Raw genomic sequence first — 144179 nt, 5'->3', positions numbered from 1 at the left:
CCAGTATGGACAAGAGGGGGCTGAGAGGAAATTTCATTGCTCTCTGGAACTTCCTGAGGAAGGGAAGCACAGAGGGAGGTGTCAGCCTCTTTTTCCTGGGAACTGATGATAGAACACATGGGAACAACACAAAGCTGTACCAGGGGAAGTTCAGATTAGACTATGAGAAAATTTTCTTTAGCATGAAGATGGTCAAACACCTAGAGAGATGGCTGATGCCCCATGACTATCAGTATTCAAGAGATGTTTGGACAATGTCATCAGTAAAGAGTTTTAACTTTTGCTTAGCCCTAAAGAGGTCAGGTAGTTGGACTTGATCTTTGAAAGTCCCTTCCAATGGAATATTCTCTGTTGTTCACTAATAATGAAGATTTGGTGGCCAAGTTCTGTGTCCATGATGTCTGTGCAAATCTAGTTATTCTTCTGAAACAGGCAGGAAAGTCAAAAATATGATCCTTATTAGTTTTGTTAATGAGAAATAGGGAGAATGGGAGAATACCACTGCTGTTACACATACTGCTCTCCTTGTCTACTGAAAAAAAAAGTGAAAAAAAAGTAATGTTCGACTGGAATTAATATTTAATGTATCTAAGATATAAATACTAAAAATTTCAGTGGTAATTTTGGAATAATTAGGCATTCTGGTATTGATGCTTAGAAGTTTTCTTTTAAAGATCTTTCTACTAATAAAGTCAAAATACCCTCCGAATTCTTGAGCTCTTGAAAATAGTGGAAGTTTCTACATCTATTACTTTACTAAAGCAATTCTACCATGTATTAAAACAAGATTTGTAAAAGGGGCCTTAGGTGAATGTTCAATCAAAGTACAGATGAGGCTGTAAAGCCACTTATCTGTTAAGGAAAAAAAAAAAAAAAAACAGGAAACCTGATGAAAAAAAATTTCCTTTTGTGCTGGTCAGCTCACCGTCAGGGCAGCATGAGAAGCAGGAAAGTCCTTGGTGTCAATGGTTTACAGGCTGGTTCGGCCCAGTTCCATGACTAGCGGCGCAGAGGGATTTCACAAAATCCGCACCTCTGGAGAAGGGAAACAGGAGACCCCAAAATAATTAAAAACAGCAACAATGATCTGACTAGAAACAAACTAACTTAATAAATATAGTATCAGAATGCAAGATAACACATTATAATGCAATATAATTAGAATTGAAACTAATAAATCAAATATAATGAGAGAGTGTCGGAAAGGTGGATAAGCCTCATCATAGTCTGACTGAGCAGCAGAGAGGAGAGCTGACGAGGAAGAGCACATCAGGTCACCTTGCCAGAGGTTGTATCTCCTCTCTGTCCGCAAAGCCCTCTGGGGTATGTAGTTCTTCTCTTCCGGACAGGTACCCGGAACTTGAGCATTAACACTTTAAGTCCCAGTGCATTACATGATGTTATGATGTGGAATACCAATAACCAAAAATCATAAAATTATGACACATGGCTATGTATAAGCACTGCCCAGCAACAACTGAAAAAGCAGTGAGTTATCACCACTATTTTAATAAATAAAACAGCAGAATTCAAGCCTAAACAAAGAAAATTAACTCTATCCCAGCTAAAACCATGATAATCAGTTTTTGTATTCCAATTATTTGACTACAATGGGAAATACATAAAAATATCCAAGGACATAGCCCTATCTTTGAAGTTTGAGAGCTTGATGATGCTGTACTTTTTTGACACAAAAAGATGTTAAATAGTTTGAGAGACCTGAATGGACTTTTAATGAATCTCAGCAATAGAGAAGTGATTCAAAATGAATAGAGATAATTAACGGATTGAAGTTCTGTAAGCAACAGGTAATTGAATTATTGGTAGACAATTTGTTTTCACAGACATTTTTACTATCTAACCATATGCAATATTTCATTCTTATCTTTTTATTCAACAGAAAATTGTCTTCAAACCTCAGATAATCCCCACTATGATTTTGGCTATTAAGTTACAAAAAGAGAAAGGTACCATTGTAAAAATAATTTCAGTGATTGTACATGTCTCGCATTTTAGCTGTAAATGATGATGGTTTTTTTTTCTATTTCCTCATGATGGCTCAACCATTAGAATCCGAAGTGGATAGACAGAATTGCAGTGTCTCTATTTTTCTGAAACGAAACATACTACTAGTAATGATGCTATTAAGTAAGGGACTTTGAAAGCTTTGAAATCTGAAATGACTTTGGACCCACATTTGGCATGCTGCTGGGTCCTTGTATTAAGATGACATGAGATCACAAACAGTCTATTAGAAATCTACTGTATTTCCTTCCTTTGCACACGGTATATTTGTTACCTCCTTCAGACTAGTAAAATCTTTTTGTTCTTCCATTCTCCTTCACTGATGCATTGAAATTGCCATTCTTTGCCTTCTCATTATATCTGATCTCCAAAGGGTTGGTTGTTATTCATTAGTAGGTTCACTCTCCAGAAAATGGATATATTCCTTAACTTGAAAATACATTTTCTTTTCTCACCTTTCCTATCTGTATTATTTTTAAATAGGCTAAGAACTAGCTCTAATGATTTTTAAAAATACATGTAGTCCGTGCCTCTAGCCAAATTAATTTGGTATGGACATTTTGTGTGTGTGTTTGTTTTTGTTGTTTTCCCAAGATTGATGTTAATGTCAATTGCATTATTTTCTCCTTAGGAATTGTTTTAATGACTCTGTCAGTTGGTAATCCATGGTCTTGGAAAGCAAACCAAAGTGCACTGCTTTTCTGTGCACTAACTCAACAATTCAGTCAGCTGGAACAGACAGAAGGAACACAAAGTCTAATAACATTCGCATTGATTGGATGTGAATTTCAGTTATTAAAATCTAGCTGTCCAGAAGCCTTGGGAATTTGGTGGCTATTTGTGCGTGTTTTTGTTTAAGAATAAGAAGAAATGAAGATAGCACAGTTCTTTATCGATGGTAGCAAACTTCTCTGATTTCTTCTCTGGGGGGCCTTAAATTCACCTGCCTTTGCAGAATAAATGCATTTATTTTAGGAATGGGATAGTAGAAATTTCCTACTAATTTCATGAAGGATACTTCTCTATTTTTGTTTTGTGAAGAAGTGAGATATTGTCATCTCTGATAACCTGTCAGGTAACCTAACTGCTATTCAATGATGGGCAGAGCTTGTTCTATTTCATCTTAAATCTGCTCCAAATGAGAGCAGTTGACAAATAAACATGATAGGAAAAAGAAAACTTTTTTCACTATTATATGTGAAATTTCTCCTTACTGCAGAAATCACTTAAAAATCAGAAAAAGAAAGAAAAGAAAACAGTTAATTTCACATTCTCTGACCAGGAAAAGAAAAAAAAAGGCAGAGATGGTGCCAGATAAACATTATGCATGTTTAAAATAATCAAGATTAGAAAGGATCACTTTGGATCATCGTCTTGAGTATTTTATGATTCATACATTAAAGGTTATTGTAAATCTACATTTCTTCTTCATGTATCAAAAAATATATCTGTCTTCCTTTGTGATGATGGGTAACAGTGTTCTGTTCTCCAGGACACAATTTTCTATTCTGATACATGCTACAGCAACCTCAGACTATAATGTACTCATTGTCTATATCAAAATATCTTCACTAAGTATTCATTTTTTACAGTTTACAGGCTTTTCTTTATTCCAGAAATTGTTTTCAAAATTTAGCAAAGAATATCTGAGAGTCAGTACTTTTTATTTAGAGGAAATGTTCATTAGAAAATTCTGTCAAAACAGAAGTAAAAGTCAGTGTTTGAAATCTATTACTCATTTCTCCCAACAGGTCACAAAGTCAATAGATAGCTTCTGCTACAAGGGAGAGAGTTTTAGAAATGTATTACCACCAAAGGCATTTGCACCTGAATTTTTACATGGTGATATTACATCAGAAGTATTCTCCTTGCCTTGAGAGAGATTCAAGTGAATACCGTTGTTCAGGATAATTTACTTGGTTCATTGAATTCTCTTCTGCTCTGGTTGAAAACTGTCATTCTGATTTCACAAACTTTACAGGACAGAGTGCAACTGTTAAGCAAGTGTCTAATTGTTTAGATCAATCCAGAAAAGTAAAAATAGGGTGCTAACAGACTTATTTGACCTGTGAAAATGAATGTGTAGACTATGGTGTGAAAAGAGTAAACTTAAGTCTTCAAAATAAATATGAAGTAAGGAAATGTACTTTGGAACAAAATGGACTGATGAAAATATGGTTTTCTATTTACACTCCCTTAGCACAGTCCTACCACTAGTACAGTAGGAGAAGTTGGAAGCAGTGCTTTTTACACTTTTAGTATTGAACTGTGTAGGTGGTATAAAAGAAATAATAATAAAACAAGATTAATATAACAGTGTAATAATGATATATGGCTTCAGGGCAACAGAAAGAAAGGGGCAGGTTTAGGCTAAGAGTAATGGGCGAGCCTAGTGAGAGGTCCCTTAACACATACGAGGACTCCAAAACATTTTTTATTTGGATCAAAGTAAGTGGCACAATATTACTGCCCAGGGCCCTCTTTTTAATGAGCTATGGTTTCCTATTCATGTATTTCCTTGAGATTAAAGACACTGAAGCAAAATGCAAAAGTGAATGATGAAAGAGTTTATTCACTGTGTTGATACAAACATTATATGAACTGGAACCATAATTCATCAGTGGATTTCTTGGGGTGACATAATCCAAGGGCTGGCTAACAAAAAAAGAAAAATAATTTATGAGTCCATATTGGACAAATCTGACATAAATGAATCTTGATGGTGTGATTTGTATGACTTGAATACTAGTATCAATGGTAATGATCTATGTAAGTGGATGAAAACAATGGCAACTGACATTTTAAGAAAAAGACCTCTGTCTGAGTGAGGCTGGAAGAAGAGAATGATTGGTTCCCTAAGAACATAATTGTTACGTTTGGATAAAAAAACAAAACAAAATGTGAAAATCATAGGGGACTTCAATGTGAGAAGCTTGAAAGTTAAATAAACAAACTAATATAATATTGCTAGAATTGCTGAAAAGTTATAGGTGAAATTTTCATTGTACAAAAGAGGCTGCACCAAAGATAGAAAGATTTTATATTTGGTATTATTTCATTGTAAACAAACAAGCAAACAAACAAAAAAGCCTGATTACAAAGTGAAAAAGTGTTGTTTAGGAGCAAAATTTTGGTGATTTTATTATATTTGTGTTACATAAACTCAACAGTATAAAAACTTGATTGATTGATATTTATATGTACACATGTAAGTGATTATGATCTAAATAAAATGGAGAAAAAGAACTGAAGAGAAAAACGTAAATGACATTTGACAATCAAATTCAACTCATTTTACTAAACTAGAGAACACTCACACTTCTGGAAAATATTCTGATTAAGAGTAGAAACGGAAAAAAATATTTTATGAAACAAGCAAAAAAGCAAAATTATAGCATTAATAGAAAGAAATTACAGAAAAAAAATGCGGAAGAAAATAATCAGAGAGAAAATTGACAAACTGGTTAAGATCGAAGAACTTTTGCAGTAGTATTTGCATAATATGTTACTAATATATGAAACAACAGTAATAATAGTTTTAATTATACCTCCTTTGTGTTTGGGAGGAAAGTATTTCAGGGCCAACTCTAATAGAAACTAGATATTCTCTTTCGGACAAAACAAATGGAAAGATGAAGAAGGGCAACATACAGACCTCATAAGGATTAATAGAAAAGGGAATTGGTTGAAAAAATTGAGATTGCTGTACTTGATAAACAAATTCATGATGAGAATTTACCAAAATCTTCCTGTTATGAAAGATTATTTGTTTTCTTGAAACATAATCAGCATAGAGGAAGCGGAAGAAACCAAAGAAGCAAATGAAGATTTGAAAAGAGAGCCCTTCCCTGCTTTCAGTGGCAAGTTTTTGCCATGGCCTCTCTATGCCCTCACACATTATTCACCCTTTTCAATTCACTTCTTACTCTGTCTTCGCCACAAGAAAAAATCTCTCAACTCTCCAAAAATAAGTGATATTTGCCATATCCTTGCTGGAAAATTCAGTTTTGTACTTAATTCTCTTAGTAATTTTGAGCTATCCCTGATTCATTATGACTATACACAGAAACTAAGCTGTATATTAAAACAACAAAATACTTGAATAAGTAAATATATATCAAACCCACTACTGAGGCTGATATAAGTTGCTTTGATGTCTCATTCTATTGTAGTGGCATATATATGCAAGAAACAAAACTGTAAATGAGACATTGTTGATTACAAGGTAGAAGTAGGGAGAAAACAAACAAATAAAAATACCTCACCACAGTGCAAATCTATATGGGACATCTGCAACAGTATAATTGAGAAATTAATGTCTTATTCAATATTTTAAAAAGAACAAAGCATTTATTTGTGTGGGTTATATGACATAATCAAATATGTCTTTGTAGCAAAGCAAAGAAGCAATATTGCGTAACTTAAAAACCTAAAAGATGAACGGGATAATACTGAACAAAGTTGCAATTTATAGCTGAATAAAAATTGGGCAGTAACGTTTAGCGATGGGCAAATATTGTAGAGAAGATTTGGGAACATTAATTCTCACATAAACAATGTGTTTATTTTGCAGACAGCTCTTAAATTCACAGAATCAGAATCATAGAATTGAAAAAGGACCAAAACGGTGCAGGGGGCAGTTTTTCTGAAACTTGCAATGTGACATTGCTCTATATCTTGTGATCCATCAGTCCTGGTTAGTCTCTTTCCAGAATATTTGTACAGTGATAACGAACACCTATCACCTGGCCTTAACAATCATAGAATTGAAAAGGACCACAATGATCATCTAGTTTCAACCCTCTGCTATGTGCAGAATTGCCAACCATCAGACCAGGTTGCCCAGAGCCACATCCAGCCTGGCCTTGAATGCCTGCTGGGATGGGCCATCCATAACCTCCTTCAGCAACCTTTTCCAGTGCTTCACTACCCTCTGTATGAAAAACTTCCTCCTACTATCTAACCTAAACCTCCCCTGTCTTAGTTTAAAACCATTCCCCCCTTGTCACTATCCACCCTTGTAAACAGTCTTTCCCCCTCCTGTGCCTCCTTCAAGTATTGGAAGGATGAGGTCCCCTGAAGCCTTCTCTTCTCCAAGCTAAACAAACCCAGTTCCCTCAACCATTCCTCACAGGAGAGGCGCTTCAGCCCTCTGATATGAGGAATAAGGGGACATCAAGGATTTAATAAGTAACACTAGGTGGTACGAGCCCATTAATACTGCCAAGTTCTTTTGTAAGCACAGCTCTGAAGGATTTGTGGCTTTGGGGAGTTGTACAATAAGCTCCTTTTAGCACAAAAGGTACAGTAGGAGACAGTGTAGCTGATGCTTGTTGATGAATTAACAGGCTGCCCAGGGAGGTGGTGGAGTCACCATTTCAAGAAACATGTAGATGTGGTGCATAGTGAAACGGTGCAGGGGGCAGTTTTTCTGAAACTTGCAATGTGACATTGCTCTATATCTTGTGATCCATCAGTCCTGGTTAGTCTCTTTCCAGAATATTTGTACAGTGATAACGAACACCTATCACCTGGCCTTAACAATCATCTTGCTTTGTTACTGAATTCAAATCTCTTTGATATTGACTTGACCTAAATGAAATTTCCTGTACCAAATACCTGCAAAGCATCATGCTTGTGGTGAGCCTCAGCTGCTGTGGCTAATGTAATGCTGTTCTCCCTAAAACACAACTGGCTGGCCCACAGGGCCACCTTGAATTCCCATCACTATTAATGAAGAAGGGCACATGGAAAAATTGTCAGAGGGGATCCACAGCCTTCTATGGCCATTTGTGTAAACCACATTTAACATTCTACAGGACATGTTAATTTCTATTAACATTTTAATGGCTTGCAGTTATATATTATCTAGAGCTGTTCAAAAATCAGGTTTTTAAATGTTAGAGAAAATAATTTTTCAGGGATATTTTCTTAGTGTGTTTCTGATATCATTTGCAATATTATACTTTGATTTTCATAGATCTTATTAGAATATAATGCAAATTGTCATGGTAGAGAAAAAAAAAACACCTTGAGATATTACAGTTCTCATTTGTTGGTTCAATACTTCTTTAAAAACCTTTGGGGCATATGCTTAAAAGCTTATTTATGTGGAATCCCATTTCTGTGATTCCATCATGCTGTATCTGTGTCTAAAATGTACCGTCAGTATTGATGTGTACACAATGAAAATTTACAGAAAGTTTTGAATTCTGGAAATAATTACATTCTTTTCCTCTTATCACAAAAAAATAAATCAGCGACTTCATCAGAAAGAAACATTCATGGCTTTCCATTATATCAAGAAATGGCATAGACAAGTCTGAAGCATGAAGACTGACAGTGAGGTCTACGTTCTGTAACTGTGGAAGTAAAAGGATGTAAAGCAGTATTCAACACTCAAGACCTGATATTTAATGCATTAGCTTTGTGATATGCAATATATCTGATCACAGAAACAGTGAAACTGGTAATAGTTACCTGAAAACTACCAAAACCCCACAAATTACTGGGACTATTCATATGTATAAAAGCAATGCTTTTGTGTTCTCTTTTATCAGCAAGGCTCAAGTGCACTACCATTTCAAGATAGCACTCTCAGCCTTCGTTTAAGAACAGTGAGCACAGGCCCCTTACCTTAGCTGGTGATAGGGCTTGTTCAATTCTGGATTTGATGCAAGAGAGGTGGTGAGCCAAGTGAATATTGATGTTACTTTTAATCAATGAGAATAACGTTCACAGATTAGGACCAAAAAAAAGTGAAACACATAGAAGTTGGAGGAAACTCTCATCAAATAAGTAGTAGAAAGGAAAATTTTCTTCGTTTGTCAAAGCGTGCTGATTTTTCTAGGCTGTTTCATTTCTGATACTGAAGAGAATCTCTCTTCAAAGATACTTAAGACAGCAATACACTTTTTGACATCTAAAGAATGAAAAGTGAATAATGAGGAAATATTTGTGTTGCTCCTCAAATCAAAGGGAAATTTGAAAGCATTAATATAAAAGGTACCCTGGGAAGCTAAGCCTGTTTGAATACCATGGGGATGACAGGATGATTTAGAACATGGTTCCAATTCATTTGAAAGTGTTGAAAAAAAGTCATCTTTGTAACTGGGGATGATCCCAACTATTCCATTCTTTTTATTTTCTCTTTTTGGTGAAATAGCAATGTGATTTTCTCTCTCAAATTTCAATGATTATATGCCATTGCAACACCTCTTATATAGAGGGCAGATCTAGAAGTCTTGGCTATTGAGAATGTGTTTATCGTGACAACATATAACACTTTTAATTACCAATCAACAACAGAAATAATTGTGCCACAAGGTCAGTGTAAGATATTGAAATTGACACTTTTTCAATTTATGCTTTTGATCCAGCGAAGAACTTAACCATATGTTTTATTTATGCTTTAACATAGCTAAATTAACTGCAGTGTAATTTACTCTGTAGTTAAACTCTATTGTGGGCTTAAGTGTTGGACTAATGCTCATTTCCATTTCACTGGTACTGAACATCATTTTTGGACCAGTGGAAAATTTAGTTTGCATTCCTCTGATAGGCTCTCACCTTCTAAGGTGAGTCAATGGGTTAATATTTGAATATTTACAATGGCTACAAATATAGGCTGGAGTTCACAAACAAAAATAAAAAGAACTTAAAGAAGAAAACAACATGAATGTATCAAGCAACCCAATAATTAGAAAATTATACTTCAGAAAGAATCTAAAATTTTTAATCACAAGGCTTGTTTCCATGAAAGTGAATTGGACAGTATTTCTATTTTTATATTGGATTTGTTTATCATAGTGAAGAACTTCAGTTTGTGGGATTCCAACATTGATTGTGAATACAACTGATTTTATATATATATATGTATTATTTTACTCTACTACTCTAATATGTATATATAAAAATTATTTTACTCTAATTTATTTTCTTGGTGTTTCAATGTGGCAACTCTGATTCAGGTTGAAGTGGGCTTGTGCTGTACATATTCATTCATTGTCATCCGTGCCAAAATGTAATTTGATTTCAAATTTTGTTTTCAAATGCTGAATTATTTTCTTTTATTGTTTTGTTTTGGATAGTTTTTACAGTTTTAATATCTGACTGTAAACACATAAACTTAGAACTTGGATTTTATTGGGAATTAAACACTTGAAAATTGATCTCATTCCCTGGTCCTCCACATTCCTCTTCTTCTAAAAGTTTTATTACCAACCATATAAACCTTTAATCCGTTCTTAAAGCCCGAATTTTGGCATTAATGACATCTTGCAAGAATGAGTGCTGAGTGGACTAGACATTATAAAAAATATTTTTATGTGATTTGTATTTATTGCTTACAACTCTCAAAGCAATTAAAGATCATAAAAGCTGCCTACTTTAATACAACTTTAAATCATATCTGTTCCTTCAGAAGCAAAAAAGCACTTTAATTCTTTTTGTTTGATGATATTCTACCAGCAATATGTGTTTCAGAAACATAGTCTATCTGTTAAGCAATAACATCAGTCATACACACTGTTGAATTAAATATTTCTTAATATCAGAGCTCAGGAACATAATTTTATATTCTTGTCATCCATTTTTTGTTCCTGTAGGGACTCTACTCTTAAATGACTTAGATGCCATTAAAAAACATCAAGGACATACATAATTGAAATTTTGTGGTTCAGTAATACTTTGCTTCAAAGTTTTTAGTCTGTTAGCACTTGAAACCACAAGAAGTTTGTCAAGTGATGTTGGATGAGTCTGTAGGAGGGAGTATCTCCAGGCTTGTTTCACCAAAAATGATCTCTTTTGGAATAGTTTGCAGAAAAGTTCTTCAAAACTCATCTTGGCCAACAGAAATCCTCCTGGACTTGAAGACCAGAATGCAGCAGGTTGTATCACTGCTGTTTCAGTCTCAAAAACCTCTCACAAAAGGTCAAACAACCATGAAGTAGCATAGGAGAAACAGACTTTGAATGCATTGAATTTTCAAGACGATGCCTCTTGTCTAAGCAAGATGAACAAATGTTTTGGCTTCTTTCAGAGTTTCACTGACAACATTAAATGAAAAGTACTATTTCATTTTATAGATATGTTTTGAAATTTTTTATGAAGGTTAAAGAGAATAAGAGAGACGAGGAAAATAGTGAAACCCAATATAAAACCAATATAGAATTTTTAAGAGAAAATTAACTGATACAGAACACAATATTGCTTATTTCTTCCCTGAACTAGGCAAATTTCCTTCTGATATGTAACAATTTCAGTACCTTAAAACTGTAGCACTCGTCACATCTCATTTCCCTTTTACTTTTTTTTTTTCAGAAAAAAACGTATCACTGTCAAATTTTTAACAATAGCATCGGTCTTATATGTAAAGCGAGAGAAATTACTGAAAATACGCATTTTCATGAAAAAAAATATTTTATCTCTCACAAATAAAAGGGAGAGGATGGAAATCTTGATCTCATTACATTCAATGAATATTTTGCCGCTTCGGATACTTTGATAGAATAGAACAAAGTCACATTGGAAAAGTGATTGATCTATGTGTACTTTTACTTCCTCCTCTCCTCCTCCCCCCCCACAAATGAAATGAGTATATGGTCATTTCACCTGATCAGATAAAGGGTACAACATCTTTCAAAAATAGATTTGTAGCAAATAGCCAAAGGATAGAAATGCCCCTCTTTAAGTTTACATTAGAGCAAAGTTTAATCCCACTCTGAGAAAATACCAGAATCAATGTGATTCAGAAGTTTAACAAGGACTAGAAACTAACGATGTCTGTCTGCCTAAAATAATCACTACTACCAGTGAGTAGGTTTGTTCTGTGCCAACATTTTCCATGATGATTACCTTTTCCTTAAAATAAGAGAAAACCATGTACTTTCCAAATACAGCATCTCGTGGCTGAAGTCTAGAGTAATTTAATCACGGGAATATAGTACTAAGCCTTCAGGTTTTGAAGCAATCTTGTCAATAAAACTGGGAGCATTTCTTCTCTATGCAGTTTTCAAAAGCAAGAAAGTGGTTTATTTTGGACATAATCCATTGCTGAAAGGGTGAAATTAGTCTTAATATAGGGGGGAATGTTACTCTAGGATTATTTTTACTATTCTGCTTTTTTTATACACTGAGTTAAAATGTTGCCAAATTCTTTTACTCATTTCTGTCACTCTGAACTACTTCTTAAGAGTTGTTTATGTTAAGGGAAAATTATTTCAAGAATATTCAAGTATTTATTTTTAACTGATAACAGTGCAATTCTGGGATTTAAATGTGTACTTTTTGTTTCTCTGTATATTTACTTTTTTTAGAATTTGGGATCTATGGTAGCAGCAAGGAACCTGTGTTAGTTGGCACAGTTTCAAAAAATGTTTACCTTAACTATAAATTTCTAATTAGTGGCTCAGAGTAAACCTTTGAGCAGTCTGCAATAAATGTTCAGCCTACGATTATGGTTCTCATCATCACAAAACTTATCTTATTTAGAATGAGCTTGTTCTGTGGTTCTTAGTCTGGTAAGGATTACTGAGTAGTGCAAGCAATTCTGATAAGTTGTCTACTTAGAAGTACTTTTTTAAAAAAAAAATACTCTTTTAGTCTTAACAGTCTTTGGATGGTCCATTTGAGTTGAAAATGAGAAAAATAAAGTTAATTGTAATAAAAGTTCAACTGTGAAAAACAATCTGCAAATCACACAGGAATTATGTTATACTTAGATATTCACTGATGCAAGGAGCAGAATGACAAACTTCCAGCAAAGTGTGCTGCTTCATTGGCTTCAGAGTCATTTCCACATTCTCCTTGCCTCAGTGAATATTTAAATATTTTTAGAAACTGGAAGAGTTTCAATGGAACTGACACATCTCAGCAAGGATAAAAACTTGTATCTTAGTCTTCTGATATTCTGATCTATTTAACCATTTAGGAAGCATCTGTCTTTAATATAGGTATGGCTCAGATTGCTAGCTCCAGTAAAAAGATATTAACCTCACTTTTAATTAGCAGAAGCAATGCTTAAAAAAGTGAGGCAAAGCACTGACCTTGTTAAAAATTCATGCTAGGGAACTCTCTATGATATCGTGGCTTGTAGAAATCCTTAACTTTTCTTAAGTTGCTCCATGCATAATCTCCATCCTTAGGAACCACTTCACTAGAGTGGATATCCCTACAGGGCCAGACAGGTGAGAAATGGGAAGTTAAAGTTTCATGTAATCTGGTTTGAAGAACACAGAAGTGACAGGAGAGAAGAGAATGTCCCTGGCTCTGTAATGTACTTCTATAAGCAGAAAATACTCAACTAAGCACACCATAAAATTGTCATCTAAAGAAAACAACTTAAGCACTGTGAGAAACAGTGACACAGACACAATTAAAGATCTGCACACAATATTGTGTGCAGTTAATGAATCATTGGAGACCTATTCTTTTCTCAAGTCACAGATGCAATTCCTGCTAATTCTAAAATATTTTTTCAAATCTTATTTACATATCTAAAGTGCAGCAAAGATAAAATGAGAAATCAATTTAAGTAGGACTCTTACAGATAATCCATTTCTGTTTCTTTTCCAATTCTTTGATTCAGGAAAATGCTGGGTAACTCTTGCCTCAAAAGGCATGAATTGTATGTAGCAGCTAGAAATTCACTGTAATCAGGAAAGGTACTTAGCATAGGATATTATTGTGAGTTTGTTTTTTCCATAGCTGTTAATAGTAATTCCTTCATAATGGTTTGCAATGAACAAGACCAAATACTGGATACTTGAAAGTGATTAGACTAAAATCTTTCAGATAGTAGAAGGCTGATTAATCATACTATTGAACACATGCTTCTGCTCTTCTTAGAGAACTTAGTGACTAGTTTCAGCTGCTATGGTAATTTTACACATGACAAAAAGGAAGACAAATTTAAGATATAAGTTATTTCCATAGTAAGTTTTTTGTGTTTTGTGTCTCCTCTACTAGAAGTACGAATGAACTTCAAGTAGGTGGACATCCGGATCATCTGTTATCGGAACCTGGAACACATATTCTTCACTAGAAGTACTAGTTAAACATTAAGGTTTATGGACTCTTTCTTGAAACTCTTTCTAGATTATTGTAATACTATTGCTGCCTTCTACACAGATGACTGGTTCATTTTATTCAAAAAAGAATTAATATCAGATAAATACTTTTTTTCTTATAGACATTTTTGGTCACCTATGGATATAAGATCTGATATATACAGGGCAAGCATTCATCAAGATTAATGAGAATGAAAGCTTGCCTTCACAAAAGTCCATGAATGGGAGATGATAAGAAGCAATGTGGCTGAGCAAGATAACAATTCAGTATTAAATAGTTATAAACACAGTTTTGCAGTGTTCAGACAGCTCTTGTAATCTTCTGGAAAACAGTATCTTAATCATAGTTATATGCAACATTCTTATGTATTCATCATGTTGACAGTGCTGCATTATCACACTGAACATGACATAACTTAATGGATCTAGTGTTGTACTTGATGCCCTCATATCACAACAAACATAAAGAAGATGCAAGACATTTTTAAATTCTTGAACTTTCCGGAAAATCACAATAACTGATAAAAGCTGTGTCTGATTCATTATTTATGAAATAGTGTGCAAAAGATATCTAAAGAAATGTAATAGAAAATGTTCTCTTGTTAGTCCCTGTTTATGCTTCATTAAATGCTTGCTGTCTGTTTAAGCATATGCTTAATTATTTTTCTGACTATATGTACTTTGTTGAATGAGGATCTAAATACTCTTCTATTATAGTTCCAATAATGAGGATAATTATGTATTTCTGTTAGATTAGAAAGTAAGTGTTTAAACATTGGCCACTAAATTTCCCTAGAAAATCGTTCTCACATTAGCATTCATAAAATTTGGTCAAGACAGAATCTGTCAAGGCTAACAGTAAGAGAATATTTGAGAATATTTGGAGTCTAATAACAATTTGGATGGATGTTTTAATGGACTAAAGGGACCATGCTTTGATATGTCGCAGAGAAAAAAATTTCAGGATTTTTGATGTGGCTTATCCAAGAAGCATTGCAGGCAATCGAGTATTTTTATCATGCAGCTACATGATAGTCAGCATACAGTACAAAAAGTTACCAAGGTAGATGGTAACTTTTTACTGGAAGGGAGGATTGTGAGAAATGATTTAGCTAAATGCAGGTAGTTAACCATGAGAAAAAAAAAATAGTTACAGTCTGGAAATTTTTAGGCAGAAAAGAATGGAATATTTGGGAATTACTTATATAGAAATGGAAGATCAGTTTGTGTCAATAGGTGACATTATCCAGAACAAAAATGCAACAGACCATGTGGTGGATTGACCTTGGCCAGCAGCTGACACCCACCCTGCCTCCTGCTTATTTTCCTCTTCTGGTGGATGGGAATAAAAAGGATGTAGAAGGATAGTGAAAAGACCCGTGTATCCAGATAATTACAGTTTAACAGGGAAAACAAATGCTATGCATGCAAGTAGTACAAGAAGGAGTTCATTCACTGCTTCCTGCTGTCAAGCTGGGAAGCTGGACCTCATCATGTTTAATGGCTACTTGGGAAGACAAACTCACATAACTGGATGTTCTCCTGTGTGACTTTACATAGACAGACAGCTGGAACAACTGCAACCTCACAGCTGAAACACAGAAAATTTATTTTCATGACCTTGCTAACCAGGGAATCCCCAAAGCTACACTCAGGCACAGGCATGCAAGCAGGGACAAAGGCACAGCTAAGAGGATCACAACTCTAGAGATATGCCTATTTATCAAGGATTCATGCAAGCATAGTTTACTACCACACTGATCTTCACTGTGCTTTGATCTCCTTCATACCAATGTAGAGAATACAAACATGTTGATAGCGTTCCTCCAAGTCTACCAAACAATCTATGTTATTCACTACTTGTCAAACAAGAGGATAAACAGAAGTACGTACGACATGCATGTTTTCCTACATTGCTACTGTCCAGGCTTCATATATTTCCATCTAAAAAGTCACGTGAGCATATTTACAACTATCTTCACCAGTCTTTCCTTCTCAAACCATCTTCACCAATGTTCTACTTTTAACAGATTCCTCCCAACATGATTTTATTGCTGAACACAACTTTGTATGGATGGCATGGCCCTTTGGTCACTTGGAATCAGTTGTACCAGCTACAGAGACTTCTCCCAGCCTCTTGCCCATGCCCAGCCTACTCATTTTTGGGACAAGAGAGAGACAGAAAGCCTTGACTGCATGTAAATCCTGTTTAGCAATACAGTGGTGTATTATCAACAGTTTTTGATCCAGAAATGCAGGGCACAGAATCATATGGACTGCTACGAAAAAAGTGAAATAGTGAAGTTCATAACTTCAACCCAACAAGACCCAGTACAGACAGAAAAGAGATACTGAGAAGAAGAATCAGAGTTAATACTGATGGGGAGCACATAGCAAACAGGATAAAATGTCCAAGAACTGCAAAGAGAAGGTTATAGACAGAATTTGGAAAGGACAAAGAATGGAAACTAGAAGAGTTCAAGACTACTGGAGTGGTTATTCAGAGATTTAACAAGGTTTTATGTGCATGGTTTAGTCAAGAGCAATTTAAAATAACTACTAAAACTAGGAAAGAACTAAGGAGAAATGTAGAAATTATAAAGAATGTGTTCAACTAAAGTAGTAGTAAGGGGAAAAGGGGAATAGGATCACTGTATCTGGATGGGGTTTTTTTTGTTATCATAAAGTGAGACAAGGAGAGAGACCTGCACCTTGAAACACGCAGCCAATTTAAATATATTTACATCTTAATACAGCAGCTTGAGAGGAGGCTGTATTCCCCAAATGTTTAGCTAATAAACTTACATTTTAACAAACGTGGAAATGGGGATTCTTTTTTTTCTTCAACAAAATTAGATATCAGTTTCTCAATGCTTAATTTTACTGTTCTAAAATATGATTTCCTTTAGATTGCCTATGTGGTTCTTTCTTATTTCATCTACATTATTACTGAATTTAGATAAAATCTGCCTACCCAATTTCTGTAACTGCTCAAGGTCTGATAAAACATATAAATTATATTCTCTTTCTCAATAATCTCCTTTAGGTACTTTCTATTTAATTTTATCATATTCAAACCAATTTAGGAAGAATTTCCTTCAGTATTTTGTAAATTCAAATAGCCACAATAAGTACGTTATGAAAGTAAAGGCAGCACTGGCTTCACTAGACTTTAGATAAAAACCTTAATTTTTTTACAGTAATATGTGGTTTCTGGTAAAAGTTGATATGCATGCTAAACTTTAAAATATTTTGTAACAAAGGAATTTTGGGATATATGAATGCTTGCTAAGGGAATACTTTCATAAAGAATGTAAAATACTTTTTAAGTTTTTATGTATTACAAGAGTTTTCTGTGACATATGTATTATTGATCCTATTAATTTTGAAACGACGTACTTGCAAAAAAATCTGTTATTTATACTTTATTCACCCGAGACCATATCTAAGATGTGAGTAGACACATATCCAAAAAAAGGTGAAACTACCAAAACATTTCAGCATAGTATGGAGCTGTATAAAATTATTACAGCTTCATAAAGCTTATATTAGAGTCTAAATTAATTGATTTTATCCTCCTTTTTAATAATCTTTATGCAGCCAGGCCAAATTCTCATCTAAGGCTATTTCTATTTGCTAACTTTATAGTCTGGTGGGGTAAATGGGAAAGGGGATTTGATTCCTGTGATTTATGATGGTATAGACCATACAGAAGAAAATTAGGTCTCAGGAATCACTAAATTAAAACGTTTTTAAGATGCCAGTAAAATAATTTTATACGTCCTTATAGGGTACAGATGAACATCTAATTAGGAGAGACAAACATGGTAGGTGCTTGCAGCATTTACAGATTAAAGGTACTGGATAACTGATTCTCTCTGCTTAAAATATTGTTTCTGAGGTAAAATAAACTCAATATCTGAACCAAAATCCATTGGATAGTGGGGATAATAGCATGAAAATATAATAAGGAGTTTTACTTGATAGATGTGAACAAATGAGGACATTTAACATTAAAGCATCTCCCACCATTCTTATTTTTTAATCTTCCATTTTATAAAGGCTCTTTTTATTCTTTTGAATCGTAAAACGTTCTGCATACTGCACTGATTTACAAACCATGGATCTGATCTTTCTGTCCTTGCAAAAGTTACAGCTTTTGTTTTCTACTGCAGTAGCTCTTCCATTTTCATTTTTGATGAGTGATGAGGAATGAAATTTATCAGTGGAAGATATAAACAGCAAATTGTGGATAGAAGACTAACATAATGAGGTTGTATGCTACAAGTGATCTCTGCTGGCAGAGAAATCTTAATAGTCTTGCTATCACAGTCATTTACTTATCTGTATAATTTCAAATGTGTAACTAAAGTACATTTAAAGCATTACATAGATAATTTTTATAACGGATCAGAATATAAAATCACAGCGTTCTGATGTGAAACATTAAAATCTAGAAACTAGGATGGATTTATATATGGGTGAAATATTTATTGCATTTCATTAAAGTCTTGAACCTTTCTCTTAGTTTTTTGTCCATCAGTAAACTGGTGTATTTTAATGTGTATACATGTCTGTACTTATGAATATGTGCGTATAAAGATGCATGCAGACTTCTTGGTGAAGACATAGAAAAAAACTGAAATTGCTTCTTTAGAAGTTAACCTTATGTAGTGACATTTGTTTAATTAGTCTACTTGGTCAATGTTCACTTTTTGCTAAAGGAGGATGGGTTCTGTACTTCTACTGTATTGCTTTGAAAGTCCTTTTCAGTTTCATTCAGATAAGTTGAGTGAATTTCTAGACAAAGCTTTTAAAGATGGTTTCACATTGACATAAAGATTTCAGTTCTCATAGGCCCTATCTGAGACTCCAAAAAGGACACATTCAAGTATTTATCTTGATCTAAAGTGTATCATATGCTTTAGTACATAGAAAATTAGTAAACAGAACATAAGGAAGTTCTGAGAATTCCATAAGCAACACTAATGGCATACAATAATGCATAAACAATTTAGAAACTGATAACTTTCAATATATAAAACTGTTGATGTCACACTGCATGCTTCTGCAGGATTATGCCTTCTCACATACCCTGTGTAGCTCAAAGAAATAAAAAAATCAGTTGGAAATGTTGAATAACACTGCTACGTGTTTAAATACTTATTAGGATTTACATTTAGTTCTCTAAGAGACAACATAATCATAAGATGTCTTGTATTTTTTCTTTGTGACCCGTATCCTTCATAGCAAAATCTGCAACTACAGAGTGCATGGTGAGTTTTCTGCATACAAGGCAATCATTTCCAGCAAACACTTCTCCATTAGCAGTACAATTGCCATTGTCCTGATTGCATTTTGCAAATACACTAGTATTACACAGAACAGCAGACATGCAGATTCTCAAGGTGTCCTGCTACTCACAGGTGCTTAGCAGCCTTGAAATCGCAGAATCATAGAATGACTTGAGCTGCCAGGGACCTCAAGGATCATCAAGTCCCAGCTCCCCTGTCACAGGCTGGGCCACCAACCTCCAGATCTGCACTAATCTAGGTTGCCCAGTAAACATCCACTTTTGTATTTATCTAAGATTGAGCCCTTCAACTTCAACCAACTACTTATTTCCAAAAAAAGTAATTAAGGACTTTTACAGTGTATAGAGTTTTCTAGAAATACACATATATTGCACATATAAACAGAATTTTGATCTTTACTAAGCTTCCAGAATGTAGCTTGTCATCAAGTTCGTCCTCCCATACATCTTATGTGGTAGGATTGTTAGTTAGTAAACATAACTTTTATCCTCTCTTACAAGTAGGATAACTGACAGGAGAAAATGAAGTCATTGCTGATTTATTTTTGGGGATGCCCTGACAACAGAAATCATTCTAGGTTTATGTAAGAATGAGATGCACAGCTTATAAGCCTACCTGAAAATTGTCAGAAGCTACCCACTTTCAATCTTTCATCTTTCTTAAATATGGAACAAATGACAGAAAATACCTTCCTACGTAGTATTAAAGGGCAATATGGTACTAAAGATTATGTAAGATAAATGTATTCAGATTTGTCATTTTTTTCTTAACCAATATAATTCCTGAAGGACAGAATAATTATACCCATAAGACTCACAGAGAATAGCAGTGCTGGATATGTACTGTAGTGGAATCAACATCTCTGAGACTATTTTGAGCTCATTTTAAATATTACTCTCTGCTCTCCCTAGGTTTGGGCTATTGATTATAAAATTTGGTACCAAGTATTCTTTTCTGCATAATTATATCCCATACATTTTTATTCTTTTCTACTTCATCCCTCCTTTTATTTATTTATTTATTTATTTTAATATGACACTTGGATGAATATATTATATAATACGAAAAGGCTTAAGCTTGATGGGTGGCTTTCCTACTTCTTTTTTTTTTTTCCTTACTCTTGTTTTTAGAAACATAAATATAGCTTGAAAAGCTTTATGTGATGGAATGAATTAAATGTAGTCTAACAGTGCACAACTGGAGGGAAAGAGAGTTTTTTCCTTCTGGAGTTATCTGAAAGGGTTTGCAATCCAACACTGTCATTTGCTGAGATTTTTATTGTTACAGAATTACACTAGTAAGAGCTATTATAAAAATTACTTTTTCAAGATGCTTCTGTGTTTATGTGAACACAGCATTAGTTTCTAGATCCTGAATTCCTCTACAGTCACAGTATGAATTCTCTGACTGAAAGAGCAAATGATGATAATGATGTTCCATTTTATAAAGTCTTTTTTTATTCTTTTTGATCATAAAATGCTCTGCACACCATACTGATTTACAAACCATGGATCTGATCTTTCTGTCCTTGCAAAAAATATAGCTTTTGTTTTCTACTGCAATAGCTCTTCCATTATTTTTTTTCTTGGTAGGTGATATTTTATCATATTTTCATACTATAGACCTTGAATGGTAACAAGTTTAAGGTTTGTGAAGAGCAATAATCATTTAGAGGCTAACATATGACACAAGAGGCAGAAGACTTAGAATGGATTTTAAAAAAGTGGTAGATAAAACATATTTGAAGTCATATGGATAAATGCACAAATGGCAGAAGATGTGAAGAAGGAGATGCATCAAATAATCATGCAGTTTGCTACTTTAAAATTATCAGTGTGTAGGCTGCAGCTGTTTATGTTATAAAAGCTGGTAAAGTGTGTTGCTTGTTAAATTTAGCTAAAAAATTGAAATCAATAAGCTAATGTTTTAGTACTATGTAAACATAATTGGTCTAAACAAGTCTAGATGCTTATAGATATTTATAAGGTCTTTTCCAACCTTAATTATTATTTAGGTCTTAAAAATAAATAACAATAAATAATAAAATAGAATAGCCTAAAAATGCTAGTAACTTAAAATTAAGAAGATCTAAAAATGTAAGAAGTGTGATGGCCAATAGTATGGGAACTGTTGATCACGACCTGAACCTCCAGTTGACCATCTGAGGCAAGCAATGTCAGCCACAGGAGCACAGGTGAAGATAATTCACCTCTGCTACCAGAAGGGGTGGAGCCTGGCCCCACCTCTCCTAGAGCCCATTTAAGTGCTGACTGCCACTGAGGTAGGTTCTCTTTCTGGAGATCGCTCCTTGTGGAGTTTATTGTGAGTCTACAACATTAGTGAGCATTTTTCATTTATTATCTTTCTGCTGCGGTAATCCTACTTAGCCTAACCTCTGTACACTTGTTGATTGTATACCAATGCAGAAGCAACGACAACAAAAAACACTATCATTTTGTCAGTTGCTGTCAATTTCAATCTTGATTTGCATTTTTTTCCTGTGTCTTGGTACCATCTGACAATACCGCATCTTTGTGAATTTCTAATACAAGTCATTCTTTCTTTTAAGAAAACAATAATTTGTTTGCTATTCTTAAATTATGTTTATGTGTTTTTTAAGAATATATTTTTCCTTCAAGAAGCGAAAGTCATAAAATGTTTTAGATAGTTGCATGTTACCTGTCATGACAGAGAAGTAATCTATTGTCTGCTCTTGCTGTTCTGAGTCAGAAATGAAACTGCATTAGTGGCACAAATTACTGTCAAATTGTTTGAAAATTGACAATGAATTGCTATATGGAATTCCAAATGGTACTTATAACTAAATGGTACTTATAACTTTAGGCAAATATTCCTTTCCTTGTAGCATGGAGAAAGGAAAATGTATATTTGCACCTATCTAATTGTCCAGTTCGCATGTTACACAACTGAACAAAAACCACTGTATATAATTATGACTTGACTCTCAAGGTTGAGTAACTAACACACTTGACCATTTCATATGTCAAAAAGTTATTTTGTAAGGTCCTAAAATGTGCTTTAATACAGCTTTAAACTGAAAAAATCTTATTATTTCTGAGGTATTCTTACTGATATGAAATCTACTTAATTATATGCATAACATATAATGTATAATGTATTCATTTCAGAAAATTTTTTGTTATTAAACTATGAGAAGGTGTGACAATGTTAAACAAAGGAAAAAAAGTGTTATGCCTCAACTAAATGTTGGATTTCAAGAGAAAAGGAAAAAAACAAAACAACAAAGCAAACAATCTCAAAAAAAATCTTGAGGGATCTTATATTTTACTTAAGGATTAAATTTTGATTAAATATTTTGATTAATGTGAGTTATGTGCATAACAAACTATTTAATAAAATTATCAGTATAACTTGTAAATTTCTGATATTCTGTATTGTGCTGTCTAATGATACAGGTTGTCTCAGTTTCTTAGAAGTTATGAAATGTATGAATTTTACTTTATTGCTGCCATGTTTTTAAAGTTTCAGAAATAGAGTGTATATATATATATATATATATATATACACTCTCTTTATATAGAGAGAGAAAGCTGTACAGAAAGCTTGGAAAAGCTGTAGAAAATTAACAATTTTAGGGTTGCAGGTTTTCATAATGAGTACATTTCAATTATAAATGTACAAGTTTTTTTAAAATCTTTTAAAATAAAACACCTGGGTTGAGATGTGTTTAACTTGAGACATAATCAGTCATGTATAATTAAACTGAACACTATTTGAATATTTGAAGATACATTATAGAAAAGTTCTGCATCTTTACAGAAATTTTGAGTCAGTCCTATCTTGTTTTTCATTAGGTCATTACCTATTTGCATCCAAAAAAAGGCAGTCTTAGTTCTAATGGCTGAGGACAGGAGCAGAACTGATACTGCCTTTCTGGAGGTATATTTTAAAAGCATCCTCTATCCTTTTTGGTTTGATAGTCTTCTCAGTTTCAAAATGAATGTTCTGGGTTACTGTTATTCTATCATTCAATTTCACTTGTCAGTATTACAGAAACATTTAAATTTTTTTCTTCATCTTTTTTGTTGCTACTGTTTATGATCTTCATGATACAATTCAAATTGAAGCAAAACTCCACTTGTTTGACTAATTCAATCTTCTGTTTCTTTTCTTATATCTGTCAATGTATCTATCAAATCTCCATGTTATTGTAACAATTAACTTTACTGAGTACTAGGGTGTGTGACAATTATTTGTTCAGGATTAGGAAGATGGAGAAAAATTACATTATTAATTATTCTTTCCAAATGGAAGAACTTGCATGAGGTTCTAATAGGTAAGATTTCAGTCTTTCTAGAGGAAAGAAAAATCTGTAGCACTGACTGGAAGCTCTGCAAATTTAAATTTGCTTATAAATAGGATTTCATTCAAGGTAGAAATAATAGTGTAAATAATGCAGCCATCTAATTGGAGAACATCTCTGCCTCTTCAGTTCTTAGAAAAGGCAATGAATCAATCTCAGGATGAGTCAATATTCTTATCTTTTCAACAAGTAGGTCCTGTTCATATTTCAGATTTACTGAAGAATGTTATGATCTTCTGATAGGGCAGGAACAAGAATGAATTGCTTCACTGTAATCTGAGGAGTTGTATCAGGCTTTTTTTGTTAGCTTTTTTTCTTTACAATTGAGAATTAGAATTCTTCTGGTTTAAACTAAACATAGCGTAGGCAGAAGAAAAGGTAGAAAAACTGCCTTTTATTGATGGCATCTTGAAACAGAGCAATGTGTTTATTGACCACTCTCTGCTGGGCCTCCAGCCTGTCAGTTGTGCTACTGTGTCCTAATGAAATACCATTGAAGCTACAGAGGAGAATTACTGACCCTTTGCTGTTGAATCTCCAGAATTGCATTTTTCTAAGTATATAGGATCACACCTGAAAAGTGTGTAGTACTGCCTGCTGACTATTTAATTTTCACAATATTCACAGTAACCTTACAGTTACCCGCAGTACCCAGAATACTGTCAGTGCTGCAGTAGTATTAATAATTAACAAACACCTATAAAGAGTGTCATCTTTACTCCAGACTTTTGGTGGACTTGTAACATTTAGGGACTGGATGAGAGTCATTAAGAATACTGTACTGTTTGTAACAGGTCTGTTTTGAGTTTTAGTAAACAATGACTTGTAATAAACATCTGCATTTGCTCTGCAAGTAAGAACGTGTCAGCAATAAATGTTAAAGGAGGAAAAAAGAGAGATCACTTTACACCATAACCTTAGCATCTTTCACAAGATTTTGCACCTCAGTCATCCCTGTGGAAAATAGCATACAATGAAGTATTTTTAAAGAATGTAGAGATCAACAGCTGGATTTTCAAATTAAGATTCCACCGTATACCCCAGGAGACTGAAATTCAGTAAAAGAAGGAAGGAATTAAATAATAACAGCAATCATAACATTTGTAAAGAGTGAGGATGAATATATATTATATATTATATATATATATTATAAATCTTTTTGTCAACCAGTGAAGTAAAGGAGTTTGAGCCAACTGCAAAGAAAGAAAATCACAAACAAGGGGCAAATCCTCATACAGAGAAGAAATGACAAAGCAGGAGTTCTAACTACAGCATTGGTTTCTTCAGGTTGGGTTCTCATCTATCTGGAAAAGTTAATGTGTGCCTACTTTAAATCAGTGTTAAATTCATTGATTTAATGACAGTGGAAGTAAAAAATTCATTGCTGAGCAAGTTTTAAAGCTTATAGTAAATACTTTTCAATGACCCTTTTGTTTATCATGGAAAAAAAATTTGCACATGAAATTGAAAAATACTTGGTAATACTTGGCTGAATGGTTCACTTGTTCTTCTAAATCCCAAAATGGATGTTCCATTCACTTCCCACCACTGTCAAAGCTTTCATACCTTCTGTCTTGAATCTTAAACAAGTGAGAATTTATTTCCCACTACTGAAAATGAAATATTCATGCTCAGCACAATTATGTCTTTGAGAAACAATTTTCTATGAGAGCACTTAAACGCTGCAGTGAGGATGAAAGAGTTGTAACACAGGATTAAAAATCATGTATTTCAGCATACTTTGGGGGCATCCAATGAGGGCAGCCATGTGTTGGGAAATGCTGTGTTAAATAGTTCATTATCACTTCATTGGTTGATACATACTGAGAAACTATTTCATTCCTATTAAGCACAGCTATCAAAAAGTCCACTCTCTATCACCCTATTTCAGTTACTGGTTCTATTGCTGATTGAATCAAAACACTGTTTTACTCAAAGTAAGAAAGAGATTGAAAAAAATCATCTAAGCTGAAACAGTGCGACAGCTGTATGCAGGGGTGATTAACATACAGACTTAGCTGTGGAACTTCATGAAGCAACTTACAAGGGGACTGGGTTTTATACACTCTGCTGCCATACCACCAACATTCTCTCGTGGTGTCATGGTCCAATACAATAATGTAGGAAGTGTTACTTTCAGAGCAGCCTTCGTAATAAACACTATCTATTGCATTTACTTACATCTAATGATGTAGGTGATAATCACAGAAAGTAGTCCTGCTCTGTTCTCATATATTTCTGTTAGCACAGCAGCTAGGAAAAACAAAAAATATACAAGTCAATCTATAAACCTAATTTTCTGCTAAGAAATGTGGAAAATATCATGAAAATCATTCATTCATAGCTTATGTATCCTAGTGATTTTAAATTGCTTGTATACAGGATGCATTATGTGAACCTGAGCTTTCATTCAAGTGTAAAACTTTCGAAACATTTGGGCAGTATTTTGTACAGGTAGAAAACTGTACAAGCTACAGGGAACAAAAAAAAAAAACACCAAACAACAACAAAATAACAGAGCCCAAGTATCTATTTTAAGCCTTTTTTTCTTTTTTGTCCCTTACACATGAGTCACTCTTGGCAGGAACAGCCAAACCTTCACGTGCACACAAATGGTATTCTGTTTTGATTGGCTATGCTTCACTAAATGATTTATATATTAACAAAGAGTCAATGACAGCCTGATTTGGGATCTGGAGCCCTGGACAGAATCCACTGTAGATTTTGGCAATGATGATTCTTGATTTTGCAAGGTTCACAATGGCAGCATTGGTAGGGTGCTAAACAAAAACTTATTTCTGTCTTTTGAATTGCTGCTTTGAAGTGCTCGTGATTATATTTTGCTGTTAATCTCTAAATGTAGCACACTAAGACAGAAATGGGGAAAAATCTATGTCAAATTAACAGAAAAATCTTTTTATTCACTTGCTAAATGGTTAAAAATAGAGATTCACCATTGTTCTACAAGCCAACAGAAGACCAATGCATTATTTACATCACAATTTAATATAAATTAAGGGTATAAGTGAATTATAATGAGTAGTTCATAGGTTTTATGCTTTCTATCTATAGAGTCATGAATCTTGTGTTCAAAGATATAGTTGATTCTCCAGAAGAAGACTACGTATGACAGAACCAGATGAAAAAAAATTCAGGGGACTTTTTGTATTATTTTCTGTTGAACAAGACACATTATATTATTGAAAAGTAGAAGTTTACATATTATCTTTAATATCAACTATAATTCATTATTTTTTATTAGTGCCTGACCTGAATCTTGAACAGTCTTTGTGTAAGTATTCCGATCTCTTTTGAATAAGTTATTTTGGCAATATGTCATATATGTTGATGCTCAAAAAGTAAGCACACAAGAAATATATGTTAACTTAGTGGTGACAACATGAAAAATTTAGATTTACAAAGCTATTTCACAACACCAAGTGCTGTGGCACCTACTTTTTAGGTACTTTATTCATCAACACATTCAAGATACTGAAGATGTGTTAAAGTAGATATCTAAGCATAATAATCACCAGAATTGTAGAAGGAAATACTCCTAAAACCTTGTCTCTCTCTGGCATATAGAATCTAATTATGGTTTGCAAGTCAGTTACTAACTGTAACTTTGTAGTGAGATGACTTCTTTTAAGGAAGGCAGCAGGAGCTGTATAGGTGGAATATTCATGAGTAGGCTAGAAAAACCTATATTTTCAGCTCTCTTAATGATAGTAATTGACCTTCCAGCTTTCAGTAGTTGGCTGTAAGGAAAGTTATAAGGAAATCTTAAGAAGCTGTTGCTGAAAATGAAAATGCAATGTGGATGTATTCTATTATGTATCTATTACTGTAATAGCAAAAACCCTTGGGTAAGGGAGACAGATTCCCAAGCACCTAACAAAAACAATTAGATTGAAACTTGAGTTTCTTTTTTTTTTTTCCTTTTTTTTCAAGAGACCATGAATCCTGTAAAACACAGAATGAGACTTCTTTAGTGGAGCCATTCATACCTAATGATCTACTGAATAGCATCAATTTATTTAAGTATTGTAGCAGCAAACACATTCTGCTTCTGAGCACTCTGGAAACTAGCAAGCATTGGAGCAATCACTTGAGCTATGAGTCAGTGATGTCCAACAGGCAAAACAATGGAATACAGATCTCCTGTGTCCTGAGAGAATTCTCTTCCTAAGTAAGAATTCACACTTTTTGTAAAAAGACCAGAGATGGTGCACCTAAGTGCAACTATACTTGTATGTTTATTTTTTTGGTGTTCTAGAGTTTCAACTGTTCAAGTGATTTTCTTACTGATATAAATGTTGAGTCTCCTTGATACATGGGTAGTTTCTTTGGTGAGAGATACAGAAGATTTTATGTGCACTTAGGTGCCTTGAAGAACAGATGTTGGATTAAAAATTTAATGCAAATCCAAAGAACATATATAAGATAGATAAAACTTGTTTTCACTAAACTCAAAACTAGAGTGTGTAGATACGTGCTCTTTCTGTGAATAGAATTGGTGGAACTGAAAATACTTGTAAGAGCTAACTCTAGAGAACAAAAAAGCTAATTAAAAAGGTTACTTAAAAATGGGTTAAAAGTTAGAATGTTAGCTAAGCAATTTTAATGTTGGGAATGAAAGATCGTCCAAGGTAATGCTTTACTGATATCCCAATGCTAATGAAGATTTGATTCACTAAGTTCACGTGATGGAGCTCTGTGTTAGACCTTCCTTGGTTTTGGAGTCCTCACTGGGGCTGGCTGTTCTGGATTAACCATCTGCAGAAGCTTTGAGACAGGTCAACACACACACACACACACGGACACGGACACAAGATTTGCCAAATGTCAGTCTGCCAGCCCAAGTTAAAGGCCTTAGTAGTATCCCAGTAAAGCAAAGTGTTTGCTTTGTAGAACAGATGTCTTGTCTTAGGCAGCTTATAGTATTATCTACTGCTCTTTACAAAGCAGAAATGCTGCCAAACTTACTAACCAAGCTCTAGATTAAGTTATCTGATGAAAATAACTGAGATTTCAGAAAAATGTAAAATTACCCTTCTCATTATTATTCATATCCCTCCTCACAGAGAATTTGCACCTTCAGGGAGTGTAGCTATTTGTATCTACTATAAAAATCTTCATTTTGTGTCTCCAGGATGGAGCGCTGTGACATTTCAATGTGTAATGTAGCTATATTGATTGACATTAATGACATGATCCTAAAAATCAATCTGTTAATTAAAATAGGATGAATATAGTTTTTACCCACCTCTATTTCAAACAACAGAGCATTTAAAATAAAAAAAAAAAAATTCTGAGTCCCCCATTGAGAAAATGTTTTCTTTGCCACTGTTAGATTTTCTACTCCATCTTGTTAGTATTTCCAGATCCACATATTGTTTTGCGAGTAGCTCAGAAGACTCGAATATTGAAATAAACTTTGAAGTAGTCTGGTAAATGTAGGAGAAAAGCACAAAAAAGGGGATGGCATTGCCTGCATGAAAACCATTTTGTAGTAAATCATTTTTATAACTTTTTATTCCAGTCAGCTCAATATTGTAGCTGAGCCACAGCTGAAATGACAAAAGCTCAATCATAAATTTGCAAAAGAAGTTCAATGCTTCCAGGTTGAAAACTACTGCAACATCTGTTTGTCTTGATCTGAGACTGAAGAAGGTAGCAGAATTCCAAGCATAAATAGCAAGAATGCTCTGGGTCTTAAATCACTTTATTTTCTCTAGCAAAGGAATCAGAAAGGGCTACAGAAACTCAGCAATTCTTACCCTCAACAAAAATTTGAAATTTTAACGTGTATGAAGCAGCACTCCTTTAGTAAAATAATCAGTCCATTTACATGAGTTTTGTACCTTAGTCATAATCCAAAAGGATACCTTCAGTCAAATGTATTTGACTGCAACACCCACAAGAAAAATCAAGGAACCACAGGAAGCAATTTCAACAATTTAGATAGTGAATTTGTTGAATTAATGGCCTGATAGCTAGTTAGAGAACTTCAGGCTTTGTGCTTTGCTCTAAGTGTTACCATTTGGATTCTTCCTTTCTCTGCTCTCTTTTCTTCTGCTCTCCTTTTAATAATAAATTAATAAATAAAAAGATTTTGACCAGGTTGTAGTATTGTTTGTTGTGGTTAGATGCAACCTCTGCATCCTGCAACTCCCCTCAGTGTTAAGGATTATATAAACAAGCAGCAGATTAAACCATTATTGCTTCATAAATTTTACAATCCCTGTCAGCCAGGTAGTGACAAGCAAAAGAAAAAGACAAGTTAGGAGTGTTGTAGCAGACTCCGTTGGCGGTGGCATTTAGTTTTTGGTATTTTTTTTGTTTGCTTTTCGTTTTTGTCTTAGTTTGTTAGTATTTTCTTTTTCTTTTCAACCTGGATAGAAGCGAAGTGAGGGTCTGACAGCAGACAAATGTTTTCAAAGGTTAGTAATTTTTATGTGGGATAATGTTTAAGGTTTAAGTGGAAAAAATTTTGGAGATCTTTTGGTAAGCATTAGAATTCCCCTACAAGATAATTTAAAGTCATTTCCATATTTTCAAAAATTAACAGTTATCTCCAATATTATACATAGCTAGACTCTATTTCTTTAGCTGATTATCGTGTTATTTTCTTTTGCTTGGTTTGTTGATTTTTTTTTTTTTTTAACACGTCTTGGCCTAAACTGTGCATTAAAATAGCTAAAGGAATAACTTTTCCATCTTATATCAGACTTTATTTCACTTGGGGGCAAACTGAATCTTCAAGGTTTCTAAAGTGTTTAGGAATCTTTCAGGGTGCAATATCTTATGTTGATGTAAAATACAGTGAGACACTGAACATGTGCCTTGTAAGGTCAAAAACAACGTTTTAGAAATTGAAAGAAAAAGTAGTCATTGGGAGTTTCTATACTGAACTCTAGCAATATGTGACATGAAAGCAGAAAGTTAATAAAATTGAGTACAGTACTTCTGTAATGCTGTTTGCTATATCTCTGTTGGTTACTAATTCAATATAAATATTTCATGCAGTTAAATGGAAACCCATTCACTAAGCTGCCTGAGTAACTCTCCTTACTGAGTTTTTTCATGTTTGTTTCATGCTTTTAATTTTAGAAAGGAATGGAGAAAAACTTAGATGGGTATCAGTGAGATGCCCTAATGATATGGAAGAAAATGGTGAATTCCACGTTTAGTATTTAAGGCTGAGAGTTTTTTTTAAGTGATACAAATTCAGAGCTGCAGTGTTAGCCGAAGTGCACCACGTCTCTTGGGTGTCTCTTTTACAAACTCTACTCCCTAGGTTATTTATTCTTAATATAAATAGATTTCCCTGTAATTTTTCCTTTCTTTGTTGAATAGGCTCTTTCTATAAACTTATTCATACTTGTTTTTTTAAACAAGAATATTTCAAGTGTTTTAAACCAGAAAACTTGTGAGTAAAGTAGTCCCGTAGACAACTTGGAAGTTCAAGTGTAACTTGCAAGGGTTCTTGTGACTGAAATTCGTGTAAACGTTATTAAAATTTTAAAACTTGCATAGGTTGCTCATCTTGTATGTAGCTATCATCAAAAGGGGAGTAGTGGATTCATTTCTTATTTCTAACTTGAACAATATCAGGAATGTGATTGTACGAAAGGACCTGTAGAAGTCTAGGTAGATTACATCAGTTGCTCTTCCTTTGTCTCTGATACCATCACTCCATTTAGAATGCCACCAGATTGGTCAGGCACTGGTGCAGCCATGCTGGCTATCACAGAACACTTCCTCATTTAGCATGAGCCTTAAAATGTCTTTCCTGGGGAAAATCATAGAACAGATTACCCTGAAAGATATGAGGCTCACTAACCTGTAGTTTTCTTTCCTTATTTTGGTTGGCTTTGTCAGACAGAGTATATTTTTGAGTACAAAAGGAAATGCAGGACTACTGCACGCTTTTTAAGCGTAAGTGCATCCTCTCAAAGAGCTGATTTTGCTATTTTCAAATATGAAAGGACTGAGAAAATGCCTCCTGGCAAACAGAGGTATTTGCAGCTTGTGTTGGATTAGGTCCAACCAGCCCCTACTTTTTTTTATAGGTCTAGTGAGAAAATACTCTTTATATGGAAGCCTCTGAAAAAATGCTGACAGGATTCAGTTGTTCTCTTAAATAGACAAGACTACTGAAGAACCTGATTTCCATTAACTTTTGTAACCTCCAACTTGAAGTATGATAAGTGTGTGTGTATATGTATATAGAGAGAGGTCACTCTGAAAGCAGTGCCTCCTATTTATTTTCATGGAAACTACAACTGATACAAAGAGTATAATAACACTATTTAATAGAGAAAATTTGGTTTAAAACAATGTCATTCTGAGATTATATAGATTAGTTACCATTGTAGCTGTCATTTCCAAATCACTTAGTTACGACACGCATTAATAAAAATTTCAGAAGCATCTTGATTTGGAGAGGAAGGGAGAAAGAATATAAATGGATCTGTGTGAAAGATGCACCCTGTTACTTTGTGTGTTATTTTAAGGCTGGCTGAACATTAGCTGCAACCGATTAGATTCATCTTGTCAAAAATTAAAGACTGTGCTTATAAGATAGGATGATTAGCCCCCTACTCTTTTCATGGTAATAGGAAGATTTTGTGAAAATGAATCAACACCAGAGCAGAAGCTAAACATAAATGAAAGAGCTCAAAATCCCTATGGAAAAAAAATGTCCTAAATAGCTTGTTTGTATTCAGCAAATTAAAGAGTAATTGTCTAATAGCTCTCAAAATATACTTGCTAATAGGTGATCATGACTGATAGAGGTGTTTCTATTTAGATTCCTCGGAGGTATCTTTTCAGCTTTCCAGTACTTTTTTTTTTCTTATAAAATACAAATAGAAAATATAAAATCACTCCAAAAAGGGACTTAAATATTTGCATTACATACTAACAGATTAAAACTGACACTTTTTAGATAAAATTATTAGTTATTCTCATTTTATTGAGAATATAATCTTCGTGGAAATGAATAGCATTTGTCCATGTGTAAGGTCTAATTCAGTCCTTCTGGTTTCTCCATACGTAAATATAGAGAGAGTGGGGAAAAAAAAAAAAAATACTGCAACTGAAATAAAAGTATTTCATGTGAGAATTCTGTTATCTTGATAGTAATTCTGAAATCACAGATTTTCATCAAACTCCAATTTTTTTTTTCAAAATACCAGTAAAATTAATACAGAGTTTTTATTTAGTTCTAGAAAGGAGTATGGCATATAGAAATACTTTGATAGTAAAGCCAAATCCATGCAGGACTGTTCCATGTTTTAGTCTTTCTTTCAGTTATTAATGGACTAGTTGATGCTTCATAATTTCTAATTAACATATCTGCATTTTAAGGTTGCTTGACACCCTTAACTCTTGAGGATTCCAGAGAAAATATGCAGAGTTGCTTGTTTGGTTGGTTGGTTTTCTCTTTTTTTTGTTTTTATTTATTTATTTATTTATTTCCAGCGAGGCACTGCACTCCAATGCAGTAAGAAAACTTAAAGATAAAACAGTTCTACAATTTATTCAGAATTTAACACATTGATAATTGACTGTCTCACTGGAGTCTAGCAATTTTTATTATTCTTTCTTACCAAACACATCATGAATTATTAAACTAATACATCAAAATTCACTGTTATCCCAATTACCTCCAAAAGTAATATTCCACATTCAGATTTTAAATAATTTAATGATAGCTATTTTTAAAATAAACAGAGGCTGTGCAGGAATATCTGCCTTTCTCACATTTACAGTTTATCCATTCAAAATCAATAGTGCATTGCTAATATGCAACTGCAGGCTGTGGGAACCAACTAAGAAATTCCTATTGCACTGAGACGTTTTCGTGAGATCTACTACAAAATTCCCTGTGTATGTATGTACTGAAAAATCGTGATCATCAATAATGATGCCCCTTTGTGCTGCTAACTACAGTAAAAGAATCACCTATCAAGTTCAGCAGAGGTCAGACTTTATATATATATATTTGGCCAGTGCACAAACTTCTTTCAAATTTAGACAGCATATTATTTGAATAAAACTTGGCATTTTCAATTCTACTCATGCATGGTGATAATAAAATCTGAGGCTTTTCTTGATTGCTGTTGGCTTCTACTTTCATGCATTTCTTCTTCCACCAGACAAAATGTCAAGTGTTTGATTGAGAACAGATACCTATTTTTCACAGGAAAGAAAAGAATGAATGCTGGAGGATGAGTTAGATGGTTTCAGCCACGTCAAAAACATGAAGAAGCTCATTAATTGAGCACTTTCTGATAGAAAAGAAATGGAAAAGCTTTTTGCTTTTTTTTTTTTTTTTTTCCCCTTCAAATAACATGTGTTTATTTGGAATAATTTTGAAAAGCCCAGGGGAAAGAAGCTCTACTTGTAGCTGGAATATTGCTCTGCCTGAGCAAGTAGAAACAAGTGTCTGCCTTTGATAACTGTTCAGACATTAGATTCTGAATATTAAAGAGGGTTGGCAGCTACAGTATAAACTGGGGCGCTTGCCATTTCTGGACAAACTATGTCATTCTTATTGGAAAGTCAGCTAGTAAATACTCCAGCATTTTTTTTCTGCCATGTTTCATCTTTGCCAAAATAGAAAATGAAGAATAAATGAACTGAATTGGGAATTAGTTAAACTACTTATTTTCAGGAGATGAGTTTCCAGATTTTCTTTAAATGTGCTGTTATTTAGTAGAATACCAGAGCTCAAAGGGAATCTAATTTATCAGTGGTACACTGCAAATACAATAAAATGTTAGATAAATCATAGGTAAGAGACAAAATTGAAGCCTGGTCTGGTCATTATAAAGCTTCCACATATTTGGACAACCAGAATGGTAATTCAGCCCACAGTATCTCCTGTCAGTCTAAATCAAACCACCTGCTGATCTGTATACAAATATAATATACTGTTTCTATAACTTCTGTTAGGATAGACGACATTTTATTCCTGAGAAAGCTGTTTGCTCATCACTGGTGAAATCACTGCTTGTGCTAAACAGGGCACAACTTAATCCTCAGAGGAACTGTGGCTGTCTCAGTTCTGTGGATTAAAGTTTTTATGGGAATGGCAAATAATCACAGCACCTAGGACAGAAGCCTGAGCTGTTTCTTGCTAGTGTCAGATTAAAAAAAAAAAAAAATACAGTAGACTTTGGTACTTGAGGAATTAGGCTGGTATTTTGAAAAAGTTGGTGGCACTTCCTAGCAGTCTATCTCCATTACAAAAATATCATTTTGCTTAATTTCTCATCTTATTTCCAGACCACAAAGCAGCAGTAAAAGCCAGCTGTAGGTGGAATATAGAATAAAACACACGTTTGGAAGTGTATCTGATAATTTTTATGACATGTTTGGTGTTGTGCTTTTTGTCTGTACTGGTTTAGTTTCATGTCTCTAGTATGAGAAACCCAGTTTGACACAAGTAGTATTGCAAGAGCAGCAAATGACCAATCCATGTGAAATACCCTGACATCTTCTAGTTTAATATGAATTATATGTGAAATCCACCTATGCCATGAACACTTCTTTGATACAATTTATTTGATACTGGAGAAAATGTTTTATAATATTTCTTTCATCATTTAAAAATTGCAATGCATGTATTTAACAGAGTTATAGGAAGATATTTAATTTTAGTTTGATATTTTAGTCATTCTGATCATGCTTGCTTTCTGTCACAGTAGATGTGATGGGTCAGAATTTCACCAAGTGAACAATCCTATTTCAAGGCTCGTGAGTAACTTAAAGTAATTTCATTCTTACTATCACCTCCCTTCCTTTATTTAACTTTTGTTCCTGTCTCCTTGTTGTGCTGTGAAATTTTAATGACTATATTCAGATCAATTTACACTTCTATAGGTAGGCTCTCAAAGTGCTGATCAAACATTAATAAAGCTTCACAGTAGAACTGCTTAGGAATATTTTGATCACTTTTTTTTTTTTTAATGGAACACACAGATTCATCAAAGCCAAGAATCTGTTTTGATAAATTTTCTATTTAGAAAACATTCTGACAGAGTTTTGAAGCAAAGTGCATATTTAAACTTTTTGAAATGCAACAACTCCACGCATATTTATTTCATTTGGATGATAATTAATAATAAAAAAGTGAAGCAAACTTAAGGATTTCAAAATAATAAAATGAAAAATTTAGATTGATATTTGAATAGATCAAACATTTAGTAAGGAAATACTTCCAAAACTTCAGTTCTACGTCCTATTTTAGGTCAAGGAAAGAACTGTAAAAAGAATAAGCTCATCAGGGAAACTGAGGCATGTGAATAAATCTGTGAATACAATATTATACTATACTAAGTTCTATCAACAATAGCAAGAATGGATGCAGTTTAAATAATCTCGTGTAAATAATGTTCATCTAGTAAAATCTTAGGTTATTTGCAGATACCATTGTCCTTATGTGTATTCACAGGAAAGCTCAATGATGAGAATAAACAAAGTCAGTCTTGAGAGAAGCAGGTTTCTGTTTTCTTCCCGCTGTACTAACCTATAGATTACACTGTCTCCCACTAATAATTGTTTTCCATTAATTTTAGGCTAAGAATGTGGGAATCATTATTTTTCATCGACTAATTTAAGATTCAGGGAGGTTTGATTTCAATGAAGTGACTTGCTAACTTTGAACATTCTTTTACCTTTTTTTTTTCTCACTAATTCACATGTATTAACACCTCTAAGTGTTTGCATACAGTACTGTACAACATGCTAATGTACCATTTCAGAAACAGTAGATATGGAGCACATAAGCTTATTTAACCTGTGCATGCATAAAAACACAATATATAAACCATATGACATACAGTGAGGGATTTCAAATAATAATCAAAAAAGAAAAAATAAAGGTTTTAAACTTGATTTTGTCAGAGTTTTGGTTTGAAATTGATTTCATCTGCTGAGGTTTATAGACAGCTGACATAAATGCTAAACGCTGAAGAAGGAGACAATTAGACCCAAAGCTATTTTCTAAGCCTTGGAAAGGAAGCTGCATTCTGCAGGGTCCTGGAGTTTACTTGGAGGTGCTGAAGGCTCTCAGCTCTCAACTGGAAGATGCAGATGATCTGTGCTTCATAGCAGCACTCAGCATATTCCAGGATGAAGCCCGTCAAGATCAGTAAATACACTGATACAAGAGCAGTCTGATCCAAGGTTTTAATTTCATTTCTGCTCCTCAGAATCAGGAAGTTCATCAGTAAGATCCGCTGTCATTTGGCACAATAGGATTATAAGGCCAGCAATTAGATGTTGTCATGAAGACAATATACTTATCACTGGCATTTCTTATTCATTTCTCATTTAGAAATTACTTTTGGTTTTTAGTTGATTTTTTTTTTTTTTTTCGCAGTGATTAAGTGCATAGGCTTTAAATATTTGGGCTTAGTTGCATCAGTGTTATAGTAATAAACTTAATTCAGCTGGTATGCCTGTGTGGGGCCAAATTTATTGTGAAGAACAGAGAGATATACTGTTGAAGTAGACAGCGAAATCCTATTGCTGTATCTGTGAGTGTTTTTTGTTGTTGTTGTTTGTTTTCCCTTTATTTGTCTCATTTATATGCTTGTTTTGGTTGGATGGTTGATTTCAGCTTGTTTGTTTGATTTCTGAATATTTTATTCATTTGAGGTGAGGCACGTTGATGGTCTTCGCTGATTGCATCACTGACAGTGACCCTGTTGGTTCTGTTAACCACAGACTTTTCTCCAAAATGTCAATGTTCCTTTTTTTTTCTTCCTTTTTCTTCTTTTTAAACATTCATTCTTTGTGTTGTAACAACAAAACCAAGGTAATATTCAAAGGACAGATCATCACAGACAGGCTGTTACCTAAGGAATATAATTGTCTCATTTCCTATTGAAGCGACGTTACTTTTGAGCAAATATTTTAACAGAGAGGATGTGCAAAATAAAGTTTTTGGACTCACATGGCTGACAAATTTATCTAGAAAATGGGGAAGACTATGACTTCTAGTAACTACTTCACAAGTTCTGCAAATTTTCAATATTATGTGGATGTGAAGTACAGAATCAAGCCTAGGAATGGTGACTAAAAATTAGTACTTGATGTTTTTTCTTCTACACTTCTTTCAGTCTATGCTGTGCATTCAAAGTATCAAGAAATGTTCTAACATATCTTTGAGTGGTTTTGACTTTGGAAGAGAATGTTTTAGGGAGGGACGTCAGATTACTTTTGGCTTCCAAGGTGGCCACTGCTCAGTTTTCATGCAGCTTGCTCTGAATCTATCTCCTTTCAGAATCTTATTGGCCTCTTGTTGATGTCTTAATGTGTCCTGCATAATGTAGGGAGAAGTACAAATCTAACATTACTACATAGCTTTCTGTGCTCTACTTCAGAGAAACAAGAGTAGTGTGGGAGGGAGTGAAGTTCTCAAAAACTAGCAGGATCTACCTTTACCTTTGTGAGGTCTTTATATCTTGTCTAAAGACAAGATACAGCAACAAAATCTGTGTCATGCTGAAAACTGAACTCCTTTTCAGATTATTTTTTTTTCTGAAGCACATCTAATCTTCTTCAACAAAGTACTGACCTAGTCTAATTACATTTATGAAATCTGATGAGACCAAAGTAAGTTAATAAGCTTAGGCTAATTTACTTTTTACTGATGGGCAACAGTTAACATGTGATTTTAAAATATCTAATTTTGCACTGAAACATGCAAGAGTACCTGCTGACAGAAATATCCCAACATATAGAAGAGCAAATACTTCAACGGCCCATCTGTATGCCTGGCTTCACTGGGCTTTCCTAGCAACACCAGAATTCTAGAAAGGTTACTCCATGCCCCTGATGCATTTATAACTTTAGAAATCTCTGAGTTTCTACTATCTGATAATGTTGCATATTCTCAATGGCAAACTTACAGTTTTCAAAGTTTGCAAAACCGGAACCAGTTGCACATAACTGTTCTGTGTCAGGATGGAGACCGCTCACAAGCAGTGTCCCTCAGGAGTCGGTCTTGGGACCAGTGCTCTTTAACATCTTCATCAATGACATAGGTGATGGCATCGAGTACACCCTCAGCAAGTTCACAGATGACACCAAGTTGAGCGGTGCAGTCGATACATTGGAAGGAAGGGAAGCCATCCAGAGGGACCTGGACAGATTGGAGAAGTGGGCCCATGAAAACCTAATGAGATTCAATAAGGCCAAATGCAGGGTGCTGCACTTGGGCCAGGGCAATCCCAGGTATTTATACAAACTGGAACAGGTTGTCCAAGGAGGTTGTGGGTGCCCCATCCCTGGAGGCATTCAAGGCCAGACTGGATGTGACTCTGGGTAGCTTGGTCTAGTGTTTGGTGACCCTGAACATAGCAGGGGGGTTGAAACTAGATAATCATTGTGGTCCTTTTCAACCCAGGCCATTCTATGATAACTGAAAAATTTGCTGCATAGAAACTGAAGGGTGAAAAAAAATAATGTACTAAAGTCTATCTATATCATTTTTTCTCATTTATTGAGAATGCAATTAGTCTAGTCTCATCCAAATTGAAAAAAATATATATATTTCCTTGTATCTGGTTATTGGCATATAGAAAGTGGAAAGTAGAACTGGACTTCTGTGGTTTTTGTCTATTTGTTTTGGTGGTATGTTATTTTGTTTTGTTTTTTAATAATACTTTGCAAGTACTGTGTTTATGAGACATTTTAAGATTCTCCAGTGTTCAATGTTTTATATTTACTATGTTCTAGACTCAGGAGATTGCAGAGCAGTGAAGAGCAGCTAAATGCTTCATTAAAAATAAAAAGCAAAACAATTTCTGGCTTTTCTTCTTCTGCACTTTCTATGGAATTCTTATGGCAGTTTGCTAGAATGTGACTTGGTTTTATGACTTCTAAAGAAGTCATAACTTAACATTTAAAACAGATTCACTTTAATGCCAGGATTAGTTTTCTACTTGCAAGGGGAATACATTTGGGAGATTTTGTGGTCTACAGCTGAAACAGAAACCTTGTTGTCCAGGTCTGTTTGCAAAGTAGAGAAAAGGCAATCTGAAATAACTGCAGTCTTTTGAAAACTTGAAGATTAAAAAGGAAATTAAAGACCCTTATACATTCTATAGCTCTGTAGTTCCAAAGGATAATTTCTGTTTTAGATCGAGCTGTTTATGAACTCAATTACTAGCTCTTAGTTTCTCCAGATACTTTCTCGAGATATTAAAATAACCAGTTTGTGTGGCTTTTTCCAAAAATCTCCACGGAATTAAGAAGTTTAATCAACTCATCACTGACCAGTTTTTGAGAAGAAAAGAACAGGATCAATCCTATTAATCTGTTTTTGGTCAGTATTGCCAGTTGAAAGCGTGGTAAGCAGGCAAGAGGTATACCCACCTCCCCATGCTTTAGCTGTAAGTTAAGTAACAGCTATAATATTTTTGACACAAGTGTTTCCAGTTTCAAGCCACTAAGATTTTTCTGAAGCAGTTATGTTACAGTTCATGAATCTGAAAAAATATATAAATTTATGCAGCTTGCAATATAGTATACAAATGATCTACAAAGATCATTTTCTGATGCCTCATGCATAAATAAATCTCAATGAATTGTAGGTTCGTGGTCACTAGTTGCTAAAATTTTGTTTGCTTATGCCAAAAAGAGAGTGTTTTCTCTGGATTTCTTTTTAGACTAGACAGGAATAATATTACTGAAGAATACAGTTGCAGGACATGTAGTCTCATATATTAAAATTTGTTAAACCAACTATGGTAACAATAGACAAATCATAATCTTATTCTGTGCGTTTAGATGTTGATTATTCAAAGATATATGAAAAATGTGAGGATTGTAACAATGCACAACTAAATTATGCAGCAATGCTTTTGAACCTGGAATTGTTGGTAGACAACATACTGTTTGACAGAAAGCTTTAAATGAAACTAATTACAAAAAGATGTAAACAAGCATACTCTAATTTCTTTGAATAGTAGAAAAAGGTCAAAGAGAAAATACAGTATGATAAAACATCATGTGTGACCGTTTTCAGCAGCAAGATAATGTGTGTGCAGATGACTAACAGTGAAAGAAGATTGATGTGAAATTACTCTTTGTTCCTAGAAGATGACTGCTAAATGAGAACACACCCAGAATAAAATTGAAATAATTGTAAAGATGATCAAGGAACAAAAGAAAAGAATTGAGTTTTCATGTAAAAATCTTAATAGGAGAAGTCAGTATATTAAGTGACACAAAGTAAAATATCAGCAAGCCAGTGCAAAACCTGAGTAAAATATATTTCTGATCCCATGAGCTAACTCAGAGACCGACAGAAAGACTAGTTATGAACTATGTATTATAAATAAGTTTCCTTGAGAAAATAGAGCATGCTAAGTACTTGCCATTACAAGGCAGTGGACAAAATCCTACATGGTCTGAACTATTTGGAGTAATATTAATGAACCACTTGAGTAACTGAAAAATTAGAAATATTCCTAATAGAACTTCTTCAGAAAGTTTGTTAGTCTATCTGTTGGATTAAATATAAGATCACGTTGAGTGCACATTAATGACTGCCTGTGAGTATGGCATGTAATATGCTGCTTTTCCTCTGCCTTCCCTCTTCACTGCTTCTTTGTCCTTTATAGAGCATTTAAAAATCTGCTTAAGCTCATGAAATTTCTATTCTCAGTATTAAAATTCTTCCCAAAATTCACTTTTTCTTCAGTAGTGGTGAATGTAATCTTAGTATCTTCTCTGCCACGTTATTTTGACAGAAAAGGAAAAAGATAAATTAAAGAAGCATAAAACAATTCCAAATATTCACTTCCTTTCCTGCTTTAGAAAGGCTGTCTTTACATTCTTACTTCCTCAGATAATGCTGATATTGTCATTAAAAAAAGAAAAAAAAAAAAGAAAAAGATAAGAATTTTAAGTTGATGACTTAGAGGCAAAATTGTTGCTTTCACAATTATTTTCTTCTCAGTGACTCACATACAACAGTGGTGCAGAAGTGCCACTGTTTAATTGCAGACTTAAGCAGCATGGTTGAGGGAAGAACCAAATCTAGCGAACTAAGAACTAGGAGACCAATGAGCTAGCTATAGGTGAGAATCCTCTCAGGCTGTTATCTACTTAGCTGCTTTCATGCATCATTACTATTTTTTGCTGGCATATGATCAAGGAGGGCAGGATGAAACAACCTTCCAGTGGGAAGGATCACAAGCTACCTCGCTAAGAAAGTGAGGTGCAGTTCTCATCCTTATATCTGGATACAATTCAAAGGTTCTTGCGCTTCTCCTAATATAAAAGGATATAAAAGGATCTAATATAAAAGGATGCACTAAATAAACCTCTAGGAGGTACTGAAGTTATGCAGTAAAACTCTGAGGTTTTTTTTTACTACACTGGAAGCTTCAAGGCATTTGTATTTTTGTTTGCTTGTTTGTCTCCAATGTGAATTGGAATTTGAGAAGAAAAAAAAGAGACTTCATACCCAGAAAGAGGTATACACTTGTTTTTTTTCCTTTTTCATTCTTTCTATTGTTGAGTAACCTGAATAAATTAGGCCATTAGTCCCAGAAATCTGAGCTCTTGAAACAAGCTTGCACTTAAAAAAAAAAAAAGAAATTAGAATTATTGCATTTCTGCATTCAGTCATTGCAGAGTTACCACTTTCTCAGCTTCTATTTTTCTCTATTTTATTTCCCGTCTGGAGATTGTGTTAGCCTAAGCATAAAATATTAATACATGGATGTGAAAATAAAAACATGTACTTCTAAGCAGTGGTGATTTAGGGAGCAGAAGATGGGACAAAAAGAACAGAGAATTCGCTTTGGAGATGTGAACTGTAGATGAACGTTGTGTAAATTTTGGGATGAAACAATGTTCTTGTGTAGTCTTTTTCCTTTTGAGTCTCTAGCTGTCATCCTTTCCTCCCATAATTCACTGATGTTTTAAAGTCAGAGTAAGAATGAGGCTTTCCAGCAGGGTTGAAAAGCAGATTTCCATGGATTTGTTCTGAAATCATTTGGCAAGATGATTTTAATAATAAAAGAAATTTTATAACTTCAGTACCTCTACTTTTCACATGAATTAATGGTACTTTGTTGACTTAGGCTTTCGAAGATCAATTTGAAACAAACAAACAAACAAAAAAGCATGATTTCAGAAATTATCAACTTCTTAGAACACAATCTTCTGTAAGACTGTTACCCATACACTGATGAAAAAAAGCCACAAATATTTTACTGTTGTTGCTCCCTCTGTCCATCTTTGCTCTAGTTAGTACTCTGCTTGCTTGCGGGCATATATGAGCAGCATGTGTTATGTGTTACTGGCAAATAATCAGTGACATGAATATGTGAAAAAAAAAATGCAAATCACTCTTTTTTTTGGTAGTGACTGGCTTAACAAAAGAGGCCAAAACAACAAGATGATGTGATGGCAATAGGCAAATAAAAGTTACTTTCTATCCATGCAGTTATACATAAAAACAAGATATGATTTTTTTTGTGTATAGCATGCTAAACCAAACAGGACAGAGTACCAAAACCTGTACTGAAATGAAAATTAAGAAGAAATATAAAAAAAGCATACTAAGAATAAATTAATAGTATTTTATAACTGAAAAACTTTGGATCTGAAATTTGTGGGAGTTTTCCATTAGTTGAGGTTTGGTTTTCTGTTTTTACCCCCTGTATGAACAATCATTCATTTCAAAAATGGCAACAGGACAAATTCCAAACAACTGAACAACTGAGAGAGAAGCTATAGAAGGACAAATCCCATCTGGATTATGGAAAGAAGTTCTAGAAACAGTTATTGGTATAACTTCTCTTTTCCTAATTAAAAAGCAGCAACAGAAGAAAACAAAACCAAAAAAAAAAAAAAAAAAAACAAAACACAAGTTCACTATTTATTCCAGCTTTGTCCTGAAAGTGATTTTTTTTTTTTTAAAGGGCAAGATTTGCTGATTCACACAGCATAGAGAGCAGATATGTCCTAAATTTCTGCAGAGTAAAAACATCAGCAATTTTCAGCATGAAGAGACAAAAAGCTTGACTAAAAATACATAAAAGCACATTTGGAATAAAGTGGAAAACAACCTTAAAATATTACTTGGATGAGCATAACCTATTTAAGTGTAAAATCACTGCTAGATTATTTGGTCCTGTATTTCCAGGACACTTTCAAGGTCATCCACTCGATGTGCTTTCTTTTCAAAATGACTGAAACTAACTGCATTTAGCAGAATTGTTTAGATGTGTACATCAACTCCCATCTATTCTGTTAACTCTGTCTCTCAGCTAAAACTCTCCTATCAAGTGAAGAAAGCAACTGTGATGATTGAAAGAACTAGTCTTTGAGGAAAGTCAAAGTAATTGTTTGGGTTAACTTGAGAGAAATCATGGGACAATCTGGGGACTTTTTTCTGTGAGGACTGAAAAACTGCAATCACTTTACAACATCTATGGTTACTATTATATGGAATTTGTTTTGGTTTTTGTTACTGATGTTTGTTTGTTTTTCATAGACAATTCAGTTTATAGCTCTAGATATTTAGAGTTAATTAGATTTAGAGTTGCTGGGAATTTTATTATTTATGTTTAATATTTCTGTTTTAAGGAAGATTTTAATTGACAAGTATCAGTAGAACTTGTCAATCTCTCACTACATCAATAGCACTTGTAATCTCCCACTATTTCAAGGTGAGCTACACAACCCTCCTGAGTTTCAGGAACAGAGTAATAGGATTCTTGAAATCACCTGGTCTGACACTGGCAGATAGATGCATGTAGTACTAGAAGCTCCTACTGATAGAGATCAATATTCCTAGGCTGTCTCCCATCAGGAAGCTGAATAAACCTGAGCCCATGTTCAAGCAGCTATTAGATAATGGACGCTGCTCTTGATGTAACTGTTCCAGGAGAGAGTATGATCCCATACTTCCTACAAGTCCATCTTACGAGAGGAGTCCTTGAGAGTGTGAAAATGAGCTTTCAAAAACAGATAATCAAAACTGAAATACTTTTATCAAAAGATTGTTATTTATCACAATAATTTTTGGTTTAAATATAGCATTTTATTGTAAAAAACTCAACTACCGATGTTTCTGCCTTGAGCTGTGTATGCTGTGTGTATAGAAAAATAACAAGCACTCTAGAAATCAAAGTGTCAAAAAAAATCATGATACACCGAGGCAAAATTAGATCATTTGGGGTAAATCTGTCACTTTACTCCTCATTGACTAATGTCTTGTTATTAGGATGATACAGCATTTTGCTTTGAAACAAACAAACAAGAAAAGATAGAACCAAAGTAACAGACCAGATTGCCCTGTGCACAACAGCTGGGGTGGATTCTTCAAGTACCTCTTGCCATAAAGAATAGTGGAACTATATATTCAATTAACACATCATTTTAGCCTGTTACTAAACTAAGAGAAAACAAAGTCAAGAATAAATATGAATGAAAGTTACTACTTTTTCTGCTTTTTCTCAGGGGACTTTTTTTGGAGGGGGGGGAGAGGGAGAGGGGAAGTATGAGAATGCAGGATTTCCTTATGTAAAAAGGGAAAATGAGAAAAGATTCCTAAGTCATGAAAGATATGTCCAGTTCGTTCCTACTACCATTTAATAGTTCTTGTCTTAAAGTTATAGAACCAATAGCAGAGGCATGCTTTCAGCCTTAACACAGAGCTAAACAGTAACAAAGAACTTGAAGGTTTTGCAGGGAGATTACCAGGTCCTTGGGGGAAGGATTATTTTGAAGAAAATATGGGGCAAGCCACCTCTGTGGTGGTGAGGTGATAGACAGAGAGAGAAACTTTATGAACACATATTGCAAGCGATATTAAGGAGCAATTGCTTTTTTCCCCAAAAAATATTCATGCAAGTTTCACTCTAGCCTGAGTTTCTGCTGATCCCTTCATCCCTACAGCGTCTCTTCTGGGAGTACAGGAGAGACAAATGATGGGGTCCTTATTCCATATCAAGCAGTAAGTTTTCCTGCTAAAAAAATTAAAAGGGATTAAGTTTTTCATGGAATATACTCTGGAGGAAACAATACTTCACAGAGCATGAACTGTATCGTTCCAAAGCATTTCCACTTTTTTTCTGATTTCCTTTGGAAATAAGTGCAGAGACCAGTCTCCTTCCTTTATTGGCCTCAGACCAAAAGAGAAGGAGGAGGAGACAAACGAAAAAGAACAACAAAAACCCTGAGCTTTTCTCCAGTCCTAAGAGGATATTCCTATTAGCATGCAGTGGCATTTAAATTTCTTCACATTCCAGAGGAATAAATACAACAACGATCAAAATCCCACAACCCTGCAGAAAAGAATACAAAACCACCAGAGGCAAGATATGAAGAAGTACAGCCTGTACACATCAACCCTCTATGCAATGATTATACTATTACAACCACAAGATTGCCCAGGAAGTAGGATTTTATACTTCCAAGGGCTGTGGGATCAAAGTTCCCCTGGCAGGTTCCTGAGTTGATAGTATTTTTGCTAAAGATATGTGCTCAAAGCCTTATGCCTGACTCTAGGCACAAACTAGAATATGTTAGAAAGCAAGTAGAATTGAAGCAAGTAAAAACTGAAGTGATTGACAAAATTTTCAGTAAAAAAATCAGAATGCCATCTTTATGCTGCAATCCTTGCTCAGAAGAGTTGTACAGTAACGTGAAGTGGCAAACTGAAGTGGCTGAACCCACTTCTGGTTGTGAATTGCCAACAAATGTGTCTGTAACAAGAACTCAGTCTGATGTTGTGTGGCTGCTTTTGGTCTTGATGAGTACATAAACATCAACATATGAAAACCATTTAAATAAGATTACAGATAACACCTGGATTGATCTCTTAAAATTATTAAGACTTATAGCGGTTTGTAAAATATTCTCCTGCAACTACTACATGAAGTAAACAGAGCAGGTGAATAGATTATTTTCTGTATCTTCAATTCCAAAGCTTAAAGAGATGTATTCCACAATCTGTGTACAGACAAGTGGTCATAAACAGCAAAACAGCTGCACTTTTGAATTTCGACTGTTAGTAATTGATACATATTCCTGGCTCACTATTTTTCCAAAATCATATGGTATCTTCAGGTCACTTATTGCCTGCTCTATAGAAAACATGAAAAATGAATATGAGTAGATCAAAATCCATGCATAGATTTATTTTCTGGAGCCTACTACACTGATATTTGGCTTCTACTGACAAAGGACATTCTAAAGCTCGATGGTTTCATGCCAAATCATTCACATAAGGAATTCTTAGGAGTGGCAAATTTCCTGATATTTAATTTTAATCGTGGCATCTGTTAAGAATGTTCTTTTAAAAAAAAATAAACAACATCTTTAGATGCTGTTTGATAGATATTTTCAAGATTCACCTGGTATGAATATTTTCTGGAAACGTTACTATCTCCCACAGAGGAGTAATGAAAACACATGAACCTATCTTTCTTTTCTTTTAAGTCAAAATGTCATGCTGTTACAGATTCAGATTAAAAATTATCAAATGGTCTATACAAGTTATTTTATTTTATATAATTATAGAGTCATTTGAGTTGGATGGGACTTTTAAATGTCATCTAGTCCAACTCCCCTGCAATGAACAGGGACACCTACAGCTACATCAGAGTGCTCAGAGTCCAGTCCAGCCTGAACTTGAATGTCTCCAGGGATGGGGCATCTACTACCTCTCTGGGCAACTTGTGCCAGTTCTTTACTGCCCACTTTTTCCTTATATCCAGTCCAAATATCCCCTGATTTAATTTTATACCATTTCCCCTTGATTTACCACAGCAGGCCCCAGTAAAGAGTCTGTCCCCTTCTTCCTCTCTTTAGGTACGGAAAGACTGCTATCCGGTCTCCCCAGAACCTGCTCTACTTCGGGTTGAACAGCCTCAGATCTCTCAGCTTGACCAAAAATATCACTTTGGACCTTAGGTATGTCTGTTGGTTGGCAAAAGCATGAAACTTTTATGAATCACTTTTCTGACAAGGTTTTACAGGGACAGAGAATCTGAACAAAGATGGAGAGAAAGTGGTAAAGAAAGTCTGTTATTTGGAAAGTATACTAGGTTTAAAATGCTTTAGAAATATGAAATCACTTTTTCCTGACTTGAACTGTAGACATCATATTGACATGAAATCAATTTGGTGACATGAAAGGCCTTCACTTAAGGAAAGATCAGAGATTTCCAAACCAAGAGTGAATTCTCCGTAGGCCCAATCTTGCTTTATTCTCAATAGCAATTATGTCAGAAATACAATAAAGATCAAAATCCCAGGAGGAAGTAATTTTTTTCCTTTGAAAATTTCTTTACTTATGAACACATGGTCTTGGTTTCTGTCTTTGGAATATTAACTAAGCTTCCCCTGTGGGAAAGGCCCAGAGCACGTGTGCCAGGGCATAGATACACCTCTTTTCAATCACCAAATTTAGTCTCTACTCTGACATGAGTCAAACTGAGAGGGAGGATAAATACTGCATTCTTAAGCTCACAGAAAAGATCTGACAAGTAGAAATAGTTTATAAGAGCTAATAGAGAATGCTCTGCTCTCTTCTTTCATCTCCCTACTGATGTTATAAATCCACACTGGTAGGACTATCATATTTTATTTTCCAAGCCCTTCAAGGGGGGGAAAATAAATACAAATCAGTATTTGAAGGAAAGAATCGATTTGAGATCTGCATTAAACGCCCTGTATTCACTATGTGATGGATATACTGTCTCTCAATTGCTCCTTAGAATTTATTTAATGGTCCGGCTGAAGTGAGTTCCATAATGAAGGAATACATGAAAACAAATACTGCAATGAGCCATTGCACTGTCTATCTATCTCTCTGGCTTACAAGAATGAATCTATTAAAAGGAAATATGAGCAGGAGGATGCTACTGAAACACTGATAGTAAGAATAAGAAGTAAAGGAAGAATGCCTATTCATTCTTGTTTAAGAAACAATGACAGAGAGATAGGCAGTACTGGTCTTTCTTGCACCAGCAGTTTTACATACTTAGAGATTTCTAAAGTGCTAATTATTTACGTGTACCACTCACCACCTCATTGTGCCGACATCCACTCTTTCGTCTCCCTAAGCATCCAGCAACCATCAATAAGCGTCACTGGGTGCAATTTTTTCCTCATGGAGGAATTCAGAGACACACCTTTGCTTCATATACACTTCCATGTCAGACACCATTTTGTCAGACTGCCCCCCTGCTGCCATCTGTCAAACGGCAACAAAATGTAATGGGGTACTGATAAGAAGGTTCAACTTCTACTGCCATATCACCAACGTTCACTTCTGACGTTGTGGACCAATATAAAATAAGAGGCATTGCTTTTGGAGCAGCCCTCACAGTATATTTTCTTTAGGGTTTTTCGCAGTGTATTTTCTTTTGTTTCTGCTGCAATCTCCCCAGTCCCTTCACTGGTGCCTAAGGCAGAGGGCCAGGAACATGATCCCATTATTGTGTGAGGGCCATTGTAATTCTTTCCAGGAAATTAGTCACAAATATTATCTTTGCAGAAAATTGCATAATTATAGTACATCACTGAGAATTTCACTAATTAATGTAAATCCAAAAGTGCACTTCATTAATACTGTAAAGGATCTAGAGCTTTTCTTTAACCAAGGATAGAGAACAACTTTTAATCATCTTTTATCTATGATACAATTTTCACTACAAATCTTTACTGGCCTAGATAATATGCACAGGGATGGGGAAGAAAAAAAAAAAAGAAGGAAAGAAAAAGACAAAAAAATGAAGTGTCTTGGAGATTTTCCTTCCAGAGGTAAAGATTGGCATATTGACATAGTGGTCATGATTACTGAATGTGATAAAACTACTGTCCTGATCAGTTTGAATAGGACACACTACCAGCTCTTTCAGAGTTCCATGAGAATCTTCATCTCCCATCTTGACTTCAGAGGCCAAGATCCTGTTTGGACACTGATATGGTCTTTCCTGTCTAGATTTTCTTAACAAAATTTCATTAGGCAAAAACTGTGGATTATTTTTTCCTAATGCACAACCTTGAAAGATTGCACTAGGAATAAGGCTTTAGGCATACAAAATAACTATGTAAATAAGATGATGTAAGTTGTTTTCAAAATAAGCTACATAAAAATTGCACTTTGTTTACAAATGCTAGCATATATGTTTGCTATTTAAAATAATTCACTAAAAAATCAAATTAAAACACTTCCTTATCACTGCAGAAGACATAGCAGAGAGAAAAAAATATTAAAGGAAAAAAGAAAAAAAAAGATGTTGCATTTTAAAAAGAGAGCTGTAGTGCTTAATTGTTGTCATGATATCAATGCAGTCATGTTGATCAGTGAGTGAGGATCATCTCTTCATCTTTCCAGATTCTCTATTATTTAGTATATGATGCTTATGGCTCTACCAGCTCCAAAAGCATTTACTCGTGATTAACGTGATTTCCATGGTTATCAAAGGAATTACAAATGATTTATTAGTTATTATATTGCCATAAAAAAATCTGAGAAGAGGTACTAAGTGAATATAAATTACATATATACCTGATCTGTAATTTTCAGACAGTTTCCAGTTTTTTTTTTAATTCTGCTTGCACTGAGAACATTCTTTTCCTTCTGTTCTTGTCCTGCTGCTGACTTCATTTGATGTCAACGCATTGTTTGCCAGAGTACTGTATATGTATCCTGAAAATATAACTTTTTCATAATTAGTCTAAAACTGTGCAAAAATGGAGTTTGATAAATACTTCAGTGAAGTTGATCAGACATTAAGATGTCCTGAAACCTGACAGGAGGTTGTGATTTCTTTTTTTCTTTGACACTTATTATTTTCCTTTCCAAGCTGACAAGCTTTGTATTTATCACAAAGAATAACACATTAAAATCTTTTTTCTTTTTTTTTTTCTTTTTTTTTTTTTGTGATTGGTGGAAAGGGTGTCATCTTAGTTTTACAACTAACAGAAAAGCAGATTCTATACAATTCTGCAGGAAACTATGGAAATGAAAGTGTGTGTGTAGCAATTGTTAGTAACTTTGGACTCTGTGAAGGAACAGGCACTAGAACACATGTGTAAAGGCCAAACCAGATATATCCGTATTATATGGCACTACTTTTATGACTGTAGGTTGGACATATCCACTGAGTTACTCTTGAACAGTTTTCAGCTTTTGAGTGATACTGATACTTGCATGGTTTTTGCTGTACTGCACCACAAAGGTTTATAAGGTGTTATCCTAGAAACAGATCTGTAACTGGACTATGTTACCACTATATCTTATCTTTGACTGTTTGCTGTTTACATCTATGCCGTTTTTCTCCAATTAGCATCTAGGTGTTGGTGTTCATCTTCTCTCTTTTAACTTTATGCTCCCTATGGAGTGAAAGCTTACTTATTATATGCTTATGTCAGTGAAAATTAATCAGGTTCTACCACCAGATTTTAGAAATACTGTAAAGAATTAGAAATCGAAGTAATAAAAAAAAAAAAACAAAAAACGCCAGACTGATTAAACTGTGATTCTTCTTTAAGATTGGAAGGTGAACATTATGTAAGTTGGTTGAGGCATTTCCTAAAGAAATAAAAAATGTCAAATGCATATGCAGATGTGTGCATTTGTCTACTAGATACTGAAGTGAGAAAAAATGTTCCCAGATTATGCAGAGAAACATTTATTGCACAAATGTTCATAGGACGGTGAAAACCTAAAGAGTAAGCAGAGCATTTCCTAAAGAAATAATAAATGTCAAATGCATATGCAGATGTGTGCATTTGTCTACTAGATACTGAAGTGAGAAAAAATGTTCCCAGATTATGCAGAGAAACATTTATTGCACAAATGTTCATAGGACAGTGAAAACATAAAGAGTAAGTGGGAGTCACTTAAATTTCAAACATGTCTTCAATGTGGTATTTAAATATGGTGTTTTAGAATCTATCTGTTCACAGACCTCTCACATGGTGCTTCAATATCACTCTGCACTTACAAAGTATATTTTTTCTAAAATACCTGCAAGTGTTTTATGGGCATTAAGGCAATTAATCTTTTAGATGCTATATGATGCAGAAAATCACTGTTATTTCAATTATCCCACATATTTATCTTGCATCTATGCAGTTTTCACAGAAATATGTGACAGACAAGCACTGAACTTTGATGATTGACCATTTGTCCTAAACTTCTCATCAATAATCTAAGTTCTCTAGTTGCTATTATAACTAATATTGTTGTTATTATTGCTATATCACTAATCATAATTTATCTAGAGGATAATTTGACTCAAATTAATATGCAAAGATAACTTGATTCTGAAATGAGGACTGTCCCTTAGTTAGTGCTCTGTATTAATTTTTAACATTTTAACATATTACATTTCTACACGTTTTTGTACAATTTCTTTTTTTAACTGCTAATAAGTATCAAGTATATTTGACATACAAATTCCTTGGTTCTTACTTTGAAATATATAGAAGATTCTACATTTTTACTCAAAGACAGTAGTAGATAGCTTAGAGTGCTATTGTTGGGGAAAAAAAAGAAAAAAAAGAAAAAAAAAAGGTTTGTAAGTATATTGAGGAATCAATATAATTATTTAAAATTGTGTGTGCAAGATGGAAAATATAGAATAATTTTCAATCATTAAAATAGCGGCAGTGAAAGAATGTGAAATAATACCAGTTTGCTATAAATGACTTGTCATTTATTTATATTTTTTCTCTTTAGTAAGCAATGCATCCACTAAAGAACATATTTATGTAAAAGAAAAGTTTTCCTATAGGACTGAAATCTAACATAGTAGTGTTTTGAAAAGAGCAGGATCTGCCATTGTGTGTGGTTCTATCTTCTGAACCACACCAATGCCATAATCTCTACTTAGGGTAGTTACATATTCCCCTCTATTTCCTACAATTTAATGTTTTATAATTTTTTTCCTAGCTGAGAATTGCATGCCCTTTTCCAATTTTGTTGAAGTCTTAAATTCTTCATGTGGCCTTACCACATACTGTGAGAGTGAAAAGTCATGACATTTGGTGAGAGTAACTTGTCCCAGCTAATAAGTAAATTTAAATATCCTCTTCCTATTTGAATATCCTCCTCCTAATTAATATCACAGTGGGCTTCTGGGATACCTTGTGCCTTTACTGATTTTCTGTGCTTTGGGGTTTATGAATTTCTCTTTCATTTTTAGCCCTAAATGCTCAAAGGTCCTGGTCCTTACATACCGGACTTCTAAGGAGCTTAAAGGAATGAGGTTTAGGTAAGATTTAAAATGACTGCAGGTGAGACACACAACAGGTCTTCAGTCAAGGCAGCATTAGGAACACACCCTGCTACGCACTTCTGTACCAATATGCTGTACATTAATCATCTGAAAGTTCTGTCAAGGCAGCTGGATGTTTTCTCACTATTAGCAATTAGCAATATATGCAGCAGGTGGTAAAAGTTTGGCCACCAGGTACCTTTTTGATAAAAAAGCCATGAGGCAAAACACAAATGAACATCTCAGGACTCTTTAATAAAAGTTACTTCTATTCCCTCCAATGTTACTGCTTGTCCTTCCTGGTATTAGTCATCATCGTTATTGTTTGACTACCTCCTGAATGTTGTGAGGGAGTGCAATCTTTATGTCTAATAATAATAATAATAATAATAGAATAGCTGGTTCGTTTTTTTTACTTTTTTTTTTTTTGCTTATTTTTTATTGTTTATGCATATGCAGAGGTTACAGGAAAACTAATTTATATATTCTTGTTATAAAAGTCAGTCGATTATTTTGGTAAAATCTGCATTTCAGTTTCTTCACAACAGGCAGAAAGATGAACTTAACATATCTGTCACAGGAGGGCTACAAAGTTTAAGGTGCTAATGTTTTGTAGTGCATGAAATAAGAGCATTTAAAGCTTTAATCTCTGAGAGATAAAATAGCAGTTTCCAAACATTTTTTAGACAATTTCTTGTATTTATTCTTTAAATTTTAAATGAGCAATTAAAGGACTAGAAACTGGACATTATGTTTCTTCCTTCCATATCTGTTGAGGTTTGGTCAAAATTTCTTACGTTGATGCAGCATGACTTCTTAGTGATGTCTGTTGAATCATCATTGATAAATAGGATTGGACCTCAACAACTGCTAGACTGGCTTTCCAAAAGACACTTAGATGCAGTATTTCTAGTTCAGCAAGTCAACGTGTAGTTAGAGCAACTTTTGGTTCTTATGTTTGGAGGATCATCCTTGTTTAAACATCCATTCTTGTTTTTACTGACAGAAGACATCAACAGGCTCAGAGTCCTGACTGTAGGCAAAATATTGTTTGAGATGAAAAATTTTCTTAGTTGTCATTAAACTTTCTCAGTTCTCTCATTCTGAAGATTTATATGTTGTCATCTAGCCTCTATTCAATTCCCATCTGGTTCCCAGGATGCCTACAATTTTGTACAACACAGGCTATGTTTTTATAGCACCAAAGGACTTAAAGATCATCAGTATGCAGAGTCGTACTGTTCATTTCTTTGATATGACAACTGTAATGCCATCTTGAAGGAGATGCCATCACACCCACTACTGTGATCCGGTGACATCTATTGATTCTCTCTTGCCAGTTAAGATAGCCTTGAAATATCTTTGAGTACTATGACTCTGCAGCCCTGCATTATGCAACAAAGAATCTCACCTTCAGATTATAGGCCAGATGGGCCTATATTCTTTAGGATAGTTATATTTTTCAGCTATTTTATAGTAAATATTTAATATAGGATATTTTTTTCCTTGTGAACAGTAATCATTATTTATTTTTTTTTAGACAAGCATACCTATGTAGCCTAACAGGTCATATTTATAATTTAGTGTGCTAGACAAAGCTAAGAAACAGTACTGACAAGATATCGTTGTCAGCTTTTATTAGTGTCTTCCTTCTTTATGTTTGTTCCGTTTAAGATGGTGCTCTTCAAGTCAATACCTCTATATGGCTGAGAGATTAAAGCTTTCTGAATAGGCATTATGAACAGAGTTGCCACAGATTTTGCTCACTTTTCTATTAATTTTCTTATATTGTTATTAAATGTTACTATCCTTTTTTTTGTCTGGCTGAAGTTATACACATTTATACCACAACCAGTGGCATGCAGCGCTTACCCTGAGTCCCATGCTATTAAAAATCATTCTAATGCACTGCAGTGGCGTCCTTGTATTACTACTAGACCAGCAGAGAAAGCACTTAAAATAGGACTAACAACAACTTAAACTATTGCAGACCCAGGATCAATCTCTGTCAAGCACAGGCCTGTGCTGTTTGGGCATGCAGACAGAAACATTGCTTCATTTTGTTTTATTTGCCACTGTAGATATATTCTTTGATAAACACTGCGTATTATTAGTCCTGTACTTAAAAGCAGATACTTGTGGATTAAAATTTTGCAGCTCTACCTGGTGCAGAAAGAGGAAGCAGATTTTTAACTGAATCTACAACTATTATTTCAAGGCCATAGCAAGCATGCTCAAGCTGGTTTGTGTTGCAATATCTATCTATCTATCTATCTATCTATCTATCTATCTATCTATCTATCTATTTATTTTCCCCTTAATGGAAACTGTAGAAAAATATAATTTATTACTGGAACTGAATCTGTATAGTCAGTTTTAGAAGTCATTCAAATAGAGTAGTTCCAAGATAACCATGAGACTTGTTAGATGGAGTCATAATGAAAGTTACTGTAATTGTTTTGTTTTAATATTTTCTGTATATTTATGTTTTAATGAAAAGGGAAAAACCATATAAATCTATATATTTTGTATTTTTATATCTTGTATCAAATTAATACTCTTTCATTTTAATTGAAGAAAATCTGTATATCCATGTATGCTGCTGAAAGTAGCTGCCAATTTCCAAATAGATATGTAATAGCTGAAGAAAAATGTCAATTTCTTAAATAATTATCTTAGCATTTTGGTAACCTAACTGGTGACATACTTCAACCCTGCTTAATATTTGGTAGATGATGAAATCATTATTCAGGGTGTTATGGTTGAATACACAGTGAACAGCTGAGCTGGACTATGATCTGTGATTAAAATTATACTTAATCAAAACAAGTATAGATGAAATAGATCAGTAAAAGGAGAATTAATTTATCTATTCTTAGTTTCTTTCTGAAGGAAAAGTTACAGCTGCTTGCCATGTTTTCTGAGCACATAAGTGAGTTTCTGACAGTTTTTAAGTACTTCACAAGGTAGTATTATAAAATCCTTATTTATTATCTTACTCTAGAATTAGTCCTACTGATTTCTACTATAGTACATGTACTAGAAACTACAACACTGCATATTTTTTGAGATAACCGTCCCATTGAATTTGCAGAGAAATTATTGTAAAACTCCCATTATTTCTTTTTTATTATTTTTTATTATTTCATTTTTAATCAACTGACTTTTAGAATTAATGCTGCTTACCATTTTCAGAAGTAACATCCTCTTATTACATAGATTTGAGCATTATCTGCATGTTTAAGATTAATGTATTTTCCAGAATAGTTATTTTGTTTAGAGGCTTTGAAAACAGAAGACTGAAAAAGATAAAAGGAAAAATAAATAAATAAATAAATAAATAAAGGAAAAGAGAAAGTGAAAGAAAAAGGAAAAGAAAAGAAACAAGGAAAAAGAAAAAGGCCTCACATTAGCTTGAAGCTAAAGTAAATGTATTTAAAAACTGTGCCCAATCACTATGACAAGAGCAGTGTGCTGTAAAGATGCTGGCAGAATCCAACAGGCAAAACTGTACCTTGTTTCTTTGGCAAATACTTAATAACTTCTTGCTGTTATGATTGAAATTAACATAGTTCTTACTTTGGGATTTCTGTAACCAAGAAAAGCATATTTAGGAAGTGACTGAAAAGAAATAGAACTGAAGAGTGCAGTGAAATAAAAGCTGTCTAGCTTATAAAACTAATAAATGAAACTCCTAAGTTGTCATCTGAGATATTACTCTGTGCTAAAACTGGGTATCTTTCACTGAGCAAAGTCTTCAGGTCAGGGATCAGAATTCACACCATTGCATTCTAAGCAATTCCTTGGCAATCATATAATTACAACAGAAAATGAAATAATTTCTAAAACTCTGAAAGTGTTATATGATTTATTTTCTAGTATGAGTCTTAAAGAATTCAAACAGAAATGCTCACATATGCATCATAAACCTTGAAGGGGAAAAATGTAGTTCCTTCAGCTTGTGTGGTTAAGAACGTCCCTGTTAGAACAGATGACTTTCCTAAAATAGCACCACTGCAAAAGCCATACATTAAACTCCAAGGGGATGCAGGAAAGTCAAAAACAAAAACTAGAAACTAACAACAAAAACAAAACAGAAGAATTTTATATCTAGGGTTCTTTTACTTTATCATAATACTGTTTTGCTAGATGAACTTTATTTTAAAATAGGTGTCTTTGATTTTCTATTAGAGCTCTGGGAGTTTGGGAAAGCAAGCTTAGTGAGTTGGTTTACTATATAAAAAATACCTTAATTAATTTAATTAAATGAAACTCATAAGCCCTAGCAGCAGCTTAATTGGAATCAATGTAGAAATTTAAAATGAATTACAATGAGGCCAGAGTGAAATAAATCAGAGGAAGATACTACAGAAAATAGAAATAATAATCCCTACAATAATCCTAATTTTAAACTGAGTTTAGCTAACAGCAGTCAGAACACTTAAGCTTCCCTTGAGCTTGATGCTTGGAATGGTCATGTGGAACAGCTATGCCACAGTGAGTAATATTTATGCTGAACTTCAGGATACATGTTTAAACAAATGTCAGCATGGATTTTCCTTTCTTAATACATTACTTGAAAGGGCAAATATCATAACAAAGATTTACTACAGATTTAATACAGAGTTTCTCTGGTATCTAAATTCAGATCTAGATCCTCAGGGTAGAAAGAACAGCTCCATTGTCCATGTTGATGCAAAACCATGTAGCAAAATTTTCACAGCATTTCTGTTCAGATATATTATTTAGTTAAGTAGAAAAGGGAAAGTTATTCTCCCTGCTATCTCTGATGATGGAAGAACAATTTACGTTCTCTGAATCTTAGTTCCCGTGGAAATTAATGGCTTTTTTTTTTTTTTTTTTAAAGTGCTTTGGAATTGAAAGTTTGTATGTGAGGATGATTATTTCATGTTTTCCAATAGGATCTGCAGCCTACACAGTTATGCCAGTATACCTGTTTATGAGGTTTTGTTGTAAAACAGATTTATGAAATGATCCAGATTGATAAAAAAGTGTATTTTCACTTAATTTTGATCATGATTACAATCACTTGGCTTATACTGAGTCTCTACAAAATGTTCTATTTAAACAGCTGAAGGGGCAATAAGCTGCTAATGAGTTAAGAATGAACAGTTGAGAGTAAGATTACTGGAACATTCTGTAGCTGACCTTGCTAACAAAAATGTTTTGAGTTAATACAAAGCAGACTCCTTCAAAGTCACTGGAAAGGATGTCACTTTTTTATTCATATTCTGTAATGTTACAGGCTGCCACTTGTAATGTTAAATTTTGTGTGTTGTCACCAAAAATAGTTCTCCGCTTCTGAATGCTACCTTAAACTCTTAACATAAAATGCTATTTTCATACTGAAGATTGGTTCACTACTTTTGTCTTTACCAGTGCCTAGCATCTTAAAAACATATTTAAAAAAAAAAGCACTATCTTTCATTTCCACATTTATTTTGAGCTGATTGGTGCCATTTAAAAAAAAAAAAAAAAAACACAAAGATTTAATTAGACCTTTCAGTGCCTCTGAAATGCAAACAGGTCTATAATTGTTGCACTTTTAAATAAATAAATACATTGATAAGTAAACTGTTACTCTTGCATGTGCATTTTTGTAGCAATGGTTTTGTCTCCAATCAGCCCCATAGGGAAGTGCCAAATCATTGCCCTGCATCAAAAGATTGTTTCATTCAGAAGTAATAAAATATTTACAAAATATTGTTATTTTAGAAGTCATGGAATTTTCTTAAGCTTTACTATCAAGTTTACTTTTTTTTCTTGTGTGTGTGTGTGAGTGTGTGTATGTGTGTGTCACTCCTGAAACTACCAGGCCTTAGACAACAGGCAGATTATCAGAGAACATCTCAAAGAACAACATCACTGGGATAGTGTTGTGTCACTTAGGGTAGGGGAGAAGAAAGCAAAATAAAAGATGGAAAAACAGGCTACACGTGGACCAGAGGGACATTAAACATACTGCTGAAGCTGGTACGAGACAACAAATATAGTAATATTCTTTGGCACCAATATTCCCAAGGTTTTTTGTCAGTGTGCTGGAAGACCAAATTGCCTAACTGTGGTACAGGACTGGTTCAGTAAAAACTGGTAATGAGATACATCTGTGATGATATAAAAACACATTGAGCTCTGATTACATTGCTGCCAAAAGAGACATATGGTAGAGGTTCCCTTTTGCTGAGTTAGTATGTTTACATCGCCACCAAGAGATACCCTAGCACCTTTCCCATTAGGCATCATAGAACACATAAGATAATATTCATGGTAGAAATGAGTTAAGCTGGGAAAATTTTTCAAGGAAGTCCTTTTTGAATTTCTATCTCTGCTAGTTCCTTCTTCGTACAGTTAGCTTAAATTTCAGGATCGCAAAGCAGTGAATAAAAGTGAACAGAAGTGGTACTGTGTTGAAGCATCCCACTCAAGACTGATGACAGATATTTGCTCTTCTGTTTTGCTTCAGACTAAAGTCAAAGAGGTTCAATTAAGCCACATGTAATGGGTAGCAGGAAAATGTTCCCATATAAATGCATGGTCCTCTCTGGCAAACATGAGACCAAAGCCATCTGTACAAACAATTTTTCACCTCTGTTTCCTTTGGAAGTCAAGAATTTTAAATTAAACCATCTGTGATTTACATTGATGTAACTAATTTCACTGGAATAAAAAAGTCAAGGCTATCACAGTGTCCTTCACCTCTCCTCTAAGGCAATTTGTGCCCCAATCTGAATAAAGTAATGCTGGATTTTAGGACCAAAGTTCAAGTAGCAGATCCAAATTATGCATGTAGACATATCTATTGTTTAATTAAACATACATAGAAATAAATAGCTATGCATTCTTTGAAGACAAGCACTATGCTCCAGTATGAACACAACAGTAGTCAAATCATAGAATCCCAGATACTGAACACCAGCTTCCCAGTTCAAAATTAAATTAAATACAGATCCTGGCTGGATTTCAATGGTCCACCTGCGTGGTGACACTTATTAATTTAAAACCTAAGCTATATGGCTAATTAATACTATATACTTAGAAATATAACTGAATTGAATGGTTTAAAAATAGTCTGTGCAGGAAGTTATACTATAATGGTAGCAGTCTAATTATAGTGGAAAATCATTAAATAAAAAAAAAAAATACATTGCCAGGAGTCTCAGACCATATACATAAATGCCTAGTTCCCAGAATATGCTGTTTTATGCTCTAATTGTCTCTAAGATTAAAGAATAAAAGCTGAATTCATGTTCTGCCGCATGGAATGGCTTTTTTTTTCAGAGATGTTCCGAGTAAAACCAACAACAATACAGTTTTCCTTCAAAAATTGTGGCAAAATCATTTCACATTAAAATCAATACAAATTTTAACATTCCATAATAAGCCCATTAATTCCTCTGAATTCTAAGGTATTCATCTAGTTCTCATATTAATCATTTAAATAAAGAAGTAGTAATTACAAATCCTGTTGTCTAAACTATGTTTTCACAGCAGTGAATTTTTTTCATGAAAGTTGGTATGTCTGTGTTGTCAGTTAAGCAGCTCTGGAATTGAAAACTGCTGAATTATCTTAATATTTTTGTGTTAAGACCACAATAAAAAATACGTGAAATGGGGAAAAAATGCAGACTGGCAGATCCAACTGAGCACAAATTGGTTGCCCCCCCAAAAATTGAGATCTCTTTTAATAACATACTGCTTGCAGTGCAGTCTAATCAGAACTTTGGTTTGTGAGACCTGGAAAAAAAAATAGCTTATAGTGAATCTCAGTAAGTTTGCAGATGACACCAAGCTGGGAGGAAGGATCGATCTGTCTGCGGGTAAGATGGCCCTACAGAGGAATCTAGACAGGCTGGATCTCTGGGCTGAGGCCAGTGGTAGAAAGTTCAAGAAAATCAAAAGCAAAACCAAAACTGCTGGTTCCTGCACTGTGATCACAAAAACTCCAGGCAGTACTACAGACCTGGGGCGGAGTGGTTGGAAGACTGTGTTGTACTAAGGAATGTGGTTTAGGAGGCAATATTGGTGGTATGTGGACAGCTGGACTAGATGATCTTAGAGGTCTCTTCCAAACTTAATGATTCAATGACTACATGATCTAACATCTCTCTACATTTGTTTATAACCAGTAAAGGGATGCTAACAATACAGTATCTTCAGACTTTAAATCTACTCAGCCACTAAATATGTGGATTTGAAATGTGCATAGTCTGCTGTGAGGATTTAAAGTAGACATTTATTTAAGGATTAGGGAGAAATGAAGCTTTTTTTGTCTGAGCTACTATATATTTTGCTACATGTTTGGCAAAAAAGGAATGTGTAAACATAAATGTCAGTAACTTGCATTAAAAATATTTGTTTATTTATTTACTAAGTCTTTGCTTTGGAAATTCTTATCTGATAAGGAAAAATATAAGAAAGAAAGAAAATGCAGTTTCCACCACATTAGGCCTTAAGTCTATATGTAGGTGGATTGGAATTTTTGCTTTGATATGGGTATTTTTTTCATACTTAAGATGTTTAATCTCACATTAATCTGTAAATTGAATATTCTGAGCTACACCAACAAAAAATTCAGGCATTAGAATCCGACATAGTTATCAAGGTTCTGTTTAACAGCTATGTGAACTATAATCTGACCTCATTTAATTTTCCTGAGCACCTAAAAATCTGCCTCTGAATGCACACAAAAATACCTGAATCTGCTCTAATACTGAAGACATGTTTACACACTTTCTGGAGAAAGAAGAAATTTTCATTCTTTTCCCTAATTTAGTTTTACTCTGTCTTCAGCTGTAACTGCTTGTGAATGACTAAGACTCTGTAGAAATTAAAGAAGTGCATGTCACCATGTACATTTTGCAATACTATCTCATTCTTCAGTAATTTGAATTTCAGAGATTTATTTAATTTAATAATATTTTGTATTTAATAGCTTTGAGTGGTTTCAGCACCCAAAACACTCACCAGTAAACGGTTCCATTTAAACTATTAAGAAGGTACTGCATCAGAAAGTATATCCTTTTTTGAATAGTCAGATAGTATTATTTGATGCTTTCAACTATTATTTTGGGACATGCTGAGAACAATTTTATCCCCTATATCTTATTTCCACATGACCTTCAATTTTATCATCATAGACCCTGCTCGTCTTTCTCTATCCAAGTCAAAAAACATGAAAAAAGCCACTTCACGTCTTTGAACATCATTTTCAGCCTTTGCATCGTCAGTATTTATCATACTCTTTTCTATGTATAAAGACTGGAACTGAATAAATATTCAAGAATCACATGTTCCATGGATAACAAGGCTTCCATTTTTTATTTATATTCCTTTAAAAATAGTGCCTTAACTTCTATTTGCTCTCTTAACAACTATGGGCAATTAACTTAATGCTTCATAGATGTCATTATCATAAAGCCAAATATCATTCATTAGTAGTAATAATAAATTTAGATCTCTTTTCAATCTATGTAAAATCAGAGTATCTTTTCCCCTATAGGCATCAATTTTATTCATGCTTTTTCTGTCCTCATCAAGTTACACCGATTTTTGAACTCTTTTGCTGCAAACCATCATGTTTCTTATCCATAATAATTTATTTGTTATTAAGAATAACTTTGCCACCTCTCTTATCTCATCTTCTTTTTTGATTCATTTGTAATAATACAACGTGAATATTGATGCAGTACCACATGTGATATACCTCGACTTTAAAAACTGAACTTATGCACCTATCATTATTTTTCTTTATGTTACAGATTTATTAGGTATGTAAAAACTTTCCTTCTTCCTATAACAGTTAAATTTTTTTTTAGAAGTGGGTGATACATTTGCCAAATATTTTTTTCAAAATCAAAGCAGGCTACATCAGCTGAAATTCTCTTGCCATTATACCTATTTGCTACTTCCATGAATGTCACTAATTTGTGTCATTAAAAAATCCCACATATTCTTCAACAAAATATAATTTTTAGACATTTGGCCCCAAAATTCAACTTCTGAAAAATATTTTACCAATTTACATGGTAAAGATATCATCAGGTCTGTGATTTGCTAATTAACATAGGAGGCCATGCAGGAGAACTGCTTTAAAGCAAGGTGTTGTAATAGTGAAGTCCCTTGTGAAGTATGAAAGTTACTTCTTGTCTTGTCTTCTTGGCTACTGCACAACTGAAATAATGCCTATCATAGCAGTTTAACAGGTAGCCTAATGTGTCTTCTACCTTTTCTGTTTATTTTTCCACTAGTGATAATGATATATAAATATAAATAGGGAATAGTAGACAATGTCAGCAATGGAAAAAAAAAATCATTGAAACTTTACAGAGATGTCAAATTAAATCTTAGGCAACATGTGATGTCAAGAGTTTTGTGAAAGGATCAGAAAATAAAGAAAGAGTAGAAAGCTGGTATGACGATGAACTGACCACTCACTAGTTGTGAAATAATTTTATTATTTAGCAACCTCTGAGCAGAGTTCATCACATTAGTGTCTGGGCTCTTACAAACAGCAGTGAATTTATCCTCAGATTACCTTGGTTACATTAGGAGTACTATTTCCTTTGGTTTATCAAGGCACAAAAAGGATAAGTAGATCTTTTCTGATTTAGCATCAATTTAAACTCTATGTAGTGAAGAACTGAGAAGAAATGTCTTCACATCTCCATCACAGAAATAATTTAAAATGTTAAAAATTGAGTATTGTGCACAACATGTTTCTTTGAAGAGATCAAATAGTGAAGAAAATTTTTCCACTGACTTCAGTCACTCAAGCTTTGATCTAAGGAAATGATTATTTTTGGAGTATAATTCTAGCATGATTATTACATTATTTATTATTAATTGTTTCCTTATTTTAGTTAGCTAAGCTTTCTTTCTGTTAAAGGGAATGTTGGTAAAACTGCAGCATCACCTCTTGTATTTAAAAAAAAAAAAAAGACAACATACATACACAATAATTTCAGTAATTTTAATTCTCTTACAAATGATAAGGATCTTAACACTGTAAACTGTGCTCTTTAAAAGTGCATTTGAAAGGAAAACTAATTGAGTCCACGGTTAAATTTTGTAGCCCACATACAATCCACATAAGACTATAAAAACAAATGGACAAGATGTACTCAAATTTGTAACGTATACTCAGCTACTGACACCAACATTTTGAAGGGCATTAGGACTGCAAAGTACTATGATGGTTTTTATTATCTGACCCATAATATAGTGATTGGGAGATACACATAGCAATTGCTTTTTTTCTGAGTGCCCTACTAACTATAACAGAAGAGGCTAAAGTTGAACCAATGACCTTAGGGTGAAATCTTTTTGTTTTTTTTCACCGAAAACAAATTCTCAAAAGGAAAATCAAGGAGAACTGAAATAAATTAAGAAAGAACAATTAATGGAATTAAGGTAATATTTCTGTCTACTGAATATAAACTAAGCGTGAGAGCTAGATGATCTTAAAATTTCTTTCCAATCCAAAGCATTCTATGATTCTGTGATCACAAGGGGATTAAAAGCAAGAAGTGCCTAGTACCAAGAATATCTTAGGTCTTAGTTCCTGTTATCATATTTTCTGATGTTCAACAAAAAAATGTTTTTTCTTATTTCTGTGTTATGCTTCTACCTGCTATGTGACAAGTGGGAAGATCATGCCATCTTCACATCTATAGAACTGAGAAACTGAGATGTTCTGCCTACTTTTTATGTTCACTGTGGGGCAAGGACTGCCTTTTGAAATTGGTCATGTTAAAATAAATTTGGTATCAGTGCTTCCAACCAGAATAACAGGGTAGCAATAGTATGTATATTTCAAAAAGTCTTTTCTGACTGGCAATGATGAAAGGCTAATAAAGTTTTCAGTATAAATGTTCTTCTTAAATAAATATTTTATCTAATTATAACTATATAGAAACTTGAGAAATGAAAAACAGCGTCAATATTCATAAAAAAAAAAAACTTTAAGAACTTTGCACTACAGGTGCAATAGAACTTCTTAACAACTCAGATTAAAATTTCTTCACATTTCATAGTAGGTGACGTTATTTTGAATATGTTGGAAAGTGGGCACTTACAGAGGTAGATTATTGGAGAGCAATTTTGTCTTTGGAAGCAATTAGGAAAAAAGTGCAACATGACCATTTCCCATGTGCAAGAACTAATAGAAGCATTTAAAATCTTTTTAAAAGGTACCACTAATGTTCAATAGAGTTGTTAAGGAAGTCCATTAGAGTGAATAAAGAGGAGCAAGGGGGAATATGCAAAGAGGAAAATTTGGAGTATTTTTCATATGTTGTTTTCAGTGGTGAGAGCTGAGATAGCTAATAACTTCATGGAAACCTATGGGAAATTCAGTATATGTAATTGAATGAGCCTTTAATAAGTCAGATGACTGTAATTCTCTTATAAATAATAGTCCTCTTATTACATAAATGACATTGAAAAAATTAGAGAGTATTCTAGCAAAGCCAGCTAGAACAAGTCTATAATTAGATACTATAGCTCATGTGGAAAGTGCTAGGGAATTTATAAACAAAACAGAACAAAACAAAACAAAAAAAGAATTTTTATTTTTCAAGTGCTGGATTAGTCTGGAGCAATACTGAATGCAGGAAAGTCAACATAATTTGAGGTGCTGAAAAACTGTGAAGTAATATCTATCTTGCTTCACCTGATAGCTGTTGAGAGACGCTGGGTGGGATATAGCCTACTGCATATCAGTTCCTGTTACTGCAATTCTGAATTGGAAAATATAAGGTAAATAAGATACTAGGTTTTTCAACAATAAACTTTATGTAATACACATTTTCCATCCATTCCCATAAGGGCTTTTTTTTCTGTTGTTGTTGCTGTGGTTGTTAGTTTGCTTTGTTCTTTTTGTTTTCTGTTTGTTGTTTTGTTTCTTTGTTTCTTTGTTTGTTTGTTTGTTTTTCCCCTACTCAGGTATCAGAGATACCAAATACAAAAAATACAATGGAAAGAGCTAAACTAGGAATTTGTCTTTAGCGTTTTTTTCCTTTGGAAAAAAAAAGATATATATTCAACAGAGGAAAAGTGATCATGGGCGTGTATTATAGAATTGAGATGGAAATAAGACCTGCTCCAGACTGGACTGATGATTACAGCATTCAATTGAATTCAGAGCTGTCCTTTGCCTCATCCCATCTCTTCCTGATTCAGCTAACAGTCACAGCGATCTGTACTTCAAATCATCTTTGACAGATGCTCCAACCCCTCACTTCCTCTTTTTACTCCACCTGAGTTTATCAGTAATTCTAAATTTTTTTAAAAGACAATCAGATTCTGAAACCTGAGGTTTTACACAAATCAGACTTTGGTCTTAACTTTTTACTGGCAGATCACCAGATGCAAGGAAAGGTGCTGTTTCTGGGTTTAGTCATCTTCCATGTCCAGAGGCATGCCTTATCTGCAATGTTTTATTCTCTTAGATAACCACTCACAGATGTCCACATGAAATAGTGGACTTCAAACAAAATCTCGCAAAACAGGAACTAATGCAACTAAATGACACAAACTAGAACCAAAGCACTTGCCCACTGTAGGAAATAAGTGAAAAACATAAATGGTTTATTTTGTCCATTTTTTTAAAACAGAGCTGATGGAACAGATCATGCTCTAGAGCACTTTGCTCAGTGCCAGAGATATAAAAAATAAAAATGGATTCATGTTAATTTTAAGCCTGCAGGTTCTCGCTCCTTGGGTACTGCACTCACCAATGATTAATTCAGAAGGTTGGCACACAGTAGTGCTTTGTTTGCAACTGTGCCAATGTGAGTTACTCAAGCATAGAGAGTAACCTCAGATAAAGAATCTGTAAGGCAAAGTCACAGAGAGAATGTATTGTTCAATATTTACCTTTGTGGGGTCACAGAGGAGAATTCTTAGTTCTTTTCAATTAGTTAACACATTACAACACGAATAAAGAACATGCATACACACACCAACACTTCTCTTCTCATGATGATAGAATTTTTATGGTTGAAAGAAAGAATAAGTTTTTGTTTTGGTTTGCATTGAGTTGCTTTTTTGCAATCTACTATGTCTATAGTGTGAAAGATTATCTCCTAGGTTATATCCTCAACAGTAGAAACTGGCATATTCTGTGGAAATATGATGATTTTTTTTTTGTTCATAGCCCAAAGTTGTACACAAACATCTATAACAGTGTGAGCATTACACATGAGGTGGCTCTCAGCAGAAGGTAAGAGAGTTCAGGCTGATTTTAGAGCATTCATTCCATTTGAAAATGTTTCCTCTGGCTGCTGCTGCAAGAAAGAGATTGACTGAGGCAGAACTCAGCATGAGAGGGAAGTTTTGGAATTCTCTTGCATTCCAGAGAGCATGTAGGTTAATCACCATCTTAAGATGTTGGGCAGGTAGCACAGCCAGTCTGTGCAGCACTCAGATCAGAGATGAATTCACCTCATGAGAGCTGAATGTAAAAAAAAAATAATAATAATAATAAAAAGAGCAACAATAATAGCTCAAAAACTAGGTTAAAGTGCTGTTTTATTTTTTGCATTGCTACCATTTTAAGGAGGGGAAATTATAGAAATGGTCAGAACTACTAGCTGTCTGTCTCTTCACGTCTGTTCAAAGACGATATGCTCTTATTCAGTCCTTAAAAACAACCCTCTTACAGTGTTACTATCAAGGTGACTTTGATTCTGTTTGCCTTAATCCTCTGTTGGTTGCTTTCTGCAGCACTTTAAACAGATTGGGATGCGTGACTTTGTTTATTAGAGAAACTACTGTTGTGAGGATTCTTTTTCCCTGCTTTAGATCTTTGGGAAGATAGTTCAAAGCTGTCAATCCCTTCAAGGAAAGAATTTAGAAAGGTAAAAGAAAAAAGCAACATACCCAAAGTGCTTGGAAGGAAATAGATGTCAAGACTCTTCCTGATATTATACAAGACACAGTTATTCATCATACCTGCTATTTACTGCAAGATAGTGCAAGTAATTAGGTACACATCTATGTGTGATTATGAAATGTGATAACTTCCTACTTCTTTGTGACTTTTGGAAACACAGTGAAATCTTCTTGCAGTAGCTGTTAATACTCCTTCTCCCAAGCTGCAGTGGAAATAATAAGTCAGGGCCTGAAACAGCAACTGAAACACATGGTGGGAAGGCAGGGCCAACCCAGGGGAGCTGATGTGTATGCAATCCACCTGAGTAACCGGAAGGGGTGGAGACAGGATCCACCCCTTCCCTGACCTCATTTAAGGGTTGGCAGTGGAGGAAAGGGTATCTCATTTGGAGATCCCTGTCTATCTAAAACCTTCTAAAGACAAGCAGGTTTTTTTCCTTATTTTTTGTGTCCACAACTGCTGCTGCATTTGCGCTTGTTCTCATGTGCTGCAGCCAAAGACTTTGCTATCCCCACTACTATTACCGTACTTTCCATCACACTGTAATGTTACATAAGTCAAAGGCAGTTACGCTCTCTGTGGCTTTTCATTATGTCATTCGGGCAGTAAGGAAGACTTCGCATGTGAAATGGGACCAAAGCCTTAAAAATGCTGAAGTCTGCTAAGAGAGGCCGTTGTGGGAAATTTGGAGTAAATTGGAATGTTCTTTTCCTATAATTGTGCTCAGTCTATTTTATAAGATCCAGTTAGCAAAACTTTTTCAAATTGTAATGAAATTTTGTATTTATAAAAATGTCAGAAGAGTAAGGTTAGATATGTTGAAAAAGTAATTGATGAACATGTCTTTTTTTATTTTTTTTTCTCCAATAGCAGTTGGTACTTCAGGGAATGGATGGAAAAACTTATCATAGAAACAGAAATTAACTTCTTTTTCCAATTCTGATATTTTCAGTTTTGCTTGCTAACCAACAGTTTCTCAGTGACAACTGCCAGTGGTCTAAGCATGCTGCTTCATACTTTTGAAGACTTTGCTTAAAATCACATGACATTAAATGATTGAAAGTCATTTTTAAAGAATGACTTTAAAACATAGTTTTTATTTTTAAAATGAAAGGAGAGAGATTACTCTCCTTGTTTCTACCTAAAATGATTAGCATCAAAACTAATTTTCAGCATTCGTAAGTATCATAATTCAATACACAAACTATTTTGAGATTAATATAATTTTAAAATGCTAATAGGAGATAATTATGGCTTTGCCAGAGATTATAATGTGAGAGACACTCCAGTTCTAATTCTCCATAGTACACCGAGATCCTCTTGGCATGCTTTGCTTTTTTGCATAAGCAGAAAACCTAGTCTACAGCAGTGTTATTTCCTTTTACCATTATCACAACAGTGTAGCTATAAATATTAACTCTCACAAAGTACATTTGTTGCTGAAATATGACCAAAACAAGTTCTCTATCATCTCATATTAAATATATTACTTGCATTCTACACTGGATTTCTTATGGCCCTTAAGATTGTGCATGACACTCTGTACTACAAGGAGTCTTTTATAATGGGGATCACTGATAAGAGTAAAATATGAGGAGAAGAGTTTCAAGATAGAAGATAGACATATTTTTTCTCTTAACCTATTTTTTTAGAGAGAAGCTTTGGTTTGGTGTTTTTTTGCTTGTTTTGTTTTGTTTTTTTAAGTTTGTATGTACGTGAAGGCACAGTTACATGGACAAGGATGATGAGTGCTAAGTTGCTGGTAGTAACTATTGGTTGTTTTGTTGTGTTTTTTATTTTTATTTTTTTTTAATATCACTGAATTTAGGCATGCCTGTTCAAAAGTTGTTACAATAACCTTTTTATAAAATCTTCAGTTTTCTTAAGTTCTCCCAAAGAAACTAGCTGATTGAAGACAATACTGACAAGTTACAATGTCACTATGTTGTTTTAAATTAGATCTTCAAGGAATGAATGACTGTAGTGTCTATAGTTGATACCAAAATGTATTGTCAGAGTAGTATGAGAGCCCAGACTCAGTACAGCAGAGAAATGATGATGGCAATATGGCAGCATTTTCTATAGGAAAAAAGTCAGGTGCATATCGACACTTTCACACAAAAGCATCTTCTTCCATCTTGGAAGTAGAATGCGAATGAAGAGGGGAGACCAGACTAGATGAATAGTGCTTTTGCAAGAGATGGGGATCTGAGTCTCCTTAAGCACATGAGTTGGATAGAATAGAAAGGGGCCACGCTTCTGGCATATGAATACCTAAGCCTAAAGCCTGGTTATGACACAGCTTGTCAGTTCTGTCCTCAGTCCTTGGTCAGCAGCTTCCCAGAAGGGCTTCCAGGAAATGGACAAGTGATTAGGAGACAGATACTGGTCCAGTTTTGGCAGGCTAGATTTCTTTGAGCTTTTCTGACTTTCTGTCAGGACTCTGGTAATGCTGGTATATCACTGGTAAAGACCTAATCCTGAGGAATCTATGTTCTCTAGCAGAAGGTTTTTCATCTGAAGAATTTTTATGTCCTGTGGAAAACTTCTTGGCATATTTGACCTTCCAGCAGCTATCTCTGCACACACGGCTCAACTTACTACATTTTTATTACCATGAAATTTGAACCTTAATAGTGAGACTTCATACAGAATCACAGAAAATCACAGAATCACAGAAAGATCGAAGTTGGAAAAGACCTACAAGATCATCCAGTCCAACCATCCACCTATCACCAATAGCTCTCACTAAACCATATCTCTCAACACAACTTCCAACCGTTCCTTGAACACCTCCAGGGTCGGTGACTCCACACCTCCCTGGGCAGCCCATTCCAGTGCCTGACCACTCTTTCAGAAAAGTAGTGTTTCCTAACGTCCAGCTTAAATCTCCCCTGGCGCAGCTTGAAGCCATTCCCTCTAGTCCTATCACCAGTTACATGAGAGAAGAGGCCGACCCCCAACTCACTACTATCTCCCTTCAGGAAAGAGAGCAATAAAGTCTCCCGTGAGCCTCCTCTTCTCCAGACTGAACAATCCTAGCTCCCTCAGCTGCTCCTCATAAGGCCTGTGCTCCAGACCCCTCACCAGGTTTGTTGCCCTTCTTTGAACCCGCTCCAGTGGGATACCATGCCAGACAAAGTCTCTTCCTCCCTAGATCAGTGAATGCCTGTCCTGTTCACATGTACATCATTCCATTTTCACCATTAATCACCAGGAGTGGTGTGAGGCATCAATTATAAATATTTCATTTTCTCAAGTAAAAGTAATTGCAGAAAAGAGATAGATATTCCTTGCAGAATATACATATCATCTGAAAACTTTCATTTTGTTTGTTGCTATGGTTTGGAAAAACAGGATAATGACAAATTAATGTTGAAATAAATTTGTTTCTAATTAAGTAGAAATGAGTACAGGAATTCAATAAAATGAAATAGTAAGTGTGGATTGAGTGAGTTACCTTTTTTCTCTTACACTATAATCATATTACAGAGAGAGGCTTTCATGACCTTTTGAGCTGTTTCTAATAAAACACATCAGGCCCGTTTGTCAGCAATGAAGATTTTTATCTAGATATTATGGCTGCTACCACTGTTCTGTAGCTTCTGTGTGGGTTTTTTTGTGTCTTTTTTTTCCTGTCTTTTTTTTTTCTAAACTAGAATTTTAAAATGTTCTAAAATTTATTTTTATATCATAAAGTAAGCTGTTGATTGGTGAAGTAGCTGAAGCATTAAATACATATATTTTGCATGGACTTGTGCCACTAACCTCATCTTGTTTCCATGGTTTTCTGTTGTTATCCACGTATTTAGTTTTTTGTATGTTATACATAACTTTGGAAGGAGACATTAATAGGCAATCATGCACAGGCACTGAGAGCTAAAACCTTAAAGATATATTGCTTGCTATTTAATTGGGAGTAAGCAGTTAGCATCCATATTCTCAGTCTTTTGTTTTAAGTGTCTATTTTTGTTTCCATCACCAATTCACTGCATGAACTGAGTCAAATCACTTCATTATAAAACAGTATAGAAAATATCTCAAAGAGCTTCTGCAGAAACAGTTTAAAAAAAAAAAAACAACAATTTCTAATGACTTTTTTTAGTAGAACCTGTTCTTTATAAAGAGTTAATGTTTTCATTCATTTGGTGAGAACAAAATCCAAATAGTCTTTGATGTCTGAATGTTAGCTTGAAACTGAAGTACAGTGCTGCTGTTTTTTTCTCAGTAGAAAAAAAGTACTTTATAAAAAGTATAATGTATGAAACAAATCATTTTTCTGGTAGGAAAAATGCTTTGAAGGATTTTTTTATCAGTTCTGGTACTGGCACTGTAGTTTCTCTGAGATATCTTCCCCAAACAGGCAGCCTAACATAAAAAGGGGCAGGCATGAACCATTGTTCCAAATGATGCCAGAAGTGAATTTGACTGCTTTTGTTACCTTTGCTGCCTACAGAAAGATGCTAACAGTCAAGCTGCTTTCTAAGATTCTCTCTACTCTCCTTCAGAATTGCTCTTTTTTTTCTTATTCAGTATATATTAGCTTGCAAAAAAAAAAAAAAAAAACACAGATGAATGTTTACAGATATTGTGTAATATTTTAAAATAAGAATTGAGATACTTCAACTATATTTGAAGAAGCTACTTTCTGATGTTAGAAATATGCAAGTCCACAATTAAGTAGTGTAAGTAGTGAAAAAAGGATCTCACTGAGAACATGCTGCAAATATGCTGTAACAAACAGTCAAATGATCAAGAGATCATATTTGTACTTTTAGTTAGTTCTAGCCACTATACTTTTGCATTTCTGTATTATTGCCTTGTCTGATATTTTGGATGTCAAGCATTCCATCAGTAATTGCTATCTATAAAGTCACCACTTCTTCAGAATTAAAATAACGTAACTGTTGACATTTAAAAGAAAAAAATGAAAAAAAAAGTTTGAAGGGAATTTTTTTCAGATATTTTTTATGCCTGGCCTTGTGATCCTGGCCTACACAGTGGGGACTGATATCAGTGCATGACATCTAGTGGTAAATGAAAGATCCATCGATCTGTGCTATCAGGAAAAGATTCTTAAATTACTGTATCTTGATGTACCTAGTAGAAGGGGAAATTATTCTCATCTGAAAACAAGTGATCATCTAAGACAAATTTATCCTTTACATATGCCTGGGAAGTACATCCAGACAGACTCACAGTATGCTTAATCTTTAAGGGATAGGCTTTATTTTCATCTTTTTTTTTTTCTTTTTTTTTTTTTTTTCCCCATTAGATGCATTAAAGAGTTTTTAAGCCCTGATAATAGAGAGATTTGTCCAGAAGCAGGGGGTTTGTTCTAATTTAAAAAAAAAATGTTTTGATGATTATCTTTCTTTGTTTGTTTGTCTGGTTGGTTGGTTGTTTTGGTTTGTTGGTTGGTTAGTGGTGGTGTTATACAAGTGTCCTGTATTTTCCATAGAGGTATCTTGGACTTCCTTGGAAAGTTATTTGGAAAGCTGGAGTGGCTATTTACAATGTATCTATTCTGGGGTGATATATCAAGCATTTCAGGTATCCAGCTTGCCAAAGTACATGTTTCAAAATCTAGTATTTCTTTCCTTGCACATGTTTATGCATTGTACTGTTCAGAGCCTACCAGTTTAGCCACACTGAAACCATTTGAAATTGCTGGTCATTGTTCTCAGTAGGGGAAATCTGAATTCCCTTCACTACTTATTTTGTTTCTTTCTTTTTCTTTCTGAGACCATTTTTCTCTCTCCCCCAACACACCCTTCTGGCTATCCTTTTTTTTTTTTTTTTTTTTTTTTTTTTTTTTTTTTTTAAAGCTTTGGTGTTTTTATTTTCAGAATTATTTTTTCCCAGCAAACTAGATTTTTTTTTTTAAATGTATTTGTATTTCTTCTCCATGTAAGAAGACTTCCCTGATGATAAACAACACCAAAACAAATAAATAAGCAGAATTTTTGCACACCTAAAGAGTAGAATTGAGACACTACAGTTTCTAAGAGGAGAAAGTGGAAGAATGTTCTCATCTGGACAAAACAAGCTACTTGTTCATAAGGTATTGGACTACCGTATTTGAAATGAGTTTTCAGGTGATTTCATCCAATGACAGTACATTTAATAGAAACAGCCCAAATAATTAAAATCTGCAAAAGTATCAACAACTGAAAATAAGATTATTGTAAAAGAAAATCTTATGCAACTATGACCGGGTGGTGCATAGCTTTCCCCATTAGCCATGTTATCATAGGACAGTAAGTATTCCTGTTATATATTTATTTCTCTAACATAAAATGCAGTTAAGGTCAGAGTTAGTGCTCTTGGAAAACAGAATATGAATAAACTGTGTTGAAAAGATGTTTCTTCTATGAACATTTACATGCCAGACCTGTTTTAATTTGAAATACTAAATAACCATAATAGAAAATGTTTGATAGAGAATGCCCAGCCTGGAGTTTGTACCAGCTGCTTTCTATTGAGGAGAATGAATCCAAGAGTGAGGAAGTTGAGCAAGTACAGGAGGTGTGTAGCATTGTGGCCTGGTTTGAATAAGAGTAGAAAATTAGGTTCAAAGAGGGCTGATAGAGGGAAAGAGCGGAGGTTCAGCTGATATTCAGGTATAGGCATGAATCTGAATTATCATTCTGAACTCTACCTCCTATATAAAAGAACGGTAATAACTATTAACCTTTTCTAAGGTCTGAATACAAAGATCATCCCTTGAACGTAATGGCAAAGACATCACAGAGACCAAAAACAGCACATAAAGAACAGAAAAAGTCTGTGCAAGGACAGTGCAGAATTTTCATTCAGCCTCCTTCAGCAGCAATGACTTTTGCAGAGTCCTTACTTCCAGAGTCCCGTGTTCATACAGTTACTAAAGAAATGTTATAGAAATACTTGTTATGTAATGCAAAACAATAGAGTAGGAATAGCTGTTGGTAAACACATGTCCAATTCAGCTGCAATCATTAATATCTTTGACTCGTTTTTCTCTGATGCCTCCACAAGACAAAGGATTATAAAGACCCTATGGGTGTCCTGTTTAGAAAGCGGAAACTGCAACAAATGTAGTCAAAAGATGCCTGAATCTCTGTGCAGAGATATTGTTGAACCTGTTTGTCATTATCTGTTTGTATGATGGGCAAATGCAGTAAGGCTGAATAAAGCCAAACAAAATCATCACTTTTCTTGTAAAATAGGCCAGAAAATGCTTGTTCCTGAAATTCACCACACTGTTCCTTTCCTGAACCACCCCCTCACTCACACATGCACTCACTCACACACACTTTCAGGGTCTCTCTGCCTGTCTCCACGGTAACAGCAGCATCAGGGTTTTGCTACTGATGCTGTGGTTGTTTCGGAAGCTGCTTGTGCTCTGGAAACTGCTCGCCCAGCCCCATCAGGCTCAGCCCTAGATACAGCAACATCACCATCAGAGACTCCTCTGTCCCAAGGGCCATGCTGTGTGTGACGCCAAGCTACAGGGCCCTGCACGCTCTGCAATTTCTTTTAGTTGTGGGTGGTTTGTGCTGACAGGTGCTAAAATGCTTTGTAACATTTGTGCATGAGGCTGCAGAGCTAGGTGCATGCAAGTTTGTGTGCAGGGAGCTACCAATCCAGGACAAAGAATGCAAAATGTATCTAGTGCACAAGGAACTATAAACAATAGCTTCCCAATGACAAATCTCAAAAAAGAGGTGCACTCCTACTGGAGGGAGCTGCTTTAACTGAAAGTATAACAGTTTACAGTGTCTCTGGGTAGTAGTCATACTGCTTAGTATTTATTGTGCTAGCAAAAGACCCCTCTGGTGTGGAAGTCCTCTACTCCTTTAACTCTTGTGGAAGCCACTGAATCCTCTACTGCTAAGCAGCATTACTGGGTCATGCTTCAAGTCCTCCTAGAAGATGCATGAATAAAGAAACCAATATTGTTCTGTGTTCTTTAATAAAATGTATCACAAATGCTTACCTGATTTAGATCATTATAATTTATATTAGGTGTTAAATTTATTTACACAGGCAATTTTTCCTCAGTGGTAAGCTAGCCTATATACGTTATATTAACTGTGGTATTCATTAACATGCACACTGCTGAATTACTTTTAATTAATTCATTTTAATTAAATAATTCCTCTTTTTTTCTGTAATATTAGCTCTTCTAATGATGAGGAATAAAAGTGGAATTCTTGCACAATGGGAAGTTAGCTAGGTACTTAGGAGCAGGAGAGTTTGGAATGTTTCCAGAGAGTGATTCAGGTTTATAAGTCTCAGAAGCAGAACTAGAACACTGAATTTCAAGGCTGGGTCTTTGAACTAAACTGATGTTAACTGGAATTCCAAATTCTGTGTTCATGGCATAATAGTAGAAATAATAATATATTTCATTCCTAATTTCTGTACAAAACATTGTTCTTCAGCTGTGTATCTACAATCACCACTGAAATAAATTTTACCTCTATGAAAAATCCTGACAAAATCAGCATGCAGCACAGAGAGAGGAAGAAAAATTTTGGTCAAGGACTCTGGGACAAATCCTACTGACAGGAAGATTGCCCTAGGCTCTTTAATGTCCATGCAGCACAGAAAGACCAACGCATAGTAAATGTCATGGCATTCCATTTATTTGCTACTTATATATTGCCTAAACGCTTCCCATAAAACATTGTCCTTTGAATAGTGCTTATTCTCATTCTCTGTTCTGGTGCAGAGGTTTTTTCTTTGTCTGTGTGTTAATTATCCATATCAGTCTTTTGCCTATTACCTCCACATGTAGCTTTATAGTTTTTAAAAACGGTTTTCTTGCAAAAGATGTTCACCTCCAGTCACTCATTGAAAACCACTAACTAGCCTTTTTTTTTTTTTTTTTAATTTTTTATCCCCTTGATGATACCTCTTATTGAAAGCAGATTCAGAAACATTTATTTGGTGATTAAAGAGACAGATGAATATGTTATATTTGCATGTTCAAAATAAGATTCTTCTCAAAATGTTCAAGTCACAGCTTTTCAATTAACCATATGTTTCTGTTAGTGTTAAAATTCTCTTGCATGTTTTGCAACTCATTCATAATTACACCTTTCAGTCACGTTATCTTGAGAATCATCTTTCTGAGTCAAGTGATGTTCTTAAATAAGCTGATAATCCTATTGAGACGCAACCTCAATGAAGGCATAAGGGTGTAAATAGATAAACTCATCACGGCTAACATGTATGAATAATGAGGAATATTTTTTTTACCTTGTTCAACTTTTTTTTTTTTTTTTTTTTTAAGGAATGAGATCATTAGAAAAGTATCTTTCAACTTTAAACTCCATTTTACAGAAATGGATGAGTTTTGATCAAATGATTTCAAACAAAAATTAGAGAGAGGAAAAGAGAGACTTCACTGGTAATGTGGGCCTACTGAGAAGCGATTGGACAGAGATGCAGGGAGCCTGCATTTTAGCATAAAATAAAGAAATAAAGAAATACATTTTAAAAGAAAAAAGAGAGGAAGAGAGAAGAAAGAGAAGGAAGAACCCCTGCAGTCATTGCATTTGACTTTCTAATAATATCAGTCTCAGAGGAGAGCAGAGATGGAAATGAGAAAGGGTGCACTTGCGATACAGTCATTCTTGCTGTCATCGCCTTTACGGTTTTTCAGCAGGCTACAAAAGGCCAATCCACTAGAATATGAATGAGATACAGTTATGGCCCCACCAACTAAGTAGGAGACACCAGACCTCCCTCTTAGAGTCCTAATAGCTTTTTCCAGTTCAGTAATTTCCTACTGTAAAGAAAATAACAGGACAAGACAAACAAACCAAAAAACAACCCTCCCTCCCTGTACTCTGTCTTTGCCTGCTTCACTTTGATTATTGTTCTGAAGGGCTTCAGGCAACCCAGAAATATAATAGCTGTGGGGATTTGGTGAAGCAAATCTCTCGGAGTGATTTTTACTCCCATCAGCTAGACTTCTGAATTAAATATGCTATATTGCTATTCAGTTACATGTGAAAAGACAGGCAAGGGGAAAAAGGGCTAAAGAAGCAGGGAATTGAAAGATTGGACTTTCCCCCCCCTCTCCCTCCCCCAGCAACTATGCAACTGAAACTCCTTAGGAGAAAGGGACAATGTACTAGGTAGAGATACTTCAGTTCATGTCATCAGTACCTAAATACAGTATATATTCTCCCTTTCCTAACAGTTACAGCAAACATACTTTTCACTGATTTCAGCTGTGATCTAGACAGATTTCTTGCCTGGTATTTAAGATGCTAACACATTGTATAACCTGCATGGGTTTCACCAAAAGAAAAGCATAAAAGGAAATTTGAGATGACACAGAGATGGCATTCTGTTATTTCGCAGAGCATAGTACAGGGTCCCTCCAACAGAGCACCGTGAAAGAAGTAGCATAGCCACAACCAGAAATAACTTTTTTTTTTGCAGGTTATTTTAGTTGATTGTGTTTGAGAAAAGTGTTCCTGTACATGTATATAGTGCACCAAGTAAACTTGTTTGTTCATTTGAAAGTAACTCAGGGATACATTCTCTATGTCTGATTAAGTTTAGGTACAAACAGCGTTGACTTTGTGTAGATTACCATCCTCTGCTGGCAGTGCTAACTTGGGAAGCATGGAAGCCCGTGCTCTGCACTAAGTACAGCATTAGCTAATTAATTCTGTCAGATAGGTAGGCAAGTATTACTAGTCACATTAAGATCAAGGGAGGAGTTTGACAACAAGGTTAAGTAATTGAACCAAGGCCATTTTATAATGTCATAGTAATGTTTATAGCACAAAATACATTGCTAGATCATGTTAACTCTAAGGGTTTACTGTGCAAGAACATATGAACTAGTTTAAAGTGGCAGAGCTTCAGGCTAGACTGAATTAAATGTGTACTCAAAAATATTTCTTTATTAATAGTTTGATACTTGTGCTTGAAACATTGCATATACTGCAGTGACATTTATTTCACTGCACATAAAACTTGTGCCTGTGAAAGTTAATGTTATCAGAAGAAAAAAAAAAACAGTCACAATTTATATATATGTGTATACATATAAATTGTATGTATGCCTATATGCATACATACAATGATATATATATGCAGGTATGCATGTATTTATATATATATATATATATAAAACACACAGTTTATTTTGCATCTTTAAATTAATTAAAAAAAAACATGTATAAAACACTTAGGGAGCTTTGTTTTTCCTGAGTGACAAAGAAGATGTTAATGTTGAGAAAGGAAAAAAAAAAAAACAACAAAAAACCCGCTAATCTTTGGTAATACGCATTGTCCTCAGGTTTTGGGATTTTTACCTTTTGGTTAAGGTACACTAAATTATTTGTTAAAATACTATTTTTAGCTAGATGAATATTAAGGTAAGTACTGCAGAATAATAAATTAAATCAATTTAACTTATTTTTTGAGAAAATAAGCTGAGGAGACATATATTTTAATAAAAAGAATCCTGTGGTGCTATTTCTTTTTTTTCATTGGTTGAAACTACAGAGACTTACAACTATGAGGTTTGAATTTAAAATAAGTGTCTTCAGTTCCGCCTAAAAACCTTCAATAGCACATATGCACTGATTAAAATGTGAAAATCAGTTCCTTACCATACTCTATTTCCTATGTATACAGTTTTTAGCAGGACACGTAGTAGCATATTCATCATTCCTAATGCACTCAATATAGAGTAGAGCTAGGAACAGAAGCTACTAATTACATCTTTTAACAGTAATTATCTCTCCAGAAATACTAAAGGTCATAATCTGATTTTGAAGTCATTTTAAATGAGGTTATATATATGTATCAGTGTGTTCTAAGAAAACATGGCTTAAACACTGGTTTTGCCTGTCTTTAACACAGTCTTTATTTTTCCTTATTTCTGTTTTCGTTCCTCAGTTTCATCTCTTCTTATATACATTAGATAACAGTAATATATCTTTATATCCTTATTGTTCTCTCTCTCCCTAGCTGGCTAAAACTATGTTCTGAATTAAAAGTACAAAAGAATTTTCTATATTTCCATCTAAACTTTCGAAGTTTGGATGTTCCAATGCATCACTTTAATCTCTTATCGCCTTTAATCATATTTAGAACTAAAGTTATAAAAGGATGAAAAAGAAGTAATAAAACTGTAATATATCCTTAGTCTGAGTTCATATGTTATACCAACATCTATTTTGCTTCCACGCATGCCCTCCATCTCTGTCAGTGCAAAACCAGTGTGGAAAAATAGTGGTCTATGATAACCATATAATAAAATCTTCTCCTAAGAAGCTTGATTTAGCCTCTAGCAGTCTTTATTGAGTTTAAAGGATACAACATCCTCTGTTGAAACATACTGTTGTGAAGTTTCATGTACAACTTCCATGAACAGTACACTCATTTGTACAATATAGCCTTGTATACAAGCCTCTTTGATTTTTCTGTCACTGGGTTGTCATGGAGAACCCACAACAGCCCCTTTCTTTTTATACTGCCAAACTGTACAATTTGCAAATTACTGTAATGTCTGTCCATCCTCTCCCAACATGGAGAAAAGTCAGGCAACATAATAAATATATATTGCAGAATATCCTAAAAAAAAAAAAGAAAAAAAAAAGTGTACAAGTCTTGGGATCTGTAAGAACAAAATTTTGCTCCATTTTATCACCTTCTTGACCTATGAAGACTCGACCTTTCACAGATATTTATGCGGAGTATTTAGGAGTGGGTAGCAAAACAGAACTTAAAAGTATTAAGATTAATCAAACAATGAGAAATAACATTCAATACCGAAGTCAGAGCAGAGTAAGATGAATTTTCAATGTGTTCCCATGCTCCAAATTAGCAGTGGTAATGTATATGTGTACATTTACAGTACATTTTATCAAGTGGTAAAAACAAGAAGTCTTTAAAAAACTGTACTTCTAAAAGATCCTGTGTAATCATCAGTATACAAAAGTTCGGCTCTTCAATTTGATAGAAATAGTATGGACAAGTGTAAGATAAAACCAGAATCATAATTATTTTGTCATTTTTCATTTTAACAAGTACAAATCGTAAGTGCATTATAGGGGAAACGACTGCTGAGTGAATACATCTGGGAGTAAAATGACTACATTCAGTGACATTTTCTTTCATTTGATAATATAATTGTTGCTGATTAGTGTTTGGGTAAGGTCTAGAAAAATATATAAAGTACAGCTTGCTTTGATTTTTGGCCGACTTCTCTCATCTGAGAATTTCTCTCTGAAACAGTGCTTGACATTCATTGTTTAGTGTTTATCTGTTCCAAGTATCCAGAATAAACTTGCATAATCCAAGTAACCAAGCCCAACAGAAATAGTGAGTACTACATTGCTTAATGCATTTCAGAGTTTTTGATGAACAACTTTCAGTCAAATTATTGACTACATACAGTTATCTAAGGGGGCTATACTCCTGTTTAGAAAAACATTTAAAAAAAAATTTTTTTTACATATATTCATGAAAACTAAAGCTAGACTTGGGATTAAAAAAGGTATCAAGACTAAGTTTACAGTAATAACAAATTCAAATAATTGTTTACAAGCTAAAACTTATCCATTTTGTTTTAAAACTTTGAGGTTCATTTTCCATACAAGGGAAAGAAAATGTGTAAAGAGGGTTCTTAAAAACAAAGCAAATGCTTATGTTGCATTTTCCAAAACAGAAATTTTAAGACCTGATTTGGGAACATGAAGTGTGTATTTTTTTTCTTTTTCATTATTAGTTATTACATATTAGTTTAATGTATAGACAGGTGTAGATTATTAAGACATCCAAATTTCAGTGCTGCAGAAACATTTCACATGTTTTGAAGAGCTGATGGGTAGACAGCAAAACTGTGAAGAAGGAATTTGCCTCTTCATATTTAGGTGATGACATGTAATTAGACTCCAAATAGAATGAATGCTTAGAGTGGATTTGCGAAATATGAAAAAGTCGATAAAGCAATCCTAACTCCACTGAGGAGCAAAGATACATAGGTTTTTGCAGAAATGACAGCTCCTTTGTGATGGCAGCGTCTACCTGCAGACAGTTCTTTGGACTGCAGTGAATTCAAAGATGAAAGGTTTTGTCTGAAATGTAGTTCTGGCATGCCCAATGTATTACCATTTAAAAACATATATACACACAAGTATAGATGTTTTAAATTATGTTTTTTTTTTCCTCCTCTCTCCCCCACAAAACTGAAAGCTTTAAGTCATTACCATGGAAACTGCATCAGAATACTACTTTTCCTTCCAGCTATTTCAGTATTATTTAAATCCCTGCTAATACTTTATAATGTACTATCTTTTAAACCATTCATTAAATATGAGTTTCAGTCTTTAGTTTACTTAACAAATTGTGTCTGTTAAAGAGAAAAACTTACAGTACAATCAACAACACTAATAATTACTCTATGGAGTAGGAAGCCTCTGTTTGTCAGTAACATCACATCTTCAAAATAATGACGGCAAATAATTGCATATGAATATATTTTTTATTATTACAAAATACATCAATTTTCTTAATTTTTTTTTTTAAATAATAAAATAAAGTGATGTTATTTATTATTGCAGTGGCCTTTACCCTGCTGAAACAAAGAAAGGGGGAAAAAAGAGGCATTCAGCCTGGGAAAACATAAGGAAAGTATGTTACTATGGCAACCAAAATGTTATTTGTTATACTTCAGTCACTACATCATTGGAAATGACTTTATTAAAAGTAAAAAAAAAAAAAAAAAGTCCTCTACATCTAGAAAGATTACCAAATAAAATTATTTATTTATGAGAGGCTCTTAAAACTTCTTACACGATTAGTCCTAATTCATGTAAGGAGTTTTCATTCATCTTTTGAAGTATTCTGACTTAAAAAATCCTTCACAAGAGATAATAGATTAAATTGATATTTCTAGGGTTTTAACTGAAATGTAATTTAACCATAATTATCTTCAACATTATGCCAAAATAACCTAGATAGAATATTGACCAGTGAGACAGGTGAAATCCACTCTAGCCTGAGTAGTATCAGGTATATTATATACAACAGAAAGGATGCCAGTTCCTTTACAAGCTTTCTGGAAGGTATGAAATCAACCTCTGTGAAATACATTTACTTTAGAATAAAGTCAGATTTTCTGTTCTGGGATATGACTACATAGCCAAAGAAAGGAGATCATTGGCAAAAAAAAAAAAAAGACATTCAAATTTTGAGAGCCTTCAAAGAGTTTGTGAGATTAGCGTGCCAGCTTTATTCTACTCTCACATGTACTTGAGCAATGACAGAGTCAAAAAGCAGTGACATTGAACTGATGCATATGATTGTATGATTGATAGCCACGTGATTCAAGATGCTGTCTTTCCTTAGAGTTATTACCCTTGCTCTCATACAGGCCAACAGTGTGTATTTTCTTTCTACAGCTCATAGGATTCTTTTTATTTGCTTCTTTCAAAGTGCCCCCAAATAGTGGAATAAAAATAATTCTTAATTGCTGTTCCATACAGAAAGAATCTCTTTATGCCAAGCCCACCTTTTCTAAAATAGAAAATATAGCAATATAAAATATATTGCTTACAATTTTTTTTATTTAATTCTTTAATGGCTGCCTTGGAACACACAAAATAAACAAGCATTTCTGCTTTCACAGTTTAAATAGACCTCATGCATAAGGATAATAGCATGCCATAGATTTTTATGTAAAAAAAAATAAAATAAAATAATGCAGTAAACCAATTAGTCAAAATATTTTTCTTGATAAGAGCACTGGTTTATTCTTGTAGAATTTGCCTTAAATGTTCTTTGTCCTGTTATAAAATACCCAGTTTTTCTCCACAGCAATCTTTAGAGATAGTCTCCATTATTAGAAGAAAATCTATAAAGAGATGTGTGTATTGATGACCATCACACAAAACATCTTCAAAAAACATGCTTATGGTTCAGTAACTATTCTCCAAATATTTTTCTTGTAGAGGGAATATATTTGTGTAATTATTGCTATCGTATTGCTTTTCAATCATCTCTGTTACTTAACATTATAATTTCTATCTTATGAGTTAGACATTTCATATGTTGTCTTTCCTTTTGACAAAAGAAACATATGCATTTTTCCATAGCTAAAAAGAATAAAAAGTAGATAAATGCTTGTTTGCATTATAAGCAATGTACCACTGATGCTGTCAGGGTATTATAAGTAGTACGCAAACAGCTACTGTTTTTGTGGAGCATGTTCACATTGCCATGCAATTGACTATACAACAGAGTTTCTGAACATATGTATTTTATGATATGTAATAAACTATCCTAATTCCTTCAGTACAATGGCTAATAAAGTTGCAGCATTTAAGAGAAAAGTGTTAAAACGTAATTTCTTGAAAACATTTTGTCTTAAATCAGAGCTAATATTGTTGAACTCAAGTCTCATGAAACAACCTTTCCCTTTATATACACCCCTTACTTCAGTGAGCCACTCTTAATAAAGCCAGTTAGGCTAGCACAAATGTAAGTATATTTCTGTGGATTCTGTTATAATTCTAAGGCAGAGGACAGGGCCATGCTCTTAAAGGTCGCTTTTACATTCTCCATTTTACCCGGGACACTACTCAATTGGTAGTTCAGGGGAAGACCTTGCATTCAAGGAACTATTAATCTTGAACACCACATTAGTGATCCACAGGTAGTTGCTTCATGTGAAGCTACTAATATTTAAAACTCAATTTCTACATATGTTTAGCATTCAATAAAGTTTAAATGTTGTACTTGATTTAGTGGGAAATACAGTTGTATGGATGGTTGAACTGTATGATTTTGGAGGTCTTTTCCAACCTTAGTGATTCCATGATTTTTTGAAATAAAAATGTAGTGTCGAAGTACCCATAGATGGACTTCAATGTCAATACTAATTTGCCCCAGACAGGTTTGAAGACGTAAGCTCTCTCTCCTTCTAGTTCAATAATGCTAGCAGAGAGCCTTGCTGTTTGGTAACACATGGCTCAGCAAGAAGTGCTGGACAAAATTATAATAAAAATTCAACACTATAAAATTCAGTTTTGTGCATTTGTACATGTTGTTCACTGCAAATACCAGCCCAGTTTCTATAGCAGTATGATAGAAGTATGCACTTTGTTATGGAGCTATTACGGGAGTTATGATATGCAAACAAATATGATCTTAATTTGAAAGAACAATCAATCAACTATAACAAAATGAAGAGTTGCAATAATTATAACAAGCACTGGAGTGGGATAAAATTTGCATGTGAAATATAAAGGGCTTTTTTTAAAAATCAAATTATTGTTGCTAGAAAATACATCCCTTTTCCTCAGATCTGTAAATTAAGTAATATTAAATAATATTTTATTTAGTGATGCATCTTTTTGAACAACACTCATATGAAAAAACTTAGACATTTATAATTGTATTTTACATTTAACTTTGGCCAATTAAATAATATTAATTGTCTACCTAAAATTAATTTAGGTAGACAATAGATTTGTGCCTATCAACATCTATAAAAATGTTCTACAGCTAAATCTACTGACAAGACAGGAAGAGTGAGAGAAATATCTAAACATTTTTCACTTGCACACAGGTATTCAAATAATCTGGATGAATCAACTTCTAAGTAAACCTGTTTCTACTGATTGTACATAGACGGAGCAAATGTTGGTCAGCCTAAGCGTTTGACTCTTAAGAAAGTTAAAGGTAAACAAGAATCATTCAGTTTCAAGTTGAATTGTTTAATTTGAAATTCATTCCACCATTCCTATTTTGTTATGTCAGACAGGGATCTCAGAGGCAAATTTTGGAGATATGGCAGTAGAGGTTGAACCTTCCCACCAGTATTTCATTACGTTTTGTTGCTGTGTGACAGATGGCACTAGAGGGACAGTCTGATAAAATGGCACCTGACATGGAAGTGTAGATGAAATAAAGGTATGCCACTGAAAATCCTTCATGTGGAAAAAATTGCATCCACCAACATCCATTGACACTTGCGGAAGATTTATGGTGATCAAACAATGGATGAAAGCACAGTGAGGGGGTGAGTGGTGGGTTCAGCACTGGTGACAGCAACACAAAAGATAAGCTGTGTTCCAGAAGACCATGCAGACTAGCATAACATGCAGGCTCTTGTTTATCACAGGCAAAAATCCATAGCTAAGGGTGGTGACTATGCTGGAAAATAGTGTTTTGTAGCTGAGAGTTTACTCTATCAAATAGCATTATTGTGCTCTTGGTATTTGTTGTCATTTCCACGGAAATAAATGGGAGGCATCACTTCTGAAGCAATGTACATAAATTAATTGAGAAAAAGGGTACATGTCTAAACATTTTGTTGGATAGAACATAACTTATGGATAAAATAAAGCTAAGAATAGGAGGGAATCATCTTCAGTAAAAATAATCAAGTCTTCTATTATCAGTAGTAACAGTTATCACAAAAGTAGTAAAAGCAAACTGGCTGATCTTTGTGCAACAGAACTCGGCAAAAAAAAAAAAAAAAAAAAAAAAAGAATAAAGAAAGCAAAATAAATAATACAAACCTAATATGAATTTTGGCACCATATATAATCTAGAAATCTGAAGTTCTCACAGTGCAAATTTCTACAACATAAACCTAATATGAATTCAGTGAACCTGTTACTCCACATATTTTTAATCTCTTACTGAAACTCATGAGTATATTTGACCCTCTTTAAAGAAAAACCTCTGGATTCAAATAATTTCTAGTTTCAGTGTATTAAAGTATTAGAAGTAAATTTGATATTAATTTGAAACTGAGTTTCAGATAAGATGAAGAATAATAAACTAGAAGATAAACACACAAACAAAAAAACACAAAAAAGCTTAACTTGAAAAAGTTCCATAAATGAAAGCTCCTTAATTGGACACAGCTTTAGGCATGGGGGGATAAAGCAGATAATGTCATGAGTTGATCCCACTCATGTTTTGTATGGTAGAAGTTATCAAATAAACCAAATGTCAACAGCAAAACAAACAAGAAAGTTCTCATCCACTTATCATAAATGTGTTGACATTTCTCCCTCTGACAGTTTGAATGGATGATTCTGTCATGCAATTTCACCTCAGGAAATTATTAAAAAAGCCATAGCAATAGATGCCATGCACAAGTACAACATGAATGATACTATTTGAGATTCCCCTTGGGATATATTAAGGATATGCTAGAATCTCTTGTTGCTATGTTTTTCCTCAACCACCTCAAAACAATGCAACATGTACTGAATGAAAAAGTCTACACTGTCAACACAAAATTTTGTGCAGAAATACTTCCCCCCATCTCTCTCTCTAAAGTTCTTTTCTAGGCAGTGGCTAGTTCCGTGAGGTTGTTTCTCTTTCTTTGCACTTCATACCCAAGGGAATATCATCATTTATAAACAAAATAAACAAATAAATAAAAATCTAATATACTTGTGGAAAAAATTTTAATCCTTTGTGAAAGAGGCTTCTCTATCAACTTGAATTTGTCCAATCACAAAACTGACACAATTTCTTCAGGCAATTTCTCGTTAAAATAAATAAAATTTTGAGAGCAAGTTGGTAAATAAAACGCTTGACTCAGCTAAGTATAATCACAGATGCTAGGTTCCCTCTTCCTTCTTCTTCTCTGTTGATCACCAGAGTTGTTAGATCACCAGTTTGAGATAAATGTATTGACAATGGACTCCTCATGAAACAGATAACTGATTCATAATGAAAGATGACATTGATTCTTTTCAATTTTTGTTTTGTTTTTGTTTGTTGTTGGTTTTTTTTGTTTGTTTGTTTGTTTTTCAGGGAGAAATTCTATGTAGCTACAAGAAAGGACTTCAAGAAACTATAGCTTTTGCATTGAATTTGTGCCTAGGAGCTCATGTGTTTTCAGTATGTTTTTCAGTATCTGTGACAGATACTATAAACATGCAGCCATCTTTCTCATAGGTTTCTGGTCTATACCATTCACTTTCAGCTGGACTCACAGAAGTAGGAACTGTGAATAGAAAGGCTGTAGCATCATTCTCTCACTTCTGCATCTGTTCCAATGTTCCATTTTAATGCTAACTTGGTAAAAGTAAGAACTGTAGTCTAATAAGCCAATGACTTATCAAAGCATACGAACTTCTACCAACTTTCTGAAGAAGTATGTAAACTTCCGCAGGGACAATTTAAATAGCTTAAATTAAATTAACCAATTCTATTTACTGTAAAAAACTGGTTAGAGTGTGCACATAATTTGAGTAGTCTGTATTTCACTCTTACTAAGGAGGCAATTTATATTTGCAGGTGAGTATTATAACCGCCACTATTTTTCATGATATTGAATTGGTGCTTCAAAAGAAAAAGGATCTTGATGATTTAGATAATGGATTGGTGTTTAAGATCTTTTGGAAGGGAGAAGAGTAAAGAAATAGAGCGAATTAACAATTATGTTATTTATTAACTGTTTGTATCATGATGCCTATTATCATGTGTCAGTTATGGACAACAGATGTTATTACTTCTGCCAAAAAAAAGAGAAGGGCATTTCTCTGCTCTTTTACGTTTGTTGGGGCCAGCTTAATAGTGTACAACTCAAACCAGTCAACTTTATTCAGCTTATAAACAACCACTACTGGCATGATTTATATATCCCACTGAGTCCTAAACCAATTTCCTACTTTCCAGCTCCCTATAATCCTGAAATAGTCATGAGGGAAAGTTATGCTTATTTTACACAAGCTACCATTCACAGTCCAGAGCTACAACTATAAAGTCATTCTGACACAGAGTTATCAGACTGAAAGTCTTTACATTCAGCAGGATCTGGATTGAAGGAAATATGAAAATAAATTTGCTATTAGTTTAATTAAAATAGTCATCTTGGAGGAAAATGAGACTGTAATTTTAAGCCCTTCATTTAGCTAGTCTATGTAAGCCTGTTAAGCTCTGTACATTTCCACATAAGAAAAAGTTTTGAAGAAAAATGAACACATTTCTTAAATTGCACTAGATTTCTCTTAGCATACCTGCTAAATTACCTTTACAAGGTAAAAAAGCCACAGGTTAAAAGAAAGTCTAGTTCTTACAATTCTGAGTAATGTACAGAAAGAAATCTGATGTCTTTTAATATTTTGTCTTTGTAGTTGATCATAAGCAGCTGAAGTTCACTCAAATGTTTAGTCATATTACTGATTCCCATCGCATGCACATATTAGAGACATACATGTATGCACCTTAAAAGCAGCAATAGCATCTTTCCATGAGTTAACATGTTATTTCCAATGATGAGCTCTCCAAATACTGGTTTTTAACAGAACAACCATTTTTATCCCACCAAAGACTATATGATAATTTCTGACTCAAACATCTACATCTATTATATCAGATATGGTTATAAAATAAGGCCAGTAGAAAGTACCGATGTGAAAGGAACAGCATGAAAACTTCATCAGCACTGGGATTCAGTAGCTGAGAACTGATGGTGACCTGATTTGAGTTAGAGGTTAGCTAAAATCTTTTGCTTTGAAACACAGAAAAATTGTGATTTAAAAACTTTGATGAAGCTGTCAGGCTCTGAAATTCAGAGACAACCCTGGGGACAAAGATAATATTACTAAGTAGAACAAACCCTCTTCAGTAAAGAAAGAATTAATTCTCTTAGAGGTGTAGGCAGAGGATAAAAAGTCTTTTAAGTGATCTTCTGAAGGAATCATGTTGGCAGAGGTTTTGTCTTCCTGCTTTTTGAAATAGATACAGAACAAGGACACAATCAGGATGACAACTTCATAATGAACTTTTCAACCTATGCCTTGTTCTCTGCTGCAGAAGGGCAAAATCTTGTTGCTTAACTTGTTTAAGAGCATTTTAACTTGAGTTAATAATTTTATTTGCTATTTGAATAGATTAATTCTTTTTCTATTAGAAAGTCTGAGAGAATAGCTAAGAAGACATATAGATTATGTAGACTGGCTAGATAAATGGATCAGAAGGAAAATTTTAAACTAGATTAGACATAGAAAATAAGTTTGGAATAAGCTTTAGTAGAACATCTAATTCAGGTCAACTTCCCACCTCTAAACCGGACAGATAGACTAACTAACATACCAAGGCCAACATAACTTTTCAGAGAAAAAAAAATTAGAAAAGCCATGCTCCTTCAGTCTGCTTAGTCAAGTGACTACTACTAACACTGTATTTTTAATTTAGCTGATATCAATTTTTATACCACAAAAAATTTGAGACTAAGAAAACAATCATTTATTGAATATATTTGTTGATTATATTAAAAAATATTATCTAGTTTTAAACATCAAAATTGAAATAAAGCATCACAAAAAAAAAGACTTTCAAGAAAAAAGTCCCAGTAATTTGAATTAAGCTTCAAAATATGACAAGTACCACTCATTGCTTAACATTCTGTTGTGTCCACATTTAGTTACTCTACACCTAATTTCTCAAAAAATCTATACCTAGAACATGCATTCTTTATCTGTAGGCAAAGTATCTATTCTTACCAGTGGATCAGATCCTGCAATCCACTCATATTTTCACAAAAGCTTTCACAGGACCACCTTCTCTCTGATCTTCAAGCAGGAGTTCTGCCTGATACATCATGGTTTATGCAGTTCCAAAATTTAAACTATTCTGAGAAGTAGAAATAGGTCTAAATTCAACAAAAATCCTCAGACTAACTTCCCCCCGGGAAACAGTTATGCATGATGAGCCCTGCTTTCTTGGGAGTTGATGAACATCTGACAACTGATGGGATGTAGGAATTGAATTCCTTGTTTTACTTGTATGCACAGCTTTTGTTTTACCTAGTGAACTATCTTAATCTCAATCTATGCATTCTCACACTTTTACTTTTCTGATTCTCTCTCCCATCCCACCTGGGGAGAACAAGTGAGTGACTGTGTAGTTCTAAGCCGCCTTCTGGAGTTAGACCACAACATATGACAGTTCTATACCATGAGGTGGTATGGATTAAAAAAAAATAATTTAGAAAAGTAGTATGTGTTTGTGTTTTGGGGCTTAAGTGAGGCCTATGTTTCCAAAAACTTGTCAAGTAGCATGAGTTACCACTGAACAGGCAAAACTACTGACAGTTACTGTGAGGCTACAATAAGGTGTTTTTATATGCATATATGTTTTTATATGCATATTATGCTTAATTAGATATGCTAAAATTGTAAATCTCAATTACATTTGATAGAGTACTGCAGAAAGAATCTTTTTATATTAAAATTGATATGTAGAGAGACTCAAATAGAATTTAAAATTATATATTTAAAAGATTGTTCAGCAGACTCCTATGATTTCAAGTTTTGTTACCATGGTAACTGTATGTAAGATTTTCATTAAGTATTTTGTTCCCTTTCTTTCTTTTCTCTTTTTAAGATGATAAAATGAAATCAATAGGAACATTTACTTAATGACTAAATAGCAGAGGACTTGTTATTTTATGTTTTCATCTGTTCAGTTGTCAAAATTTAAATGTAAGAAGAAAGTCTTTACTTTGATTCATACAATTAAATTAGCAGAGAGCCTAAATAACTATTTCAATCTGAGAGCTAATTAAGCAATTTGGTAACTCTAACTTCACAGCTGAAGTTAGAGCACAGCTGGTTTCTTCACTATTTCATCAATTTGTTGCACTCCAATGGTGGTAACTCCACAATATAAAACAAATTATGTAGGCATCAAGAAATGTTTGTAAACCAGTAAATCTTTTCATATATCATGTGAGTGAAGACTACAGTCTTGTCTACTTTATTCAGATGAATCAATCACAGCAAGCAAACAATTACCAGCATAAAAAAAATAAAAACACACACCTGATTGTGACTTGTTTTCTCCCTTAAAGGTGACATAAGGCATACAAATCTAATCACTTAAAATCTGTTTAAGTACATAAAGTGTGTACAGATTAGCCCAATATACACAGACACTTTTGATAATACTCACTAGCTAAGAAGAAGTTACGGGACCTTGTCAGTTCAAGAAACAAATTATGGTTAACTTTCTTGAGCCCAGCAGTTAAGCTGGTGTATTTATGAGAAACTAAATAGAAAATAAAACTCCCCATTTGAAACATTTGTAGAAAAGATAAAATCACGAATAGGTCTGATTACTATAGCCAACGTTTCATCATTTTTACTTCTCACATATCTTTGAGATCTCAGTAATTACACAGACCTACGGCAATGCATGGGTCATTGTTAATTTCTGAAAAGTCACAGGAATCATGTTTAATGATAGACTAAAAATTAAGTTTTATGTGACAGTTGAATATGACTTTAAGAAAATGGTTTGATCTGAGTTCAGACAGTTCAGAGAGGCAAAAATAAGAGCACAGCTTAAGGAAAAAAAATAAATAAATAAAACCTTCATGAGACTTTCAGAATGAAGACTTAGAAGGACAGATCAAGTATATAATATCATGTATACATACATTATATGTATATAAGAAAAAAAATAAAAGCTGACCCTTGCTTTTTTAATTCCCTTCTTTTCTAGGTCTGGGTGTCCTTTGAAGCTGACTTTGTATGTACCAAGCACTTAAAGGCCTGCTTGCCTCAATGCCTTATGCCTGTCCTCCTTATGCTTTTGTGCACCACTATGCCAATTTGTTTGCTCTTCAAATTGTACATAGTGCTTATATTACAAATCTCTATGAGTATGTGAGCTAAGAGGTTAAAAATTTTTAAAAAATCACACCACTTGCTCATCAAGTGCTTACTAAGTTCTGTACAATTCATGAACCAGATTCAGTGGAGACTCTCATGCATTGTGAATTTGTCATCTGGAAAAAGTGAAACAATAAAAACTGAAAATGTCAAGCCGTTGCAAAGAAATGAAGAATTCTGTCTTGTCTGAAACTACAAGCTGTGTAATCAGAAATGGCAGCTTGTAATACCTTGCTGAAACAGTACCTAAAATCCCCATCTTACTCTCATCTGTAAAAGAATTCATGTGAAAGACCTGTAGCTAGAAAGAGAAAAAAAAAGAGAAATTGCTAAGTAACTGAAGTATTACAGTACCTCTAGAATAGGAAGATTAGATACTTTATTTTCTTTCTCTCCACATATTCTGATAACTGAATGCAATATAAAATGCTCTATAATCTAGAATTGTTCAGCTTTTTTAATGCAATAGCTGAACTATAGAACTGCATTACAGGATAATAAGACCTAGAGGTTTTTCTTATTTAAGCTTTAATAAACAGTAATAATATAAAATACATTCATCCTGTTACATCTCAAATCATCTGTCTTAGGTTGCATTGGATGCTAATATACTTTTTTTTTTTTTTTTTTTTTTGCCTTTCTTGGTAAAGCTTCCTGGTAAAACTCATCTATGATTTTATGCCTTTCTTCCCATTTGTAACTTGTATTTCAAGCGAATAATATTTGTCACATTCTCGACATTAAACAGTTAATTTACTTACACTCTTTCAGTGTACAAAAATGGGAGGAAAACCTCTCTAATTGTAACCCACTATGTAAATTTAGCAATATTTCTTGTGACTCATTCAGTGAGAAAAATACCCCGCACAAACTTTTTAAAACATTGTAGGTATCAAAGACGCTGGAAACAATATTTAGAGTTGCACTGGTAAAGCAACAAATAAACGAGACCTCTTCAATCCACACCATTGTGAAATTTGAATCAGTTATATAGCAACTCTGTTTCTAACAGGTTAGCAGTCTATAGCTTACATAAGGATTAATTATCCCTGAATTCCATAGATACTAAAAACAAGCAGTACTGTTCCTATGCTTCTTGCAAAAGCAGAGTATGTTATTTATTCCACTCAAAAAATGAAAATCAGACCTTAAGACATGTTAAGTGACAGAATGATGCATGAATAGTCTAGCTTTAACTATACTTCTGTTTGCTTTGGGAAAGGGTAGAAAACCTTACAAATCCCTTTTTATGGACAGTCCTGTCATTTTTTCCAATCCTTTTTTTTTTTTTTTTCCAGTTGAAGAGGTAGCTACTTGTGATGAAAAACTACCTGCACAATTACTGGGGCAGGTAGTTGAAGGAACAGGTGTGCAGGTGGTTATTACATCTGTACCTTCAGTGGCAGGAAACGATACTGGGATGAGCCTAAAAACTCATCTCTTGAACAAATGGCTTAGGAGTTGGTGCAAACGCAGGAGTTTTGGTTTTTTTGATCATGGGGCAATTTACTCGGCACCTGGCATGATGGCTGCAAATGGAAGCTGCCTGTCTTCATGGGGAAAGAGGGTTCTAGCCAAGGAACTGGCAGGACTTATTGACAGGTGTTTAAACTAGGTACGAAGGGGGAAGGGGACAAAATGAGGACCGCTGGACTGAGGGGGCAGTTCGAGGCTCCAAACAGAACTTGATGGGTGGAGACAGTGGAGTTCAAAGGCTTGGAGAGGGATGGGGGGATGCTGCTTCTCTTAAGTGCCTGTATACTAATGCACGTAGCATGGGAAATAAACAGGAAGAGCTGGAGTTCTGTGTGCAGTCGCGAGGTCACGATCTCATTGCGATCACAGAGACATGGTGGGACAGCTCGCATGACTGGAATGTTGTCATAGAGGGCTATGTGCTTTTTAGGAAAGATCGGCTCGCTAGGCGGGGTGGTGGAGTTGCTCTTTATGTGAGAGAGCAGCTAGAATGTACTGAACTTCACTTGGGGGAGAGTGATATAGCAGTGGAGAGCTTATGGGTGAGAATCAAGGGGCAGGCTGGTAAGGGTGACACTGTTGTGGGTGTGTACTACAGGCTCCCTGATCAGGATGAGGAGGCTGATGAGGCCTTCCATAAGCAACTGGATGTAGTGTCACGTTCCCAGGCACTGGTGCTTATGGGGGACTTCAATTATCCAGATATTTGCTGGACGACCAACATGGCCAGGCACGCACGGTCCAGATGGTTCTTGCAGTGCATTGAAGACAACTTTCTGATGCAGGTGGTGGAGGAACCGACGCTGGGAGGGGTGCTACTGGACTTTATTCTCACCAACAGGGATGGACTTGTTAAGGAAGTAAAGGTTGGGGGCAGTTTGGGTTGTAGTGATCATGAGATGGTGGAGTTCAAGATCCTAGGTGGAAGAAGCAAAGCAATAAGTAGGATTGCTACACTGGACTTTAGGAGAGCCAACTTCAATCTCTTCCGGGACCTACTTGGAGCTATCCCGTGGGCTCGGGTGTTAGAAGGTAAGGGGGCCTCTGAGAGCTGGTCAGCATTTAAACAGCTCTTCTTCCAAGCTCAGGATTGGTGCGTCCCTGTGAGCAAGAAATCAGGAAAAGGTGGCAGGAGACCTGTGTAGATGAGCAAGGAGCTCACACGCAAGCTCAAAGGAAAGAAGGTCCATGAAATGTGGAAAAAGGGTCTGACCACTTGGGAAGAATATAGGAATGTAGTCAGGGCCTGCAGGGATGCAACAAGGAAGGCTAAAGCCCACCTGGAATTGAATCTAACTAAAGTGATAAAGGATAATAAAAAAGGCTTCAAGTATGTTAACAGCAAAAGGAAAACTAGAGAGAATGTGGGCCCCTTACTAAGTGAGGGGGGGGTTCTGGTAATGGGGGATGCTGAGAAGGCAGAGATACTGAATGCCTTCTTTACTTCCGTCTTCAGTGAAAAGGCTCTCCCTCAGGATTCCCACACCCTGGAGGTTAGTGAGAGGGTCTGCGGAATGGGAGACTTCCCTTTAGTCAGGAAAGAGGACATGCTTGAGCACCTCGGCAGTACTAAGGTCCACAAGTCCATGGGACCTGATGGGGTGCATCCACGTGTGCCGAGGGAGCTGGCAGAGGTTATTGCTGAACCGCTCTCCATCATTTTTAAGAGGTCTTGGATAACAGGGGAGGTCCCTGAAGACTGGAGAATAGCCAATGTCACTCCGGTCTTCAAAAAGGGCAAGAAGGAAGATCTGGGTAATTATAGGCCTGTCAGCTTCACCGCTGTCCCTGGAAAGGTGATGGAACAGCTTGTGCTGGATACCATCTCCAGACAACTGGGAGAAAAGGAGGTTATCAGGAGTAGTCAGCATGGGTTCACCAAGGGGAGGTTGTGCTCAACCAACCTGGTGGTCTTCTATGATGCTGTCACATGCTGGGTGGATGGGGGAAGAGCGGTAGATGTAATCTACCTTGATTTTAGAAAGGCATTTGATACTGTCTCCCACAACATCCTTATAACAAAGCTGAGGAAGTGTGGGATAGACGAGTGGACAGTGAGGTGGGTTGAGAACTGGCTGACTGGCAGAGCGCAGAGGGTCGTCGTTGGTGGTGCAGAGTCTGGCTGGAGACCTGTAACCAGTGGTGTCCCCCAGGGGTCTGTGCTGGGTCCGGTCTTGTTCAACATCTTCATCAATGACCTTGATGAGGGGATAATGGCCACTCTCAGCAAGTTTGCTGATGATACGAAGTTGGGAGGATTGGCTGACAAGCCTGAAGGCTGTGCTGCCATTCAGCGAGACCTGGACAGGCTGGAGAGCTGGGCAGTAAGAAACTGGATGAGGTTCGACAAAAGCAAGTGTAGGGTCTTACACCTAGGGAGGAATAATTGCATGCACCAATACAGGCTGGGGGATGAGCTGCTGGAGAGCTCTGCAGAGAGGGACCTGGGGGTCCTGGTGGATGACAGGTTGGCCATGAGCCAGCAGTGTGCCCTCATGGCCAAAAAGGCCAATGGCATTCTGGGGTGCATTAAAAAGAGCATGTCCAGCAGGTCGAGGGAGGTGATACTCCCCCTCTACTCTGCCCTGGTAAGGCCTCATCTGGAGTACTGTGTCCAGTTCTGGGCTCCCCAGTACAAAAAAGACAGGGATCTCTTGGAAAGAGTCCAGTGGAGGGCCACAAAGATGGTGAAGGGCCTGGAGCATCTCCCCTATGAAGAAAGGCTAAGTGAACTGGGTCTGTTTAGCCTTGAGAAAAGAAGACTGAGAGAGGACCTGATCCAGGTTTATAAATATCTGAGGTGTGGCGGCCATAGTGGTGAGGCCAGTCTCTTTTCAGTGGTACGTGGAGACAGGACGAGGGGAAACGGACATAAGCTGCAGCATAGGAAGTTTCACACGAATGTGCGTAAGAACTTCTTCACGGTGAGGGTGACGGAGCACTGGAACAGGCTGCCCAGGGGGGTTGTGGAGTCTCCTTCTCTGGAGATATTCAAGTCTTGCCTGGACGCCTACCTGTGTGACCTGGTGTAGGGAACCTGCTTTGGCAGGGGGGTTGGTCTTGATGATCTCTAGAGGTCCCTTCCAACCCCTACAATTCTGTGATTCTGTGATTTATATTAAGAACAGATTAATCAATTTTTTTATTACGGCTCACTCTGTTGACTATGGATGAAGTGTAAGAGAGTAGTCATCTAAAAATAAGACAACTGATTTAAGGTAAACTTAAGCAAGAGGAATCCTAGGATAGTTAGTTAAATATGTATTGTCATTTAGTTCTTAAAACCAAAGCCATATTGTAAAATCTAAATGCGAAAAGCATGTTATTGAAATATATATGTCAGCGAATAGTAGGCATCTAAATACCTTACAAAGTGAAAAATTATCAAGAATGTACCCAAAGCTAAAACTTGGGACACCTATAAGTCCTTAGGTAGTATGTAACTAGTATTATTAGTATGTTTTGGACAAACATACATGCATATTGCTAATAACTATTTTACAACACTGTAACTGCACAGACAGACACAATATCAAGTATTTAATGCAACTTTGTAAGCAATACAAATTTGTTTGCCAAAATGGCAAAGAAAGATAGGTGTATTTATACACAGAAGGTATCCAAGCAATTAAAGTAAACTGACTGGAAAGAAAATAATGGTAACGGAGGGCAAGTGAATGGAACACCTACTCAAAGAAATGAAAAGGATCCCAATTAGTACAAAAAGACGACCCTGTGTTTGTGGTGCAGAGAACAGTAGCATAAAAATTTTCAGTTCGCTCCAAAAGCAACGTCTCCTATTTATTTCCATGGAAACTACAACAGTTACGAAGAACACAATAATACTGCTTAATAGAGCAAATTTTCAGCTACAAGACACTATTTTTCAACTTAGTCACCACCATTAACTATGCCAGAGATGAACTAGAGAGCCTGCATGTCATTCTCATACATACAACTACCGTGTTCAGTGTTTCAGACATGAGCCTTAAAAAACTAATCATTTAAAAATGCGTGGCTTTGTTAAATGCATATTGCAAACAGTTGCAGCTGAAAAAGGTGAGTATTCCACATCCTCATTGTTTCCAAAATAGTCACTTTCCTATTTATTGGCCTTTACACTTTGCAATTGAGAAACAATAATCCTCCTTACCACATACAGTCGTTACTAACAGAAATAAAAGTTCTTAATTTTCTCAAAGGTTAGCCTCTTTTAAAGAAATCTGGCAGCAACAATACCCTATCTAAACAGTTACTAGTTAACAAATTTTTCTCTCCTATTATCAACAGCTCATTGCAGGGTATAGGTACTCACCACTCTCTGAGTAACATATAACCTGTATTTCCCCTCTTTTAGTTGTCCTATCACTATTAGGTCACTTAAAAAGTCAGTTCCCCTCCTGCTTGTAAGCTTCCTTCAAGTACTGGAAGGCTGCAACGAAGTCTCCCCAGAGCTTTCTGTTTTCCAACCTAAATAAGCCCAGCTCCCTCAACATTTCTTCACAAGAGATGCGCTCTAGCCCTTCGATCATCTTCATGGCCCTCCTCTGAATCCACTCAATGGCTTTGCATTCTTCTTATGCTGGGGGCCCCAGGTATGGAGGCAGTACTCAATGCTGCACCAGTCAACTTAGTTTCGTCAACGGATTTGCTGAGGGTACACTTGATCATGCTATGTCATTGATAAAAATGTTGAAGAGTACCAATCCCAAGTTGGAACCCTGGAACACTCCTCTCATGACCAGCTTCCACCTGGACATAGAGCCCTTGGCAACAACCCTATTGCTGTGACAAACCAATTCTTTATCCACTGAGTAGTCCATCCTTCAAGTCTGTATTACCCCAATTTAGAGATAAGAGTACAATGCAGGACCATATACAGAATGCCACTCCAGTGTTGCTGATTACCTTGGAAAATGACAGTATGCTTGTACCTGGGTTCAAGGCACATCATTAGTAATTACATGCTGCTTAGTGAATTTACAGTTTGTAGATGTGTCACAAGCCTCTACACAAAAATATTATAGCATCAATTCAACAAGAACATCCTCAGAATCAATCTCCTGTTAATATTTTTTTCCCCCAATAAATATATACCAATTTTGATCCACTAGGAAAGTTGCTCTTCAATACACATTTTGTAAAGATACTGCTTCACTGTGATAAGATCAGCTCAGAGAGCCCTATGAAAAAGCAGATTCCTGACCAAGAAGTTGAAGACCAAAACAAAGTTATTCCTCACTCCTAGATTACAGGCTCCATTCTAGGAGGTACCGACTGAAATTTAGTCACTAGTTTTTATCTTCATACTTAATATCAAAACTAAGTGATTTCTCTTAGAGTTGCCCTCATGACCTGTCTTTTTTGAAAAGGGCTGGCTGTCTGGAGGATGCAGCATGAAAATCTGTGTCTCTAGGCCTGGAATAAACAAGGTTTCATACATTGTAGTCTCTTTGTTCGATAAAGTATCTAGACATTACTAAAATATAGCTGTTGGATACTAGAGTTTCTCATTAAATGCACGCCTGTAAGTATTCTGGAAGAATAAGATTGAACAAAAATGAAATAAATACTTTATGAGCTCTACAGATTTACAAACCAATTACCGTTAATTTTGATTTTCTAATTCTAGAGTAGGGTTTCCATCTTTATTTTCTTTTCAAGCTTTAACAACTTCAAGGTTATCCCATGAAACTAGTATTTTGTGACATAACGTAATGGCAAAACATACATTCATATACTTCTGGCAGTAAGCCTTGGAAGCTTGTGTGTGGAAGTACAAAGAGAGAGATTTGTGATTTTCCAAACTGGGGGATGTACTCACTAAGCCTTCACTCTGCATGAAGTATACTCTGAACTTATTCTTAGACTATGGGAGTCTTGGGAAAGTATATCACTAGTCTAGGTTTTCCCAGTTTTCATATTACCATTTATTTTATGTTGAATATGTGAACTCCTCTAACTACTTTTCAAAACACTTTCATAGCTATGGTTGCAATAAACAGTAATAGCACTTCCACAAATTGCCTTTTTTTCCTATTAACAGTATCCATCAATTAAATCCTACAGTAAAAATAGGTCAATCAGAATTTGCTCAAGCTCAGTTTGACTCCTATCAGCGTCAAAAAAAAAATGCATTCATCCAGCAAGGACTGAGATCAGAGGGTTTTTTCCCTGTAACTTATAACTTTCCTTAGTAACACATACAGGGCACAATGTCTAGAATACAAATTTGGTTAATGCAGCCCTGTCATACAGCAGAAAATAACTCCTTCAACTGAAAACATCAGACAAAACACATTCTATAATTAGATTTAATTTACTTGCAAAGTACTAGAAAACTTTAAATACTTGCTCGCTAAAATCATTAACACTGTTTGTATCAATAAAACAAACTGAGTTGGAATGGAATGGAACCCTTGATTACAATATGGCAACTCTGAAGAATACATATGCCAAGCTATTATTTATATATATATTTTTTGTGCAGTCCAGAGAGGAAACAGCTCTTCAAAGAAAAGAGAATGCCAGGGGCTCGTACGGTCTGCTTTAAAGAAAAAATTATGTTGTATATGGATAATGTTTTCTAGTTTGACAATGATAGAGTATGTGGAAAGGAAGTCTGTCTATTTGTCTCAGTGTTTATATTTATGCAGTCACTCCTCAGCCTTAAAGTTCTTCTTGGAACTGATTCGAGATCTCCATCTAAAATAATGTCACACACTGTTGAATTACTATGAAAAGAATACTGTTTATTTACAAATATGACAACAAGCTGGTAAATTGCTGAGATCCTCCGAAGGATTTTCTATCTCTATAGAGAAACATTCTAGAAAGAGTCTATTTTCCCTGAATATTGTATTCTAGATTCAGCTATTAAGTACTTGCCAGTAGATATGTCTAGTCTAAGGATCTCCCTGTAATGATGGATATAAAGGATACATCAAATACTGTGAAAAGGTTCTTCGTAAGAGATAAGAAAAATCACTCCCTCCTTTTTCATTTTTTATGACCATATTTGGCAGCAATTTTTATCTCATCTTGTAGGATGCAGGGGAATTTGAACATGATGAGGACACAGGAATAAAGACAGAACCCGATTTAAAATTAAGTAGTGAATATTAAAACAGCTATGACAATAGCAACATGAAGGATATTTTTGCTTAATTTATATTGAGTGTTTTTGGTTTTGTTGCATATATAAGAAAGAGAAGCCCCCTCCTAACGCACATACATTTTCCCTTTCAGAAATAGTAAAACCAGCAAAATGTTTATCAGCTCTGCTATGAGCGTGCAAATAAATTGCAAAGCCCTCTACTACATTGAAAAAAAAAAATCAATTTTGTGTTTGTCATAGAAAGCTTTCTTAATGATGCAATATTGCAAAAAAAAAAAAAAAAAAGCTAATTCTTATTGATTATTGAAATGTTCTGGAATATTCAGTATGGCTTTGGCCACTAATGACCTCCTCTTAGACAAATTCAGCCAGGGCAATATTTTCGTAAAATATTTTCTGGTGCTGATCTCAATCTACACATGGATAATGTTAGACTAAATAAGATATCAACCACTGTTGATAAATCTCTTCCACAGTATTTGTGACATACTATGCAGACAAAGGGTCTTCAGGCGTAAGACGGTGGATGTAAAGGATAATAAGGAACATGGTTCCAATGCACTCAAAAAATACCAGTGTAACTAGTAATATGTTACAAGTTACGTTAGTGGCCCATCTGAATTTTAGTATCTCTTTTTATTGTGAAGTATATTGCATACAACTTTTTTCAAGAAAAGAAAAAAGTAAAGAAAGGAAGCAACATTTTTAAGGTATTTCCTAAATAGTGGATAAGTAAATTATTACATCTCAACTGTGTAAATTAATATACAGCTCTTTTCATAATGCAAGTGTGTCACTTCAAATGTGGCATTGTTGAGTCTGTTAATCTTGTCACGTAAGTGAAATAATTCTCTGTAGAATTCAGACAACTATTGATGAATTTCTGTGACTTTCTCTAGGTACAAAAAAAATGAATACTGGTAGTTACTAAACTTAACTATGTGTTGAATGGGGAAGGGCATTGTGGAGAAGATTGTACATGTATATTTTGAATAGTTTTTGCATTATCATGTATTTGAAATCCAATAATATAAATATAATCTAGTCTGACTAAACAAATCAAAAGCTTCTTTCTAGACAGGCAGAATATTCCCACCTAAGAGAATATTCACATCCTAATTGTGCGTACTTGGACTAGCTTAGATCACTATTTTACTTGTCTTACCAAGGAATTTTAAGTGCTTGCTTCAGGTTTAAGTCTACATGCAAATTTAGGTCTATACTGTATCATCACCACTGATACTGCATTAAAACTGAAACATAACGCATCATAAATCTTTTTCTCTCCAGAAAGGAAAACCACAGGGTAGTAGTAAATTGAGGGTTGCTTTTTCTCCATATAAAACGTATAATCTTTTTCTATTGTTTGACAAACAGTATCTAAAATAAAATAATGTATGAGAGGGGTAACACTTAAAAATGTTGAAGAAAATTATTTTTCTATTAAGAAAAACTGCACAATTTAAATCATCTTCCTTCCTTCTTGTGAATTGAAAGGAGAAAAATAATAGTAGTAGAGTACAAAAAGTCCATGTATATTTTCAAACTAGGCAGACAATACTTGTAGAACTCCAGAGGTACCAGTAGAAACTAAATTTTCTGAGATCTGCACACACATCAAAAAACTAGCAGGCTTTCAGTCACATTAGTTTACTGGTGTTAAGTACTTTGGAGGGAAAAACAAAACAAAAAGAAAAAAGTATAGTACTTTCCAATAGGTATAAACTTCAAACTAGATATTTTAAGGTGGCAAGAAAAGTCATAACAAAAATGATGCGGAGTCAGAAAGTGTAAAGATAAGCTTATGTCAAAATATCTCATTAAAAGAAGTTTGAAGCTACAATCTTCCAGGGAGGCCTATTCCTGAGCCCTGAGTTGAAATCTTCAATGCTACACTACAGATCAGTTTATTGAAATGTCTCTCTGTTCATGTGCATATATCTCTCTCTGGACATGCTCAGACATATGTTACCTCAGAAGAGAAAGAAATAGAAATATGGTAAATAATTTATTTCTATAATAAGTGGGGTCAATTGTCATGTTGGCTAAATTAGTTTAAAAAAAAGCAGAATCAATGGTCTATTGATAGACAAATTGTACTTTGTGTCTATGATGAAATAACAGATTGTTTTGTCTCATTTTCATTTGACTATCTAAACTCCAAACCGTTACCCAACTCAGGACTTCTTTTATAATGATAACTACGATTGAAATTTTCAAAAATTTATGAGAATTTCAAAGGTAAAATTAAAAAAAAAAATCATTCTGGAGCTTGCTGCACTACAGATTATACTGGGCTGTACTCTCTGTACTTTTTATATATATATATATAATATATATATATATATATAATTCTGGGTAAAGAACTCAGTGGATTAGATCTATGATTCTCTAAGCTGCAGAACAAGCTTTCATCTTACAGTTAAGGAGTCAAACTGATTCTCCTACAAGTTACTACTCTAGTTGCTTTTGATTGAAACAAACACTGCTGAAAAGAAATACAAAATTGTTAGCATGGTACAAGATAATCAGAAGCCTGCAGAAATACGTGATTTTTGTAGAGATTCACTGTTATTGCCTCAACTACTTCAAAAATAAACAAGTGTACAAAGAATTAACATATGTAATATCCTACATTTAAGTGAGATTGGCTCATTTAGAGGCAGTAATACAGCAGGAAAGCAGCCTGCAGCCAACAAAAGGCTTCACAGTGGGAGGCTTATCCCAGCAAACAATTCACACCTGTTAATTACGCTGAATAGGTTTGCACACAATGCTAGGCATGGCATCAATCTATTGTTTAGAAGTAATCCTAATGTAGTCTTTTATGGTATTATTATAAATCAAATGAAAGTGTAACATGAATAATTTCCTTGTAAATCATCAATTAACTCATCATAGCATTTGCTAGAGGACTCAAAGTTCCAGTGTGTCCAAAAGGTATGTAAATAGCTAACATTTCAGCTTTGCTGATAGGTTTTTAATGGCAGGATTGTATCATAATTTGGGGAAATTCATATTCAAACAATTTACTTAAAATCTAAAAATCCATGTCTGTATATTCAAAATGAAAACCCCAAAACCCACTCACAGAAGTTTCACTTACATATCAATCAAAATTAAAGGCTTTAAAACAATCTTTAAGTAATTTGAAACCGAACAAAATGCTAACAATAACTTCACAAACTTCATAAAACTTAATTTCACAGTTTTGTTCTAAATTTTCACATTAAGGCCTCGATGAAAAACTGAAGGCACAAAATATTTTTATCAGAATTTTTTTATCAGAATTATTCAACTATTATTTTACATATATCTGTGTATCCAAAACATTTCTACGCAGTATTAGAAGTCTTGTCCCAGCACACTTTACTAGCAACTTCCAAAAGGAGATTTCAGTCATGAAGGATTACTATATAGTCTCATTGCTTCTCCTATAGTTATTCTCAACTATACATCTAGACAATTTACAAATTATATGTATAGTTGGCTATAATAATCATATTGAGAAACTCATTAGGATGCAGAAGTGAGAAAATACTTGCATAAATATTTGATTAAAAATAAGAACAGAAGTGCTCTGTCTCTTAATACTTTAAAGACACTAAATAAAATAGCAAAGCCTAGGAATTTTGGAGATGTGGTTTGTAGTCTCTTTCAACACAACAATTCATTATCTAAAAACAGTACAAGTTCAAACAACACAGTTTTAATCTGGTCTTTTCTATTTTCTCTGTAATCAGAGATCAACAACTCTGGAATTGGATTAATCCTATCTGTAATATAAATAAATATATTTTATTTATAATTTCTTTCCTTTCATCACTCCTCTCCTATATTTATATAAATAGTTTTAATTATCAAGTCTAATTATGTTGTAGGAGGCAGAAATCCTTGAAATATTTGTACTTCTAAATGTGTTTCAGGTGCCTGTTTGTTACTGTGATTTTCATATTGTTTCAAACATGATTGATCTGGACAAGCAGTTCTAAGGGATGAAACACTCAGATTTCAGAGTCATCTTTTTCTTGTTTAATTACTACTCCTTTTCAACTGCATAACTAGCAAAAAGATCAGCAAGATCTCTCTTAAGGTAGCACAATATTTGAGCTATCATATATAATATTTGGGGGTTTAATTTCATTCTTTTCAGGAAACATTCTATTTTTCTCTGTTCACTACAGAGGAAGAAAAAGTACAAACTCCATTTTCAATGAAAGTGTTCTAAATGAATTTTAGGCAAAAGTGAACAAATGAATGCTCTAGTTTGTTCCTCACTATCCAATTAAGAAAATTCCTGCTCTTCCAAACAAAGGGGCAAAGGGAGATTGAAAATATATTTTGAAGAAGCTACTAACCCAAAATGAGGAGTGCCACATCTAGAATAAGAATGTTGCAGGAAGTAATGTAGAGCTAGAGTGTTTTCACAGAATATTTGCTAATTCAGATGTTAAAGCAAGTAAAGTTAGTCTGAAAGCAGTGTCAGCATGAAACACCTGTTACATGTGTAGGCTAATTAAAAAAGGAGTAATATCTCTCCACCTGATCTGGATCCCACTGGTTTATATTACACATAGGAAGCTAGTATTAAAAACTGTGGAACCATAACCTGAAAGGATGCACACAGTAAAGACTCTATTAAGAACATGATACATATTTTCCTCAAGTATCTTCTGTCTAATTTTGAAGAAAATAATAATGGAGAAATTTATAATGCAATAAAAAAAAGAAAGAATATTAACTGAAAAACCTGATCTAGTGCCAAGCTTTTTCCAAGACCACCTACAAAACTGAATAAAAAAATAGAAATTTTTACAACTGTTACTTTGTTACCAAACTATGTATGAAAGTAAATAATTCTGAGTTGAAATTTTATCTGCCCAAACTAGAGCTTTCTTTCAGTCATTTCTTAATCTAACACTTCCATCTGTTTTGCTAATGTGCCTTGGTCAAAGGTCCAATACTTTTTAAGATTTATTTTGTATATAGCATAAGAAAGTATTGTTCTATCTGAAAATACCGTGCTTAGGAACCTTCTTGATGGATGAATTCTTGAGAAATGCACAGTGTTTGATATCACTTGCATGTCAATAACCAGAACATCCTTTCAGATTTTTCATAGGCAGGTCTGGTATCACTCTGCTTGGGGCATAATGGATGAGATGTACTTGTGTTGAGAACGTTGAGATCTCTACTACAGAGCACTGCAAGAAAAAGCATGAAATCTGCCTACACTTCAGCAAAGAAACTTAAGAGATTCGGGTTTCCTGAGGTTAAAACAGTTTAAATTAGTTTTGAGCATTTTGAGATTGTCACTTGTTCATCTCAATAGGGTGCAGATAGAGCTACATGGCCATCTGTCCCTTGCTTCAGCTGCCAGCAATCAGCCACTTGGCAGGAATAAGGCAAAGAACATCTCCATTACATTTAAAGACACACTGGACATTTTGCTGTGAGATTCCTAACAGTAGTTCAGTATTTTAGGAAGTATCTAAGCAGAAGGAAGACAGAGGCAAAACTGGAAGAAGGTGGAGAGCTTCAGACTCATCTACGAGGCTGAAGGACATACTGAAATAAATATTGAACACTTTAAAAAAATTTAACAGATAAGTTCACTAACATATACTTTTTCCCCAGCATTTTAGAAACCAATCCAAACATAAAATTAAATTATTATTGAGTGATTCTTTAATCCTCAAAATAGAATTGTTAAATCATTATCTTCTGATTCAGCAAACTACCTTTTCACACTGAAATGAAATTATGTCTGAACTAGATCAAAATGCAACCAAACATTACAATTGACATTAATTTCTAGTTTTATTCCAAAATATACATACAGGAAAAAAAAACAAACAAAAAAACAAACTTTTCCCATCACAACAAGCCCCCAGGCACTGTTAAACACTACCAAATATTCAGAGAAGAGCATAACTGCAATGGAACAGAACGCACAAGAACAACAGCAGAGCATTAAGATCCCAAGCTACAACAAAGAAGGATAAGGATTCACTCAAATGCAATGGCCGTGGGCACAGAAATAAGAAAAAGAAGCTGCTTACCTTCAGAAGTCCTCAGGTGTGTAGAGATCTCCAGAGAGAAACATTTACCTCCACCGCCAACCCTTAAATGAGGTCTGGGAAGGAGTGGATCATGGCTCCACCCCTTCCAGTCACTCAGGTGCACTACATACACTTGCTCCCCTGGGTTGGCCCTGCCTTTCTACCAGTTGCTTAATCTCAGTTTCAGACTTTGACTTAGCATTTCCATTACAATGACTATCAGTATGTAATTAAAAAAAAAAAAAAAAAAAAAAAAAAAACAAAAAAAAAAAAAAAAAAAAAAAAAAAAAACCCTGTCACATAGTGAGTATTTACCAATAGAGGTTTCCCTATAAGCATATAGGTTTCTCTTGTTTTTGATAAGCGTCAACAACTTTATCTGTGGCTTCTGCAAAGCACTTCTTAAACAAATGACACCTGTGACTTGTCTAAAAAAAGGCTCATCCAGGACTTATCCTGTTGCTCTTTCCACAACAATTCAACTACATAAATATATTTCCAATTAAATTCCAATCTAATTTAAATCCTTTACCCAGGCACAGGTGGCAACTGACAAAGATGACACAGTATCTTATTGCAAAGACATATACTTTTTAAAAAGAGAAACACAAACGTGATTTCTCATATCTTAAATTTCCTTACCTGGATGCTTTTCCTGGACACAAGTGAGATTTCTTCAAAATCCTCATGAACTTCTCTTTGCACACAAAAGTTGCACTTTCTTTGATCTGATCAAGCCTGTAGGAAACAAACAAAGAAACAAACCAGCTCTTTTTCTCTGTGGTTTTGAAGATATTGAGTAAATTATTCTAGTTGTGTATATATATATATATATTTAAGTTACAGTAATCTATGTTAGATGCATGTGATTATACAACTAAAGTTACCAAGGAGCTGAACTACTCTTTAGCTGTTAGAAGTAATAACATGAAGGAAAAACAATTCCTGTTTATCTGCTCATCTGTATAGCATTTACTATCCTTCTCCTTGTTATATTGTCTTCTGAAACTCATCACCAGTAGTTAAGAATTATTAATAATATTTATTGACTTACTAATATTGATTTAAAAATAGAAAATCCATAAATTATAAAATATAATAAAATAAACCCTTATATAATTTTATTTAGGGAATAATCATAATAACTTAACTTTGTTTAACAAGATTACCAGGTGACATTTATATTTAAAAGTATCAGAACAATTTTGCTGGTTGATAATATAAAGAATATGAGTTAAAGACTGATGAGCAGTAAGTTTGAAGCAAATTTGGGTAAAATGGTACATATTATTGTGTAATAATATTTGCTGAGTATGAGGAGACTTAGAAATTTGAAGAAAATCTGGAATTGTTAAATTCGTGGAAGTAGAAGTTAATATTCAAAGGATTTTTATTTCAATTTCTTTTGAGTGATAACTGTAACAATTAAAACATCACCACAAATATTGCAGTATAGATGATCTTATTACATAAAAACAACTATTTTTTAGACAGGTAAACAAAATGCTGTACCTTACAATAGGAGCCAGAACTGAAAGCTCAGTTTCCTCTGACCAATAGTTTTATCTAACTTAAATGATCTCTCTCTCTCTTTTTTTTTTTTCTCATCAATATAAATCAGCAGTCTGTAAAGAGTAAATTATAACACTGTGCTTTGATACCCACATGAAATGAGTTTGCATTAAATTCCATATAAAATAGTGCTGCAAGAACAAGATTTAGCAAAAGTGTTTAAATTACAGCCATAATGCAAATTGTTTCAACAGTTGGCATGAGAAGCTTAAATGATACTGTTTCAGAGGTAACTGAAATAAATGATATATTTCAGACTCCATATATTGAACTACAAAAATGAATGGATTTTGCATAGAATCATTGGAATCAGTCAACATGAGAAAACTGAGAATTAAGAGCTGTGCAAAAACACAGAAAATGAAACCATTTTATAATATGACCACAATTACAATTTTAGTAAGTTATATTTTAACAACAACATATGAGGAAAAAATAGCATTCTTTGTTGTGCATATATGCCATCCACATTTGTGCAGTAAAAATAGCAAGAAAGAAAAATAAATAATAAATAATAAAAAAGTAGATTATTCTCAGTGCTGATATTCATTCTTGTGCAGCTGTCAGTAAGCTGATTATTACTAATATATAGCAGTCATGGGAGACTGTGTATAAACTGTGACATGTCAGAGATTCTTGCCCTCCAGTCACTCTTCTCGACACAGCTGCTTAGTGATCTCTGCTGAGAATGGATTGCAAGTGAATAGTTGGGTTCATATGGTGGGTAAACAGTTATAGTTTTCAATGTGTGGATGAATAACACAGGCAAAAATCATACTTTGTGTAATTCTATTAGTGTGGATATACTTACAGCAGGAATCAAAGCAGTTTGCTCATGCATAAGGGCACACAAGGGCAGTAAATTATTGTGGTACCTTCCTCTTCTGAAGATGGGAAATAGAAAGAAATTCCAAAGATAGCAAAAAAGAAAACCTAAAAAAACAAACAAACAACAACAAAAAACCCTTAAAAAATATGTTTGATCTATAAAGAATTAGCCAGATGTTCAATATTTGGAAAGTGCTCACTTTTGGACTGTTTGTTAAATGTTAGTATTCACAAATACATAGCTCTTTGGCCTTTTTTCCCCATAAGTGCAGCAGCAATTTTCTTCTCTGAAGAGCAAAGGAGCAGAAAATGTATCACCTCAGAGACAGTTATCATCATAAAACTGCTTTCCTTGCTCTCTCTGCATCAAGTTAACTGTTAGCAGTTGATTAGCAGGGGGATGAAACAAGGTCATGATCTCAGTTAAAGTTCCTTCTCAACTTTTGTCTGTTTGATCTATCAGTTTTAAATTTATGCTACTTTTAACCCTGTGGATTTGGTTTAGAAATCTTCCAGTATAATACAAGTTCAGTTCATATGATCCTTAAATTAGTTTTTAATTTATACTCATGCTTTCATTAGAGATAGCTGAAAATTTCTCCCGAAACAATTTTGGCCTGAAAATTTTGTTTTGGAAAAATTATAAAAATACATTCATATGTAGCTCTATGCTACATAAGGCATAATAAATTCTGTGTTCTGAGAAAATTTTATTTCCATTTTTCCCATGTTTTAAATGCTTCATGGTAATTAGATGTTTGATAGCAATTCTTGTTTAATAAAATGATTGAAATACTGAATTAAAATCTTTACATATAATTTTTCTTAAATAAGACTCATTATAAAACATAAACCTTAGCCTATATATCTTCTTAAACAAAAAGGATGACAGTACATTTATATAGTACTTCTTGTTATAGAGGAATCATGTTTGAATTTGACCCAACCAATACAAAGTCGAAGGTACATGGCATAATATCACCCCTCTCTATTCCTATATATTGTTATGAATAAGGAAAAATACTAAGGGAAATATCTTCCTTGATTTTGTCACCTTTCTCTATTTCTTCACTTATTTTTCCTACTGTTTTATCATATTTAATAAATGACAAATTTACTGAATGCAAATGATCTGTTTTTGGCTAAAGCAAAGATAATGTCTTAAATGACTGATGATCAATTGTTTTAGCATTGCTTTTCCATTTCGCCATTTGAGGTGGTCCTGGAAATCTATAATAGAAAAGAAAGAAAAATAACAAAAGACTTGTATTCTATATATTAATAACTACTCAGAAAGCACAAGGCTCCTGAAAAGCAGCTTACAAATCAGGTAGGATTGTAATTAATTTTTCAGGTTGTAGAGTTCAAGTAGTTAGCTCTTTACTAGTAAACATTGCACTGTTTACCAAAGAAAATTTTTGTTGAATATACTTCTGATGTAGCAGTCTTTTGGAACTTTTCTAGAGACCCATTCAACATGCATATGATTACTTCTATTGCTTTCTATTCAATTTATTGCAGTTGTATAGGAATTACAAATGAAATGTGAGAAGGAAGATTATTGGCAATACTAGATATCCTGTTAGCAAGCTCTTCAGAAAGAGTTAAGAATTTTTGGTTGGATGTTATTTTTTTCATTTCATCTGTCTTCTTGCGTCCTAAAAATAAACTACATGAAGATAAGAAATTTCACAGAAAATCATTCTGCGATAAAAAGTGCCCATTATAGAGTGTCAATGGATGTGATGACATGCATAATTTACCTTGGGGCAGTATGTAATTAGAAAAATCAACCTTTTACATTTATCTCCTTAATCAGCTGCAATAAATTACTAAAGAGTAACACATGAGCATATGCATTTGCTGTATTTACATGGTATTAATAAGAAACTGAATATGCCTGAAGTAAGGAAAATGGAGAACTGAGCCTACATCTGTGAAGTACTATCGTTGAGATGGCATGATGCCTATTCTTTACTTTTTTTTTTTCCTTTCATTCTGGCCAGGATCCATTAGCAACTCCAGATACCCTAAGCACATGTTGGAGCATCATAACTTTTGCTCTTCTAAGGAACAAATGTCTTCATCTTGTTCCATATCTTTATTTCATGGTTAAAAGAGTTAAAGAAAAGAGAATATTCAGTACCAACTGCAGTGATACTTTTTTGTTAAACCAAATGAGTATTTCTCTATTAAGAAATTGATAGACATAATTTCATTATGTAAGATCTGTCTACAAGTAATAATGAATTTTAATCACTATGAACTTTATCTGAAATTATTCACATGGAAAATTAAAGACTCTATATCTGATTACAAATATCCAGAATATTTTTATCCCGTATTGTTAATTACACAAAACTGTATGCCTGTAGTGATCTCAGAAGAATACTGAATAATGATAGAAGATATAAATGCCAGTAGTGCAAGCCTCTCTTAAAGGGTCAGTTATCTGATATTAGAAATGAGAAGAAGTATGATGTATGAGAAGAACTTCTCTCTTTTTCAAAGTAATGAATGTAGAGGTTTTGGGTATTATTTTTTGTTTGCTTGTTTGTTTGTTTTGTCATTCTAAGGAACATTGCCCTTCATCAAGAAACATATACATATTAATTTTCACAGGAAATATGATAAAGTTTCAAAAATGAGTGGGAAAACCCAAACAACAAGCAACAGTCAGGCTTTGATGGAATAATGATTTCTTCTGGAAGATGCAGAGGTCACAGTGTTACTATGACTGAGGGACCCATGTCCTTCTCAGTAAGGAAAAATGGATAATCAGGATAAATGCTTCCTGTGCAACTCTTCAGAATAACTAATGTCTCACAAGTTATTTTTTTTCCCTAGCAGGAAAACTTAGGGCACAGTAACAAGTCAAAATCAAAAGCTGTGCTTTTTAGCCTCGGTCTTGTAATTGTGGACAAATCATTTGTCCTCTCTGAGCTTTGATTTCCTTGTCTAGAAAGTTAGAATAATTATAGTCTTTCACTGAACAAGAGTTAGTTAATACTTCAGTGTTCATATAATGTACAGTCACATAACAGGTATATTAAAAACCATACATAAATTGAATTTCTATAGATAATTGGTAGTCAAGGCCTAAATTGCTGCTTCAAAGTAGAAATATCATATGCAGCATAAAAAAAGAAAACATATTTATTATATTCTGATTAGATCTTATCAACTTTCTCTGGCAAACTTCCTTCAGAAGTAAGGTGCATGTATTCAAAGTTCTCCAAACATCAGTCTTCCTACCTGTCTCTCATTCAATTTCTTTTCACTCTACAATATTTATCCAGTAAAATTTAGTTATCAGTTAATAAGTTTGTCCATCAATTCTATGATTTTCCCTTGTTCTGTTATTAAGTTAAAATCAATTGTGACTGATACAACAAAAAATTCACAGTAGAATGTCTAATATCAAGACTGCAGGATGCAAATACAACTAAACTTCTGATATGCTAGAATAAAGGTGGGCATAATGTTATGCAAAACAATTATAAGACTATCACAAGTACATGCAAGAACACGAGATTTAGGTTTACATTATGTGATATTATAATCATACATGCATTCATTTTTTTGTTATCATCTCTGTGTAAACAGTTCTTAAAAATAAATCAATGATCTTCCTGTGAAAACATGGGACATGTTCCACCAGATTACAGCAATTTATCATCAATTAGGATGTTGGTTTCATCTCCTTCACATGCCATAATCTAAATATAGTATGACAGGACTAAAATAAATTTATTCAGTTTTGTGACAGAGTGTTTTTTACCTCTGTGATATTTAAAGTAATTAGTTAGCACCATACACCGTATTTATTTTCATTTATTTTCCTGAGAAGGACAGAAATAGTGGCAAAATAGTACTTAAAAAGTGATCTTCTGGACTGTTTCATAACCTTCAAGGGTTATGATGAGTTCTGATATTTTTCATGAATAGAATTATAGATGAGTCATCTCATTTAAAATGCTCTGTGTGAAATAGATCTTGTAGAATTTGATTTAGTATATTGTACTGATATGTATTTTTAAATTTAAATGCTTAAATTTAACTGTAATTTTTCAAGCAATTAAGCAGATGTTGACCTGTTTTTTTTTTTTACAATTGCATAACGGGGAATATCAGCTTCATCATATTCTTTCTGAAATTGTAATGAATCCAGTCTGTTTCCCATATAGCTCAAAGATCAGTCTGATATCAACTGCTGTACGAAAGGTTATAACAGGCATATAATAGTTCATCTTTGGTACCTAAACAACAGAAATGCCTCCACCAAGATTTATATTATAAATTTGATTTTATAAAATTAATCAAATAACAGTAACAATTTGTTTTGTTGAGACATGCTGAATGGTCATCACAATTGATTTCTTATTTAGTAGCATGTTAACAAATGAGCTGAGTGTTATTACTACTATTCAATTAATGAAAGTATGGAATAAAAGTTCAGTCTGTGTACAAGAAAAAAATTGTTTCCAATCACTTAATAGTGTGCACATCAAATCTCCCATTATACCAAAGTCCTAAGTTATTTTACTAACAGGAAAATAAATAACCTTGGTGATATTAGATGAATGTTAAACACTGTAGATGTTCAGATAAGCCATTATGCTCACAATACTTTATTTTAGTTTATTCTGAGTTATCTTTTCAGAGAAAGGAGAAAAATTGATGAAAATAAGACATATAACATGATATTCATTTCAGTCCTCTCCATAACAAAGGACAGAAATATCAATGTAAAAAAAATGACAATAGAATATTACCTGGAGTTGAAAAGGCTTCAAAAGTTTTAAAGTGTAAATATTTTGGATGTTATTAGTCTAGATATGTTTAAATATTTTATCAGACCCAGAAATACAATTTTTTTATTTAATGCCTTTTGCAACAGTCACAAAAATATTAAAGATTCCTGAAATCTTAGTGTAAACAACATGCTCACAGGACAAAATATAAATGCAATTTAGAAAACAGTGTTTTTGAAAATGGAAGGTCCTTGTGATGGACTTTGTTTACCTTAACTCATTCTATTCCTATGAAATAAAACCCATAAGTCAATTGCCAAATGTTCAAGTTGACTAGCCTTCTAGAGACTAAGCTGATAGAATTTAGACCAAGGCTTTACACTTACACCTGTTACTGGACCACCAGATAAGATAAATTTGACTTGTAATCTGAACACACAAAGTCATTTATATAAAATTATCCAATGCATGTGATTTAGTGTTGATTTCAGCTAGAAAAAAGCAAATGATATTGAGTCACTGAAAACTTAGTATAAATACTGTTAGAACACAAGTAACCTGTTAAGAGCTTTCTTTTCACCTTTTATATATTAAGTAAACAATCAACACAACACAGTATTTGAATTTCAAGTTTGTCAGCCATTTACAACAGCTTTATGGTGGTGACAGCTCAGAGAGTAGTGAGACACTGGAACAGATTGCCCAAGGAGGTTGTGGATGCCCTATCCATGGATGCATTCAAAGCAGGGCTGGATGTGGCTCTAGGCAGCCTGGTCTTGTGGTTGGCGACCCTGACCATGGCAGGGGGGTTGAAATTAGATGACCTTTGAGGTCCTTTTCAACCCAGGCCATTCTATGATTCTATGATTCTCTATGATTTCTGCTAGTCTCCAGTTCTTCCTCCATTCATTTCCAAATGCATGTCATTTAAGGGGTACAAGGGACCCTTCCCTTAACTCCACTGGTGTTGCTCAGATGGATGAGCAACACTATCCTAATACTGTTCATAAGGATATTTTGTCAAGATAAGAATTTGCAGAATTAATATATTTGTAACACTGATTTAAAATAAGGAGTTTTAGTTAATAGTTACTTCTACAGATGTGTATTAAGTCATAGCACTTTTTAAAGAGCGACAGTGTATGAGCTTTAAAAGCTGTACATAATGAGGTAATTTACAGGTGACAGAAAACTAAGATTAAATACAAGCTAGTGGAAAATAATCAGTCAACAAGACATTTTTTATCTACTCAGTATTATCAGAAAAGTTTTAATCATTTAGAAAATATGAAGGTGTTCTTATCTACTTAGCATTTTATTTCTATTTTGTATTTCATCCTCCTTGATACGTCTTCAGAAAACTGAATTCAAATATTTTGGCAAAATTTTCCTTTTGTACAAAGCTGTTGATAAGATTTTAATTTTTAAACATTTCAAATAAACTTTGCCAGATTAGAGGAAGAGGCAGGTCTGTCTGAGGAAAGTTAGGCTATTTTTGTTGGAAATTTGACTTGGAAGCAGTAATGATCCAGTGCTTCATAAACCAGAATATTTTGGGTCACTTTGCATGAGATCCATCTCAGTAAACATCAGACAACTAAAAGTTGTCATCCAAACCAGTCATCTAGTCTTCCTGTATAGTCAGTAGGAAGAAATAAGAACCTTCAGGGAATAATTCATCTCATTGAAGATAAGCATCCAAGACAGCTTAGACAAACTGTCTGCCTACAGTGTCTAGTTCTTTCAATAAAAAGAGTTTATACAGCTGGTTTAGACTGAGATAGCCTTTCAGACATTTGAAATTAGACAAGTTGAAGCCCATATTTCAATTCTGTTCGGAGTCAAAGAATAAAGAATAAGAAAAAAAATAACAGCAATCTGCATGAATAAATTGTTCGAAGAATGAGTTAATCAACTACTTAACTAATATATTAAAACTCTCAGATTCATGTTTTTTTAAGTACTTGACTGCTGAACAGAAAGAATATCCTAAAATGTACTATCCTGGTGTTCGTAACCAATATTTTTTGAAAGATCTTTTGATATCTAAAGTTGTACTCAATCAAAAGGTCACTTTCCTTTACAGGAATTAAAATGATATCCTTACACTTTTAAAGGAAGAAAGTACAGATCATAGTGTACATTTTGATGAACAGCAGCTAGGGGAAAGGACTCAAGATACTCTAATTGCAATACAAAATCATAAAAAGAAAAAAAAACTAAAAAAATCTCCTAATGAATCCATATGCTTCTAATATAGCAAAAGATAATCACTCTAGTATAAGTTTTGCAGACATAATAAAGACAGAATAAGTCTTAGAAGATACATTAAGGAAGTAAAAGCCCATTACAATGAAGATTACTGTGTCAGGAGGGCTGATTTAATTAGAAAAGTTTGGACCTGCTAAAAGCAGTTAAATAGTGGAAATTTATTTGAAGAGCATCATTATCAGCAGTAAACCCAGTGGCATTTCACATTAAATTTTTATTTAAAGTATTTTCACCACAGTTTTTCACTACAGTGATACAGTGAAAGTGATTTATTCTTTTGTTAATTTTTTTGCATTTAAAGAATAAATGTGAAATAAAGGTCCATTATAGTGGTAAAAATGATCTGTTCTGCAACATTATCTAAATATTAGTTTAACACTGAACATATCAAAATAAGGATTTGATTTCAAGTGCTTCTCTTTTTGCCAATTACATCTGTGCCATAATTAATCAAAAAAGCCATACCTAAAATGAATAAGACCAATCCATGTAATTTTATATGACATTTGAAAAAAATTTGGAAAGAAACAGAATACTATATAATTAGTCGGTAAATTGTTTTCTTATAGAATAGGGAACAAAAATATAAGTTACAGAAACCTGCAGGACTCAATAATTACTTTCTGCTTGTCATGGGATGTTCATATAACTATCATCATTTAGAGGTACTCGTGAATCCAGAGTTTTCAGCTCCTGTTCTATAACCTCTTCTATATTATGGTCTAATGGTAAATACATCCTAGCAGACATATTTAAAGTAGGACACTGTAGGAAAAGTGTTGCATTTCTACCAGATCTGTGTGCCTTGGATACTTCTTCTTGGAGAGACCAGAATGTACAACTGTTGCATCGGATACCGATGAGTGTGGCTCTTCTCAGCGAACCTGGCCTATTCCGGCTCAGGGGCCAATAACAGCACAACTAGACAATGTGGCATGCTGGAAAATGGCGATTTTATTGCATCCTACACTTCTACTTATAGTGTCTCTACTTCGTTACCACCTCTCTTGGGTGTCACCTACTCTTATCTACTACTGACATGCCAGGGGAGGTTCTGTCCCATAACATTCCGAAGTTTCCCGAATGCCTACATACAACAAAGCAAAAGATGATGCACTTACCACAGTAGTGCAATCCAAAGAAGTCTCTGTTCTGCAATGTTTTTAATTGTAAAATATGACTACAACACAAATTGACAACAAAAAATACTCTGCACCATAGCACTCATACTGTTTTTAAAAAGTTGAAATAATCGGAAAACAAAACTTTTTTTTTTTTTTTTTTTGTGCTTTTCACCAAGCCAACTCCAATACATTGACTGTATCTCTGGTGAATTAATTGCAAAACTCAGTTATTTACATTCATCTGTACGTTCAAATAGAGCAATAGCTTTCATCTACTGTAACAAATTGTCTAACAAATGATGACAAAGAAAGCTGCTTATTAGAAATGGTTAAAATTGTCTCTGAGAGTGATTTATTCAGCCAAGGGATATAATGGAGCAGCTCTATATGATCCATTCAGCCTATTATCTTCTTTCTGAAAATATCCAGTTGTGAATGCTTAGGGAAGAAAGTATCAAAATAGAGAAACTGATGATACGAACCTTCAATACATTCTCAGCTTCCAGCAGTTTGGAATTCAATAGCTTCTTATGAGAAAATTTTGTCATAATCTTTGTAAGTAGCTCATGCTAAACATTTTTTAATTCATTAGTCTAATTTATTTTAAACTGCAAAAAAAGTAGTGATTATAAAACAATGTCAATTTTTAATTTTTTTTTTTTTTTATGGTGCATTTCATTGATTTACTCAATATTTTGGGCATTACTTCAGCATCCATTACCTGAATTTGTTGAAAATTAACATGACAAAAAGCTTTGTCAGTTCAGTAATAGCAACAACATGTTAGGCTTACTTGATCACTAACTACATGAAGTTTATCTGGCCTTGAACCTTGATAGCAGAAATTTGGGTTTGTTTAAACTCTAGGTCTGTAAGATATATCTAAACAAAGTGGCTTACTATTGCAAGGTTGGTGTCCCTGTTGCTATCTTAAATACCATGCTGGAAGGGGATTCCTTGACCATATAATAAAATTTTGTGAACTTAATGTAGGAAGTCTCTGTGTAACTGTGAGGAAATAAGGACTCATCTATTACATTCATGTTAAAAACACAAGAGAAAAGTCTGGAGGGACTGTCTAGGTCCCCCAACCATGGATTTTGCAGTCCTTGTCCCTCAAGCCTACCCCACTGTGGAGATGTGACTTTTGGCATTGGCTTTTGTGCCTAACTGGCAGTCTGCACAACAGTGACAGGGAATGAGGTGGTAAAGCCAAAAATGTTGGTCTAATGGTCATTAGTTCTTCCTAACAAATGGAAAACATATTAATACCTGTTATGATGAATATCTTTATTTTTTACTTCTGATGAAGATAAAGATAACCATTACCAGGGGAACGCTGTTTTGATTTAGTTATGCACAGTATTGGAAGTTAATCTAGGTACATAAAAATCCACAGTAATTTTTATCAGACTGTAGTATTGTCTTCTAGGGAATTAGTGGAGGCCTCATTGGTCAAAACACGTGGGGGCTCAGCTGGAAAAGACTTTTGAAGCATAACATTAATCTGAACTGGCTTTCTATCATTTTTAACAGTCTAGTTTTGTGATATACAGCTCTATTGAAAGAAAGTAGAAATTAAGACTTCAGTTCTAGCATGTCAATACAATGGACCTCCACACACAGAACATCTGTGTATGGCTAATTGCAGAACTCAGTACTACTTTACAAAAGTTAAAGAAAACTGAAATGCCAAAAAGACTATCAAAGTAAATGCCAAAAAGATTATCAGAGTAAATGAGAGTTCCTTCTAGAAAGATAATCATCATAAATAGTAGTACACATCATAGGATAACATATATTATGGATATATATATATCAAAACCATAATAAAACCAAACAAAATCCAATTTTCATTTTCAAATAGCATTTTGGGAAAATACTACATCTGACAATGTATCCCTCATTTCTCAGTCATATATTGTTAACTTTTATAGAAATCAATGCATTCCATTCATTACTTGTATTTTAATTTTGACAAATACTCAAAAAATGCCCACAGGAACTAGAAGCTCCTAACAAATCACAGAAAATATGCCCCAAGGTAACTTTGTTTGCCTAATTTCCCAAGGCAAAACAGCCAAATCCAAGCTTCATGGAAGTACCATTTAATCTCTTGTATTTTCTGCTGATAGAATGAAACTAGATGCTATATGTAGTCTAATATATTAGCAATATCTTCTGTGTCTCACATTCTTCATGCTGACTTACCTCAAGAAATAAAAACCTACAGCTGATGTTGGAACACATTAGGGTTTCAGTGTGGCTCCTGTATGTGTCCTTATTATGTTGTACTAAACTTTCTTTACAAAATAGCCCAGAACTGAAGACTAAACCCAGGCAGAATTAACGTCTTCCGTCTTCAATTAAGAAGAAAAAAATTTAATTTAAATTTAAAAACTTGCACTAATATCTAGATCTTTCAATTTTGATGCTTATGTAAGGTATAGACCATTTCCAGCTTCAGCTCAGTGAGCTCTAAACTGGACACAATATAACAGAAATATCCATACATTCAAGACTTGAAAATGACAGATTATTTACTAAGAACCATAATACTTTTTATGCTTGTTTTGCATTTATTACTATTTTAAGCTAGTGTCATTTAGTTGTGGTGATTAGCTCATTTGATACTGAGATTAAAAAATAATCTGATTTAACAGAACAAGAAAAAAAAATAGAAACTAATCTCTTAGCATACTATCAATTTTAAACTGATAGTTAGCAGAAGTAAATTTCAAATGCTTTTTCAAAGCAGGATGCTGGGATTTTTAAACTATTGACACCACAGAAAGCCTACCTTCTGTTATCAGCAACCTCACTGTTAGCTTTGTGGCTATTTTTAGGGCAAATCTTGACTTTGGCCCTCTATTCAGGTCCATGAGAAATCTGATGGATTTACAGCAGAAGCAGTGGAACAGCTTTGTGTAAAAAATGAATTATGGAATTATGGAAACCTAAATGTGGAACTAGTTTATTAAAATTTCTGTGTTTTATAGACTTTATATCCTCTTTGTATCTTCATATCCTTCACACTATTCTGTCTTGCATTTAAGGGTGTCTCTATGGCCCAGTGTGCTTGTAATTATTGTACAGACTTAATTAGTCACTAGCAGGACTGACTGTGTACCCAGATGGGCTTACAGCTCATTCTTCCCTTCAGTAATTTATAACATAGGATTTTCTTGCTCTCAAGAGAAGTACTTATTATAAAGTTAACAGTATATACCTGAGTCTCACAGTATATACATGACTCTCAAAGTTCTCAAGTGTTTTTTACTATAAAGTTAACAGCCTTTTCTCAGCATCTTGTATCATTTTAAAAGAGATATTATTGTAAAATTAAGACTATGGCATGTTTTTGGCATTACCTACACTGAAATTGTATTTCAGTTGTATCAACAAAAGGAAAATCACATATTTCTATTAAATGTATAATTAATGTGTCTTCTAGGATTTCTTTTGGTTGATGGTCAAACAGGACAGATAGATCACTAATATAAAGACATTGTGTCTTAAAATCAATCCTTGGACAACGATGAATCTGATTCCTTACCAGGAAAACAAATATGAAAAAAACATTTGCGCTTTTTACAAAACAAAATTGAGAAGCCAATTTCAGTCCTTTGTGATTTGCAATGCTGCTATTTGCTTGCAGTCTTCTTTTATATAGTACTTTTCTGTCAATTTCCTTCTTTTTTACAGAGACTTCTTCAGTTGTTATGAAGCAGTCAAACATGCTGACATTAAATGAACATGCCTTCACCGGAGGTTAAAGATTTAGTTCACTGATTGGAAGAAGATGCCTTTTTTTGGGTTTTGGCTGTTCACCCACGCTTTATAAGCCCTACAGTTGTACGTGTAAATGAAGAAAATAACAGGAAAGAAGGAAAGACATGAGTTAAGATGTACAAGGGCCAAACTGAAAGTAAAACTCCCTATTTTATTATGTTGGCCCATGACATCAGGAGTGGATGTTGGTGGTACAGCGGTAGAGATTGAACCTTTCTACCAATATTCTATTACGTGTTGTTGCTGTGTGACAGATAGCAGCAGAGGGGCAGTCTGACAAAATGTTGCCTAACACTGAAGTGTATATAGAGTAAAGATGTGTCATGGAAAAAATGTGAAAACAATGGCACCCATTCACATTTATTGACACTTGCTGAATGTTTGTGGAGACTGAACAGGGGACATGAGCACAAGTGAGGCATGTTTCAACAGTGGCAACAAGATGAAAGATAAGCCACATTCCAGATGGTGATGCATATTTTAAAAACACAACACTGACTGTGTTGAGAAATAGTTATTTGTAGCTGAGAATTTCCTTTATCTAATATTGCTAGTGTGCACTTCGTATCTCTTGTAGTTTCCATGGAAATAAAAACAAAGCATTACTTGCAAAGCAACATACATACATAATAATAAATAGGCTCTCTCAGGTGCTCAACTTAGTTCATTGCTCAAGTTTTTTTTAATATAATTACAAATCTTTTATAATCACTGATCTTGAAATATTTATGACTTTACGCATTCTGAATATACAGGGAATCAGAAATTGAAGAGCTTTCAAAATCACAATAAGAGAATCTGCCTCTTTAAAAAAAATCCATTGCAAAAATAAATTTAAATTCATCAAATTATTTTTTATAGAATGTTTAAAAATCCTTCTTTCTTTCTTTTCTTCCCTTGTGTATGTTTTTCCTCCTTTTAGCATATTGTGGCTTGGCAGAACAATACTATGATTGACATATGCATGAACTCAAATCTTATGAGTCAACACTGATTTCAATTACATGTTATTTTTGTAAAAATATATCTTCATAAATCCTGTTGTTATTTTAGTGCTATAAAAAATCTTCTTAAAAAACACACAAAAAATTCTAATACTGATTACTCATTTCATAACCCCTACACACATCTCTATTATTTTACAGAAGTTATCTAGAGTAAAAACTGAATTATAACCTTTTCTTCTGCACCATTATAAATTATGAAAGTAGATGCATGCAGCTTTGATTCTGTTAATTAAATTCTAGATAATTCTCCGGTAAACCTTTGAAACTTGAACTGGAGGAATTTTGATTTGTTTAATGTTGTTCCATTTTACATTAATCAAAGCTAAATCTTTATACAGTCTAAACAAATTCTTATTGTTATTGTTATTTTTTTCTTGCTCCTTTCCCCTAACAGAAAAAGGGGAAAAATTCTGGTAATCCTCTCCCATTAAAACACAAGCCACTTTTTCAAACAAGTATTTGAAAAAATAGATGTCTTTCACTGCTGTAAAGGTCAAAAGACAGCTTCTGCCAGACCATATGGGAAAAGTTAATTCCAGCATTTCTGGGTATGGAGGTCTCATCTTACTTGCACAGTTTCTCTGTACTTTATTTCCATTATTTCTGTTTGTGTTGTTGTATGACTTGGAGAAAAGGTCACGTTTAATAAAACACATGTTCAATCATGCTTTTCATTACCATTCGATTTATATTTCCTCTTGCTATCCTTTCAAAATTTTGTGTTCAGATGGGCAACTTCCTATTTGCAAAAGGCCAGAGGGATAATTGAAAGCCTTCCACAAATGGTCATTCTGCAATCTGTAGATTCTATTGTTTTAAAACAAACTATAAATAACCATTCTTAAAACAGCAATCTCCTTTTTTCAGATTGTTCCCAGAAATGTACAAGAATTTAGTCTGATGAACAACTTTTCTTATACTTTTATATTTTAAAGGGCTGGAAATACAGCTGATAGTCCATCTGTATCATTATCTCCACTACCTTTCATTTATGTTATCAAAAAGAGTTGGCATTAGCTTAGACCAAGGTTTTCTTAAAATAATACGAAGATTGTCTTAGGCTGAGGCTGCTAATTGATTTACATAAACTATACATAATTAAAGCATGGAAAGCACAACAAAAATATTGTGTAGAGAAAAGGGGTTCTGAGGCCTAGAATTCACTTTGCAAGCTAAAAAAAAAATCATACAGGTAATTCTTTTGGAGATGAGCAAGGACGTATTTTTGATATATGTACAGCCTGGGAGAAGAGCTTACTGAGTGAAGCCCTACTATGAATGACTTCAGGCCCTTGTAGATGAAAAACTTAATGCAAGTCAGCAGTGTGTGCTTGCAGCTCAGAAAGCCAACATTATCCTGAGTTCCATCAGAAGAGTGGTGGCCAGCAGTGTGAGGGTGGTGATTGTTCCCTTCTACTCTGCCCTTGTGAGGCAGAGATGTGGAGCTTTTGGAGCAGGTCCACAGGAGGACCACAAAGATGTTGAGAGGCCTAGAGTATCTCTCTTATGAGGACAAACTGAGGGAGATGGGCTTGTTCAGCCTGGAGAAAAGAAGGCTGCGGGGTGACCTCATTGCAGCCTTTCAGTACCTAAAGGGAGCCTACAAACAGGAGGGGAATCAACTCTTTGAAAGGGTTGATAACAGCAGGGTAAGGGGAAATGGTTTTAAGTTGAGGGAGGGAAGATTTAGGTTGGATGTCAGGGGGATGGATGGGGCCCTGGGCAGCCTGGTCTAGTATTAAATGGGGAGGTTGGTGACCCTGCATGTGGAAGGAGGGTTGGAGATTCATGATCCTTGCGGTCCCTTCCAACTCTGGCCATTCTGTGATTCTGTGTGATTCTGTGAGAACAGTTTTAAACTAAAAGGGCAGATTTAGATTTGATGCCAAGGGAAATTTTTTACTGAGAGTGTTCTGAGGTGCTGTAACATATTGTCTAGAGAAGAAGGTGTGGATTCATGGAGGAGCTTAAGACCAGGTTGGATGGAGCCCTGGACAACCTGATCTAGTGCCTGATTCAGTGTTTGGAAATACCTTCTGTGGGGTTTCTGGGTGATCTTGTGTGGAACAGGAGTTGGACTCAGGGATCCTTCTGGGTTCCTTATAACTCAAGCTATTCTATGCAGTGTTAATTTAGAACCCACCTTATTAGAGGATATATTGAATGCTATGACTTTCTTGAATCAATTTGTTCCCTGTTATGCTTTGAGACATCAAATGAATTTTTTAACACCTAAAAAAAGACCATTGTGCTTTTAGTGCACAGATTCAATCCACGGTGTTGTCAGTCAGCTTCCATCAATCCTGTGATTTAAACCACTGGTATTGCAATCTGAAGGAAACTTGTAATATTTAAAGAAAAATCTTGCATGATAACATGCAATGTCTTTCTTTCAGTAAACTCTACTCAACAAGCAGCTTTATATTTAAGCTTCATTCAGTTTAAGACTCTACGAAGCTACAAGCAAAATTATTCTCTAACGTTAATTATTACCTTTGAATTACAAAATAGGTTTAGCATATTTAATATCACACATTTCTAAAGTATCTAATAAAAGTTCTACATTGATGTATTTTTCCTATATTTATCTGTAAAAGTATGTGGTTATAACTAAGTGAAGAAGGTCTAGTATTAATGATCTTATTTTTTTTCTTTTTAAACAGCGTCCAAGACAGATGTTTGAGGAATCCAGACTAAATGAATATTTTTCTCCTTCCAATTTGGGATCTTTTTTATTAAATAATCTGCTTACATCCAATAGACAAGATAAAAATAATATTGTTTAATATCCTGTGAACCTTATTGATTTCCTGTCAGCACCAACTTAAATACTGTGTTGCTTTACTATTCACTCTTGTTGTACTGATCATCTTATAAACCATATACAGCAGGTACTTCTGTTGGGTACTTTCATCTGTTTATGAATTCCTATTTTACATATTAGCTTCAAAATAGCAAATGTTTAAGAATAAATATTTAATAATGCAAGCAAATTCTCTTCTGAGATATTTTAGCTTACATGCATATAAGGTAGCTTAATGAGGTTTTTTTTAGATTTATTGTTTAAAAGTGTTGAAGAATGATAATTGTATCATAACCGAGCACATTAACTGCTGTTTGCATACCTGAGTCTCAAAGTCCTCAAATTCAGAAATTAGCATTTTTTTGCCTTCACTATAGGAAGGGTATACACATGATGCATCTGTAAATATTATTTCTCAGAATTTGACATCAACTTCACATACAATGTAAAGTCTCCTTTAGCAACCATCAGTTAAGATCAGAAGTTTCTACAATCAAGGTTAGTTTGAACCTTATAAATTCATTCTGAGAAATATTAGGGACAAGACAAGTTTGGGGTTAAACTATCAAACCTATATCCATATTCTTTAAATGAGAAATTCCTTTAACATATTAACATATTTTCCTTTGAAGATTACCTGAGAAACAACCAGAAAAAAAATCTCTGCAACAAACATTCAAATGAATAAGTAAAGACAATTCACTATAGATAAAATAGAGACAGTTTTGCACAGACGTCTTTTTATCCTCAGAAAGCTTGTCAAGAACTTTCCAAATGCAACTTTGTAGAGTTTATAAAAGTAATTCAATCTTCCGATAAACTCCTTCTTACTGAGCTATGACAACAATTATAATGGGGAAATATATGCGTCACAAGAAATCATTAAGTGTGCTCTTCAGGATGTCTTTCATCCAGAGAGATATAAGTCTTTGGCACTTCTTTTGATGAGGGCAAAAATAATCATGATTTTTGTGTTATTAATATATTGGAACCCAATTTAAACTTCATTTAACACAGAATACCAAACAATTTTCCATATAATTATGACTTTTTCCGTGGCCTTGGAAAATTTTAGAAGCTGTCCTTAAAACGGAATTTTAACTCATTCTAAGGCAGACTGTCTTCCAGAAGCCAAGGCTGCCCATGGCCTTCTTCAGCCTTTTAAAATAAATAACCCAGTGCTATTTCCTTGGAAGGGTAGGCATGCATGCATATTCCTCAGATCGTGTCATCTATTGAATGCTACTTCAAGAAATATCCTCTTCAAATACTTGTACTTGAGATGTGATGCACAACATCTAACCAACCTAACTCAAATCAGAAAATCCAGAATATAATTAGAATATTAACTGGAAGCAAACAAATTAACATTATAACAGTTAAGACCCAGATTGTTCTGAATGCCATGTGCCCTTAGGAGTTCAAACAGGCAAAGCATGTTCATAATTAGTATTAAGTTTACTTTTCTTCACAGTGACCTTGAAATAGCGAGCCTCCCACTTCAGTAGTCTTCCATCATATCTCAATATTGGGAAAGAAACATTAAATAAATTGCACTCAATGTCTCAGAAGAAACCTGCCATCACACTATATCTTATTCTACTTATTCATGCCACTGGATTTAGTCAATTCTTTCTTACCACTGAATGTTTGGAAAAGAAAAAACAAAAAGTGATATACACTATCCTTATTTACATCAGTGTGAATGTGAAATGCTTGTATTCCAGAACTGTAAGCAATCACAAAGACAAAGAAAAAAAAAATTCAGCCTAATTATATTTGAATCCTAGGGCCAAAGCTTGTACAATCAAGGACAGAGACAGAGGCACAGTAGCAGCATAACCAATCCGTAAGGACTTTCACTGCCAAAAGAAATCCTTGTACATTCACTATTACTACAGTTGTAGTGTACAGTATTAAGCCAGCAAGGTCTGGCCTCAGTTACAGGAGGTGCTGCTGCAAGAACAAGCCTTACAGAAACAACATTTTGGAACAGAATGGACAAGGTCAGGTGGGCACAGAATGGACTGCTTCAGCCTCTGCTGGTTCCAGGATCAGGTTAAACAGCAAGGGCAGACTAAGCAGGTGACTCTTCCAGGGAACTCGGGATGGCAACAAACAGAACTGACAAGACCATAAAAATCCCAGCAAGGTCACTGACCTGTAGCAATTAACCAGGTCCAGAGTCAATCTGGGAAGTCAGGTCAGCAGGTCCCAGTAAGGACAAGAAACACAGTCAGACACGACAAAGACATATCTTAAAGAGTAGAAGAGGGAGAAAGGAAGGAAAAGCATCCCCTGAAGAGGCTCCTCACAGATTTCCCACACTCACCTCATCACAGCAGCCTTATGCTAGTTACACAGCTGTGCTGGATGAGTGCTAGTGCTCAGCCTTAGGGCGATCAGAAGAAGATGTTACAAGGAACGCTAGTGTTTCCTCTGCTTTAAAGGATGTACCAAGCTACCTGGAAACTTTTTTTCAGTCTACTCTCAGCTCTGAAGCTTAAGATTTCTGTATTCATAATGACTGCAGTGTGTTTTTGTTCCTTTTCACAAATGAAGAAAACTCATAAGAGTTTTTAAATACATTTTTTAAACTAATAAATATTACTTCTATATGCTAAAATCTTGTCACATATCACTGGTATTACAAAAAAAAGAATGGACATATATTGTGTGTTCACAAGAAGAAGGTATAGAGAGTTATGATTCTCCAAAAGAGGTTTTATGCTCAGAGTTCCAGCAGTTGAACACCAAAACTCAGAATATTCATATTTCTGTTTCCTTAGCAGATATGTAGTTTCCGATGACATAATATCTGAAATTTAAGCTGAAGCCTTGAATGTCTGGCTAACGTCTGAAATTATAAGAGATGGGCAAAGTATCATGAAAGAAAAAATTACTGCTCGAATGTCTCAAAAGAAGCATGCAGTAGCATTCTGTCACTGATGTCTAACATAGAATGTATGAAAGCTATTTGTAAAAGCATAGTAGGTGCTCTCTGTCTATGTACTTACTGCAATCTCAACAGATGAAAAGATCCTCTTATTTATTTATTATTTCTTTTTACGATCGCTGGAATAAAAAAGGCTCTACAGGAAATTATTTTTCTATTCTTTTCTGCATAATTCTGGCATATGGATAAATAATTTAAAAATTATTTTCTTTCTTCAGTGTCAACAAGTTAGGAACATCTCAGGACTTTTAAGAGATTTTTATATAAGAGAGTTTGTGAAAGTGCCAGGCTGAGAAATTTCTCTCCACAGGGAAGAAGCAGGAAATGACAAATAAGTTTCTACCATTTCCAGCCAAACTTCTTAAAGACTACGTGAAAATAAACTCAACAAGTAAAAGGACAGCTCAGCTGTCATTCAACTGACCTCTTTACAGACGCTGCCAACCAATCTGCTAGACATTTAAGGTTGTATCTTCTTCAGTTAACTGAAACTGTATCTATGATAGGGAAGTAAAAGCAATTCTAGAATTTAGCCATTATATGAATCATCAACCCTGGGCTCTGTCATTGTATAAGTGTGAAAGGACGGCCATTTACACTGCGGGTGTATGTCAACTTGCATAACAAAGTTACTACACAAGTTCTTCCTTTCTATAAATACCATCACTGGAAGCAGTTAACCATTTCTGCTGGATGCCATCTAATCTCTGCCCCTCAAATTTGCATTCTGAAAATGTTACGTCAGCAAGGTTTCCAGAGTTGTTAATAACAATACTGCTGTACCCTCAGCAGTGACAGTAGCTTTTTAAAAAAAGGCTCTACACAAGTCTCTTCCAAATGGTTTGCTCTTGGAATCTGGGTTTCAGTATATAGTTAAATCCCTTCATTATGCTCAAAAGGTAATAGGAAAGCATTTTAACAGTTCAGTCCTGTTCCTTTGCTTAGTGTTGACAAAACCATTCTATCTGTCCAACAGACACTGTGAATCTCTAACTACAGCAGGTAGTGCTAAGGTGAAATGCCCCCTCTCATATAGTTGAGTCAGTGATAGTACCATTGAAAAATAGTTGCCTTTCTCCTACAGAGGCAAGAACAATAAATTTTCTCCTTAATGTTTGAGAAATTCATACTAAAGGTAGTTCTCCTTCACGACAACTCAGCAGGCCCTTTCATGTTCACTTGCTATTAGAATTTTAAACTGCTTTTTTTTAACACTTGAAATTTGTATAAAATTTGCGTATCTATCTTCTTTCCGTCAGACAACTGCAGACCATTTTGAATTTTTGCAACAATCTGCATTAGAAAAGGAAACTGTTTTTTAAAAAAATCAAGACTTTTTTTTTTTTTTTTTTTTTAAGTACTCAGCTTCTACTCAGTTTCTCTACTTAGCACTACATGCTAGTACAGCAAGATAGGTCATCCCTCCTAGCCTTTCAAAGCTGGCATAGCATTTCATTATTCTAAAGAATGTGAAGAGGTTACCTACAGTTCACCTGTGCATTTTTCTCTCCAAAATTTGTTCTAGCTCTGACACTCTAGCAGGCAGTTCTACAGCACCAGTATCTTGTTTGTGTAGTGCAGTTTATTTTCTCCAATTCTCAAAGCTCCATTGGTCTTCAAGACAAGTAGAAAGTGCTATAAATTTGCACTGTGTCTACTTTCTAAAAGCTATATTTGTTGGTTACTTGTTCTTTTGATGAAAAGCTGATTTAACAAGCACAGTGCCAGATAGCATTGCAGAATTGATTTACAACAAATATATACATAGAGAGAAATATGGGAAAGAGTTGTTTGCTCATCAGGTTGCAAAATTGGAGAAATATTTCCTTTTCCCTACAGCTAAATGTCAGTTTTTAGTGTCAAATCAAGATGATAACCTTGCAGCCATTCACAAAAAGTAGCATACATTCAGAAATGAGCTACCACTTGGAAAAGACTCTTGGTAAAATAAACTGTAGGATCCTGCAATTCACTGTAATTTCCTTCGCAAGAGCAAAACGAAAATATCAGAAAATACTCAGGAAACAGGATTTTTTTTACTTTAGAAAATGTTCTATGTTGGTTGTTAAATGTGCAACTGATAAAATATTATTTGTTAGTATATTATACATCCATCAGTGTCTCTTATTAAAGACTCTTTGCAGGTTAGGATAAAACAGCTCTTTATAATAAATTAAAGATATGAATTTGTAGGGCTTTTAAATTTTCAGATGAACTTTTTTCCTTTTTTTTGTTTTGTTTTGTTTTGTTTGCTCTGTGGCAACAGTATTATTAACACAAAGAAGAGTATTATCAATAACATCAAATTAAACTTCCCTCCTTGGGTCTGTAGCACATTCTAAACTGATCCAGAATATTTTGTTTACAAATGTGAACAGATGATACTAGCAGCAGCTTCATGACATTTCCCAAAGTTCATACAGGCAGATTCAAATCTTACTGAAAAAGTCCATAAACTCTTAAGACTACTGAACTAGTTCTGAATTCACAATAGACCCAAGGGGCTTTTCATTTGATCACTTCAATATGCATTTCCACAAATAATACAATTCTATGGGTTGCACAGCTCATGGAAAAATACTAGAGGCACTTTCACTGAGTATTACAACTTCTTTCTGAAATCATTGTTACATATTTTGTTCTTTTCTTCATCCTTCCTTACTCTGCCCACATACATTTGCTATCTCCTGAATGCCTGTATTTTCCCTATGTATATTATTGCTCTTGTTTTAAAATACTGTACATAGACATAGAGAGGTCTTTACTTTTCCTAGGAACAAAAGTTCCTACTCACTTTTGCCCAGACTTGTCAATGACACGGTTCCTAACAGTTCCTTGCAAATTCAAAAAATATTTTTCAAATTGAAAACAAACAGTAAATGAAATAACTCTATTACTGAGACAGCAGTGAAACTAAAGAAATGAGAAAATAAAGTGGAAAATTTGGCTTGATGACAGGTATTGATAAACATTAGAGACTGAACAGCTCATCAGAAATATAATTTGACTATGAAAGCAACCATGTCTAACACAACAGAAATTATGTGCTGAAACTTTCAGTAATTCTTAAGATGCCAGAGGAGCTCAAGTTCTTTCCCTTTCAGCTGATTCCATTAAGGTATTAGATGTCCCTTATTTATTTCATAAAAAATTCAAATATACAAATAAACAAGCTAAAAGCCAGCAAACTCAAGTACATTTTTAGTTTTGAATTAAAAGTTCTGATATTTTTCCATAACTCAGGAAAAAGTCTATTTTGTCTCAAAATAAAATACATTATTATTAGAAATTAATCATTTATGTAAACTTTTTATATAAAATTCTGTTCTCTAATACTTTATGTACATTAATAAATATTGCAGGGCTCTTTATATCTGCCATCACAGGTTCTAAGATGAAAGAAAATGTTGCTGACCTAGATGCAGAAAGAAGAGAACTAGGACACAAATAATCTCTTAGGCTCCATATGTAATCAACAGAAAAAAATACAGGAAGCAGGAAATCAATGAAAGAGCACTGAATCAGCCTCTTGAAGACCTTATCTGACTACACAAATATTAGCCTCAACATATAGCAGACAAGAGCAACAGGTTTTGTACACTCCTTCCCTTTATCTAAAAACATAACTAAAGGGCAGGCTTGATTTGATTAGAAAAGGGACACTCAAAGGGAAAAGAATCAACTGATGGTAGGCAGGGAAACTCAGAAAGCAAATAGACATATTGCATTTCCAAGCAATTAGTCAAAAAGTAACGAGAACAATTTTCTGAATCTTTAATTTTGAAGACTGAAATTTATTAATAAATTTATTCTTGAACAGAATAAATTTAAAGAAAGACAAATAAGGTTCATTATTTTGTAGTACCTTTCTGAAAGACAAAATATTTCTCTGCTTAATTTTTTCTAAGATTTTAATAATTTATTCTTCAAAAGTCCCATGTAGGAGCTAGCTTCACACAGCTGTGACTTTTGATGTCACATTTTTCATTTATTATTCCTTACGACAATATCTATCTTAGTAGGAATTTTGTTTTAGCAGATATATATTTTTTTCCCTAATAAAACAACTGGCTAATGGATTCTTCAAGAAGAATGTGTATAAAATGTCAACAAGAGATAAATAATGGAAACATATAAAGATGCAGTCTGACCACAGTCCTGATACTCATCTGTTAATACAGCACTTTGGATATGAAATGCCACTACTATTAGGAAATAAGTTACTTGTTATGTTAAATTGAAAACACAATTCCAGCTGCTTGATTCTTGCCTCGAACAGCATTTGAGTTGTCCTAATACAAATATGAAATTTGTGTCTGATACAGACTGAATTAGATATTTTTACTGCAGTGCATGGTGCTTGCAGGTAATACCTTTTTGCTTTTGTGCTAGTTGTACGCAGATTGTGTTGAACTTGGGAGTAGAGAGAAAAACAGAAGCTGACCATTTGGCTCTGCTTCTTCTCAGAGCTATAACTCATGCGTATAGGAGAAGAATCTATCTACATACCCACATGAAGCCACATAGGTTATAAATTTCTGCTCATGTGTGATAAATTTTTATTTGTTGTTAATGTGTTTCTTGACTTGGAACAGAAAAAGGAGGAACAAACAAATTTAGAATAAATAAATAACACAGTTTTCCCATATATATTGCGCCATAAACTTGAAGATAATCTTTAAAAGGAAAAGACAAATGAATTTTGGATTTGTCCAAAAGACATAAGCAACCTTACGGTTAACAGACTTTTAATATTATGTTATAAGGTCTCAGTATGTGCTCTGCTATAAAATTTTCTGTACTATCACACTACTAAAGCAGATTCACTATGGTAGGTTGCACAGGAAATTGTCTAGGCAGGATTTGAGTATCTCCAGAGAAGGAGACTACACAACCTCTCTGCCTATCTTGTGCCAGTGCTCTGTCACCCTCAAAATAAAGTTCTATCTCATGTTCAGATTTAACTTCCTGTCTTATACTTTGTGCCTATTGTTCATTGTCCTGTTGCTTGGCACCACCAAAAAGAGCCTGCCCCTATTCTCTAGACACTCACGTATTAGATGTTTATAAGCATTGATAATACCCCTCCTCAGTGTTCTCTTCTCTCTAGGCTGAACAGTTCTATCTCTCTCAGCCTTTTCAATTAAGGGAGATGCTCCCGTCTTAAATCACCTTTGTAGTCCTCCACTGTACTCTCTCTAGAAATTCCCTGCATTTCTTGAACTGAGAAGCCTAGAGCTGGACACAGTGTTGCTTTATCAGGGCAAAGTAGAGAGGAAGGATAACCTCCCTTAGCCTGTTAATTATGCTCTTTTTAATGCATCCCTGGATACCATGAGCCTTCTTGGACACAAGGGCACCCTGCTGGCTCATGGCCAACCTGTTGTCCACTAGGACACCTAGATCATTCTCTGCAGAGAAGGTCCACCTCAATATATTAACTCAAATGTCCTTCTGTATTTAATCATCAGATTTACTGTAATTCCTGCTAACAAAGATATAAATTTTTACAAGAGCACAAATCTGCTATCTGGTAGTAAACATACTTTCCATTGAAAATTACCTGCCATACAGACTAGTTGAAACTAAGCAGCCCTGCAATACATTGTGCCATTCCTAGACACTGGCAATTAGATCTGTACTGTATTTGCAAGGTCTTACAACTGAAGCTCCCCAGAGATGCTTCTCCTAAATCTCTTCTGACGTTTCTGCAGCTTTGTTTTACTTGGCCTAGCAGAGCTTCACTTTAATTGACCAGATGCCTGTGGCTAATGTATTTTACTTTTTATTTGCCTTGGTATAGTTCTATACAGGTAGTTGTAACAAGCAGTTATTTGTGTAGAATGAGATATTTATGACTTTATCACAGTAATGTAGTGCAGAGAATTACTGATCTGCTGTGATATCATTGGTCTTGAGAAGTGGAGACACACAAGATATGATGTAGAAGGAGCACAGACTGATACCACATGGCATCACGGGCTTGGCACTAGACATCCCAAAATAGCTGTTATACTAAATGCTTGCCTTTAATAATATATTCAGTGTGTTTCCTGTTTCTCCATAAACAAGATTGAATGTAATAAACTCCAAAGTATTTGCTGAATGATAATACAAGTTATATTTGCATCTTTCAAGTGGTGAACTAGGGTCTTAATGATTTCAGTTAAATATCTTCTACTACCACTAATCAAGTCTGCATTCTTACTATTCAATGACTATTATATGCAATTTTTAAATTTTTTTTTTAATCTATCTTGTTCTCCTGCTTATTCCAATGTTTATGCTAGAATTCATTTTATTTCATATTTCTGCAGTCAAAACTGCAGTATAGTAAATCGTCACAACTTACTCTTTTGAATTAAAGGAAAAAATCCTTTGCCTGGGCTGAACTGAAGCCAGAGTGCTCCAGTTTTACAGACAGCAGAAGATTAAGTATGCTGTGATTCATGGAGCAGCCCTGACACTTACACGCCCTTTTGCTTCTGGGGAACAGGAGTAAGCAACTTTTCTCAAACAGACAGCAGTGCGATGGTGTCTGCTCAGCTTGTTTCCTCAGTATGCAGTGCAGCGAAGTCACCACACCTTTCCCCTGGCACATGACTTTTTGCAGCTTGTGTTCACACTGCCTCCACCTCTCAGGAGACTGTATCTGCAAGGCTATGTTAGTAATCACAGTATGGCTGGACTGCTCAGTCACTGTTAAAGCCAAATTTGCTGTCACTCAAGCAGAAGAGCACTTGAGTGTATAACTCCCAGTTCTGCAACTTCTTGAGAGACTCCCAGTGGTTTTATAACAGACAGCTGACTGTGAGCTCCTTTCAAGAGGTGCCTTATAAATAAATGGATTATTAAAGGCAAACAGTGCCTGAAAAAGAGAAATGGGTTAGGATGGTTTCAAAGACTTGGCATTACCTTAGAGAAGACACTGATTTTAGAGAACTGTGAGTAGGTTCTTTTTTGGCCCCAAGGAACTAAAATATTGGAGATGTGTATAATTCTGCTCAGCTGGCTAGAGGCTAGTAATTCCAGAAAGTAAGGTATTTAAAAGTGATCTTGGAAAGGGAAAGAAATAGCTTGAGAAGATCCTGAATACAGATTCTGCTATGCATAGTACAGCCAAAGGCTCTTTGCCTCTACACCAATGCATACAGAATGGGAAATAAGTAGGAGTAGATGGAATACAGGGCACAGTTAGAAAACAATAACCTAACTGTTATCACAGAAAATTCCATGATGGGATGAACCACAAAATGGACTGCTATGAATGATGGCTACAACCTTTTAGAAGAGATAGGCAAGGCAGGTGGGGTGGAGAAGTGGAGAAGTTGTTTTCTGTGTTAAGAAGTGGATAGATTGCAAAGAGCTTACTCCGAAAAACAGTCATGATCACATTGAGAGCTTGTGAGTCAAAATGTGAGACCAGATCAGTAAAGGATATCTGGTGGTCAGGGTCTACTACAGGCTGCCTGATCAAGGAGACCCTATCGGTTAGGACTTCTTGCTTCAGCTTGAAGAGGCATTGCAATCATAGGCGTTTTTCCTAATGAGGGATTTCAATTACTCAGATGTTTGATGGGAAAACACCTCCAAGCAATCCAAGATACTCTTGCAAACTGTTGGGGAAAATCCAGATGACCAACCAGAAATGAAGCATTATTGGAACTGGTGCCCACCAGTGTGGAGGGGTATCATTAAAGAGGTTAAGATTGGAGGCAGTCTGGGCTGCAGCAATTACGCTCTAGTAGAGCTTGTAATCTCAAGGACTGCGGGCCTGGCAAAGTGCAAAGCCAGGACCCTGATCTTCAGGAGAAGGAACTTTCTGGTTAAGGAACTTTTGGATGAGGTTACTTGGGAAACTGTCCTTTGGGAAATAGGAGTGGCATAGAACTGGCAACTATTTAAAGTTTCTTAACCTTTCTGAGAGCACAAGACCTCTCCATCCTCCAGAGTAAGTAATCAAGCAGAAGAGGCAGGGAATCAGCATAGCTAAACGAGGACCTGATGGCCAAACTGAGGGATAACAATATCTGATTAAATTTGATTCAATTCTGGGTATTCCTATGGTGTAGAAAAAGAGAAAAACAAAAGAATTCTAAGATATTTTATTATCAGTCTAACAGATATTATTAAAAATTACATTTATTTAATAAAAATATTGAAGGTGGTTTAATATAACAGAGCTTTTTTCATTGAGCTTCAGCCAAAATGTCCAGCTACTTTGGCTTTAACAGATATCAAATTTCCCAAGTATGAGTGAGAGTCAGAACTTGTTAGTCTGTGTCCTCTTCCACTCTTAATATTGGTATTTTAGATGTTTCAGCTTGGGTTTGATTTCTTCTTTTCTTTTCTTTTCTTTTCTTTTCTTTTCTTTTCTTTTCTTTTCTTTTCTTTTCTTTTCTTTTCTTTTCTTTTCTTTTCTTTAACCATAAATAATATGTATAACAATCCTGGGAGAAAATTAAACTGTGGTCAAGTTTTTTAGTCATATTTTAATGACAATAGAGTCGGTAAGTTTATAGAAAGTTTGATTACATCAGAATCTCCATTTTCTTCCAGAACATATGAAGGAAAGTATTTGGAAGAATGGATGGATTTTATGTAGCAATGTAGCAAATTTTTAACAAATGCTGTGCTTGGAGTATGGTGACTACAGCTTTAGGAAGGTTCTCTGAATTTCATCAATTCCATTTAGAATATGAATTGGTGCATTGCAAACCTCACATGATATAACACAAGAAAGATTCTCAGATAAAAAAGCTGGAAGAAATTCCTAAACCAGCTACTGAGGATTCTTTATTATTAAAGCCAGTACATTTTCATGTAACTATGACTAAGACTGAAGATTCCAGAAAAGTATCTGGGCTTGATAAGATGTGATAAGATGCTGAATTCATTTTTCATTTTGTAGATATTCCAAAATTTAATTACCATCACTGGGAGAAGTGCGCAGATTACTTCTGCTTTTTTTCTGTCCTAACTATCAGAACTACTGGTTCCTGTAGTGCATTTCTTTTCTAAACAAACACTGTTGCATGACAGCATAGAAAGAGCATAAATGGATAAATGAGTAAACAAATGAATGAACAAGCAAGAGTGTGTATCCTAAGGGAAAGATGATTATTCATCAGTACGTAGAGTAGCTCACTAATATTTCAAGAGTATCACTGAGACTGCAGAAATGAGGGAAGACTCAGTGATGACATATCAAAATGATCCATATCATAAGTAATGGTCAAAATTCCAGGAAAATATTATTATTGTTATCATAATTGTTCTCCTCATCATCATCATCATCAACTAATTAGTATCTAATAAACTACTTATTATTGTTCAGAGAGATGCATCTTTTCATTCTTTTAAAAGATACAATCAGATAAAAATTTGTCACATGCTTACAGGCAGAAGATGGTAAAAAAGAAAAAAAAGAAAAAACAAACAGGAAACTGAATAAAAGTCTGAAAATTAACAGATTTTGCAGCAGATTTCAACCTGTTTCTGTTGTGAAGTTCATTTTTTACTGCACTCAAGCATATTGTTTGTTGCCTCTCTCTGTAAGTAATATACAATTCATAACTGAGTTAACTGGATTGTTTCTTTTTTCCTTGTAAGTATCTGAATGTGATTCATAAAGTGGATAAATAGAGCTACCAAATATTCAGTTTTGATTACACCCAGAATTCAGTCCAAATAAAACTTAACAGTAAATTAAAATTAAACAGCAAATCAAAACATTACATAGGAATAAAGATTTTACACAAGATGAATTCACTGATGAAATCCCTAAAAGCCCAGTAGAACATGGTGTTATTAATAAAATTTCATTTGCCTTTTTTTAGTTAGAAAAAAATCCTTGCAGATTTGTATAATAATTATATAAGGAGAAAGTATTTCCAAAAGAAATAACATTATTTGTTAAGGTACATAAAAATGTATTTGATGGTCGTGGTTTTGTTTTTCCTTTGCTTTTTTATTTTGTTTTGGTTTTGGTACAAGCATGCTATATTTTAGATTAGGAATTGAGAAACATCTATTAACCTAAGGGAGTTTGTAGGAAGAACATTTCCAGTCAACCAAAACAACATCAAAAGACTTTTTTTCTGCTTTATGCATGAAAGGTAGAATAGGAAGAAAGTGATCAAATTAGACATTCCACTTTCATCTTGTGTGTATATAACGTCAACATATATGAGAGTTCATGTCCAGAAGTACCCAAAGAAATTTTGCATTGGTTAGGTTTTCTGTTTTGCAATGTATTAGTTAATTCTAGGGAAAAAAAACACTCAGAGTCTTCTTTCTTTCTATCAATGCTCTTTCCTCTTCCATTCCGTCTTCTCTGCAATTCTGATAAATTCACAATTGAAACTCGAGGCAGTGTGGCAATCTCTGAGGCAGCTGTAGTTGTTTTCATAATTCACAGCCACAAGGACTACCTGAAGTCAGAAGGTACTTTGATTTTGGCTCCAAGGAAAGAAGGAATAACTGTGTCACCTGAATTAAGGAAAAACTAATAACTACAGTACTAACAATTCACAGGGGATTGCTCAGTTTGACTATCAAGGTTTTTAATGAACAATTTGGGGCGTATGTGGATTTCAAGCGGAATTTAATTTTATGAGTGTTAAAAATATTCTTGAATCTATAAGTGAGGTTACATGATATTAAATATGGGTTTTAAGATAAAAACAATATCGCCTGGGAAGTAGGAAGGGAGGGAAGGAAGGAGGAATAAATTTGCAAACAGTAATTTGGGGAGAATTTTGCATCCTCGGAAACTTGACAAGCACAATGATTCTTACTGATATTGCTCCATTCCTCTAACACACACAGGCATCTGAGAACCCATTAGTAACAAAGATAGTATCAAAAACAGATGCACAAGATCTCTTGCTTGCATTGGGAACCAAAATAACTAAAAGTATTGTTCATTTTTTTTTTCACCTGTTCAGGAACATTTTTACAGTTGTCAAAAAAGGGATTCAGCTCTAGTTTTCTTTCTCCCTACTTGTAACTCTTTACATGGTTTTCATCAGAAGACAACTATATTTCCATACTATTGCAAGTATTCATTCAATAAGCTTTTTTGAGTAATATACTTGCAGTGTACAAGCCATGTTTTCTAACATTTATGACCTTTACTTATTCATTTAGATGGTTATTATCCTGTTTGAATACCTTTTTCATATTCTAATCTGCCTTCTTCCTTGTTCATGTTTGCAAAATGGAGAAATGTATGTCCTATAAATTAGCACACTAGTATATAAAAACTAAATCTATTTTTTCTCTTACTCTGATCATGACTTTTACTCTGTTCGTAACCTAAAAAAATAGTTCTGAAAATGCTTAATATAACTGTGATCATTTCCCATCCTTGTCAAATGTTTCATCTGGCCTTGAACATTACATGTATTCATTTATTTTTTTTATCACTTTTCTGGATGGATCTGTAGAAGGAAAGCAGTTACTTGTCACATAATGGGTTAAATAACATAATTTTCAACTTTTCTCCTGCAAAGCAGACTGCCCTTAATTGATTTATTGATTTATTCATAATGAGAAAACAGTGTGCATAAAGCAGATGCTAAGCACAACAAACCATGGCTTTAAACCTAATCTCAATCCATAGCATGGCTAAAATTACTACTGTAATTTAATAAGTTTTTAAAGGTACTATTCTGATAGGAATTGGTTTCTTTTGTAAATAAACCCTGCAGTGTATGAAGATAACAGTCAGCTTCTTCTCCTAAAGCATTTTTTCAGCAAAAATAGGATACAATTTTTTTTTTTTTTTTTTTTAAAGAATGAGAGTGATGAAATCCACATGGGATTTGCTGTTTGTTCGAAGGAAACAACTAAGGCCATTGATAATATACACTGCAGCATCTCAGCAATGAAATGCAATGGGACTGACCTACTGAGTGTGTCCTATTTCAGAACCTCTCCTCTGAAAACAGATCTGTTTGAGCTTACAGCACATGATACTGGCTTTCTTCAGTAGTCACAGGAGCCTCTTCTGTACCAATGGGGTAAAATGACTGTCAGCGAAGACTATCTCTTAATGTAATATTGCTTTCCCATTCAAGGGGATTATATTTTTTTTGCTTGTATAAAAAAGAGCTGATTTTATTAGAGATTGGGATAACCTCCTAAGAGAGCAGTTCAGAAAGACTCAGATCAAGGGTTCATTTGACCTTAATGTAGGGATTAGATAGAGCTGGACAAAGTTGATTTCCACATAAAAAATAGGAGCTAAATCTTTGAGGTTTATTTTGACTCATCTTCAATTTTACTGTCCTTTCCTCAAAATAAATAAATGAAACCATTTCATCTTCAACCATAGGAAGTGCATAGGAGAAAATGAAAGCAGCCTATACTGTGGTAATACTTAGCTGGGAAGTATCACATAGAAAGAGGTTGAAAACCCAAGGACAGCCTGCAAGACAGAGGCACTGAACTGAGACTGAACTGAGCTGGGACTCATATTCTGGGTAAAAGAGGTAGAGCTTCTACATTGCTGAACTGAGGCTAGACAAGACATACAGAATACGGAAAGTTCCAGCCTGACTCTTGAAGAAGTTGCTCTTCTCTTTTTCATTCTCCTCTTTATTTATTTATTTCTTGCTCTACTTCTCTCTTTTTTTCCCTCTTTCTTTCTATCTTTCTCTTTCTTGCTCTCTCCCTTTTGTTTGAATTGGAGAACAGTTCAACTAAATCCTTGCTTGATTTTCTCATCTTCTTACAGGAATTCCAGTAAGTTACTGAGATGCACAAATTGTGGTTCTTTCTGCTTACTTTAAGCATTCATTTACTGCTGTGGAAATACAGTTGGGCCTGTGGGTCTCAGAGACAGTATGATTTTAAGAAAAAATTTAAACAGATCTGGATTCTACTTTGTTAAATCTTTTGACACTTTCAGAAAGATATAGCAAAAGTTTTTCTTGCAATATTTGGAATTAAAAATAAATTATTTATTTTCATTTCAAAATTGCAATGCCCAATATCTGGAGCATTTGTTTGTATCATAAACCCTTAACTAGCGTGTAGACTTTTAACAGTATTTGACATCTTGTTGAAATAACAGCATTATGTACTCTAAGCATATTCTATTTACCAGTAAAGAAAAAAAAAGAAAGAAACAACCCGCCCCTCCACACACACACAAAAAGAAGTAAAAGAAGAACAAAGAACAAAAAAGAAAAAAAAATGGATGGAAAAAAGTAGTATATTAACTATTTTATTCCTTATTTATTGTAAAGCTAGAAAAGAACTCCCAAGTAAAGTCCAGCACCTTGATTACAATAAAATCCTAATTCTTGGAGAACTGGCATCTAATTAGAGCTGTAGACCTTGAGAAACAGCATTTAACTTTTCCTTTTTAGTAGAACATTTCCATAATAGCATGGGAAAGATACTGTAGGATCTCTGACCACTCTGATTTTAATTTGTCTGAGGAGGATGCCACTGAAAGATCTCAGAGAATACTGTATAGGAAGAAATGTATTTGTGAGAATAGTAACATATCATATTTTCATGATGTAATGAGATTTTAGTACCATTATCTGTTCTTTGCAACTAACTCTAGACTCTACAGTACCTCAGCTGACTGACATAACTGGGATCCTGCGTTCTCCATATGAAAATATATCTCTTCGCATCACTGTAGCTGCAAGAAGTGGGGGAGTAACATATAACACCTTTGGGCTCAAATGGAGAAATAACAGACTGAGATTTAAGTTGGTACTTTCTATGTCAGCTGCTTCCTCCAACACTGCATTAATTTATTTGAACAGAAATCCAAGGTGAATTGAGACACCAGTAAGCTGTTCTTCAGAAACACCATTCTACTGACTATCATTTGTGTATCATAATTGAAGGAAAATACATTTTCCTTACAATTACTGCAAGAAATATAGACACTTCTTTTTCTGTAAATGAGGGAAATCAACACTGTTGTAAATAAATATGACCTTTAATTTCTTTCAACGTTTAAAATATGATTACATTTTAGAGATTATGCTTTTATGTTTTATTTCCACCATATGTCATTGTGAGAGGCAGAAAACTGAAGGTGGAAATCTACAAGTCTTCTAACAAGGTAAAGTCAGATGATCATAAAAGATCCTTATGTCTTAAAGACCTACAAAAACTGATTTGTTCTTAGAAGGTATCAATTAACTGATTAATAATAAACAGGTGTAAAAGTTCAGTTTTGAGAAAAATAATGTGTGAAATAACTTTGTGATATCAACGTCATTATACTCAGATTATAAATGTGAGTAATCTTGCCTGAACTAGTTTTGATCTTCCTTAGATGCCCTACTTTTAAGCTTGACTCTCCTCCTCCTTGTTTTGGCATTTCTACTTTATTTTATGTTTATGAACATATAAATTGTTAACTGATATTGCCACACATTAACACACCTGTATGCCTTTACTGACAGAATTCAAGAGTGGCCCTATGAGCTACAGTAGTTATCCCTTTACCGCAAAGTTCAGGTGTGGATTGTAGATCAACACTATGCAGGAGCTGCTGACCTAAACAATCTAATATGTTATGATTGCTGGTGTAATGAATGTCTTGGATCAGATATTAATCGAAACATTATGCTAAGAATAATGGTTAAGATTATGATGCTAAGATTATTCTCCACTTTTTGATTATGGGATATATAAGGATACTCTAATTTGAAGATCAGTCATGTCAGAGTAAAGAGGTGTGAGATGAGCATCAGGATACAATATGGTTAATTTATAACTTAAGAAATATTGTATGAGTGATAGTCCACAGCACATTAATCTTGAAGTTTTTCTTCCCTAGGAGGATTTACACTTCTGGAGACCATATTTGAAAAATGGAATATATAAAAAAGATTCAAAATAATTCAGAAAAATTCAGAATTATATATATATATATTTATATATATATATATTTTTTAATTCTCAAAATGGAGCATCTTTCAACTTCTATAGTGCCTGGTATTTATCTTGTCAAAATTCATATTAAAAAAAGGCTAACTAAACTGGAATTCAAAAATTATACATTCACAAAACGTGATAAATATACACTATGCCATTTTCTAAATAAAATGCTTGTTTCATGAATCACTTAGTCAAGCTGAAAAATTACTTCTTAAAAAAAGAATGGAATGAAAATAAATATGAAGATTTTGCCTAACCAAACGTAGTATTTTATTATATTATCTTAGTAATCAACAATTTAGTACCTAGAATCACTATCATGTAATCCCAGGCTGATAACTCTTGCTGATAAACAGGGAAGACTTCTTCCCCCTTCTTTATGTGAAAACTAAAGGAAACACTGGGAATGTATTTCCTGTCATGAGAGGAGAGTTGTATGCAAATTCCTCCACTCTTGCATTGGTCTGCCCATACATAGAAGCGTGAGATTTGATCATCTTGATCTGATCATGCACAAAGAACATTTTTTATTAGGTTTGGCATTATCCAATCCTATTAAATTTGTTTGGAACAATAATATGAACATCTGTTATTAAATTCCTCCAACAGAGAATTTCCCAGATTGTGATTCTCTGCTCCATACTTTTCCCTTCTTCCTAATTCCCCCTCTCCATCCAACTCCCAGATAACAATAACTGTTAAAAAAAAACAAAACAAACAAACAAACAAAAAATAGTAAAAAACACTAGTGTTATTTGTACTGACACCAATTTTCTTTCTTATGTATGAAAACACAACCACAAATACAACACAGTTCATGCTTCTGCAGTCTGGATGCTGATTAACTCTAGGTGGCATATTTGCTAAGGAACATGACTTCA

At 34.3% G+C, this 144179-nt stretch overlaps 1 long non-coding RNA gene across 1 annotated transcript; it reads right to left on the bottom strand.

Moving 5' to 3' along the window:
• Positions 1-25934: 25934 nt before the first annotated feature.
• Positions 25935-109713, bottom strand: LOC146544273 (uncharacterized). Its single transcript, XR_014883850.1, has 3 exons — positions 109656-109713; positions 107915-108010; positions 25935-26006 (listed from the first exon to the last, which is right to left on the bottom strand). It is a non-coding gene; the product is annotated as an uncharacterized LOC146544273 (long non-coding RNA).
• Positions 109714-144179: the final 34466 nt, after the last annotated feature.

This window comes from Meleagris gallopavo, chromosome 5, assembly GCF_905368555.1.
Source record: "Meleagris gallopavo chromosome 5, MGAL_WU_HG_1.1, whole genome shotgun sequence".
Classification (NCBI taxonomy): domain Eukaryota; kingdom Metazoa; phylum Chordata; class Aves; order Galliformes; family Phasianidae; genus Meleagris; species Meleagris gallopavo.
This window is presented reverse-complemented; position numbering and strand designations above follow the sequence as displayed.